The following is a 144,179-nucleotide window of genomic DNA, read 5'->3' as shown; positions in this document are numbered from 1 at the left end:
ACGAAGGGGCTATTTCTTATTTTTCTAAATTCTTGAAGGCAGACAACAGCCGTGATGAGCCAAATCTGGGGGACTTAGTTCAACTGATTATTTCGCAAGATGACAATGACTTCCTTTCTTCTGTTCCTTCATCTCAGGAAGTCTATGATGCTCTTTGCTCCATTCTGGAAGATAGTAGCCCAGGTCCTGACGGTTTTGGGTTGAGCTTCTATCGATCTTGTTAGCACATTGTGGGTACTGATGTTGTTGATGCTGTGACAGAGTTTTTTCGAGGTATGGCTCTTCCTCCTTTTTTCAATGCTACTTTCCTGGTTTTAATCCCGAAAGTGGAAAATCCGACGACTTTTGATAAGTTTAGACAGATTAGCTTGTGCAATGTCTTCTACAAAATTTGCACTCAAATTATGGTTAATCACTTATCCCCCCTGCTTCCTAAAATTATTTCTCCTGAAAAAGGAGCCTTCTTCCCGGGCCGCAGCATCTTTGAAAACATTAGCATGACTCAAGAGATGATTCACTCTATTAATAAACCTGCTTATGGTGGGAATGTTTCCTTGAAGATTGACATAGCAAAAGCCTTCGATAGTGTAGACTGGTCTTTTCTTTTGCAGGTTCTTAAAGCTTTGGGTTTCTCAAATTTTTTTTTGTACGTTGATTCATCAATGCATCACTAATCCTTGGTTCTCCATGGTCATGAACAGAGTCCCTAAAGGTTTATTCAAAGGTGGTCGTGGGTTGCATCAAGGTGATCCCATCTCACCTTATCTCTTCATTCTTGTTGAAAAAGCAGTGGTTCTACACAACACTACACCTAGAGGGGGTGAATAGGTGTAATCCAATTTTTTGTTCTTTTAAATAAACAGTTAAACAAACAATTAATAAATAAATCAAATAGCCCAAGATCTTGATCTTGATCACGGAGTGGAAACTCATTTGAAGAATATCTTCAAAATCTAAAATCACTCCAAGTGTAAGACACTACTTAAAATCCACTATAGAAATTTTAGTTCGTTACAACCAATTTAGAGACACTCACAAAACCTTTGTTGTAGCTAAACTTGGATTGCAACACCACGAGCGACCCACTTGATCTTTACACGCATGTAGTGTCAGAACTCCGACCTTTTTATAGCTTCCCACGAGAACCTCTCGATCTCTGCTTCAACAACAACTTTGGACTCTTCCGGCCAATAAATGTGTCCACTTCAATGGACTCATATAAGAGTTGATTTTGAGTGTGTTGTGATGGAGAAGTGTTTATCCAAGAGAGAATCAACCAAATGAGGGAGAGGTTGCTCTAAGAAGTTCTTGGAGGCCCTTAGGGTTTTTGCTTTGATTCTCCACACTTAGAACAGAAGTTAAGCTGTTCTATTTAAAGTTCCAATCAAATGAGGCACTTCAAAACCCTAAATTGTAAGTTATCTGGAACATTGGCTCGAGCGAAGTATTGAGCGTGGGTTGAGCGGCATAATCTGCCTGAGTTCGCTCAAGCTCAGTGTCGAGCAGCATACTCTGCCTGAGTTCGCTCAAGCTCAGTGTCCAACGAGGGTCGAGTGGTGCAATCTGCTTAAGTTCGCTCGAGCTTTATGTTGAATGAGGGTCTAGCGGTGCTAGTAACACTGTGTTACTAAACAACGAACACTCCCCCTGAGTTGGTACAAGTAACACTCCACACTCCCCCTGAGTTAGTACTGTACTACTCTCCCTTTTTGTCACAACAGGCAAAGGGTCTCGGCACCATCTGCATCCTCATCATCCCCATTAAGTTGCCCTTCGATGTCGTTGAAACGTTGGTTCACAAACTGCTACAGGTTATCAATTTTAACATTAAGGCTGTGAACCGTAGCATCTATAGTATCGAACCGGGAATCAAGACGGGCTAGATACTTAAGAACCTACTGAAGGCTAGGTTCAGTCAAACCGGGGGCTGAAGTGGATGGTGCCGAGGTAGACGGCTGAGAGGAGGGAGCGGGAGGGTGCTCAACACGGAGAGGGTGCGGGGTTGTGTGAGCACGACTACGCTGGACCGTCCTACGACCAATAGGAGCCTTAAGTGCAATTCTAGGCTCCTGAGGAAGTAAAACAACTGACTGGGAGAGGGCCAATCGGGTGATTAGACAAGCTAAGGGCAACCCAGTCCATGTTTTGGAGGACCGATACGCCTTAATAATAACATGACACAGAAGACTTCCTAGATCAATGGAGACACCATTAATCAAGGCATACAACAGAGTGGTACAGTCAAGCCCAACATCACTATTATGACCAGTAGGATCTAAATTAGTTAGAACAATCCTACTGAGAATGAGGTGATCAGGTGTAAAACGAGCAGTTGAAATAGGGGTCGTCCCTTCCCAATTACTAGACTGACCACAAAGACACCCAGCAATGACTTGTGAACTAGGAGGAGATGTCCGTATATAGGGAAACACAGGATAGGACACACAATGGGCATTTAGTAGATCCTCTATCATGCCTGAAGTTACTCGGAAAATAACGTTCCGGAGACTGACCTCAAACGAGTCATCAACAGACACGTCATGAATGTTGGAGTAAAACTCCCTAACCAGCTCCATGGAAGGAGTGGGATGACCAATGGTCAATGCCTGCCATTGGCGAGACTCAAAATGCGAGGAATGATAGTCTCGGTAAGCTCACCTAGAGACACTTCACGCTCGACTATAGGAGTACGATGAGAGAAGTTCTGAGAATACAACTCCTGGGCTCGTGCATTACGGAAGTGGGCTTGAGCGGGTTCAGGGGGGTTGTGGTGAGGACAAACACGTCAAGACATGGTTTTGGCTATAGACAGAGTCAACGACGTTAGACAAGGCTAAAGCAATGTGAAGACCTGATGAATGCATGCCAACAATGCTGACACAACAAAGCCAACCGACAATGCAAGACTCAGTACATGCCCATGTCACTCTTCATTTTTCAAATCAATGATACATGCCTAGTCCAAAGTGACCCATATGCATGCCAATGCCAACCCATTTGCAAGCCAATGCCAGCCCATATGCATGACCCATGCCTCTTTCAAAATAAAACACCTTCAAACCCAAAGCAATCTTAGTCAAACGATGTCCCAAACCTAGGACAGACATGAAATAGGTATGGGAACAATGTTATGCCAATGCATGATGAAAAAAAGAAAACAAACATCATTGAGGCATTTTACCAAACACTTGGAGTGCATCCAAGTGAGAAACTCGGGCAAAAACCCATGGGAGTTTCAAAAGCCTCCTAAATACAACCAAACAAGTAGCCAACACTCCAAAGGAGTTTCAATAAACCAAATAAATGGAACAATTTCAAGAAAAACATTCAAAGACCCCAAACCGAAATCCATATGCACAACACACGGAAATATCCCCAAAATAAAAGCACCAAATCATGAAAAAAAAAAACAAAAGAGAAGGGGCTTTACCTTGATTTGGAGGTGATTTTAGAAGAAAAAACAAGTGGAAACCAATTGATTTAGAGAGAAGAAGAAGCAACGCATGGGAGAAAGCAAAACAGAGAAATAGTGCTCTGTGGCTCGAGCGGCGCTGGGTTTTTATAACAGGCGTTCGCTCGAGTGAACTTAAAACCCTCGAGCGGCTGTCGAGCAGCTGTCGCTCGAGTAGTGTCTAGCGAGGGTCGAGCGAGACCACCAGAAATGCATGTTTTGCCCAATTTTGAAACACACAACACTCACATGACTTGGACAAATACTGGGAATGTCAATTTTCACATCAAGAGTACATATCAAATGTAGAGGAGCATCATATTCTCATAAAACACGCAGGAAAAAATAAAGTATCACAAGTAATGTAGACGTGTGTGTTTAAAGCAGTCATTGCTCAATCAAGAAATTTCAACCGTAAAGCGTGAGCAGGGTTGGGCTGAACATGAAACCATAAGTGTTTGAAAAGCTCTTTCAAGACACAGAAAGTCAAACTCAATGCTGCTAGGACCTGAATCTTTATGTTTAAATACTTGTTTCAGTATGTTCAAGAAACGGAAAACTTATTCTATTTTTCACCCTTTTTTTTAATAATTTATAACACATCACTTTTTCTTTTCCTTTTGATATACCATATTTTTGCACAAGCGAACCATGATGAGGTCATCTAGCCCGTGGTCAATTCTGTGTGTATGTAGAGCTTCCTACCACCTTTGATTGCCTTCCCAATAAACTCACAAGTGGTGAAATGTCAATTGATCTAGTTTAGAGTGAAGTGTGTGATGCCAGTCACAGATTACAAGAGATACTCATGTTCCAAAACTTTGTAAAACATAGGTATATGATACAAATCTCAAAAGATACATGTATCTAGATTTTAGAATTAACAACCCCACTATCATATAGCGCAATCATGGAGTGCATGTAAGGGTAGCAATCAATGACAATGAAACTAGACAACCAACAAATACAAAACAAACATTAACAACAAAATAAAACAAAAGTGCATGTAAAGTATGTAATGCATGTTATGCATGTTTCAGGGCTTATGTCAAAGCACAAATCCCAATAGCCTTTCTTAGAAGTTCAAACCGAAGCCCATCCAAGGGTTTGGTAAAAAGGTCGGCTAGTTGATGTTCGGTGGAAACATACTCAAGGGTCACAACCTTTGTTTCCACAAGCTCCCAAATGAGATGATGTCTAATGTCAATGTGCTTGGTCCTAGAGCGTTGGACAGGATTTTTTGAGATGTAAATAGCACTAGTATTGTCACAATAGATGCTCATTTCACCTTGGGCAATGCCATAGTCACATAGCATTTGTTTCATCTACAACAATTACGTGCAACAACTCCCTGCAGCAATGTATTCAGCCTCAGCCGTGGACATGGAAATTGAGTTTTGTTTCTTACTCATCCAGGCTACCAAGTTTGTCCCAACATAGAAACACCCACCAGAGGTGCTTTTCCTATCATCTGCATTACCTGCCCAATCAGCATCTGAATAACCTACAAGTTCAGTGTTAGAGTCTCTAGAATACCAAATCCCATAGTTAACTATCTCATTCACATAACGAAGTATACGTTTGACAGCTATCAAATGTGATTCTTTTGGATTGGCTTGAAATCTAGCACAAACCCCAACACTGAAGGCAATGTCTGGTCTACTTGCAGTGAGATACAGCAAACTCCCAATCATGCTCCTATATAAGGATTGCTCAACATCCTTGCCTGACAGATCAGCACTTAGCTTAACACTAGTGCTCATAGGGGTTCTAGCATGGCTTTTTCCATCTAATCCAAATTTTGTGATAAGATCTTTTGCACATTTGGATTGAGATATGAACAACTCATCATTCAACTGTTTTACTTGGAGTCCCAAGAAAAAGGTTAGTTCACCTACCATACTCATCTCAAATTCATTCTTCATTTCATCAGCAAACTCAAGAGCCAAAGTGTTAATGGAAGATCCAAAAACAATGTCATCCACATAGATTTGAGCAATTGTTATGTCTTCTCCAGCTTTTCTGATGAATAATGTTCTATCAACACTTCCTCTCAAAAACTTGTGATTTTCCAAATAGGAAGTTAGTCTTTCATACCAAACTCTAGGAGCCTGTTTCAAGCCATAAAGGGCTTTCTTCAGCCTATAGACATGGTTAGGATATTTTGGATCCTTGAAACCCTTTGGTTGTTTGATGTAAACTTCTTCTTGGAAAATTCTATTCAGAAATACACTCTTGATATCCATTTGATAGAGCTTAAAGCACATGTGACAAGCAATGCTCAACAATATTCAGATTGACCCATGTCTGGCAACCGGAGCGAAAGTCTCATCAAAGTCTATACTCTCCATCTGGGCATACCTTTGAGCAACCAATCTTGCTTTATTTCACACAATGGTTCCATTCTCATTAGACTTATTTTTGAATATCCATTTTGTGCCTACCACATTGTGACTTTCTGGTCTTAGCACCAAGTACCACACATTGTTCCTCACAAATTGATTTATTTCGTCATGCATCGCATTTAACCAATTCACGTCATTTAAGACTTCTTCGACCCTTTTTGGTTCAATTTGTGAGATGTAACTTGAGTGAGCCAATTAATTTACTACTTTCCTCCTTAGTTTCATCCCCTCATCTATGTTTCCTATAATGTTTTCTTGAGGATGATTCAACTTTACTCTTGAAGAAGGCTCCTTTTGACTTCTCACCTTTTCATTTGACGAGGACTCCAAGTTTTCTCTTACTGCATTACCATCTTCTCTTTCAGTTTCACTTGGCAAGTGAGATGGCTCATCTTTGTTCAATTTCTCTTCAGGAACATCATTCACTACCACATTTATGGACTCTATTACAGTTCTAGTGTGCGGATTGTAGCATCTATAAGCACAACTGTTTCTAGAATATCCAAGAAAAATCCCTTCATCACTTTTGGGGTCAAACTTAGCCAAACTTTCCCTATCTCTCAAAATGTAGCATTTGCTTCCAAACACTTTGAAGTACTTCACATTTGGTTTCTTTCCTTTCCACAGTTCATATGGTGTTTTGGAAGTGTTTGGTCTTGGATAGACTCTATTCACAATATGACACGCTGTGTTCACAGCTTCTCCCCAGAAGTGGGTAGGAACATTCTTACTATGTATCATAATTCGAGTCATTTCTTGAATAACCCTGCTCTTTCTTTCGACCACTCCATTTTACTGTGGAGTGATAGGGCAGAAAATTCTTGACTAATGCCCTCTTCATTACAGAAACTCTTAAGATTTGAGTTGTCAAATTCCCTTCTATGATCGCTCCTAATTCTGACTATTACCTTTCCTTACTCCTTTTGAAGCTTCTTGCACAAGATTTTAACCACATTAGGAGCTTCAGCTTTCTCTCTCAGAAATTCTACCCATGAATATCTGGTGAAGTCATCAACCATTATCAGTATGTATCTCTTTCCCCCCAGGCTTTCAGTTCTAGAGGGTCCCATAAGATCAATGTGCAATAACTCCAAAGATTGTTCGGTTAGGATAGCTGTAGTTTTCTTATGAGCTGTTATGACTTGTTTTCCCAATTGACATGACCCACACACAGGAGTCTCCACTTTACCTAGCTCAGGCAACCCTATCACCATCTCTTTCCTGGCAATCTTGGATAGATTTTTATGATTCACATGTCCAAGTCTTTGGTGTCACAGGTCTGTAGCCTCACTTTTAGCACTGTTGCAACTATATTGAAAACTAGGAGTGATGCCATAACAATTGTCGAATGTCCTCATTCCCTGCATCATGCAGTTTCCATCATTATTTGAAACAATGCATTTTTCTTTTGAGAAGCGAACCCCAGCACCATTGTCACACATTTGACTTATACTGAGGAGATTTGCTTTTAATCCATCAACAAACAGCACTTCCCTCAAGACGGGCAGTCCAGGTATATCAATTTCACCTCTCCCAATTATATCAGCTTTTCCACCATCTCCAAAAGTTACTATTCCACACTTGTACTCCTTAATAGTTTTAAACAAACTCTATCACCTGACATGTGACGTGAGCATCCGCTATGAAGGTACCACACATAGATGTCTCTAGTCTTTAGAGCAATGTGTGCCACATGACATGTGTTTCTTTCTCTAGTTCTGACCCACATCTTTCTAACTTTTGGAGACCCACCCTTTTTGGTAGTTGACAGTTGGTCTAACTTGACATTTAGTATCTCATTCTGCCTAATCAAGACCATGACTTGACTCCAAAGATTCAGATGCCCTCTTCTTGGCTGTCTATCTCCATTTCTCATGTGATTCTTCCTAAGCTCATAGCAATTTGGTCGGATGTGGCCAGCCCTACCACAATTATGACACACATAGTTTCCTTTGCTATCTCTTTGTCTCCTGAATGAAGAAGTGCACTTAGGAACCATTAAGAGACATTTACCCATGTTTGGAGGGTGCATACTTTTGCTTTGAGAAGGTGTACGTTCATACATGATGTATCTTTTCAGCTTAAAACACTCCGTTACAACATGACCTATTTTACCACAATGGTGACAAATAGGACTTGCATTTCTAGATCTTAGTTTCACATGAGATAGAGCACCTATTTGGACATGAGAGGATTTCTTGCTCTTGTCAGATGGGTTAGTCTTCCCGTTGGCAGCTGATTCACGAACAAGCACAGTTTTCTTCTCATTTTTATGTGAGACCTTTGAGGTGGTTGCAGCCTCAGATTTTAGTGCATCATATCCTAGTCCACTCTTGTCACTCGAGGGCTTTCCAAAACTTAGGATTTCATCCAACTTTTGTTTCCTGCAGGAGAAGGATTTCAGTTTTTCCTTCAGCAAGGTTATCTCACTTTCATGAGTTTTTAACTCATCTTCTAAAAACACCTTCTTCATTTTAAACTGATCAGCTAGAACAATGGCCTCAGTTAGTTTGCCTTGAAGCTCTTCATTTTCTCTTTTAATGGAGTCTATCTCTTCAATGTGCACTTTGTTGAGTTTCCTCAATTTAACACATTCCTTGTATAGCTTCTCATATACTTCTTGCAGCTCATCTTCATATTCAGATTCATTTCCAAAGTTGCCCTCATTATCCGACACATTTTCACTGTGTTGAATTTTGCTATCTATCGAGATAGTGAATGCCGTGTAATTCAGATTTCTTTTCAGGGAAGAGTTCCATGAGAAACCACTTGACTCCGATTCACTTTCACTTAGGGATGCAATTTTTGCTCTTTCTTTTGCCTTTTTGTAGTTTACACATTCCAGGCGAATGTGTCCAAAACCATGGCATTCATGACATTGCACACTAGACTGACCCTTGTCTCTATTTGTTCTAGTGTACTTCTCAGAGTTTCTATCCTTGTTCCCTGAACTTGAGCCTCTATTGTATCTTTCAAACTTTTTCTTCTCTAGGCTCTGATTCTTTTTATTTCTAGCCACAAACATTTTCCTGAATTTCTTAGCATAGAATGCTATTTCTTTGTCACTCATAGCCAAATCGTCGGATGACTCATCTGACTCCTCTCTAACAGTATTGAGGGCTATGGAGTTGTGCTTCTTGTCCACTGGAAAAGTATGTTCATATGTTTGGAGGGAGACCACCAATTCTTCAATTCTCATAGCATCCATATCTTTGATTTCCTCAATAGTCGTAACCTTAGGACAAAATATCTCAGAAAGAGATCTGAGAACTTTTCTCACAACTCTATTCTCAGGAATTCTGTCCCCTAGATTAAAGCTAGAGTTGACAATATCATTTAGTTTGGCATAAAAAGCATCAAATGTTTCATCATCCTTCATTCTCAATTCTTCAAAACTAGTCGTCAACATTTGAAGCTTAGAATTCTTTATAGCCTTGGTACGTTCATGGGTAATCTCAAGAATATCCTAAGCTTCCTTGCAATTTTGACACATTGATATCCGTTTGAACTCTTCCTGGGATACAGCCATAAAGATCGCATTCAGCCCTTTGCTATTCCAACCACACTCACTTATTTCATCCCTAGAGTAATTTTCCACACTTTTGGGAGTTCGAACTCCCTTAACAATAACCTCTGGTTTGTCCAACCATTTGTTATGGAAACCCACACTCGTTCATCCACAGATTTTAAGAATGCTCTCATTCTCACTTTCCAATAAGCATAGTTGTTTCCATCAAAATATGGTGGAGATGTGAGTGATTGAGACTTATCCATTTAAACCACTACAGCAGGATCACACTCAGAAACTAAATCCTAGCGGAAGGAACCCGCTCTGATACCAATTGAAAAGGCAGTGGTTCTACACAACACTACACCTAGAGGGGGGTGAATAGGTGTAATCCAATTTTTTGTTCTTTTAAATAAACAGTTAAACAAACAGTTAATAAATAAATCAAATAGCACAAATAATTAACACATGATCTTGATCACAAAGTGGAAACTCATTTGAAGAACATCTTCAAAATCTAAAACCACTTCGGGTGTAAGACACCACCTAAAATCCACTATAGAAATTTTAGTTCGTTACAACCAATTTAGAGACACTTACAAAACCTTTGTAATAGCTAAACTTGGATTGCAACACCACGAGCGACCCACTCGATCTCTACACGCATGTAGTGTCGGAACTCTGACCTTTCTATAGCTTCCCACGAGAACCTCTCGATCTCTGCTTCAACAGCAACTTCAGACTCTTCCGGCCAACAAATGTGTCCACTTCAATGGACTCATATAAGAGTTGATTTTGAGTGTGTTGTGATGGAGAAGTGTTTATCCAAGAGAGAATCAACCAAATGAGGGAGAGGTTGCTCTAAGAAATTCTTGGAAGACCTTAGGGTTTTTGCTCTGATTCTCCATACTTAGAATAGAAGTTAAGCTGTTCTATTTATAGTTCCAATCAAATGAAGCGCTTCAAAACCCTAAATTGTAAGTGATCTGGAACATTGGCTTAAGGGAAGTATCGAGCGCGGGTCGAGCGGCACAATCTGCCTGAGTTCGCTCGAGCTTAGTGTCAAGTGAGTGTCAAGCGGCACACTTTGCCTAAGTTTGCTCGAGCGAGGGTCGAGCGGTGCAATCTGCTTGAGTTCACTCGAGCTTCATGTTGAGCGAAGGTCGAGCGGTGCAATCTGCCTGAATTTGCTCGAACGCCCTGTTGAGCAAGGGTCGAGCAAAGTCATCTGTTTTGACCAATAATGAGCACACTTCAAGCCTTTTCACAACAACACTTGTTACAACACTATTTTACACAGGTTTTCACAAAAATATGCCAATACACTCATTTTTCCCTCAACACTTGTGGAAGACATTTTCTCACGGATGATAAATAATCAGATTCATATGGGCAAGATCATTCCATTTCACCACCCGCGGGGTACCCCTATTATTTCACATTTACTTTATGCAGATGACATGATGATGTTTTGTAATGGGGGCAAGGCTTCTTTGAAAGCTATTATTGATGTGTTGAAGAATTATGAAAAGTGGTCAGGGCAAGTTGTGAGCTAAAATAAATCCCATATTTTTTTCTCTACTCAGATCTCTACATCTAGACGTCGGGCTCGCCTTCGTTTCACTGGTTTTATGGAAGGAAGTTTTCCTTTTAAATATCTAGGAGTTCCTATTATTACAGGTAGACTGAAGATTGCTCACTTTGATGACTTAATTGCTAAAGTTCAGTCCAAATTGGAGGGTTGGCAGGCCAGATTGTTATCCAGTGGGGCATGTTTGACTCTCATTAAACATGTTCTTCAAAGTATTCATGTGCATAGCCTCTCTATCTAAGGAACGCCTAAAGCCGTGATTGAGAAAATTCACAGAATCATCAGTACCTTCTTTTGGAGTGTTAAAGATGGTAAACCTAAGAAAAGATGGTGCTCTTGGGTGGATATTTGTAAGCCTGTCTTGGAAGGTGGACTGGGTCTTCGCAACCTTCAAGACGTTCAGTCTTCTCTTCACATGAAGTTAGCCTGGAACCTTCTGCAAGGTACTTCTGTCTGGTCCAAGTTTTTTCATGCTAAATACATTGGTGATAGACATATTTCTATGGTGGATCCTAAGAAAGGTTCTCTTTTCTGGAAGATGATCTTGAACAATATTCCTTTAGTGCAAGCTAATTCTAAATGAAAAGTTCGGGAGGGTAATGTCCTCTTTCGGCATGATCATTAGGCTGATGATGCTCCTCTTTCTGATAATATTCTGATTTTTAATATGCCAAATCTTAAATTGGAAGATTGTAAAGCTGGGTTGGGTTGGAATATGGAGTTGTTTACTCAGTTGGTTGGTCATCACAAAGCTGAGGATCTTATTTTGCAACTGGGTCGGATTAAAAATGGGAAGGATTTGTTGATTTGGCTTCCTAAAGCTGACGGGCTCTTCTCTACTAAAAGCGCATGGAATTGTATTCGTATGAGAGCTCCTGATTTCCCTTGGACAAAACGGGTCTGGCATTCTGCTCTTCCCAATAATATTTCGATCACTATGTGGAAGGCTATTCATAATTGTCTTCCTGTGGATGACAGAATCTGTAATCTTGGTATTTCTATAGTTTCCCGGTGCAATTGCTGCTTAAATTCTAAGTATGAAGATCTCAATCATTGTCTTGTGAGAGGAGATTTTGTAGAAAAAATTTGGCGTATTTGTTCTGTAGTTCTTGGAATTCCTTGGATGGAAGGTAGTTCTTGGAAACAACGTGTGGAGTGCTAGTATAGGCGGGCTAAAAATTCTAATCACCCAGGTCAATTGTTGGGTCTTCTTCTAGCTATCATTACTTGGCGCTTATGGAGACGTCTTTGTAAGGCCAAGATGGAAGGCTTGATGGAATCGGTGCAACAGGTTTGGTTTTCTATTAAATATTGGGTCTCTTGGATTGCATTAAAGCTTAAGGATGTCAACTTGCTCACTTGGTGTGACGAAGGTGTCTTACAGTGTTTTAATATGCCATTAAATGTTATGAGGAAAGAGTTTATTATTCCAGTCAAGTGGAAGCTTCCTAAGCAAGGGTGGGTCAAATTGAATGTCGATGGTTGTTCTCTAGGTAATCTAGGCCCTTCAGGTGCAGGAGGCATCATTCGAGATGATAAAGGCGATCTTCTTTGCGGGTTTGCAGCTGCCACTAGGCATAACTTGAACAACTATGCAGAATTGATGGGTTTACTTCATGGGCTTCGACACATAGGCCTGTTCGGTGTTTTATCTGTGGAGATCGAACTTGACTTCATGCTTGTGCTTAACTGGTTAAGGACTCAAAGATGTGGCCTGTGGTACATGGAAGATTATTGGGATGAGATCTAGAGTCGTCTAGCCGAGCTTAATGTTTCTCTTGTTCACTGCTATAGAGAATGTAACTCAGTTGCGGATGAGCTTGCTAAAATGGGTGCTAAGGGGCAAACTGACTCATGGTTTTCTTCATCCGAGCTACTTGCTACCATAAGATCGAGGCAATATTCAGCTGGACAAAGGGGGTCTTCCCTACATTCAGAAAACCCGCAGATGATGTTAATGGGCTTCGGTCGATGGTTTTATCTTTAGTTATGTCTTTCTTTACACTCAATTCATTCTATTCTTACTTTTTGTTTGTGCATGTTGTTTCTTGCAGGTTGTGACTTCGCGTCTTTTTATACTTTCTTAGTGCTTTGTGGTTGTCTTTTTTTTTTTTTTTATAGTTTTTTTAGGCCTGGGTTTTGGTTTTTATTTATAGCCCCCAGGCCTAAGGTTGTAACCACGGTATTCCTCCACCACAAGTAAGGGCTTATTAATAAATTTGGAACAAAGCTGCTATATGGGTGGCTTCCGGCTCTTCCTAAAAAGAATATGTTGTTAAAGATAAAGTCATCTCTTATTTTACATTCATCCAAATTTAATCAAATAATGATAAGATAAACCTTATCATTTAGTCATCTAATCCTAACCAATTTTTGCCTCTACATATATATATATATATATATATATATATATATATATATATATTGTAGAAGCTTTTGGAGATCATGCACGTATTCATGAGGCCAGAAACTTTCAGACACATGTTTTTGATCTTCGATGATAATATTATTTTTAATTTAATTGACTTCTATTGTCAACGTTTTATAAATTTGCAATTGCAAGCATGTTTAGTTCCATGAATTAATTAATCTATATTCAGTATTATTGTTCGATATAGATCAAATTAGTACTACGTACAGTACTTTGTTTAAAGTCATAGAAAATAATTAATATAATTATGGAATCGCTATTACTTGTCCTAAAAGTTTAAAGTCATAGAAAAAGGTATATAGATTTTTATTTTTTACAATAAAAGAAAATTCACAGAGATTTTATAAAAGAAAATTCACAACAAGCATATTTTGATATAGTACATTAGATTGTAAAGCACATTTTAATATTATAAAATAAATATAACATATCACATCAAACAATATCATTAATTTGTAAATTTTTTTATGTAGAATATCTACATAAATATATCGGTTCTCTTATAATATATCTTAGTATTCACCCTTAATAGGCGAGCTTAATAAATGGAATATTTAACTGAATTGGGTGAAGTGTAGAATCAAGATTTTAGTTCGAGACATCTGGTTTAATATATCATGTGAAATTATTACTTATCTTAAAAGTTTAAATTGACAGAAAAACGTAGATCATTATATATATTTATAATATATCTTAACTTATGGAGGAAAAGGGGAAAGGAAAAAAATCCTAAGAATATTAATTATGTCCTGTGCAATTGCCTTTTGATCAACATAAATTCAAGATGGGGGCCTCCATATAAATTACAAGCACAATTGGATTTCCAGTGTATGACATGATGCAAATGCTCGCTGACCATCTGATACATTCTTAATTAATTCTGGCTCTTTGGAAAATCAATTTCTCTATATTTAACTAGTAATATAATATATATATATATATATATTGTACATCAGCAACCTGATGAATATGAATCTGTTCTATAAAAATAAAAAGGGTTTAATTTTCTGTATTTCATATTATATATATATATATATATATATCATGATTGTTTACTAAAATAATTCATTCTTAATAAAGTATTCATGATGAGTTTGTGGATATATAGAGATCAGTAGTGGGGTGATAAGTTTAATAAAAGTTAGAAGAAATTATTAATCATTGCACCAAATATATATATATATATATATATATATATATATATATATATAGCCAATAGATTAGTAAATCTATTTTCCGTGTTCCCGTGTTGGAGACTATCAGGGAAAATATCTGGAATGGGGCTGAAATGGTGCCACCATTTTTGAAACTAAAGGGGGAAATAATGTTTGCACTTCTTGTCAAAGTTGAAGAACCAAGAGTGCTAAAAGTCTGGGGTTTGAAATAGAGGGAACCTTGACCAAGCTTCAATATAATCATAATAATTATATTGAATTTTGGATCCTTTGATGGTTTTAGACGTAGAGGGATGTGTTTCTCATTCTTCTTCCGTCATTGCTGAAATCAAATAACAATTATGGAAAATGATTTCTGAAGGATCAACTTTGCAGTTGATCAGTTTGATTGAAATGGATCCTGTATGAAGCAGGATACCAATGTAAAACTTAAGGTCTTTTGCTGGATTTTTAGGAATCCAATGAAAGCCATGGGGAAAATAATCTGAAGCAATTTGAAATGGATATGTTTTTATTGAATTTTCAATATAAGACAGATTAACAAAATAAATCTTCTTGAAATATTCTGCCTTATTGGCATGGAGAAATTTATTTGTGGGCCTAGGCCTCGCCGTTGCTAGGGGGTTGGCATACGAGTTGTATGGCATGGCTAGAGTTGAAGCAAAGAGACTGGGTGGAACTAGTCTAGGGATGTGTCCTAGACTAGTAAATCTATTGGTTATCTCCAGTGGGAGAAAAAGAACAAGGACACATCCCCTTGTTTCCGTGTTGGAGTTTTATGTCATTCTAATCTAAAAAGCACTAATCCCTCCGTGCTTTTCAAATCTCCTACATCTAGACTAGTAAATCTATTTTTCGTGTTCCCGTGTTGGATCTCCTACATCTAGGTAGGTTTCTCCTTTAAAATGAGATATTTTGCAACGGTGTAAACCATCCTCATTGAGGTGAGCGATCAAGGCAGAGAGCTGAGGGCGAAATATAAGTTCTGGGAAAACCTAGAACAGAGGGTTTTTTGAGAGATAGAGAGCTTGTTTATGAGTGTTTGTAATTTTGTATAAACATATTGAAAATACTGATTTTTCGCTTTAGTAGACATAGGCAAGTTGTCAAACCACTTAAATATTGTCTCTCTATCGTTTTGTATGATTTTTTAACAAGCCAAAGGCACAACAATTGGTATCAGAGCTTTGGTTTCTTGTTGTCCAGCTAAGACAAGTTGATCGAAAGCAACTTTTGATCACACAATGACATTTCTCGCCTCAAGATGAATCTGTTGCCACAAACGATATAAAAAATGGATACCGGAGGAGCCCGTACGCGCCCCTAGAAGTCAGAAACTCAAGTGCCCCCACGTGCGTCCCAAGTTGAAGACGCCTGAGAGTGCGCCTCCATGCACCCTAGAAGCATCGGCGCGTGAATATCAAGCACCTCACGCGCCCCAGATGCATAGCCCCAATGCGTGTACCCCACACGTCAGATGATTTGGACCGTCTATTTTTCAGATCTTTGTTGAGCTTGATCTAACCCATTTGGAGTCTGATTTTAGCAATCAAATAGTACTTTCCAACTATTTGAATCATTCCTAACTCATTCGTATGGTGGGAATGTCGAGATTTACCATCGGTACTTTCGATCTGAACTATCCATAAGTTGCATATCATTTTGGGCTTGATCTACACCATTTAGAGTCTAATTTCGATGATCAAATAGTGCTGACAAACTATTTGGATCATTCCAGACTCATCTGTATGGTGAAAATATTGAGATTCGCCATCGGTGCTTTCAATCTGAACTATTCATAATTTAAATCATTTTAAGCTTGATCTATGCCATTTGGAATCCAATTGCGATGATCAAATAGTGCTGACAAACTATTTGGATCATTCCAGACTCATCCGTAAGGTGAGAATGTTGAGATTCGCCATCGGTACTTTTGATCTGAAATGTCCATGAGTTACAGATCATTTTGGGTTTGATCTAAGCCATTTGGAGTCTGATTTAAATGATCAAATAGTGCTAACAAACTATTTGGTTCATTCCAAAATCATCTGTAGGTGGAAATGTTGAGATTCGTCATTGGTAATTTTGATTTGAACCGTTCATAAGTTGTAGATCATTTTGGGCTTGATCTACGCCATTTGTAGTCCAATTGCGATGATCAAATAGTACTGACAAGCTATTTAGATCATTCCAGATTCATCCGTATGGTAGAAATGTTGAGATTCGCCATTAGTACTAATGATCTTGACCATTAAGATTTCAGAATAGTTGTGGGCTTGATCTTAGCTATTTGGAGTCATAACGGACTCATTTGTTTTGGGCTTGATCTCAGCCAGTTGGAGTTATGCCAGACTCATTTGTTTTGGGCTTGATCTCAGCCAGTTAGAGTTCGTGCAAGACTCATTTTTTTTGGGCTTGATCTCAGCCAGTTGGAGTCGTCCTAGACTCATATGTTTTGGGCTTGATCTCAACCGGTTGGAATCCAATGTTGCCGGACTCATTTGTTTTGGGCTTGACGTTAGCCAGTTGGAGTCCAGTGTAGTCAGATTCAGCTCATTTGGGCTTGATCTAAGCCAGTTGAGATCGTGAAGTTTGAGGAGCAAACTTCAAATCATTGGATGATGCTGATTAACTTGTTATATCAGCAAGTTTTGGCAGTCATACAACTCATGTTGCCTAATGTTATTAAGAGGAGAAGCACAACGGATCTCATTGTGGCTTTCTTTGAAAAGCCAGTTGCAAATAACAAAGTGCTAATGAAAAAATTGTTCATCTTAAAAAAGGCAGAAGGTACTTTTGTTGCCTAATAGTATTTGGTGTTGTGGCCAAAAAGTTAGGAGGTCATGAGAATGGCTATGAGTAATTCTGCAAAGAAGTCGAAGTTGAAGTTTCTTAATATAAGAGATCTTATCCTAGATGAGGAGGTGCACATAAAAGATTCTGACAAGATTTCGAGTTTGTTGGTCCTGAATGTTGATAATCAGGGCAGAAGTTTGGATTAGTCAAGGTCCAGGAATAAGGGTAGAGGCAAATCAATATCTAGGCAACAGATGAATCATTAGGAATTGTGGCAAGACAGACCACAAGGGACTGCTAAAATCAGGAGAAAACTGAGAATGATGCTGTGAATATGGTGACTAAAGAAATACATGACGTCGTATTTCTTACAGTGCACAATGTTGTTAAAGACAGCTTGAAGATAGCAGTCATTTAGTAGTGTTTTCTCAAAAAAAGGTGGAAGCTCACGAATGATTCATTGGTCTTGCCTCGTGGTAATGATCGTGTGAATTAGATGAGGAAGTAAAAGGAAGTCAGTTTTACTTTTCCTCATCTAAACCTAAAAAAATCTCCCTAGACCACAACATAAAGCAAAGTTGTGAGAGATGGGAATAGAACGTTAGATGTTGTCAGATGTTCTAGGGATGTCTACACCTAAAGTTGATGAATGCATGACTGCTAAGACGATCAGACCTCCATAGTGGTTACTACCTTAAAGTATATCCTGCTAAATGAAGGTAGTGAACTACGATATGAAAAAAAATCTTGCAAGAATGGAGATTATGCAAGTCAGCAGAGACTGCACACAAGATGTGCACATTGATTGAAGATAGGATATGTTAGCAGCAGGATGAGGAGTCAGTCGCCCAGGTTAGAGATGGAGACCTCAACAACAAGTTCTCTAATATGTGTCAAGGTCCATGCGAGACCATTGATTCCCAGTGCAGTGGGAGATGTGTTGCCCTATAAATAGATGTGTTGATTAAGGGCATTATACATGATGAACTAAAGTTATGCATAACTTTAGTTAGTCTTCTAACTTAAAGACATGAGCTGTAAAATTGCAGAGATTATAAGGGATCATGCTGGAGATAGAGGCTGACATGTTGAGAACCAGTCTTCAAGTTTGAGATTGATGATTGTAGGATTATGGAGCCTGGTTTGAAATCTGTAAGGGCACTAGGTAGATTGTTCGCTCGATTATGGCTCAAGCGAAACTCAGTTCACTCAAGGTGTGCATGAGTGTGGACTCATGAACTCGATTGAAAGAAAAATCCTAGAGAGTTGAGATTGTGCAGTGAAGCACTTGAAAATCTCATCTGAAGAAAATCCCTTACAAACTTCGTGGATGTAGACGATGTTGATGCATATGAAGATGCATCTGGAGAAGCATCTGGACATCCATTTGAAGACTCACCTGCAGATGCATTTGATAGCGGAAATCTCTCATGGCTAACAAGCATTCCAATGAGGGAGTGCAATCATTTGAAGGATGCAACCATTTGTAGCATCATAGTATGGCACACTTGGGTGGAGGGGGTGATTGTTGGAAACCCCCAAGTGTGAATTGCCCATGTGAACATGCAGCCTCCCACTGTCCAAGAGAAGCTTCCCACTAGCTAGTCCTAGATGGCTGCAGCAGCCCCTCAACAATCAAGGATAGCTACTGAAAATTTCTTGGTTGTCGACTATGGTGACTACATTAGGTAGGTTTCTCCTATAAAATGAGATACTTTGCAATGGTGTAAACCATCCTCACTAAGGTAAACGATCAAGGCAGAGAGTTGATAACAAAATATAGGTTCTGGAGAAATCTAGAACAAAGGGTTTTTTGAGAGGTAGAGGGATTGTCTATAAGTGTTTGTAATTTTGTACAAACATATTAAAAATACTGAGTTTCCGCTTCAGTGGACGTATGCAAGCTGTCGAATCACTTAAATATTGTCTTGTGTGATTTTTGGACAGGCCAAAGGCACAACAATCCCATGATCAAACGTTTGTTGAACTAAAATCATGGAAACTAATTAGTGACGCATACACGTGCCTTTTAATTTGGATATGAAAATTTTAATTTTAGTGCAGAACAGACCGGGAGAAAAGAAAAACTAGACGCTAGCTCGTGTATGTGTATATGTATGCGTGCACGTACGCATATATTACATGACCATGTTAATTAAGCGTTTGATCTCCAGTTGCAAATATTACAGATAGGATTGATTATAAAATCAATTAACGATGGTTTTGTTCGATCACCTTTTTGCTTAATTTTTTTTGTTGTTTTGCGTTTTGTTGATCTGCTCGATCTCAGCTTGAAGGTACAGGTTATAAAATATTAATGGTGCAAAAGCATGCATGCATGCAGGCCATCCATACGTATTTATAATATTTTATAACCAAATGATGATGATCATCAGTACTCTTGATCAGACCAAATGCGTATAATGTGTAAGTATTTTGAATTGATTTTTGGTTTGCAAGTCTTAAAAAAATTGCTTAATTTTTTTTTTTGGTTCATGATTGTCACGTAGAAATATATAGTAAAATTATTAATTTTTATGAGAGAGAGATCAGAGAGAGAGAGATCAGAGAGAGAGAGAGAGAGAGAGAGAGCATACTTAATTGATTTGATCCATTAACTAAATAAATCACAAATACATATAATTAATATATCAAGTGGCCGTAGGAACCAAAAAAAAACAGAGAGCTTATTTTCTAAAAGCAAGCAGAGAGCGCGTCCACAAGTATCTGATTACTTCATGAGCAGCAATTATTCCTTTTATCACATAATAAGCTGCAAAAACAGAGTAGTAGAATCATGAGAAGGTTACGATCGATGGGGAAAGTACAAGAAATAAAAGTAAACGAATAAAGGAAATGTTATGTAGATTCAACGAGAATGCGCATATAAAAATACTTACGTGATTAGTAGTACTACATAATGATTGCTTTTAGTATTTCGGAGGTGGTGGTGATTTGTAGTAGTATGGGGATGGCGGTGGTGGGGATGGTGGTGGTGGAGATTTATAAACATAAGGTGGAGGGGGTGAAGGGGATGGTGGAGGAGGTGACTTGTAGATATAGGGTGGAGATGGTGACGGAGATGGGGGCGGTGGTGATTTGTAAATATAGGGAGGAGGAGGTGATGGAGATGGAGGAGGGGGTGACTTGTAAACATATGGAGGAGGCGGTGATGGAGATGGAGGGGGTGGTGATTTATAGATGTAAGGAGGAGGAGGTGAGGGAGATGGAGGAGGTGGTGACTTGTAGACATATGGAGGAGGAGGTGATGGAGATGGAGGAGGAGGTGATGGAGATGGAGGCGGTGGTGACTTGTAGAGATATGGAGGTGGTGGCGATGGAGATGGAGGAGGTGGTGACTTGTATACATATGGAGGAGGAGGTGAAGGAGAAGGTGGTGGAGGTGACTTGTAAATATAAGGAGGTGGAGGGGATGGTGAGGGTGGTGGTGGTGACTTGTATACATATGGAGGAGGAGGTGAAGGAGATGGAGGGGGTGGTGATTTATAGATGTAAGGAGGAGGAGGCGAGGGAGATGGAGGAGGTGGTGACTTGTAGAGATATGGAGGAGGAGGTGAGGAAGAGGGTGGAGGAGGTGACTTATAAATATAAGGAGGTGGAGGAGATGGTGAGGGTGGTGGTGGAGACTTATATACGTAGGGAGGAGGAGGTGATCGAGATGGAGGAGGTGGTGACTTGTAGACATATGGAGGTGGTGGTGATGGAGATGGAGGTGGTGGTGACTTGTACACATATGGAGGAGGAGGTGAAGGAGAAGGTGGTGGAGGTGATTTGTAAATATAAGGAGGTGGAGGGGATGGTGAGGGTGGTGGTGGAGATTTATAAATGTAGGGAGGAGGAGGTGATGGTGATGGAGGAGGTGGTGACTTGTAGACGTATGGTGGAGGAGGTGATGGAGATGGTGGTGGTGGTGATTTGTAACTGTAAGGAGGTAGAGGAGATGGCGAGGGAGGTGGTGGAGATTTATAAATGTAGGGTGGAAGAGGTGATGGAGATGGGGGAGGTGGGGACTTGTAGACATAGAGAGGGGGTGGTGATGGAGATGGAGGTGGGGATTTGTATATATAAGGAGGTGGTGGTGATGGAGATGGAGGTGGCGGGGACTTATAACGGTAATGCGGTGGTGGAGGAGATTCCTTGTGGTATGGAGGTGGTGATTTGTAGCTGTAATGTGGTGGTGGAGGGGATTTGTACATGTATTTTGGTGGAGGTGGAGATGCATAGGCGTAAGGCTTGTGATCATCAGCTGCTACATTGATAGCTAATAAGACTACTGCCACAGCCAATGCACAGATTAGATTTGGCCACAGATTGGCCATTTTTGTGCAAAACTAAACGCCCAGAATTCTGTAACTTTAATGCAGAAAAGATTTGGTATACTCTCTGTTGAATGAGAACTGAGGAGAGGCTCTCCATTTATATAGCCATCCAGACTAATGAGTAGAGGATTTTTAAACACTCTCTAAAGTTTTCAACCTTTACCTAACCAATAATACAAGTTTGGAATTTTGCAATCTTTTTGCTTTTTTTAATTAAAAAATGAGGATAATGGGATCCCATTAGCCTCCATGGAAACTGTTTACTAGTGGCTTGAAATTATAAGCAATATTAATAATAGTCAAGAAATAAATATATGACTCCAAGAACTATTCATCAACAACTCTTAAATTTGAGAATGGGGACATGTTTGATGTATGTGTCTGCAGAAACTCTTCACTGTTATTTAATACTAAGTCTTCGGCTTTTGTTGAAATTAATGAAAAAAACGCATTGTGGATTGTCATTTGTCAGTTTCTATGAAGGTGGCATCAATAATGGAGTCCATGGTTGGTGGAACATTTTCCATTTGTAAGGTCCACGATTCCACATGGATCATTTTTCCAGATCGGACGTTCATTTTCTTTAAATGAAAAAATAAAATCTACCTAGCATTATCAATTGCTTGGTCCATGTTTTTAGAATAAATACCAATATGCATTAGTCTGTGGAAACTTTGGTTGAGAAAAATACTATTCTTCGTTTCTACATTTTCTTATTTCTATGTAGTCATATTACCAATATCGTACAATTTAAGTAGTTCATTTAAGTGACTAACATATGAAATCATTACAAATACGTCAAATCCGTAAATATGATTGAAATAATAAGATTTAAGATGAAGAATATAATATTACTTCTCTACTTAATAATAATTCATTACAAGAAATACAGTGTTTTCCGGCGATCGAAAGTGGTATTTTTCGCCACAAAACATAAAAATCAAACTTCCAACAAAAGTTAAAGTAACCACGATTTTTCCAAACAAGTTAAAGCAGCTTCTTGACAGCCTGAAATTTTCTTTGAAAATTTCTCCATTGCAAATATGCAGTTACCACGATTAAGCTTTTGGTAATGACAGGATGTCTGGGATCAGCGTCAAGCTTTAGTTAACGATGAAAAGTCACACAATAGAGATTAAAAACCTCTGAAAGTTTCAAGACTACCAGTTTTATGACAGCCGCTCATCCACATAAAAATCAAACTTCCAACAAAAGTTATAAAGTTGGACAATTTGATTTTTATTAATGGGGAAAATAAGCATCAAGACTTGTAATTAGTACAAGTGAGGTGATTAAGTTTAAGAAGCTTTGAATCTCACGTCATATGAGTATACATTATGCCAAACCTGACTTGTTTTCTATCTGATATCACACTGTGCCTCTGCTGTCCCCTTTAATTATATAATCCAAGTTGCAACACATGATTATGATAACCTTAACCATTTCTTATAGGTCACCAAGAAAACAAAAATCCTTCAAATTGCCAATAAAATAGTTTTAACTATGGAAAATTCGAAGCCAGGAGTCACTCGGGCTGTCCCTTTCAATTGCCTACTGAGCAGATTTTAGCACAGGGGCTTTGCATTATGCATAAAACTAATTACATTATCACATCTCAAGCGAGATGGTCAAGTATGTGACATTATTCTGAACAGCCTTCACTTATTGGATACCTGTCCATTCTTTGGGGGAAAAAAAAAAAAAAAAAGTATGATGTTGCTTCGGATCTTCAGAGATGAGCTTCATTGTGATGAATATACTAAAACCACAGTAACTGTGTGTAGGGAAATTTTCAGGATATGTAGACAAGGAAACTATATTTGCATTTGAAATACGAGTAGCGCATCAAACGCTGAGCTTGGGGCGGAAGTCGGAGCTAATAAATGGTGTGATGAACTCATCCAAACAAGCCATCCAGATGCTTTCAGGCCATCCAGTTGTTAGAACCCACTTCTGCTCTTGCAGCTATAATGGCATCTTTGATGGCAAACAAGACAGACGAAGCCAGGAAAAATGGAGGCTCCCCAACAGCTTTAGATGAATGGATGGCCTTCACATTCGGATGACCCTGTCAATTAGCACAGAAACAATATCAGTCCGAGAAGCAAAAATGTACACTCAAACATACAATAACTCATGGAATGCATGTGTAGAAATAAAGTTAATGTAGAAACAAGCAGAGTAAATTAAAAAATTCTTACAACCAAAGTAAAAATGAAACCCTGATATCATCTTACTAAGACAATGAAAATTCCTTTCCTATGCCAATATTGTCACAACCCAGGCATAACACTAATCACATCTGCACCATCATAATCGTTTCCACTTAAATCCTTGAAGTTCTTTGTCAAGGCCTGCATTGCGTGGTGTCTCCGCACCACATGGCATTTCAAGGTTAACTCAGATACCATTTGTCACGTCCAAGGGAAACACTAGTTGCATTTATGTCAAATCTTACAAAGACTAGTTAAACTGACAATTGAGATTCCTTGGAATGATTTATAAAGCTTTGACTAAAATCGATGTAATATTTTGTATGTATAGCTAATTTACACTAGACTGACACCAAGTAATTAGCCAAAATTGTGGGTTCTTGAACTGGGATTTAGGAGGAAACTGAATGTTGTGTTTACGCGGGCCTCTTTGCTGCTGATTCTTTGCGTCAATCATTGCAAAGGAAGAGTGGTCAGAAGAGTTTTGGTGTTGGTTGTCAATCAAACTTTCATAAGATATATAGTAACTCAGACTGCATGTCATCAAAACTCATTGATTTGTCACGTAAAGCAATATTAATGGAAGTAATGAAAGGAGTATAGGCTGCAAACCGCTAAGGACGTGAAATGAGATCGTCGTCCTCCACAGGTTTTCCAGCAGTAGCCAATTGAGCAGTCGATGATTTTGCAGCCGTGAGATATTCAGTGCAATTTTTCTCACCTCGATGCAAGTTTTGCAGCTGCCTTTTGAGAGTAAGAACTCTCGAACGAGCTGTGGAATCAAACATGTTAGCAAGAGCTAACCATACCTGTCGGCCTGAGGTGAGTCCATACACAGAGGAGAGGACTTGATCTGCCTGAAGTATACTATTTATGCTTAAAAAACAGAATTAAAGAACAGAGTGTGAAATGGATTCTAGTATTGCTCTCCATAACATGCAAGAGCTACTTTTGCCTTTCTCTGGTAGGTTTGGATAATGAGATGAGAATTTTTGTCAATTATATCATGAGCAAGAAGCTGGTTGCCAGAAATGTAATACCCTGTGTTTGTGTGTATTTTTATTGAATGATTATTTAAATTATTATAATTAGTGGTTCTCTTATTTTAAATTTAATATATTTCTCGTTGGATTATTTTATGATTTCTAAGTTGTGCAATTTATTTTAATGTGCTTTCTTGATATTAATTATTGTTTTGCATTTAAATTACTCTCTAGTCTAAATTATTTTATTATTAGGTTTTAATTATTTTATTTTATTAATATTGAGTTGTAGTATTTTTACTTGACTTTTATTTATTTTTATTGTACCTTTTTACTTTGTTGGACTTTCTTTTCGGTTTGGGCTTGTTTTAATTTGTTTTATTTCATTTTTTGGCCCAGCCCATTTGGTTAGTAGAGCCCAACCCGTGAGCATTGCAGCCCAACCCTCTCTTCCCCTCTAAACAGCGTCGTTTTGCCTATTGCCCTTAGGGCTTCACTATTTTCTTCTTCTTCTCCTACAAACCGCTTCTTCTTCATTTTAGTTTTCTTTGTTCTTCTAAAATCAGTGTGTCGCAGCTCTCCTCGTTATTTTCTCTTCTGGATTTGTTTGATTTCCAATTGGGAGAATTATAGACATTATTATTTAACTTGAAGAGAGATTGTTGGGTCACCATGTGTGGTGTATGATAAGTCTTGGAAGTTGAAACTTATGAATCCATGGTGGATAACATAACCAGATCTATGAGGTAATAAAGTATTGGGATCCAAGAGTATTGTACAATAGTTTTTAGTGGATTTGAGATTTGAGCAGTATGGCCTGCCTTGAGGTTTAATCGTGATGCGCTATTAAAGGAATTAGTGCTGTTAATGCTAGAGCTTATGAGAGAAGAAGTAGGTGGGCGAGTTACCAAGATGGTTTCAATAATGTTTTGGTGAATTCAATGGTGGTTCGTATTGAGTTTAGTCACCGCCAGATTATATGGTATTCAGAATTTAGGTTATGAGCTTTTAAGTATAGGTTGTCGGGTAGAAGTTTATAGGCGCTCTTATTAGTTGGTTGGGATGGATTCGAGTCTTTTAGGGTATGTTCTTTATTTTAGATGGGACGTGTGTATTTTAAGATTAGGGGTGTAAATTTTAACCGGTAAACCGGAAAACCAGACCGGACCGGACCGGTTATGACGGTTTTGAACCGGTCCGGTCTGGAACCGGTTTCATAAAATGAAAAACCGGCCGGAACCAGTCCGGTTTCGGTTCCAGCCATTTTTAGACCGGACCGGTACTATTTAATATGTGTATATTTTTTTATTTATTTAATGTTATATGTTATATATTTTATATTATATATAATTTTTTATATATAATAATATAATAATATAAATTATAATTATATATAAGATAGTGTTATTTTAATTTATAAAATAAAATTTTAATCTCAAACATGAAAATTTAATTGATCATATGCTTTAAATATATAATATTATAAATATATATTATTTATTAATAACATTTTATCATAAATTCATAAGAAGTAAGAACCTAAAAAGAAAGAAAATCACTCAAATATTATTACTAAATTTTAATGGCCTAATACATTTAAAACTCTTTATATTTTTTTTGATAAGTACATAAGACATTAGTAGATAAATATAAATTATATATATTAGCATATAATTTATATAAAGCCATACCAAAACTATACTAATAGCATAAATTTTTTACATAGCACTTTTTTTTTTACATAGCAGTCTTTTTATATAGTAGTTTTTTTTTAAGTAGAATTTTTTGACATAGCAGTTTTTTTTTTTTTATAAACAGATTTTTTTTATAATAAATATATATTTTATTAAAACCAGAAAATCGGACCAAACCGGACCGGAAACCGGTAAAACCGGAATATCGGTTTAGGAGGGTAATCGGTGCGTAATCGGTTTTGAAAAATGTAAAACCGGTGCCTACCGGTTTGGTCCTAGATTTTGTCTAAAACCGGACCGAACCGGACTGGTTACACCCCTATTTAAGATGATGTTAGTTTATTTCCATCTAGGATGTTGAGGTTGATTTGGTATTGGTTTCCTGTCAATAATCTTGGATGTATTTTGCAGAACATTGATTTTGATTAAGGTAGCGAGAGTCAACCGAGGAATAGGGGTAATAAATCGTGGTTTTGGGAGACAGAGTATTTTCTACCAAAATGTGATGAAGGTTTTCTTGTTAATAGGTTGTGCTAACTTGTAATGGATAGTGATAAGAACATAATTTTATACATTATGGTGAATTATTAGAGTGCGTAGCCAAAGCGTGATATTTAGTAATTTAGTTGTGGGGTTCAAACTTCGTGCTAATCTTGAGGAATTGGTGATGACTTAAAATTTTGAGACGATACTTGCAGTTGGAGATTAATCTTTTAGTTATGCAAATTATGATTATTGGTGGTTAACTTGAGAAGCAGCTAATGAGTTACCAAAGTGTAGTATACAACAAAAGTTTGGAAGTTATACCGTAGGAGTCGTTCGAGGTTAGTACAGATGATCGAATGGAGCTATTAATCATTGGGATTTCTTGGATGTTGTATTGAGGTTTTGTGGATATGGAGATTTCGGATTATATGGCCACCCTAGGAGTACTAGATGTGATGTGCCCCTGGGAGACTAGTGTGAGCATGATGGAATCACCTGTAGGAGTAGACATGAGAGAGTAGTATCCATAACTGTTTGGGCATAAGTAATTGTATGTTTCTCTCAAATGTGTTCAGAGTTGTATCTTGTATCTACATTGGCTTTGATGTTTGACCTTACAAATTTTGAGGATGAAATTTTATTTTGAAAGGGGAGGATGTAATACTCCATATTTGTGTGTATTTTTATTGAATGATTATTTAAATTATTATAATTAGTATTTCTCTTGTTTTAAATTTAACATGTTTCTCGTTAGATTATTTTATGATTTCTAAGTTGTGCAATTTATTTTAATGCGCTTTCTTAATATTAATTATTTTGCATTTAAATTACTCTCTGGTCTAAATTACTTTATTATTGGGCTTTAATTATTTTATTTTATTAATATTGAGTTGTAGTATTTTTAATTGACTTTTATTTATTTTCCTTTTTATTTTGTTGGACTTTTCTTTTCGGTTTGAGCTTGTTTTAGTTTGTTTTATTTCATTTTTAGGCCCAGCCCGTGAGCATTACAGCCTAGCCCTCTTTTCCCCTCTAAACGGCGTCGTTTTGCCTATTGCCCTTACTCCATTTTAGTTTTCTTTGTTCTTCTGAAATCAGTGTGTTGTAGCTCTCTTCATTATTTTCTCTTTTGGATTTGTTTGATTTCCAGCCTCTATCATTCGGTTTCTCTTTTTTTTCTTTTTTTCTTTTTTCTTTTCTCTGTTGTGCCCACCTGCTCCTTCTTCCTCTTCATTCGGTTTTCTTCCTTCTTTTGTGCTAGATTGCTTCATCTTTGTCTGGTATTTGGTTCTCATTTTATATCTCTTTGATTTTCATCTCTTTTGATGTAAACCGAACCTTCTCTTTCCCTATCTTGTATTTATTTTTTTCATTTGTTTTTCTCTCCATTTGCAGGTTAATCTGTGGGGTCTTGTTCTGTTTTGGCCCCATTTTCATGCTCGGTTTTCTTTGTTTTTTCCTTAGTAATTTTGTGGCTCATGCTTGTGTTTTATTCCCATTTCATTTCCTTTTGTTTGGTCCTTTTCATTTCTATGTCTTTACCCTTATCGTGCCCCTGTTTTGCCCATAAAAGCCACGAGCTTCACTCGGTTTCTTGGTGATATTTCGTGCTACCTTAAGCTTCATTTTCCAGCCACCATCCCATCGATTTTATTCAGTTAGTCAGCCCTTGTATTCCGAATTTATCCCTTCAAAATCCCATTGTTTTCGAAAACCATTTTCAATCTCTAAAATTGTGATTTTTGGAGATTTATTTTCGAGCTCGCTTTTGGCATTGAACCGGATGCTTGATCTTTTAGAAATTTGCCTTTAGCAAGGTAAGTATTTTCCAAAGAACCTTTTGAGATTTAAATATATTTTGCACTAACAAATCTCTTGTGATTTGGTTGGTTGTGTCGAACATTGAGTCCGATGAGTTTGAGGATCAATTGGATTGGAGGATGGAGTTGTTTGTGTGATGGGATGTGTTGGCTATTGAAAAATTGAATCATGTCATATTCATTGCATAATTGCACGCATGTTTATAAATGAAAACTGAGTTTTTGCATAATTGCATACTGTCTATGTGTATATTTGAAAACTGGATTTTCATGTGAGAAATGATTTTTTGGTACGTATATATCACGACCCCAAGCCGAGATGGGGTATTATCTCGGTGGAGCTCCTCTGATCACTTGGGAGCAGAATATATTGAGTGACATCTCCTGGGTTGTCGCTAGGCAACAAAGGGCTCAGACGAGATGTAACGCTTTAATGCCGACTTCGTGGTCCCTCTACTAGTGGGGGCTAGAAGATGCTTGGCCACATACGCACTGGACACGAAACTAAGCATCGCTCGTTACGAAATCACACATGTGGTCGTTACCTGCGGTGTGGCGAAGAGAGCCACTGTGTGTAGATGGTCCCTAGGGGAGACCATGGTGCATGCGTAATTAAATGGTGATTTTATACCTGGGCCATTTTATGGAAAAATGGCGGATGTTATTTTAATGGACTTGGTTTTGGACCAAAATGGAATTTTGGCGTACGTTGGAAAATAATCATTTTCATGGAAAATGATGATTTTTGGGTCTGATGCATATTTCATCATATGCACGCATATTTGTTATTGCATGAATGTATTTCTATCTCTTGGGCTGCTTGGCTTATTACTTACCAGCTGGTACCGTTTCATAATACCGTAAATTTTGATGTAGAGGATGAAGTAGAACCTAAGGATACAGCTCCACCGAATGAGTGATCGGGGATTACTTTCTCATGGGATGGGATTTATGATGCCCTGTTGGTTATTATATTTTGGCTTTATTATGTTTTCATCTGATAACTGCAATATTTTTTGAAACGCTTGTATTTAAGTAAATTTGTATTTAACGATTCTGGTACTTAGTTGATTGACTTTAACTTATCTGTTGCCTCTTTTGTCTTACACATGTTGTATGTACACACACTTCGCACTTGTCGTTGGGGTGCGTGACCCGTGTTATCATTATCTCGACGTCTTGATTCTCACATTTTCTTACGTGGGAGTTAGGGGCATCACAAGAAAATTCACTAACATATCCCGAAACAAATACATCTAAAGGTCAAGTTAGTAGGTGTTGTTTCATCATAATTATTACTTGCTCATGAAAAAAACAAAAAAAAACAAAAAAAGAAGAAGAGGGTTGTGCTATTATGTTGTTCGTGCCGCTTTTACCTTTGGGTGTGTCCATGGTGCAAATTTCACTTTTTTTTGTTTTTTTCCTTCTTCTTTCAAACATTTTTTAAACATATTGAAACATCTAAAAATAACACCAATACACTAATAGTAATTTCATTAACCATTAACAAAAAAATTAAAAAATAATTTAAAATTCATTAGCTGTCAAATTGAGAGGATAAACTACAATGGCATAATATCATTTTAAAAAGAAAAATTGTGGATCACAAGAGATTTGCTGACAAAATGGAAAAGAACAAAGACTAATAAAAGTGAAACAAGAGGCTTGTCTAGTGGGTTCGAGCTAGGGAGTTGTGATTAGTGGGTCAGGCGCAGGACCGGCCAGAACCAGGCTTGGGCCAGCAAATAACCTGATTGGGTTAAGGGTGGACCACGATAACTTGGTTCTTTGTGTTGGGTTGTTCAAGTTTTTAAGACAAGAATTAAAAAATATTTATCCACACAAATTGGCTAAGCATAAGATATTCTGTTATTTAAATTGCAGTTCGATTGGTATTTCTTTCGTTTTTGAAATGCTTTAACATGGGAAAAAAAATCTATAAAAGTAAATAATAAATAAATTGATTTGATTTGATATGATACATTATATTATAAAATAGATCTAATCTATTATGTGAAAAAATATGATCAGTTTGTGAGTTTACTTTTATAGAAACTCTTTTTAACTGTAGCACTTCTCCGTTCATTTATAGCAACAAATGAGAGAGTGAAGCCATGGGTTCTAATCTCAATAGACATCAAAATTGGGGGTTAAGAGTATATCTTGGGAATCCCTAGTACTTATGTTTGAACTTTCAATATAGATGAAAGGTTAATGCTTGGTTGTAGATAGATATGGCTTATAATTAAATGATTTGATTTTTTTTCCTTCTTTTTTTGGTGTTTTAGAGTTGGTGGTTTGTAGAATTATTTCATTTGACTTGAATGAGCTTGGTTTACTCCCAAGTCAAATAGGAGTACTTCTGATGCAATGATAGTTTCTGTTTGATTAAAAGGAAAATATTTTATAAAAGAATCATTGTGTTAACTCATATATATAGAAACTACTGGTGCACCGTAATGTGTGGGAGAAATTATTAATTTTAGTTTTATTCTATTATTAAGTCTTATTTAATACTTGATGGTATAGTTGTTTGAATGAGACCTTAATTTTTCATTACTAACTATAATAAATTAGACATAAAGGAAAGAAGATGACATGAAGGGTCTATACTAGGATTAAGAATAATGCTACATACAGTTGTGAAGTATACAATCGCCGTGCAGTCACTTTAAAAAAAAGTTTGGTCTAATATTAAAAAATTAATTTTTTTATATAGGTTCCGTATTTATTCAATTTTTTCAAAATAATTACATGGCGCTTGAACGCTCATGATTGCCATAATCTTTCAAATGATTTTAAACCTAAATGATTTAATTTATGGTCATTAAATATATAGGAATGGATGATATAGCCTAACAAGAACAAAAGCTTCCGTTTCAAAATTAATTACATACACTAATTGTACTAATTTAAATATATGTAGGAAAAAAGAAGATCTCAAATGGTTATATAAAAAAGAATTAAGTAGATCAATGATCGCATACCTTTAAAATTCTAAATTGCATAATGACCATAAATTTGTTAATTTAAGAAGCAATTTGTGGTCTAAAAAGAATAAAACTTCCACTTCAAAAAATTATATATGCGCGCTACAAATTATAGATTATAAGGACTTTGAATTAATCTGGTAGATCAATTCCTCTGATCTAAACTTTAGGACTAAGAGTGGGTGAGACATCATAAATATATAAAACTATCCGAGTGAATTTCTCGAGAAGTATTAAATGTTCAATAAATAGTAAATACGTACTATGAGCACCACTTTATGTCATGTGATCTACTTTCTGAGATTAATCTAAATGATCTATAGACAAGAATTTAGACAAAAGTCATGAGGAGATTGTAGCAAATATTCTTCGGATGGTCATTGATCATTATCATCTATTCATCATGATGTGGTAGGTACTCTTTATATACAACTTGTTGACTTGTGAAGTGAATGATCAGTACGTAATTAAGAGTGATTACCGGATATATCGAGTCTTTACGTCATGGAAATCAAGCAAATTAGGACCATTAAGCAGTGAAGTTCCAGACTGGTGCAGGTCCAAGCATAGCTAGGCTAGGCTATGATATTCTTTGATAATTCCCTGATCATGTTGTGTTTATTTTTCCTGAGAAATTTGTCTCTTTTTTTTTGGTAATTATTGGCTGCTTCATTGGCTATGATCATTGGAGTAGTGTTCGAAACTCATGACAAAGTTCACATATAATATTTGAGTTCCAGCCTACGTTCTAGAAAAACATTTTAGTAAGTTATAAGCTCATGCCGCCTTTGAATCTTCTACAGGGAACTCGATTTCCAAACAAATTAACTCTAATTTGGTAATAACGTCTATAGGAAAAATGAATATTTATGACGAACTATTAGAGACAAGAATAAACTCAATTTTGATTGAAAACAGCCATTATCATAAGTAAGAATGTTTTTGGTAATCAATGTCGGAATATTTGCAATTATAAGAGGAAAAGATAAAAAAAAAAAAAAAATTGTTTGTGACCTTTGTGATCGCAGCTAATTTTAATTTCTCCGCAAAATCTATCACATTTTGTGAAGAAAATTTGCGTTTGTTTACAGCGATATAAAAGAAAAAAAGTTAGGCTTAGTTGAAAAATCAGCATTTGTCCTTTCACCAATTCACAAGCACTAGACATTCTTTTAAAAAAACAAAATGAATAAATATGATACTTACATTAAAAGATAGAAAAATAATTTATTAATGGCAGACCCTACTCTTTTTTTAAAATGAATATGCGACATTTGCACAATCTGAATCTATAACTATATCTAGCACAATCCGTCACAAAACACTCCATAGTTTAAGTTTAGCAATTAACTCATTGATCGAGTTTATAACCTAATTTTGCAATTACCTCCCTTTGTCCATATATCTTCCATCAAATTGTACTTGGAATGAAATGCCACGTCAAGCTCGATCGAGGTCATGTACTAGTTATTAACCGAGCTTGTAATCCTTATATTTATATATATTAGATGCAAATCAGCCATGCATTGCATAAATTTCGTTAATGTTATAAGGTTTTTACATACCAGGGACTAGGCCTGCACACCGACTCAGCTGAATCAGATTTGGGCCCGACCCGACCCGACCTGCAGAAAATGGCGCGCCAATCCAATCACCCTAACTCATAGATTTTCGATTCGGGTCGAACCCACTCCGATGTTCTCGCTGGCATCGACGCTGCTGTAGAAGACGGTGTTGACATTATATCATCCTCCTTAGGCGGGGAACCCATTCCATACCATGAAGACGTAATTGCGATTGCATCTTTCAGAGCAATAGAGAAAGGAATTATCTTCTCTGCTTCTGCTGGCAATGGAGGTCCCAATTCTATGAGCGTAACGAACACGGCACCTTGGATCACCACGGTCGATGCGAGCATCATTGATAGAAAATTCCCTATCGAATTAGTGCTCAAAGATGGTCGCATCATTACCAGATCATCGCTCTTCAAAAGTTGAGTGCCGCCAGAGGCGAAGTATGTGTCGTTGATTTACGCGGGCAATGCGTCCACATTGGAGCAAATCGGAATCGGTAGTGAATATTGCTATCCCAAAATGTTAGATCCAAATATGGTACGTGGCAAAATCTAGACTTTCTAGAGATTATGGACTGATTTCTAGAGATTATAGGGTTTGAGGATGAGGGAGATTTGGGACGGTTTCGACGGGTTGGTCGGTTTCGATGTGTAATAAACCCGTAAAGGGTTTGACCCGCTGAACCTGAATTTAGTCGATTGGGCCTGTATCGGATCTATCGAATTAATTGGGCCAAGCTCTTTTCTGGACAGGCCTACCTGGGACGTCAGGTATATAGCCTTCGGCCAAGATATATATTAATTGAATGCAATTATGATTTTCTTCGACCACAAGTTGTGAGAGTTTAAAATAATAATATATTTTTGCTTAAAAAAAATATGGCAACCATTCATTGTAAATAACCAACAGAGATCTTAGGCATTTGAAATCTGTAATGTAACACGAGGATTTAGTATCAAGCTGTACGTGTTTTAAAGAATTTTTAAATTTAAATATACGAAAAATCCATTTGAGTTTTCAAAATATTTTTTTTAAATAAGTTTAGATTATTTTTTTAAAGTTTAAAATCAAGGCCTATTTTTGTTTACAAGTTCAGCCATGATTTGTTTTTAAAAGATTATTTTTTTAATATTTTTCAAATAGACAAGGGTTACAATTTTAGAGTCCCCTTCATGATAAAATTCTTTAAACCCACTGCCTTATATATATTTAGACACATGCACGTAAATCATCTTCCTCCTCAAGTGCCAAGAGTTGCCGCACCACCTCCGACAATTTCCGGATCCTCTCCAATTTTTTTTCCCATGCCTGAAACCTCTCAGCCTCCACGTTGCCTCCCCACGTCCTTACGTTCAGGGAGAGCCGCAAGCAGTCGCATGAATTATTTCCCTCACACGGTGGCCTTTATTTTTGTTGGTAAGCTGCCGCTCAAATACTTCTAGTTCTACACTTTGTGCCACCGACTTGAGTCACTTTTAGATTTTACATTCTAGTATTAGTAATTTACGACCATGCCCTTAGGCAACTCATGGTAGATATGAATAGCATGATGTTATCGGTTTGAGGTGGACCTTTTATTCATGGTGGATTTGATCTTAAATTGGATTGATTTTCGTTCTCCTGGTGGATCAATGTTGATCTTACAATGATGGGCATTATAAGTTCAACTGGTGTGTTTTTGGTTTCGGTCGTAAATCATTTTGGGTTGGTGATATTTTGGTTATAAAATGTGATTTGGGTTTAATAATTGTGGTGTTAAGTTCAAGTGTTTTAATGGATAATATTATAAGACTAATTTTTGAAGCAACAGGATTTTCATCTTGTAATTGCGTTGAACTTTATGGAAATCAAAGTATTTAGGAAATGACGATATTTTAGGGTTAAGAGAATTTTTAGGTTTTCGAGGTATTAGAATGGGCAATTTAAGTATTTCATGTGTAAATACGAAATAAATATTCAATTGGAGATTTACTCAAGCTACATGATTTTCTATATGGGATGATTGATTTTCGTTTAATACTGTTGTGGAGAATTTTTGAAAAGCTAACAAGTTCAGGTAAATGGGGTTCCTATACTAAATTTTGCATAAAAGAAAAATAAAATGAGATTGACTTTTAAAATATGCATCTTTTGATTTTTTAAAAGAAATATGAAAAACAACCTCAATTATTTATTTTAGTATTACTCAAAGAGAAAGTATTTTTGTCATAACTGGTATAGATATGAACTTATTTTCTGACATTTTGTTTCTAAACTGTGCAAAAAAAAAGCAAATATAAAATTTTGTGCGTAAATTATATTTTTATGATTTGACTATTCTATTCTGAAGATGTTCTGAACTCTAACAAAATATGATGTGATTTCTGAAAACTTTCAACATGACATTCTGAATCGGGATGTGGGTTGTGGATAGTGATCTGTTTGACCTACCACAGGTGTTAATAGTGGCTTTTGTTTGGATTGGTACCAACTATTTTGTTTCTCGTGCACCCACTCTGGAAACAAAGTGATTTTCTGGTGGTCTTTTATATGTGCACAATTGGGGCTCCGAGAATAACAAAGAAAAGATTCATATTCTGTTTCTGCTCAGCTAGTTACCGAGATTTGCATAATCCTACCATGGGGGTTAAGCATGGCCTCTAATGTGATATAATGTTTTGGTATGATGGTGGTCAGTTATACTATGCCAAAAGGATTTTGAATAAGAATATTTTTAAACTTTCACTCGGATATTTTTGATAACATGTCCTAACTCTGCATGCTAAAATAGAAAGTGTTTTTGTTCTACATTCTAAAATTTGTAAATGCTCATGTTTGCACACTAGTATATGTTCTTTATTTATTGAGTTGTTGATAACCCACCCCTTATCTCCACAATATTTTTCAGATGATTTTGAAATATTTCAGCTGAAGATCACGATTATAGAGCATGAGTGAGATGATTATTTAAGCATAGAGGGTTACTCATAGAAGATCTCTAATGATTGGTGGATTTTATTAAGAGAATTTGTAGTATTATGATGATTTTAAATTTTAGAATCTGTAAATATTTTGATGAAATGTGTATTTTAAGTTTCAGAAAGTAACTTTCCAACCCATGCGAGACTGGTGCGTTACATGTAACATCCCGTAAATAAGGGAGTTTGGTGTAAGTCTAGGAAACGAAAACTGTATTGCAAAGAATTATCTTTTAGGTTTCTTTTGAGGGATTGAATACAACCTACGGGTGAATATATGAATGATATGGTATCACAAGCCATACATGTTCTGGCTTCCTGTATTGCACCCTAAACATACCTCAATTCATGGCGGACTCCGATGATCCAAACACTTCTGGTGACATGTCCCACCTATCTGATTCTATCCTTGAACTGACCACAAGGATGATCGAGGCTTTGAATAAAGCTTGGACCCCGACCATCACCACTGAAACACCTGCTGCTCCGATTGGCATTAAGTTGGACGGTGACAAGATTAATGCTATGGAAGGAAGTGTAGGTAAGGCGAACAGATGTTCTTTCAGCATGGAGTGGTATACGCCCATTGGCGATGGATCCATCAGCCAAAAACACATAGAGTATCTCCAGGGATCCCGTTGTCTGCGAAGATCATCCTGGTTTGGTCACAATTACAGGTGGGAAGTGGACTATGTACCTTGGGTAAGATTGTTAAGGTTGAGCTAGAATCCTTACGAATAACTTTTTGGACAGTGGCATAATGGCAAGAGTTACTCTATCATGTTCTTTCAACTTTCTATTGATTAACAACAATAAGTTAATGATGTGAGTAAATGTCTGTGCAAGATATTTAAGCTACCTGAAATAATACCAATAAACTTAATTTTGTTGTAAATGAAAGTGATCTAGGCCATTCGAGTCAGTGCCCGTGGCCGTGTGTCATCTTCCATCTTTTATGCATAATTTACTTACTAGAAATACTCTCAACATGGCAGAAAATGCAGTTAATGCAGCCATAAAATCCAGAAAGCTGAGCCCAAACTGTAATTGTTTAACTCACAATCTACAGCTTGTTGGTGGAGATGGATGGGATCCTGCAGCATGTACGCATGAAGAAGACTCACAGTGGAAAAGTCGTTCCCGATGTAATGGACACTGCAGCAGCAAAGCATTTGTCTCATGCATATGGAACTTTGGCTGAACATGTGGCTGCCATAGCTCAAGTTGGTTTGTCTTGCTCTAGTCTTCATTTTATAGCTTTAAGAATTGGGATGATTCTTTCTATCTTCCTATTATAATTTTTTCCCTATGAGTTTAAATTTGTATTAGTTGTCGAGCAGTTTGGCTATTGGCACTTCCTGAAGTATAGTATTTATGCTTAAAAAAAAAGAATTAAAGAACAGAGTGTGAAATGGATTCTAGTATTGCTCTTCATAACATGCAAGAGCTACTTTTGCCATTCTTAGGTTTGGATAGTGAGATAAGAATTTTTTGTTTTAGATTAAAGTTTAAAATATTATTTTTAATATTATTATTATTTTAAGATTTGAAAAAGTTAAATTATTTATTATATTTTGTATGAAAATTTAAAAAATTATAATGATGAGATGAAAATTTTATATCTCATCTCACTTACCAAATCTGCACTTAAAGTTTTGACCGAACAAAGTTTGATTGTTAGCATAGGAATGCTCGTATTCCGATAAAGCAATTGCATGTTGAAAACTGTAGGTCTTTTTTTTAAGTATTTTTATTGAAGGAATTGTTTAAGCAACACTTTGAGCCCTTGCTGTTGACAAACAAACTTGGAGCATTTCATGATTTTAGTGTGATAGACATTTCTTTGAACCTGATTCATCTTCAATTTGTTCGCTAACCTTTTGTGACATGTTTTCTCTCCTTTTGGTCTCTAGAATGAAAACCTGGCGAAGAGGCTTGCCCATGGATATCCCTTTCTTGAGGCTGAGGTTGCATATTGTGCTCATAATGAATACTGTGAATCTGTTGTTGATTTCATTGTTAGGAGATCCCAGCTTGCTTTCCTTGACACTAAAGCAGCAGGTCGGGCAATGCCACGCATAATTGAGATATTGGCTACTAAGCACAAATGGGACAAGTCAAGGCGGAAGCAAGAGTTTCAAAAGGCTACAGAATTTTTGGGTACTTTCAAGTTAGCGAAGAATGCTCAATTCCATGATGGAAAATATGTTGCACCTAAAGCCTGTCCAAGATTCACACAAGACGATATAAAGACAATATTTAAGTAATTCGACAACTTGCTTACGTTCACTGGAGTCAAAATTCAATATGTTTGTATGAGATTATAAGTACTCAAAGTTTTCTCACGTCCACTCTCTCTGTTTTTGCCCCACTAATTCACATATCAATGCTCTCCTATTTATATCAACCGAAATTGATGGCTAATTGGTGAGCCGTAACAACTATAATTGATTTTGCAACATATAGAATGGTGCAGAGCATGGGATTTTGGATGGTGCATGTGCATAGCAGCCTTTTAATTTCTGCATTCACACTTAGGTGGCTTTTTTCAACAATCACCCCCTCCACCCAAGTATGCCATACTAAACTGCTTACAAACTTGATTCATTCTTCAAATGAATGCGCTTCTTTCTTTGACATAAGAGATTTCCACTATCAAATGCACTCTAAGGCTCCAATGCACCCGAGGGTGCTCAGCAGTGTTCAATATTGATCAAGTCCAAATAGTGTTGGAACTTAATCCCTGTGATGACTTTCGTCAACATATCTACTGGATTATCTTCAGTGACAATTTTCTAAAGTATGATGTCCTCTTCTTCTAATAATTCACGTATAAAGTAAAATCGGACATTTATGTGTTTTGTTCAAGAGTGATATACTTAATTTTTGGTCAAATGAATTACACTTTGACTGTCACAGTAAATGAGAATCTCTTGCTGCTTAAAGCCCAAGTATGTTACCAGTCTTTATAACCAAATGGCTTCTTCATGGCTTCTGTTACTGCTATGTATTCAGCCTTTGTGGATGATAGTGCAATTGTAGACTCCAAATTTGATCACCAACTAACTGGCCCTCCAGCCATAGTGAACACATATTCAGTTGTCGATCAGTGTTTGTCAAGATCACTTGCATAGGCTGAGTCAACATATCTAATTACTAGACTATCTTCACTCTTCTCGAATTTCAAACCAATATATACGGTCTCTAAAATATACCATAGAATCCATTTAGCCGCATGCCAATAGGCCTTTCCAGGATTATGCATATAACGACTAACTAAGTTAATGGCCTGGGAGATATCAGATCGTGTACACACCATGACATACATTAGGCTTCCAACAATACTTGCATATGAAACATTCCTCATGTAGTCTAGCTCTTCATCATCTTTATGAGACTGCAATGTACTAAGCTTGAAATATGGGGCCATTGGAGTACTCATTGGCTTCATCTTCGAGTCTATATTGAAGCATTGCAGTATTCTTTTCAGATTCTACTTTTGAGTAAGGTGAATTGTACCTTTCACCCTATCTCTACCGATCTTCATCCTCAATATTCTTCATGCTTCTCTTAGATCTTTCATTTCAAACTCATGACTCAACTGAGTTTTTAAACAATTTATCTCTCACTTGCTTTTACATACAATTAACATATCGTCTATATATAAAATCAAATAAATGAAATATCTATTTGCAAGTTTTTTGAAATACACACAGTGATCGTATTGGCAACAATTATATTCCAGGTCTATCATAAAGTGGTCGAAACGCTTTTACCATTCCCAAGGTGACTGCTTCAAGCCATAGAGTGATTTATTCAGACTGCAAACCCATTTTTCTTTCCCAGCTTCTTTAAAACCTCTGGTTGAGACAGATAGATCTCCTCTTCCAGATTATCATATAAGAAATATATCTTCACATCAAGCTGTGCTAACTCAAGATCATTTTATGCAACCAAAGCTAGCAATATCTGAGTTGTGAAGTATCCAGATTATCATATAAGAAATATATCTTCACATCAAGCTGTGCTAACTCAAGATCATTTTATGCAACCAAAGCTAGCAATATCCGAATAGATGAATACTTCACAACAGGAGAGAATACTTCACTGTAGTCAATTCCCTCTATCTGAGCATAGCCTTGGCTACCAATCTAGTTTTGTATCGTACTTCATTTTTAGCAGTTTGATCATTTTTCTGATTGAAAACCCACTTACAGCCAATTGACTTCTTTCATTGTGGAAGCAGCAAAAGTTCCCAAGTCTGGTTCTGGTGAAGAGACTACATCTCCTCATTCATCGCTTTTGTCCATTCAACTTATTCACTAGACTGTATGGCTTCTCTGTAAGTGGTTGGGATATCACCCCCTTCAACTGGTAGTACATATGTCACAAAGTCTGCAAAACGAGTCGGTACATGTTTCTCTCATCTCGGCCTATTGGTTGCTATTGATTCGGATTGATGTAGAGATAATGTGACTGGACTATCAACCTTATCTTGTTCATGCTCTCTTGAATCCTTTAAAGTAGTAAACTTCACATTCTGCGAATCATCAGGTGTTTCGCTATCATGGCTGCCTTCATTGGAATTTTTATGCTTATGTGACTTAAACATCTCAGATTCATTGAATGTAACATCTCTACTGATGATTACCTTTTTAGACTCTATGCATTAGAGTCTATACCATTTTACACCAATACTAAAGTATAAAAATTTTGCTTTCTTGTCTCTAGGATCAAATTTACTTTTTTTAGCATGATAATAAGCAGGACACCCAAAATTTTTCACTGAATCTAGCATCCACTAACATATATCGCTCTTTCTCTAGCAAAATACGATTCATTCATTCTGTCACACTGTTTTGCTGCAATGTTCCTCGTACCATGAAGTGTCTGACAATTCTCTCTCTTCGGCATACTTCCATAAAGGTGTCTGAAGTGTACTCACCTCCATGATCAGATTTGAGCTGCTTGATTTTTCTGCTGGTTTGAGTCTCAATCATTTTCTTCCAAATAAGGAAGATGTTCAACACTTTATCTTTATTCTTTATCTTATACTTTATCTTATACACCCACACACGACGAGAATAATCATCTACAAAAGAATCAATATTTAAGTGGTTTGATAACTTGTCTACGTCCACTGGAGCCAAAATTCAATATGTTTTTATGAGATTACAAACACTCAAAGTTTTCTTACTTCCAATCTCTTTGTTTTTACCCACTAATTCACATATCAGAGCTCTCTTATTTATAGGAGAATTTCCACTAACATCTTACTAAATATCAACCGAAATTGATGGCTAATTGGTGAGCTGCTGCAGCTATAGTTGATCTTGCAACATATAGTATGGTGCAGAGCATGAGATTTTGGACGATGCATGAGTATAGCAGCCTTTTAATTTCTGCATTCACACTTATGTGCCTTTCTTCAACAAAACACATAGTAAGTCATAATACTAGTTTATTTATTTATTCCATACTTTCAAAAGTGTTATATAATTATTGGATATTATTTGTTGTGAGACAAGATCGATAATGAGCTAGGGCTAAGGAACCTGTTAGTTTCATTTCAAATTGTTGACCAGAGATTTTTCATTCATATTATTGGGCGACGAAGTTTGACGGCTCTCTTTTTTTCCCCTCTTTTACATTGTGAGGCTGAGTAAAAGTTTATACAACAGATAGGTATGCCACCTTCCCAGGTCACAGATTACATATTTGAAAAGGAAATTGATTCTCTTGAGTTTGTGATACTATTTGCCCAAAATAATGTTATTCATATTAAAACTGGTTGATTCCATATACTTAAGTCATTTTGCATATACACCTTTAAATCGGTTGATATTTTAGCTTTCCATTGACTTAACTTGAAGAATATTTCGTAGTTATCTTAATATATTGTATCATGAAAAATAATATTTGTAGCCTTAGAGTGAATAATTTTTTGAAAAAAGTAAACAGATACATATCCATTTTCTTGCACGTTTGCATTGGCTTTTCTGGATGTTCTCTTGAATTTTCTTACCTTCTTGTTGGCCTGCATGTTAAATCTCTCTTTATAGGCACGTATACTGGATCTGGTTGCTAAATATGCTGTGGAGAGGTATAATGCTGCAATTCAAGGCCTTGTTTTGTTTTGGTATCATGCTTGCATTACCATGAAGCTTTCCCCCTTTTTTCCTTTTTCAGCTAATGAGCTTCACCTATGTTGTGCTTCAATGTCTGTCTTGCTATCAACAATGGTGGAAATGCTCCTAATACTTGAGAAGGTTGTTCCTGTAAGCAATGCTGAATTGGAGCAAAGAACTCAATAAGAGGAATTTTGAACAACCCGGAAGAGGGGATGTTTGTGTCCTAAGCTGTACAGACAATTCACTTGTGACATCCTCCAAACCTCATGAAAATGTTGGTTCAACAGAGCAGCGGCCACTACTTCTCATAGGCAAATACATAGGATTTTGAGTAGGAGAGAAATGAAATTGATACTCGGAATAAAAGGGAAAATTTGTTCTGGTTTTGGAAATTCTCAAGTTCCAATTGACTTCTTTACCGGAACACACATCTGAACAGAACGACTATTTTTCAATCTCCATATTCACCATATTCATTCCTACCGATCTGATATATATACTAAGTTCCTACACTGCTCTGAGAACTCCTTATCATATTCCCTTTATTTTCTGTTTTTAAGTTGTATTCTAAAACTCTTTTGAGTTTATGAAAGCTCAGTTGTAAAGATTTATTTCAGAGTTTTAGTTTATTACAATTGCTTTCAAACAAATCAAAGAGCAATAGGTTTCTAGTTCTTTCTGGGTAGACCAAGAGACTGGTAGGGAGAAAGTGCATGCAGGGACACTGCATTCATATCACCCTCAAGATCGCATACCAATTGTATCATGAGCAAGAAGCTGGTTGCTAGATGTGAAATCACCTGTTATCCGAACAGTTTAAGCTGATAGGAAGAGGTAGATTTTATTATTTATTTTATATCTTAATACTCAACCTCACATGTGAGACAGATTCTCCTTCATATGAGTGGCTCAACACGTAGAATATTTAATTAAATATGATAGAATGTAGAGTTAGAATTTAAACTCAAAACCTTTTCTCTGATACCATATGAAATCACTATTTGTCTCAAAAGCTTAAGCCGAAGGAAGGGATAGATTTTAGTATTTATTTTATAAATTAACACTCCCACTCACGTGTAGACTGGACTCTGCCTCAATAGGTGGCCCAACACATAGAATATTTAATTAAATAGTGTAGAGTGTAGAGTCAATGTTTGACTCAGGACCTCCACTATGATACTATGTAAAATAACCACTTATCCCAAAAGCTAATACTAATAGAAAAAACTAGATTTTATTATTTATTTTATATCTTAATATTGAAAAATTTACTAACAGATCCCAACACAAATACATCTAGAGATCAGGTTAAAAAGTACTGTGTCATCATAATTATTAGTACTTGCTCATGAATATTTAAAAAAAAAAAAAAAGGTGCTGCTACTGCACCTTTAGTGCAGTTTTTACATTTGGATATATCCCTAGTGCAAATTTCACTTTTCTTTCCTTCTTCTTTCAAACATTTTTTAAACATATTTGAACATTTTAAAAAAAAAACCAATATAGTAATAGTCACTTCATTATCTATCAAGAAAAAAAATTAAAAAATAATATGAAATGTATGAGATTGAGAGGACAAACTCAATTGACATAGTCTTATTTTAAAAAGAAAAATTGCCCGATCACCATATAAGATTTGCTGACAAAATGAAAAAGAAGAACAAAGACTATTAAAAGTGAAACAAAAGGCTTAATTATGAGGAGATTTGTCTAGTGGGTCAAGGTTGGATCATGATAAGTTGGTTCTTTATGTTGAGCTGTTCAGATTTTCAAGACAAGAACTAGAAAATATTTATCCACACATATTGGCTAAGCGTAAGGTATCATGTTGGTGGAATTGTAGTTCTATTGGTATTTATTTCATTTTTGATATGCTTAAACCAAAAACAGAATCATAAAAGTAAATAAATAAACTGACGTGATTTAATATGATACATTATATTGTAAAATTACTTTTATTATAAAGTAGATATAATGTATCACATGAAGTAACGTTAATTTATAAGTTTAATTTTACAGAATCTTTTATTGACTGTAGCACTTATGCATTTGTTTGTAGCACAAATGAGAGAGTGAAGTCATGGCCGGTTCTAACCTCAATAGAAATCAAAATAATTGGGAGCTAAGAGTAAAAGTCAGAAATATAAAAGAAATGAAGTCTGGCTCAATTAATCACCAGTTGTACGAGTGTATTCATATATATATAAATTACTATAGAGTAGTTTAAATTACATTATCTAGATAGATACAAGTATTCAAATATTTAAACATCTACTAACAGAATACTAATAAGATACAAATGAAATCTATAGTGATTCACTAGATAACTAAAGCAACAACTAGGTAATAGCTGTAACAGATTTATCTTGATCAGATGCTGATTTTTCGAAGCTAATATATCTAACATCCCCCTTCAAGGTGATGGGAAGATCTCAAACCATCAACTTGTCACGAAGGAACAAAAATCTGGCTGAAATTAGACCCTTTGTAAAAATGTCTGAAGATTGAGCTACTATCAAGATGTAACCTGCTTGTATGTCTTTGTTAAATATGTTCTCCCTGATAAAATGATAATCAACCGCAATATGTTCAGTACGGGCATGAAATACTGGATTAGAAGATAGAGCCAAAGTACCAAGATTATCTACCCATAGGTAGGGAGCACTAGCTAGTGGTATGTGCAGCTCTTGAAAGAGCATGTGAACCCAATAGAGTTCAGCCACAGTGAATGCCATAAACTTATATTCCGCTTTTGTGCTTGATCTTGCTATAACAGGTTGCTTCTTGGCTAACCAAGAAATAAGGCAGGACCAAGATATATACAATAGCAAGATGTGGACTTCCTATCATCAGGAGACCCTGCCCAATCAGAATCACAAAAACCATTAAGTTGCAAGGAGCCCTTGCTAAAGTTTAGACCAAATTGTAAGGTGCCCTTTAGATACTGCAACACTCTCTTAGCTACTACTAGATGATCAGTGGTTGGATAGTGTAAGAATTGACATAATTGGTTCACACTGAAGGATAGGTCAGGTCTAGTAAGTGTGAGATACTGTAAAGCTCCCACCAAAGTTCTATATTCAGTAAGATCATTGAGTGGATCCCTTGAAAATTTTGGAAAGTTTTGAACTTGAGGTGCAAGGTGTAAACCAGCACCAACCATCCTTGTGCGATTCAATATATCAGTAGCATACTTTCCTTGAATGAGATGGAGACCTTCTAATGTTTTTGTAACCTTAATTCCCAGAAAATAAGAAAGGGGGCCAAGGTCTTTGACAGCAAACTCAGCACCATGGTGAGTAATAAGAAGATCAATGAAAGAAGAGGAATTACTTGCAACTATTATATCATCAGCATAAATAAGCATATAAACAGAAATGTTATTCAAATGGAATGTAAAAAGAGATGTATCAACTGTGGAGCCATTGAACCCAATAGCAAGTAAGGCTTGTGACAGTCTCAAAAACCAAGCTCTAGGAGCTTATTTGAGTCCATAGATGGACTTATATAATCTGCACACATGATCAGAGAGATGAGGATCCTCAAACCCTTTAGGTTGTTCCATGTAAACCTCTTCTTCAAGAAAACCATGTAAAAAGGCATTAGAGATGTCAAGTTGTTTGATAAACCAATCATGATGAACAGCTAATGCTAGTACCAATCTAATTGTGGCTGGTTTAATAACAGGGCTAAATGTTTCATTAAAGTCCACCCCATCAATTTGATCAAATCCTTTAGCCACTAATCTAGCCTTCTAACGATCAATACTCCCATCTGATTTTTGTTTAAGCTTGAACGCCCACTTATTCCTGACAACTTTCTTATGGCAAGGTCGTGAACATAAAGTCTAAGTTTTGTTGGCTATGATGGCATTGTATTTAGCTTGCATAGCATCAAGCCAATGCTGGTTTTTTCACTACTTCCCTATAGGTTTTCAGTTAGAAGGTAAAGTGATGGTAGAGAGAGCTTGGAGAGGATATTTGGTAGAGTAGTAGAGATGGTAGTCTAGAAATTGTTTAGGTTTGTAGGAGGAGCTGGTCATGGATCGTGTAATGATTTGAGTGGAGGAGGAGGCAGGCAGATTTATGATGGTGAGAAGAGTGGAATTAGGTGAAGGAAGTTGGCGCTTAGGTGGGGTTTCAGAGATCAATATGAAGAGCAGGTGGAGAAGGAGCAAGTTGTATTTCTGAGATGGAAGCATTATATGGAGCAGAGGGGCTTGTGTCATTGGGAAAACTAGGCTCAAGTGAGACAGATAACGATAATGCATCAAGGGAAGAGGTTGGGACAGTGAATGTAGTAGGTGTAATAATAGGAAAAGAAGAAACTAAATTAGGAGAGAAGGGGTTAGAGGAAGAACCTAATTGTGAGGCACTAACATATAAGGGAAAGATATCCTACAAGGGTGAGGAAGCAACAGCTGGAGCCCTTGTATCAAAAGCATGGAAATTCAATTCATCAAAGATGACATGTATGGAGATGTAGACTTTCTGAGAATTTAAATCCAAGCATCGATATCCCTTCTGATATGAGCTATACTTGAGAAAAACACACTTGGTGCTTCTAAATGCTAATTTGTGGATTTTATAAGGTCTAAGCAAAGGGTAACATGCATAACCAAATGTCTTTAGGAATGAGTAATCTGGTGGTTTGTTAAATAAGGTGAAGAATGGTGACTGATTGTTAAGGACAGGTGTAGGAAGCCTATTGATGACATATATGGCAGTGAGAAAAGCATCAACCCAATAACATGATGGAAGATGGGACTGAGCTAAGAGTGATAAACTTGTGTTAGTAATATGTCTATGTTTCCTCTCTGAAATCCCATTTTGCTCAGAAGCATGAGGACAAGTGAGCTTATATAAAATTCCATTGGTAGAGAGGAAATTTTTGAAATAAGTGGAGAGGTATTCTCCACCATTATCAGTCATAATTTGTTTGATTTTTCCATAGAATAGAGTTTCAACCAATTGTTAAACTTAAGAAAACAGGAGAATACATTAGATTTGAATTGCAAAGGAAACAACCATGTAAATATGGAAAAATCATCAATAAATATAACATAGAGTTTACATCCACTAATAGAAGCAATTGGGGAGATCCAAACATCTGAGCGTATTAACTCAAGAGGATGTGTGGATTTGTTATTGGACTTGGGAAAAGAAAGTCTATGACTCTTAGCAACTCGATAGGATTCACAAAGATTATTATGTTTTATAGAACCAGAAATAAGAAGCAAAGCTTCTCGAATGACCCTAGCAACTATGGACTCAAAGGCATGAGCTAATCTAGAATGCCAAATATTGATTGGAGCTTTGACACCTTGTAATGTAGTGAAAGAGGAAATGTGAGCAACTTTAGGATTAGATTTATTGAGTTTCAGCTGCTTGAGATACATGGGATATAGTCTAACTTCACTATGCCCTTGAATAAGTGTTTCCTTGGTCTGTTAGTCCTTCACAAAGAAATAAGATAATGTGAGCACAAAGTAACAGTTATTGTCATGGAAAAATTTCTAGATGGATAAAAGATTAGAAGATGCATTCGGGCAATGTAAGATATTGTGTAAAAGAAATTTATTTTTGGAGATAAGAAGCATAGAAAATCAGTGTTGGTGATGAGCAGACCTCCTCCATTGCCCTCTGTGACCTGATCATTGCCCTGATAAGGCTGTTGTTGTAGGGTCAAGTTGTCCAATTCAGAAGTAATGTGATTGTTGGCACCACTGTCAAGATACCAAGGTTGTTCAACTTCCTATATGCCATGAGTGTGGGCTGCCATGGATGCCAACTGAGCTGGTAGCTGTCGATCCTGGTAAGTAAAGTCCATCCTATGATAGCAATCAAGGGCCTGGTGGTTATTTTTACCATAGATTTGGCATGGTAGGAATTTGTTGGAGGTGAAGGGGCTACTAGATGATTGTGGCTTAAGGGAGGAGTTGCTAGTGTTTGAATTGGCAAAAGGTCGATTATAGTTGGAAGGCTTGCTTGGCTGGGTGGGGTATTTGGGTTTCTTGCCATGGTTAAACTTTGGTTTGTTCGTGAAGAAAGCAAACTGAGTGCCATCACTAGGAAGGGTCTTGTTTTGAGATTCAAGTAATTGCTCATAATTGAGCAATTCAGTTTGAAAATCATCAAATGAAATTGGTTTGTCTCAGGTGGCAAAATTAAGAGATGTGATGAACGGATTATAAATGGAATTAAGACCCCGATGAGATAGGAGATCAAGTCTTCCTCATCAACAAGTTTACCTACTGCTGTGAGCTGATCAGACCAGTTTTTGGCAAGGATCAAGTAATCGAAGCAGGTTTTAGTGCCCTGCTACAATGTTTGAAGCTATCTTTTGAGGTGGGAAATGCAAGATCTGGATTGAGGAGCAAATTTGCTAGCCAATGTATTCTAGACCAGTTTGGATGTTGTCAATCCATGCACTGTGGAGAGGATCTTCTCACTGAGAATGGCATTTAACTAGGCCAAAATAAATTGATCTTTCTTCTGCCAGACCAAGTAATCTGGGGTTGAGATCAGAAGTAGATTTCCCAGTGGAATCAAGAAGATATTGAGACGAACAGATTTCTGACCCATCAACAATGCTTAGTAAGTCATGGCTTCTAAAAATAGGAATGAATTGGGTAGTCCAATTTAGATAATTGGTTCCATCTAGTTTGACAGAAACTAAAGAGGTAATGTTTGGGATAGCAAAAGAGGAATTGGATGAGGCCATATAGGATCGAGTTGCGTGAACCATTTAATGCTCTGATACCAAGTCAGAAGTTTAAAAGAAATGAAGTTTGACTCAATTGATCACCAGTTGTACGAGTGTACTCATACATATATATATATATATGTATATATGAGTATAGAGTAGTTTAAATTACATTATCTAGATAGATACAAGTATTCAAATATTTAAACATCTACTAATAGAACACTAACAAAATACAAATGAAATCTACAGTGATTCATTAGATAACTACAGCAACAACTAGGTAACAGCTGTAATAGATTTATCTTGATCAGATGCTAATTTATTGGAGCTAATATATCTAACAGTATATCTTGGGAATCCCTAGTACTTCTGTTTGAACTTTCAATATAGATGAAAGCTTGCTTGGTTGTAGATAGGTATGGCTTATAAATGATTTCTTTGTTTGTATTTTTTTTTTCCCCCTTCTTTTTAAAGTATTTTAGAGTTCGTGGTTTGTGTTATTTTGTGGGAATTGAAAAGGCTTGGTTTACTCCCAAGTCAAATAATAGTACTACTGATGCAATGATAGTTTCTGTTTGATTAAAAAGAAAATATTTTATAAAAGAATCATTGTGTTAACTCATACATATAGAAACTACTGGTGCACCGTAATGTGCGGTAGAAATTATTCATTTTCTTTCTTTCTTTCTTTTTATTTTTTTTATTTTTCGAGAAACTATTCATTTTCATTTTATTCTATCATTAAGTCTTATTTAATACTTGATGGTATAGTTGTTTTCATGTGACCTTAATTTTTCATTACTGACCATAATAAATTAGACATAAAGAAAAGGAGATGACATGAAGGTCCTATACTATTAAAGTTTTGTTACATACAAACAAAGTCGCGTACTAATCTGCGTATCAATACTGATTCCTTCATATTTAAATTTTAAATTAGTATTGTTTTCAATAAAATCTATTTTTTGTCCAATCACAATAGATTGATACACATATTAGTGCACAATTATACTTACAATTAGATTTTTTCATACTTATTAAGAGTAATGCTAGATTTTTTCATACTTATTAAGAGTAATGCTACATATATAAATACAGTCTTGAAATGTGCAAGAGTCGTATAATCACTTTAAAAAATAGTAAAGTTCACTATTAAAAAATTAATTTTCTCTTTATGTGAATCTCGTATTTATTTACTTTTTTCAAAATGATTGACTGGCACTTGCATACTCGCGACTAGTACTGCAAGTATAATTTCTCTACTATTAAAATTAATTAATTTATATATTATTTATTGCCATGATCATCTTTCAAGTTAATGATTTTAAACCTAAATGATTTGATTTATGGTCATTAAATATATAGGAATGGATGATATAGCCTAACAAGAACAAAAGCTTCTGTTTCAAAATTAATTACATATACTAATTGTACTAGATTGAGATTAAATACATATAGGTAAAAAGAAGATCATGACAAAGAGTTATATAAAAAAGAAGTAGATCAATTATCGCATACCTTCAAAATTCTAAATTGCATAATGTCCATAAATATTTATAACTGTCCGAGTGAATTTCTCGAATGTTCAATAAATACGTACTATAAGCAGCACTTCATGTCATTTCTACTCCCTGAGATTAATCTAAATCTGTAGACGAGAATTTAGACAAAAGTCATGGACTTGATGTATATCATAAAATTAATACATGAGGAGATTGTAGCAAATATTCTTCGGATGATCATTGATCATCATCATCATCTATTCATGATGTGGTAGAGACTCTTTATGTACAACTTGTTGACTTGTGAGTCATGAATGAGTACGTAATTAAGAGTGATTACAGGATCGAGTCTTTACGACATGGAAATTAAGCAAATTAGGACCTAATTCTTTTAAGCAGTGAATTAAGTTCCAGACTGGTGTAGGTCCAAGCATAGCTAGCTAGGCTAGGCCTATGATTTTCTTGGATAATTCCGACCTCAAGTTGCTTTTATTTTTCCTGAGAAATTCGTCTTTTTGTGGTTTGGCTGCTTCATTGACTATCATTGGAGTGGTCTTTCCAAACTGACAAAATTGAGTTCAAGCCGACGTTTTAGAAAAATAAATGATAAATTATTTGTCGAGAGAATAAGCGGTCATTATCTTAAGAAATAACCGACAAAAATAAATTATATGCCTTGTCCTCTATAAAGAAAACTGATCCTTTCGAGTGCCATCGCTGGAAAGGCACATTTCTCTCAATTTTTTTTTTTTTTTTTCTATTTTATCTTCTTTTCACTATTTTTTTGTGTATATACTTATATAATAGTGTTTTTCGGCATATTCGAATTTTTTCAAAATTGCAGTACTTTGATCATGAACAGTCGACACACGCCCCACCACAACATTTTCCTCTCGCTGATCTACTAGGACGACACGTAACCATGCCAAAATGTCGGCACGTGACCCTCACGCGCAGCTTGTTTCTACTCGTGGTCTCCAAGCTCCTCTTTTTTTCTTCTTTTTTTTATCACTTTTGTATTGTGGTTGTTGTTTTAGGATATTTTGTTGGGGAACCTTACCCTCTCTAACATCATGTATTATCTTTTATTTTAATGAAGTTTGCTTGTTTAGAGAGAAAGAGGGAAAAAAAAAACGAAGAAGAAGGAGAAGGAGAAGGAGAAGAAGAAACTTTCTTATAATGAATGTAGGAATAATTGCAATTATAAAAAGGAAGAAAGAAAAAAAGTTCTTTTTTTACCTTTGTGATTGTAGCTAATTTTTCAGCAAAATCTACCACATATTGCGAAGAAAATTTGTGTTTGTTTGCAACAATAGGAAAAGAAAAAAGAAATTAGGCTTAGTTGTAAAACCACCCTTTGGCTTTTCATTGACTTACAAAAAAATGATATTTGTAGTTATATAGTGTATAAGTGTCGTGTATTTATTTTATAAAAAATAAGTAAATATAAGATTTACATGAAAAAAAATAATTTTTTAATAACAGACCCTACACTTTTTCACAAGGAGTGCGCCTGTGCAACTCATAATAATATCTAACACAATCATTCACAAAAAAGTTCCATAAGTTTTTAGATACAATATTGCAAGACGTCTCCGAACACATCTTTCTGCATTAGAGGTGATCAATTGCTAGTGCAATGGGTACCTCAAGCCACCACCCGAGGAATTGGCTCGACTGCTTTCTGCTCTGGTTTTTTGCATCATAGCTACTATTGTTGCTACCACTCATGAGCCTTACGTTTATGCTTCGCCACCGCCACCATATCATAAACACTTACCACCATTGCTGCCAAAGTATGGAGGCCACCCGCCGTATTACTACAGGTCGCCTCCTCCCCCACCACCTCCTCCTTATGTCTATAAATCACCCCCACCCCCACCACCATCTCCATCACCCCCTCCTCCATATGTTTACAAGTCTCCACCTCCCCCATCTCCCCTCCTCCGCCCCTGTATGTCGATAAATCACCACCACCTCCATCTCCATCACCCACACCACCTTATGTCTATAAGTCACCTCCTCCGCCTTCACCATCTCCTCCACCACCGTACATTTACAAATCACCTCCGCCACCATCACCATCACCACCTCCTCCTTATGTTTACAAATCACCACCACTACCTTCTCCGTCACCCCTTCCTCTTTACATTTACAAGTCCCCTCCTCCACCATCTCCATCACCTCCTCCTCCTTATATTTATAAGTCACCTCCACCTCCTTCACCATCACCACCTCCACCCTACATCTATAAATCTCCACCACCACCCTCACCATGTCCTCCACCTTCTTACATTTACAAATCACCACCACCACCATCTCCATCACCTCCTCCTCCATATGTCTACAAGTCGCCACCACCACCATCACCATCACCTCCTCCTACATATGTTTATAAATTTCCACCACCACCCTCACCGTCTCCTCCACCACCTTACATTTACAAATCACCTCCCCCACCATCTCCATCACCCCCTCCTCCATATGTTTATAAGTCACCTCCACCTCCCTCACCATCACCTCCTCCCCCTTATGTCTATAAATATCCACCACCACCCTCACTGTCTCCTCCACCTCCTTACATCTATAAGTCACCACCACCACCATCTCCATCACCTCCACCTCCATATGTTTACAAGTCACCACCACCTCCATCACCATCACCTCCACCTCCATATATGTACAAATCACCACCACCCCTATCTCGATTTCCACATCCTCCATACTACTACAAGTCTCCTCCAAGGCCTCCAACCCACTGGCCACATCCTCTATACTTCCATATGTCACCTTATCCACCATCCAAGTCTTCTCCCCCAGCATCTCACTAGCCATATATTCCACCATACCTCCATAAATCACCTCCTCCAACATCCAAGTCTTCCCCAATTCCATATTATTACAAATCACCACCACCGCCAAAGGGCTATTAAATTTCAATCAAACCCTTGAATCAGTTTGAATTGTTACACAAATAATCACTTTCCTTGGATTTTATGTATGGTATAGAAGTTTTCAGCATTGTAATTTTTTGTTTTTTCTTTTATAATTGATGAATAAGAGTCCTTATGTGCAATAGCCTGGGTCTGACACGTACGAGATCCTCTGTGATCCATAAGCTGAAGAACCATTTATGTAATTTTCTTCCATTATAAGCAATGTAAGCACGGAATGTGGTCAAGTCCATAAAGGATCAATTCTATATAATGTATCGATCTCATTGCTATTTTGCATGCATCACTAAATCTAATTAATATTCATTATATCATTGTTACCAAGCACATTGAAATTAATATATATTCTATTTTCCTTCAAAGCGTACTTGTTTGTATATCTTAATATTTATGTAATGTACACGTGTACAATCTCTAGCCAAGTATATAAGTTAGATCTTTTATGTACAGGAAACTACTTTTTACTTTACTTGTAACTTGAGAACTTCAATATACAGAGCACTTTTCTATCTGCTGTATCTCTCTTCAGTAACCTAGAATCCAATTTCAACTTTCTGTCATGGTATCAAAAGAGAATTCTGGATCTCCCGCTCTGCCTCTTCCTCCAAATCAAGATGCCTTCAATTCATACTTTTTACACAATGGTGATACTCCAGGTGCTCAACTCATTTCTCAACCCCTTTCTGATGAAAATTATCATACATGGAATCAATTAATGACTGTGGCTTTGATTGCTAAAAATAAATTTGGTTTTGTCAATGGTACTTTGCTGAAACCTTCTAAGGATAATCCTCTCTTCAATTCTTGGATTCGTTGTAATACAATGGTCCTTTCGTGGATCTTGAATTCTTTGAACAAAGATATTTCTGCTGGTGTTATTTTCATTGAATATGTTGCTAACGTATGGAAAGATCTTCAAGAACGTTTTTCTCATAGCAATGGCCCTCGTATTTTTCAACTCTGAAAGGCTATTTCTAGTATGAGTCAAGAACAATTGACCATCAGTGCGTATTTTACTCATTTGAAGGCACTATGTGATGAAATGTAGAATTATCGTCCATTACCGACCTGTTCTTGTGGTGCTTTGAAAACTATAGCGGAATTTCATCATCAAGAATATGTTTTACAATTTCTAATGGGTCTTAATGACTCTTTTGCTCATATTCAAGGTCAGATCTTGTTATCTGATCCTCTCCCCCCTATCAACAAAGTTTTCTCACTTGTCCTTCAAGAAGAAAGACAACGTCAGATCAGCCAATCCCTTCCTAGCAATTTTGTTTCTGAACCTGTTGTTATGGTTACTTAGTCTCAACTAGTTAAATTTCAGCACAAGTTCATTGGAAAACAGTACAATTCAAGCAAGGATAAGCCTTATTGCAGCCACTGTGGGATTCAAGGTCACATAGTTGAGAAATGTTATCGGATTTATGGCTTTCCACCTGGCTTCAAATTCACCAAGAACAAACAAGCATTTGGACCTCCTTCAGCCAATCAAGTTTGCACTGATGCTCTTACACCTAGTTCTGGTCCAGTCATACCTTTTTCTCAGGAGCAGTGTCAACAAATTATCTCCATGCTTCAATCTCAATCTCTTTCTCATAATTCATCCTTTAATCCACAAAATCAACCATCTACTAATCGTGTAGGTATTGTTTCATCATCTGACAATACTTCAAGTTCCAATGTTCCATTATTTTCAGGTAAAAATTCTTCTCTTCTTTCCTATTCATCTGTCTATTCTGTGAATAAAGATTTTTCTAAGGAATCTTCTATTCATTCCTGGATTTTTGGCATGGGTGAAACTGATCATATAATCAGCTCCCTTCATTTGTTTACTTCTGTTCCTTCTTCCATTAATATTTCAGTTCATTTGCCAAATGGTAAGTTTGTTCCAGTCACTCATATTGGTAATGTTCAACTCTCTACATCTTTATTACTTAAAGATGTTCTCTATGTTCCTTCCTTTCATTGTAATCTCATTTCAGTAAGCAAATTAGTTTCTTAAATCCCTTGTTGTCTCATATTTCTTTATCATTTTTGTTTTCTACAGGACCTCTCCAGCTAGAAGATGATTGGAGTGGGTAAAGAAACTCGAGGCCTTTATCATTTACTGCAAGGTTCATAAAAGACTATTGATCATTCTTCAATTTGTTTTTCTTCTTGTAATTTCAGTTCTATTGTCAATAATAATGCCTTTGAAATATGGCATCGTAGACTAAGACATGTATCTCATTCTCGAATGAAATTTTTACTTCATGAGTTTCCTAAGGAATCTTTCATTTCAGTTTTAAGTCACTCTTCTTGTAAAATATGTCCTCTTGCAAAACATAAAAGATTACCTTTTCCTGTTAGTAGTTCAACATCTTCATCTATATTTGATTTGGTGCATTGTGATATTTGGGGACCTTATTCAATAACTTCATATAATGGTTTCAGTTATTTCCTCACTCTAGTGGATGATTTCAGTCGATGTACATGGGTTTATCTCATGAAGTCTAAGTCAGAAGCTAGAAATTACATTCAATCCTTCTTCCAATTTGTTCAAACTCAATATCAATGCACCATCAAGGTCCTTAGATCTGACAATGGACCTGAGTTTGACATGAAACAATTCTTTAGTACTCATGGTGTTTTACATCAAAAGAGTTGTCCTTATTCTCCTCAACAAAATGCTGTTGTAGAGAGAAATCATCAGCATATTAATATTGCTCGAGCTATCATGTTTCAATCTTCTTTACCATTAAAATTCTGGAGTGACAGTATACTAAATGGAGTCCATCTTATTAATATCCTCCCTACACCTTTGTTACCAAATCACAAATCTCCTCATGAAATTTTATTCTCTATTAAACCAGTTATCAATACTTGAAAACATTTAGCTACCTCTGCTATGCTTCAGTTCTTACTCATAAAACCAAGTTTGATGCTAGAGCTCAGCCTTGCATCTTTCTTAGTTATCCCATTGGTGTAAAAGGTTATAAAGTTTATAGCCTTCTTCACCATAATGTCCATATTTCCAAAGATGTGATTTTTCATGAAAACACATTTCCTTTTAAATCTACTACTTTAGATTTCTCATTTATTTCTGTTCCTTCTACACCTTCCATACCTAATCCTATTCTTCCAATTCCATTTTCCCTTCCTCTATTTGTTTCTACAAATTTTACTCCACCTACAAATTTTAATTCCCATCAAAATAATTCCTTAGATCCTCAAATTCCAGCCCCATCCCATACTCTTCGAAGGTCATCAAGGTCTCATAACCAACGACATTACTTGCAAGATTATCATTGTAACTTGGCTTCATTTCAGCATCCACTTCATCAATCATCCTTGGATGATGGTACTATTTCTACACAAAAAGGTATTAAATATCCTCTTTCTTCTTGTATCTCTTATTCTAAACTTTTTCCATCTCACTTAGCTTTTACTTTAGCTACTTCATCTCATTATGAGCTGAAATCATTTTCTCAAGCCATTAAAATTCCTCATTGGAAAGAAGCTATGCAAGCTGAGATTTCTGCTCTTGAAGCAAATAACACTTGGACCTTAACTACACTTCCTCCTGGAAAACATCCTATCGGTTGTAAGTGAGTCTATAAGTGCAAACTTAGGTCAGATGGTACTTTGGAGAGATACAAGGCTAGATTAGTAGCCAAGAGTTACACTCAACAAGAGGGGATTGATTATTTTGATACTTTTTCCCCTGTTGCAAAACTCACTAATGTTAGATGTTTACTTGCTCTTGTTGCCTCTCAAAATTGGTGTTTGCAGTAGCTTTATGTTAATAATACATTTCTTCATGGAGAATTACATTTTTTTTTTATAAAGAGCTGGTAGCCACATGTCCAATAGTGGCTCCATCCCAAGTTTATTAAAAATCCTCACTTGTGGCAAAGGGAAACCGTGGTTACAGAAACAGCCTCTGGGACTTAACAGATAAAGAAAAAAAAGGACCTCCCAAATGCAACCCAAACAACTAAAGAAAAAAACCACAAACCTGCCTAAACAAGCCTATAAAAGACCAGCGTCTAAACATGCCTAACAAAGAACTAAACAAGCCTAAAAAACCAACATACAACCAAACAAAGAAAAAACAAAAACAAAAACAAACCCAGCTAGAAGCGAAAAGAAGGAAGGCCCAGAGAATCAGTCCGAACGATGCCTTTTAAAAGCCGAGGACCTCTTTGAATGCTATCATAAACTTCTGTCCTCCCCCTTTCTCCTTCACAAGCTAAAAAATCCACCGCAAAATTTGCTTCCCTGAATAGGTGTTCAACCATGTAATTCATTCCCTCAATTCCTCACATAAATCATCCCAAAAATCCCAGAGATATCACAACGTGCACCTCTCTTTACGAATCCAATCGACGACAATTTTAAAGTCACTTTCAATAATAATATTATTTATATGAAGCCATTTACAAAGCCTAACTCCTTCCAAAATGGCCTTTAGTTTCGCATATTAGTGCCATGTCTGTAATGCGTAGAAAAAGCCCATTTTACGAAGCCATGACTATCTCTTATAATGCCACCACCTCCTGTATTGCCAGGATTCCCTCGACAACTCTCATCGCAATTAAGTTTAAACCAACCCTCGGGAGGCCTAGACCATTTTACTATTTTTCCAGGTCTAGAAAATATATTATGACATTGTAACTGAAAATTTTAAAAACGGCTCTATCATGTTCTGAGAATTTTTGGGCTGAGCAAAGATTATCACCCAGCAATTTAATCCATACACGTACAACTCGCCAAACCTGATTAGCATTTTCAAACTTCCCCTCCATTCTTGCTTTACATCTTCTCTTCCAAAGACACCACGTAATTAAACAAGGAATTAAACCAATCAATGTTCCCTTGATGGAAGACTTTTTGGCATAATTAAACCAATGCAAAACTCTGGATTTCCAATACCAATGATGCGTTGAAGGGACCCCCATTTCTGTGCTAGCAAACAACCAAACCTGAACCGCAACCTCACCCCAGGAGAAAATATGGTCGATACTTTCCATTTGACGCCTCAAACAACAATCACAAGCTGAAGCTAACTAGACCCTTTTATGCTCAATACTTTCATCCACCGCCAAAGAATTAAACCTGATCCTCCACATACACATAGATATCCATGTAAGTAAACTATTATGCCAAACCACCCATAACTCGTTAATAACTGCCCTTTAATCCAAGTCACCTCCCAAGCTGTAGAAGTAGAAAAATTACCATCAGGAGAAGGCTTCCATACAGTTGTATCCACACCCCTTTTTTCCAACCGGAACATGTAGTATAATATCTGCCACTATGTCAGCATCAACTAAGTCCCTTAACAGATCCGTGTTCCAAGAGTTATTCATCCAACAATCACTAATACATAAGTTCAAATTAGCAATACCTTGAACTCTAGCGAAAAGCAAACCCGAAGATAACCATCTATCAAACTAGAAAGAAGCATTACCACCCCTGACCAAAACCTTCATGGAGAATTACATGAAGAAGTGTATATGGTGATGCCCCCTGGTTTTGCCAAACCCAATGATGCACCGGTTTGCAAGCTTAATAAGTCCCTATATGGGTTAAAACAAGCTTCTATGCAGTTTTTCAAATTTTTCACTACCTTAATTGCTTATGGATTTGTTCAATCAAAGTCAGACTATTCTCTCTTCACTATGATCTCGGGTTCTTCCTTTATGGCTCTCTTGGTCTATGTGGATGATATTGTTATTGCTAGCAATGACTCTTCTTTAGTTTTTGCCCTCAAGTCCTTCCTTGATTCTAAGTTCAAGCTTAAGGATTTAGGAAATCTTAAATATTTTTTAGGACTTGAAGTTGCTAGAAGTTCCACTTGTATATCTATTTGTTAGCATAAATATGCTTTGGAACTTCTCTCAGATTCAGGTTTATTGGCTGCTAAACCTGCTCAGTCTCCTATGGATCAGACTTGCAAGCTGTCCAAGGAAGATAATAATGTGTTGGCTAATCCTAGTTCATATAGAAGGCTTATTGGTCGTCTTATTTACTTGACAATAACTCGGCCAGATCTTTCCTATGCTATAAATACATTAAGTCAGTTTTTGGACAAGCCATGTCAATCTCATCTTGATGCAGCAACTCGAGTACTGAGATATGTGAAGCTGAACCCTGGACAAGGTCTTTTCTTTTCCAGCTCATCTTCTCTTCAGTTAAAAGCCTATTATGATTCAGATTGGGCTAGTTGCCCTGATACTAGAAGATCAATTACTGGTTTTTATATTTTCATTAGTGATTCCCTTATTGCTTGGAAACCAAAGAAGCAAGTGACAGTGTCTCGTTCACCTGCTGAAGCCGAGTATCGTTTAATGGCTGCTACTTCTTGTGAACTCAAATGGCTTACAGCTTTACTTCAAGCCTTTCCAATTTCAGTAAAGTCTCCTGCTTTGTTGTATTGTGATAATAAGGCTGCTTTGCACATTGCTGAAAATCCTGTTTTTCATGAGCAATCAAAGCATATTGAGATAGATTGCCACCTAGTTCGAGACATGCTTCAAGCTGGTTTTATCAAAACTTTGCATGTATCTACACAGTTTCAATTAACTGACATTTTTACTAAATCTCTTACTCATGACAGATTTAATTTTCTTATTAGCAAGCTTGGACTCCTAAGTTTGTATAGTCCAGCTTAAGAGGGAGTCTTAATATTTATGTAATCTACACGTGTATAGTCTCTAGCCAATTAAGTATATAAGTTAGATCTTTTATGTACAAGAAACTACTTTTTACTTTACTTGTAACTCGAGAACTTCAATATACAGAGCACTTTTCTCTCTGTTGTATTTTTCTTCCGTAACCTAGAATCCAACTTCAACTTTCTGTTAGTATACGTATATATTTAGAAGAAGTAGGCCATTTGTTATTTTCATCAAGGCGAACGAGTACATGTTATCACGCTAGTGAGAAAGAAAAATCAAGAAAAGGACACGTCTTGTGAAACGACGAGCCATGCATGATCTGTATATGGATGTGCATGCAAATTATATGGTATCACGTCAACGTACGCAAACGAACACACGTAATCTAAGATTAAATAATTGAGCCATGAATAATACGTACTCCTTAATTGCGTTGTCTTGCCAAGAAACTTACACCAAACAGGGACGTACGTTTCTGCCCTTCTTATATATAAATAAATATATATTAAGCAGCTACCTGGAATAGTTGCCCTGTTCAATATCATGGATCTTGAGATCATGTAATTAAAAGTAGCAGGCTGATCATGATCATCTAGTTTTTGTGTATGATATCTTTTTATTATCTCTCTCTCTCTAGATCTGTATCTATGATTTGGTCTGATGCATGTCCATCTCTCGGCTGGCTTTTGTTCTTCTACCCGATCACCGACTACTATATATTCATGGTTCCATTAAAAATAACGAAAATCAGATGATCGAAAGGTAGAATATATATATATATATAGGCAAAGTTAGGCAAAGTAAATAGACATGAAGAGCAATTAATTTATTTTGAAAGGTAAGCTAACGTACGTACGTACATTTTTGACTTGGATATCATATCTAATTTGATGATCTCTGCTTTAGCTTTCATCTTATATTCTTTAATTTTAATGTTATTATTGATCTTTTCATCAATCACTTTTGCCGTTGAAGGAAAATGCATATATAATTGTTGATTTTGCACAACATGACCAATTATTATTGAAGTTCATCCTATCCCTGGCCTCCATTTTAGACTCGCTCATATATATATATATACACACACACATATATACCGTACGTGTGTCATTTCATGATGTCATGTCATGTACTTCGTGTGTGGCAAACCCTGATTAATTACATATACGCAATATCGGCTAGCTACTTGTTAAACCAAGAAATGAGAGGCATGATCGAGACAACGTCGTAAGATTACTTGAAGTGTGAAAATTAACATAATAATATTACACATCTATGCGCGTAATTGATTATCGGTATTGATCATGATTAATTAATGTAGACAATGTTAATTGGAAAAGTAAGGCCGGGTTAATTAATATTAATATTTTGTGGTTAAATTAATCTATAAAACTTATAATTAATTAATCTCGATCGATCATTGAGATAGGACTTAGTACCTATCATTACATCATGTCTCTGATATTGTTGTAGTACGTACCTGCCTCATAGAGATTTAATTAAGAGATTGTAACACCTCAAATTGAGTATAGGAGAGAAATTTGTTATACCTAGCTATGACCATGTCAAGATTTACTGAAGTCTACCAATTAGAAATATATAGCTCAAACTGCGAAATTCCAACAACGTTTAAGAGAGAAACTTTGACTACTGCGCGCATGATGATCATCAATTTGTCCAATTCTTGATATGAACATCAATTTGTCAACTGAATGATCTGTGCCTGCATTCATTTTCTAACAATGTCTCTTCCGTACGTTCCCTATATTTAATTATATTAAGTTGTATTAAAAGAGCTGCCGACCATGTTTTCATGAAATTCAAATAATCAAACGGCCAATAAAAGTTCAACTTGATGATCCGACTCTTAATTTCTTGCCGGCAACATATATATATATATATCATGTAGAAGCTTTTGGAGATCATGCACGTATTCAAGAGGCCAGAAACTTTCAGACACACGTTATTGATCTTCGATGATAATATTACTTTTAATTTAATTGACTTCTATTTTGGACGTTTTATAAATTTGCAATTGCAAGCATGTTTAGTTCCATGAATTAATTAGTCCATATTCAGTATTATTGTTTGATATAGATTAAATTAGTACTACGTACAGTACTTTGTTTAAAGTCAAAGAAAATAATTAATATAATTATGCAATTGCTATTACTTGTCTAAAAGTTTAAAGTCATAGAAAAAGGTACATAGATTTTTATTTTTTAGAATAAAATAAAATTCACAGACATTTTATGTAAGAAAATTCACAAACGAGCATATTTTGATGTGGTACATTAGATTGTAAAGTATATTTTAATATTATAAAGTAAATATAATATATCACATCAAACAATATCATTAATTTGTAAATTTGTTTTATGTAGGATCTCTACGTAAATATATTGGTTCTCTTATAATATATCTTAATAAGTGGAATATTTAACTAAAGTGGGTGAAGTGTAGAATCAATATTTTAGTTTAATATACCATATGAAATTACTACTTACCCTAAAAATTTAAACTGATGGAAAGAAGTAGATCATTATATTTATAATATATCTTAACTTATGTGAAGGAAAAGGGGAAAGGGAAAAAATCCTAAGAATATTAATCATGTCCTGTGCAATTGCCTTTTGATCAACATAAATTCAAGATGGAGGCCTCCATAATTACAAGCACAATTGGATTTCCAGTGTATGACATGATGCAAATGCTCAGTGATCACCCGATACATTCTTAAATGATTCTAGCTCTTTGGAAAATCAATTTATCTATAATTCACTAGTAATATATACATATATACTAATAAAATATATATATATATATATATATTTGTATATATTATATTGTACATCAGCAACCTGATGAATATGAATCTATTCTATAAAAATAAAAAGGGTTTAGTTTGCTGTATTTCATATTATATATATATATATATATATATATATATATATCATGATTGTTGACTAAAATAATTCGTTTTTTAAATAAAGTATTCATGATGAGTTTGTGGATATATAGAGATCAGTAGTAGGGTGATAAGTTTAATTAAAGTTAATTAGAATAAATTATTAATCATTGCACCAAATATATATATATATATATATTGATTTTATGATTATATATCAAAAGTGGCCTTCAATTCATTTGAAATTATCTCATCCCATGATCGTTTGTTGAACTAAAATCATGGATACTAATTAGTGACGCATACACGTGCCTTTTAATTTGGATATGAAAAAACTAATTTGTGCAGATCAGACAGTATATATACGTATGCATATATGTATATATGTATGCATGCACCCATATATATATATATATATATATATATATATATATATATGTATGTATGTGTATATATATATATGCATGCATGCATGCAGTTGATCTCCAGTTCCAAATATTACAGACAGGATTGATTATCGAATAAACGATGGTTTTGTTCGATCCCCTTTTTGCTTAATTCTTTTTGTTGATTCGCGTTTTGTTGATCTGCTCGATCTCAGCTTGCAGGTTCAGGTCATAAAATTTTAATGGTGCAAAAGCATGCATGTAGGCCATCCATACGTATTTATAATATTTTATAACCAAATGATGATGATCATCAGTATTCATGATCTGACCAAATGCGTATAATGTGTATGTCTTTTGAATTGTTTTTCGGTTTGCCAGTCTTGAAACAATTACTATTTTTTTTTTTTTTTTGGTTCATGATTGTCACGTAGAAATATATAGTAAATTTATTAATTTTATGAGAGAGAGAGAGAGAGAGAGAGAGAGAGAGAGAGAGAGAGAGAGAGAGAGAGAGCATACTTGATTTGATCCATCAACTAAATAAATCACAAATACATATAATTAATATATCAAGTGGCCGTAGGGGGGGAAAAAAAAAAAAAAAAAAAAAAAGCACTTATTTTTTTTAAGTATGCAAAGCGCGCGTCCACAAGTATCTGATTACTTCATGAGTAGCAATTATTCCTTGTATCACCTAATAATAAGCTGCAAAAACAGAGTAGTAGAAATCATGAGAAGGTTGCGATCGATGGGGAAAGTACAAGAAATAAAAGCAAACGAATAAAGGAAATGTTAAGCAGATTCGAGAATGAGCATATAAAAATACGTACGTGATTAGTAGTACTACATAATGTTTGGTTTTAGTATTTCGGAGGTGGTGGTGATTTGTAGTAGTATGGCGGTGGTGGGGATGGTACTGGTGGTGGTGGAGATTTATAAACATAAGGTGGATGGGGTGAAGGGGATGGAGGAGGAGGTGACTTGTAGACATAGGGTGGTGGTGGCGATGGAGATGGAGGAGGTGGTGACTTGTAGACATATGGAGGTGGTGGCGATGGAGATGGAGGAGGTGGTGACTTGTACACATATGGAGGAGGAGGTGAAGGAGAAGGTGGTGGAGGTGACTTGTAAATATAAGGAGGTGGAGGTGGTGGAGATTTATAGATGTATGGAGGAGGAGGTGGTGACTTGTAGACGTATGGTGGAGGAGGTGACGGAGATGGTGGTGGTGGTGATTTGTAAATGTAAGGAGGTGGAGGGGATGGTGAGGGTGGTGGTGGAGATTTATAGATGTAGGGAGGAGGAGGTGGTGACTTGTAGACGTATGGTGGAGGAGGTGATGGAGATGGTGGTGGTGGTGATTTGTAAATGTAAGGAGGTGGTGGAGATTTATAGATGTAGGGTGGAGGAGGTGGGGATTTGTAGACATAGGGAGGGGGCGGTGATGGAGATGGAGGAGGTGGGGATTTGTAGATGTAATGCGGTGGGGGGGACTTATAACGGTAATGCGGTGGTGGAGGAGACTTCTTGTGGTATGGAGGTGGTGATTTGTAGCGGTAATGTGGGGGTGGAGGGGATTTGTACATGTATTTTGGTGGAGGTGGAGATGCATAAACGTAAGGATTGTGATCATCAGCTGCTACATTGATGGCTAATAAGACTACAGCCACAGCCAATGCACAGATAAGATTTGGCCACAGACTGGCCATTTTTGTGCAAAACTAAACTCCCACACTTCTGTGACTTCAATGCAGAGAAGATTTGGTATATTCTCTGTTGAATGAGAACTGAGGAGAGGCTCTCCATTTATATAGCCATCCAGACTAATGAGTAGAGGATTTTTTAACACTATATGAAGTTTTCAACCTTTACCTAACCAATAATACAAGTTTGGAATTTTCCAATCTTTTGCTTTCTTTAATTAAAATATGAGGATAGTGGGTTCCCATTAGCCTCCATGGGAACTGTGTACTATTGGCTTGAAATTATAAGCAATATTATCAATAGTAAAGAAATAAATATATGTATAAAGACTTGACTCCAAGAACAATTCATCAACAACTCTTAAATTTGAGAATGGGGACATGTTTGATGTATGTGTCTGCAGAAACTTTCCACTGTTATTTAATACCAAGTCTTTGGCTTTAGTTGAAATTAATGAACAAACGCGTTGTGGATTGTTAATTTCTACGAAGGTGGCATCAATGATGGAGCCCATGGTTGATGGAACACTTTAATTTTTCCAGATCGGACATTCATTATCAATTGCTTGGTCCATGTCATTAATTACAATAAACACCAACATGCATTAGTCTATGGAAATTTTGGTTTAGAAAAATACTATTCTTCGTCTCTAGATTGTATCAATATCGTACATTTTAAGTAGTTGTTGATTTAAGTGACTAAGATATGAAATCATTTCAAATACGGTAAATTGGCAAATATGATTGAAATGGTAAGATTTAAGATGAAGATTGAAGAATATAACATTATTTCTCTATGAAATCATTTCAAATACGGTAAATCGGCAAATATGATTGGAATGATAAGATTTAAGATGAAGATTGAAGAATATAACATTAGTTCTCTATTTAATAATCTTATTTGTCAGCTTCTTGATCACTGCCTGAAATTTTCTTTGAAAAATTCTCCATTGCAAATATGCAGTTTTACCACCTTTAAGCTTTTGGTAATGATACAGGGTGTATGGGAACAGCGTCAAGCTTTAGGTAACGATGAAAAGTCACACACAAAAGATTAAAACCTCTGAAAGTTTCAAGACTACCAGTTCTATGACAGCCGCTCATCCACATAAAAATCAAACTTCCAACAAAAGTTAAAGTTTGACAATTTGATTTTTATTAATGGGGAAAATAAGCATCAGGACTTGTAATTAGTACAAGTGGGGTGATTGAGTTTAAGAAGCTGTGAAACTCGTCATATGAGTATACATCAATCCAATTCTGACTAGTAATTTCTATCTGATATCAAACTGTGCCTCTGCTGTACCCTTTAATTGTATAATCCAAGTTGCATCACATGATTTTGAATCTTGATAACCTTAACCATTTCTTATAGGTCACAAAGAAAATAAAAATCCTTCAAATTGCCAATAAAATAGTTTAATTATGGAAAATTCGAAGTCAGGAGCGACTTGGGCTGTCTCTTTCAATTGACGACTGAGCAGATTTTAGCACAGGGGCCTTGCATCATGCATAAAACTAATTACATTATCACATCTCATGCGAGATGGTCAAGTATGTGACATTATTCTGAACAGCCTTCACTTATTGGATACCGTTCCCCTCTTTGAAAAAAAAAAAAAAAAAATAGATGTTGCTTCAGACCTTCAGAGATGAGCTACGTTGTGATGAATATACTAAAGCCACAGTAACTGTGATAACAAGGAAACTATAATTGCATATGAAACAGGTCAAATGCTGAGCTTGGGGCGGAAGTCCGAGCTAATAAATGGTGTGATGAATTCGTCCAAACAAGCCATTCGGATGCGTTCAGGTGTTGCCGGATTATCCAGAGGAAACCAGTCGTTAGAACCCACTTCTGCTCTTGCAGCTATAATGGCATCTTTGATGGCAAAAAGGACAGACGAAGCCAGGAAAAACGGAGGCTCCCCAACAGCTTTAGATGAATGGATGGCCTTCACATTCGGATGACCCTGTCAATTAGCACAGAAACACAAGTCAGAGAAGCAAAAATGTAAATTCAAACATAAACTAACTCATGAAATGTATTTGTAGAAATGAAGTTAATGTAGAAACAAGTAGAGTAAATTAAATAATTCTAACAACCGAAGTTAAGACGAAACCCTGATATCATCCTAATAAGACAGTGAAAATTCCTTTCCTATGCCAATATTGTCACAACCCAGGCATAACACTAATCACATCTACACCATCATAATCGTTTCCACTTAAATCCTTGCTCTTTGTCAAGGCCTGCATTGCGTGGTGTCTCCGCACCACATGGCGTTACAGGGTGAACTCAGATACCATTTGTCACGTCCAAGGGAAACACTAGCTGCATTTATGTTAAATCTTACAAAGGCTAGTTAAAGTGACAATTGAGATTCCTTGAAATGATTTATAAAGATTTGACTAAAATCGATATAATATTTTGTATATATAGCTAAGTTACACTAGATTGACGCTAAGTAATTTGCCAAAATTGAGTGTTCCATCTTATTGCAACCTAACTTTTTTTTTTCCTTACAGTCTTTTCCTTCTGCTTTCTATGGCCACAAAATCATAGTTTTACCACCATCCCTGAGTGTATACATGCTAATATTGAAAAGAGTATCCTACACGATTTCTCAGTAGGCTTTGAACTGTTCTGTCCAGTGCCTCTTTTTGCGTTGTTCTGATTCCTGCTATAGAGTTGAGTTGGAAGAATTTTGCAGCAGATATATGGGAGGTTCTGGTGCATCGTTTTCAGGGCATGTTAGTGTTCAGTTTTTAATGGTACTGCTGTATTGTGTTGCTGTATGCTGATTTCATTTCAGTGTGGTGTATGGAGACGTATAAACACCGATGAGAAATGTTCCTTCTTGATCTCCTATTTGGGACTCTACAAATATATTAGAGTGATTGCTGCCGTGCAAGAATGCTGCCTTGGAGCCATAATGCTGAACTTTTTCAAACTTAGTTAAGAATTTTGGGATGCCATGTTCAAATGGTCATGCAAAGGGGCTGGTGTGCGTGTTGTGGGCTCTGCCAGCGTAGTGCAGTCACTTCTTTTTTTTGTTGGAAGATAGAATGACATTCATATAATCAGGTAAAATGGTGGCATTCAGCCAGTACGAGCAGAAATACATGTAGTATTAGAATCAATATCAATAAATTCTCTTGTAAAAGAAACAGCCTCTCTAGCAAGAACATGTGCAGTGCCAGCTTAGTGCAATCACTTTGAATGCAATAAACATATCTGAAAAATAAATAAATTAGACAAGCTGCATACTTTTAGCTTACCTACAATGTCTTTATCATATATAAAAAATATATATGATATACCAAATTTATATTTTTTAGATACCCGCATGATGAACACATGATTACAGAGGTCAATTTTCAGCAAATTTGGAACGATTTTATCATACCAATCATATATATAAAACACAGACAACGGATTATTCTTTAAATAATAATCTGTAACTGCACCATAGTGTCGATAATTCATGTATCCCTTCACCGAAGTGAGGGTTGATTGATAAAAATTATGAGTTCTCTTTCATAAAGAAAACCACAAAAAATATCATTTAAATAAGGGTGGGCACTCCTTACATCTATTTTCAATTGACAAATAGATTGATAATTATGTTTTCCATTTTTTATGATAACAGCGATGATTCCCTAAAAATATAACTATTATACTGTAAAGGTAGACTATCATTTATTAGGGAAATCCAAATGGAACCCTACCCCCTTCCCAGTTCCGCATTTTCTTGCCAAAGGTAATTGAAAAGCAATCCGTTAAGGGTACCTTAAGAAGTGAAACATTGAAATGGAAGGGGACGTCGTTCATAGAAGGAATTTTGTAACTTCCAGGTCCACAAGTGTAAAGCCAGCCAGGTGGGATCCATTTATGAGCTGCATCTCCCCACTTTAGTTCTTCAAGGGCTACCCAACCTAAACCTTGTATGAAGGCTCCTTCAATCTGTAAGAAAATTAAACACACCATATTGGTTTCAGGTGTAAAAAGCTACAACCAAGCACAGGTTCAAAATGCAATTAATATGATCATTAACGTTGATGGCACCTAACAGAACACATATTCTACAACCTTGTACAAAGGCTCCTTCACTCTGTTAGAAGACAAAACACACCATACTAGTTTCAGTTGCAAAAAGCTACAACCAATGAGAGGTCAGGAGTTCAAACATGGTTTTTCCAAGTTCACCAAACATATGAGGTAGGATTAGCATTCACATGAAATTCCAGAACAGCAGGGTTTCAGTACTTAGTTCATGATTTTCTGATTTTAAATTCAGATGAAGGGCCGAAGTAAAAAGGACAAAGGTCAAAGGAATCCAAAGTAGAAAAAGAATAGCTATAATTAGCAGATATGAATAAAGTTGTTACAATAACTTGACACCTTCAAATAAAATGGACAAAATGATAAGAGGAGTTTAATCTTTCAGAAAGAAGAAAAAGAAGGTTTAAAAGAAAAGTACCTGTCCAACATCAATTGCTGGATTGATAGAATATCCAAGATCCATGAAAATGTTTGCTGCCCTTGTGTGAAAATCTCCAGTTAATGTGTCAATTTCAACCTCAGCAAAGGCAGCACCATATGTGAAGTACTTGAATGGGTTTCCTTGACCAGTCCTCCAGTCAAAGTCAATATCAGGTGTAATGTAGAATCCATGTGCTGAAAGATCTATTCGCTCCATATAGCATGCATTGGCCAGCTGTAAATATTTGAAAACACAACCATTTACTACTAACATTGGAAAATTCCCCATGAAAACAATGGATTCTAATGTAAAACCCTACCTGGATTTAACACAAGCTACTGATAAAAGTAAGCAGTACAAACGCTAAAGCCTATCCTATGTACATAGGAGGTTTTTTCACCTAATAGCCCCCAGAAGAAAGAACTTATCCAAAATAAGAGACCATGCACTTGTTTGTCAGATCATCCAAGGAACATAATGAAGGAATTTTTATCCAAAACTGAGCAAATGGAGGTACCTCAGCAAATGAGCTGAAATTGTTTTGTGAAGCGATGGGCTCCATACGTGCCTTTATTTGCTCACATGCATCCAAAACTGCAGCTCCATATATATCAGAACTTGCAGAAGCTGCTGTTGGTGATGAGTTTGGAACCTGATTTGGCAGAAGAATGAAAACAACATAATATAAGTTTGTATGCAGATAGTATCTATGCACTTATGCCTACATGCAGACAATTTCAAAAGCAATCCATGATCTCTTTCCCAATTGCACATAAAACTTATGAAGGATTAATTCTTTCCTCTTTAATTTAGAAGTATTATTACATGGTTCTAAGGGTGATTGGTGAGAGGAAAGATACCTAGTCACACAATTGCCAATGCAGAGAGCTTTAGAATGTATTAGAAAGGGCCAACAATTTTCAATTATTATAAAAAATAAGCAAGTGGAAGGTGCAAATTCTCTCTCAATATGGACTGCAAGTAAATATAACAATACTTCTTGATGATGCTGCTCTCTATGTCAGACAAGTGTATGTTATTGCCATATGTTTGGCTTCCTTGTTATACCACACTAGCAAAGGTATATAAGGACAAATCTTTAACAACCCTTCCATTGTATTCAGCTTTTCTAATGCTGAGATAACAGGACATACCCATGCAAAGACTCACACGTGAGTCTGTGACACAAACACAGCTTTCCCACCAAATATGGTCTAGAGTAAATTACTATTCCTTTCCAAGAAAGAATATATGAAACCTTTAACAAAAGTGTCTGCTATTACCTTGTCAGTACTTGTCTCTGATATAAAGACAGAACTGAGAGAGATATTGAAGGCAGAAGCAGCAACCTGAGCAACTTTTGTGTGTAAACCTTGGCCCATTTCAACACCTCCATGCGTAACTAAAACAGTTCCATCAGTATAAACATGTACAAGAGCACCAGCCTACAGTCATTAGGAAGCTTCATATAATCAAGATTCTGATAACATGATTAATATATATTGAATGTAAAATTCATATCCCAAAAGCTTAAACATGATAGCAAATTATACCAGCAATGAAATGGTTAAGAAACCTATAAATTTTCAAAAGAGATCACTCTGTGTGTTCTAGGAAAAAGTTAAATTAAAGCAGGTGATAAAAAGGGATCAAATGCCTCACTTGAAACAAGCTAAAAGGTGAATTTAATGCACAATGGATCAGTTGAAATACCCTGAAAAATAAGGGACTTGAATTTTGAGAGAGAAATATTCAGGCAAGCAAAGATCTGGAAAGAAAACAGGGCACAACTAGGGATTCAAATCACAGAGAGAGAGAGAGAGAGAGAGAGAGAGAGAGAGAGAGAGAGAGAGATGGCATACAGATCAAAGCAAAATAGCACTATCCCTTTCTGAAGTTGTTCATTCATAATACAGAAAAAATAGAAAGCTCAATCCTAAACCTTCTAACTTATAGCCTAAAATATTCAAATGAATTACCAAAGGCCTTTGCAGCCAAGTGACAGCTCCTCTCCCAGATTTACCTATATAGCTTCCAAAATAAAAGTTGAAAATAATTTTTTATATATAAGTAAGAAAATTTATTGATCTTCATAATTAGGCATAGCCCAAGTACACAGGTAGTGTACAAGAGAAAAACACCTAATTACAATCTATGAGAGAGAAAAAGCAGCATAAAAATCATTAAAGTTAACCCCCTTCAATACAATAGCCTTAGCCCAAAGTAACAAAGAATGGAAAAATAAATCTCTAATCCCCCCCCCCCAAAAAAAACGAACGTTCTCTACTTTCAAAACAACATTCATTCCTCTCATTCCGTATGCACCACATAAGAAATAATGGCACCATCTTCCAAACAGCCACTATTTGAAAATTGCCCCAAATTCCACCCCAACAATCCAAAAGATCCACCACCTTCCTAGGCATCACCCATGCAATATCCAGCCTAACAAAGATCTCATCCCACAAAGCTTTCACCACATCACAATGGAGAAGAAGATGATCCACCGATTCCCCATTCCTTTTTTTGATAAGTAAGAAATAAATTTTATTCATTCGAATGAAATAGGCATAGCCCATGTACACAGGGAGTATACAAAAGAACACCTAAATACATTCTAAATTAAGGAAAGAAAGTCATGAATATTGTTTCCATCAAGTACAATAACTGAGAACCAAAGCATCAAGGTGCACATAAAAAAATTCTGGAGCTCTGCCATCGTGCGCTCCCTATCCTCAAAGCATTTTTCATTCCTTTCCGACCATATACACCACATGATACACAACGGGATCATCTTCCACACTGCCGCCACTTGAGAGCAGCCTTGAAGTTCCTTTCAACAGGCCAGTAGATCCACCACCTTCAAAGGCATTACCCAGGCAATATCCATTCTTCTAAAGATCTCATCCCAAAGCCCCCTTGTAACCTCACAATGCAATAGTAGGTGGTCTATAGATTCTCCATGTTTTTTACACAGATAACACCAATCCATCACAATGAGTCCCCTCTTTCTCAGATTGTCCGTAGTCAAAATCTTCCCAAGAGCCGTAGTCCGCACAAAGAAAGCTACTTTAGTAGGCACTTGGGACTGTATATTTTTTACTGTCAATAGCCCTCCAATGTACCTTATCCTCCGGTACCGTGGAATTTCCCATCGAATAAAGCAGACTGAAAAAATCAGATACGACGTGCAATTCCCAATCATGAATGTCCCTATTAAAGAGGACATTCCATTGGTAAGAACCATGAGAGAAAACCCGCATATCTGCCACAGAAGCCTTAGTATTGGCTGCAATACAATATAGTGCTGGAAAAACTATATACAAAGCGCTATCTCCACACCAAACATCATGCCAAAAACTGATTCTGGACCCCTCACCCACCACAAACCGTAAATGACTTTTGAAGCACTACCATCCTCACATAATAAATTTCCATACGCCCACATCATACCTTCCCCTCACTAAATTGGAGCACCATCCTCCCCACTCACTCCCATGTCTAGAAATAATAATATCCTTCCAGAGAGTGTCCCCCTCTAGGAAGAATCTCCACAATAATATCCTTCTAGAGAGTGTCCCCCTCTAGGAAGAATCTCCACAACCATTTTCCCAGTAAAGCTTTATTGAACAACCTCAAATTGTAGACTCCTAAACCACCATACGGGATAGGGGAACAAACTTTGTCACAATTAACCAAATGAAATTTTGTTTCCTCCCCCAAACCACCCCATAGAAAGACCCAGAATAATCTCTCAATTCTATTTGCCATCCCTGCAGGTAAAGGAAAGAGTGAAAGGAAATATGTGGGGAGATTAGTAAGAGAACTCTTAATTAGCATGAGACGCCCCATTTTCGATAGATACATCCATTTCCAATCCACCAACTTCCACTACTTTTTCCACCACTCCATCCCAAATAGCTTGAGCCTTAAACGTCGCCCCCAAAGGGAGTCCCAAGTATTTCATAGGCAAGGAGGACACCGTACAATCCAAAAACCGCGCCAAGCAGTTGTTATTGGGTACCGCCCCCACCGCTACCATCTCAGATTTACCAAGGTTCACCTTAAGCCCCAACACCACTTCAAAAACCAATAAAAGAGCCCGCATAGGTTGAATCTGGCCAGGGTCCTCATCACAAAAAGGAGAGTATCATCTGCAAATAAGAGATGTGAGAGTGAAATATTACCCACTGAAAAGCTAGAAAGAAAACCTCCACCAATAGCAGCCTTCACCAATCAGCCTAATGCCTCCATAACAATGACGAACAGAATAGGAGATAAAGAATCCCTTGCCATAGGCCGCGTGAACTGCTAAAACATCCAGTAGGAGTGCCATTAACTAGCACCGAGAAGCGAGCGGTAGAGATACAATGTTGAATCCAAGAAATCCAGCTATTACCAAAACCGCACCTCCCTAGCAAGTACAGAAGGAAGTCCCAATTCACATGATCATAGGCCTTTTCCATATCAAGTTTGCAAAGAATATCCGGGACTCCCTCCCACATCCTATAATCCAGACATTCATTGGCAATAAGTACCGAGTCTAGAATCTGTCTTCCTCGGATAAAAGCGTTTTGAGGCTTAGAGATAATGTGATCCAACACCTGGCTAAGCCGATTAGCAAGCACCTTCGAAATAATTTTATAAACTCCGCTCGCCAGGCTTATGGGGCAAAAATCTTCAACAACCTTGGCCCCATGTTTTTTTGGTATAATAGCGATGAACGTCACATTTAGGCTTTTCTCAAATTTCTGAAAAGAGTGGAATTCTATAAATACCTACATAATATCATCTTTCACAACATTCCAACAAGCTTGAAAGAAGCCCATCGAGAATCCATCCGGGCCCGGTGCTTTGTCCTTCGTCATACTGCGGATCACCTTATATGCCTCGTCTTCATCAAAAGGCCTTTCCAACCCACTCGCACTATGTGAATCAATATAATCAAACAACAAACCGTCGAGCTTTAGCCTCAAGCCTACAGGTTCCGAAAGGAGGTTCTCATAATACTGCATGATATGATTTTCTAGCTCGTCAAGAGACGAGAGTATTTGAGGGCCAGAATGAAGTGACTCAATAGTGTTGCTACGTCTATGAGAGTTTGCCACTTTATGAAAGAATTTCATACATTTATCCCCTTCCTTTAACCAAAGGGCCCTAGATTTTTGTCGCCATGAAATCTCTTCCATCAATAACACTTTCTCCAACTCAGTCACCACCCCCATTTTTCTAACTAAGGCCTCCTCCAAAAGATCTCCCGTCAATTCCCTTTCATCTAACTCCTGTAATTCCTCCATAAGGTCGTTCTTCTAGTTATCAATACTGCCAAACACTTCCAGATTCCACTTTTTAAGATCTTGCTTCAAAGCCTTAAGCTTACATGCTAAAATGAAACTGGGCGTGCCTGTAAACACATAAGAGGACCACCAAGAACATACCTTTTCCACAGATCCATCCGCTGCTAACCACATATTTTCAAACTTGAAATACTGGCATCTTCCCAGGATACCTCCGTAGTCCAAAACAATAGGATAATGATCCAAGCACACTCGGGGCAACCGCTTTTGAGAAAGCGCCGGGAAATACGGAGAGACAAGGAACCTATCCAAACTCGACCAACCCCAACTATTTGATCACATGAACTCGCCCCCTATGAAAGGGAGGTCCATGAGATCCAAATCAAATAAAAACTCCGAGAACTCTTCCATCGCTGCCAAGTTGCGATGACTCCCCGAATGCTCGCTAGGGAACCTAACAATATTGAAATCTCCCCCCAAACACCACGGCACCTCCCATAAATACATTAACCCCACCAACTCCGCCCAGAGTCGCCTCCTATCTCCATCCAAATTTGGTCCATAAATGCCTGAAAACACCCACTCCCATCCATCAATCATGTTTTTAAAATGACTCGCAACTGAAAAATTCCCAACACACTCAATCGCCTCTACCACTCTTTTATCCCACATTAAAAGGACCCCACCGGAAGCTCCCACCAAGGCCAAATAAGACCAACCAACATACAAACATCCCCACAAACTACGAATGATTCTTCTATACACAACCCTCAGCTTAGTTTCTTGGAAACACACCACATCTACCTTCCATGACCGTAATAAGGATCTTATGCGAAGACGCTTTTTACAATCATTCAGCCCCCGCACATTCCACGACAATATCTTAGGCTTCATAATTACAAAGAATGCCCCTCCCTTTCAATCTATCCATTCCGCCCTCACCCTCCTTGCCTTCATAATTAATGGAGCAAGAGAGTCTTTTAAGTTCCCTTTCTCGCTTCGTGGCCAACTTCAAGCGACTATCTTCAATGGCAATGAGTAGGGCACTAACCTGTTCTTCAAAGCCTACCAGGAGAATCCAAGAACTGCTTGCATTTCTTCCACCTCCTTGAAGACCCATCCGATACATGCACCTCTGAATTAGGGGGAAGTGTACATAATCAAGTAGGATCATCCTCCCCCCTAGTAGGAAGTTCTTTGTCGAACAAGAACACTGCCATTTCAGCCTGATTCGGAGTCAGATCCATCCCCTTTAGCAGAAACTCCCCCCACTAGCCCCCCACCTTGCATGGGTCCCCCATATTGGCTGCAATAGTTGTCGAAAGACCAGCCTCCTCCATGAGCCTGTTCTGGACAGACTCCCCACCCAGCTACAGAGTCAAAAAAAGGCTGCCCACCTCCATCGGAGCCCCCTCAAAGGCAATGACAGCTGCCGGCAGGCTTCCCTACTACCGTCGCGGGTCCCTCTGGCTCTATCGGTCTATTCTGTGTTGGATCCCTTGAATTGGAATCACCTGAAGTGAGACAGGCCTCTTCGCATGGAAGACAGACCTTTGGATCCTATTGGAAAACGGGTTCCGTTACCTTCGCCGACAACACCCCCCATGGTGGGATGCTGAGACATCTTGCAGCGCCTCCAAACCGACTCACTAGGTCGGTTCCTTCCCCCCAGCCCGATAGGTTTGGACCCAACGAATGGGCCCTTTCCCATGACAAGCCTACTCCCCCGATTTTGGGAAGGGCCAGAGACTGAAGCCAAGACCAAGGGCTCCTTACCCTTGGAGCTTCTGCTAGGCCCAGCACCAAATCCACCAAGCGCCTTCTTTGCCCTAAAACTAGAGGGGCCTGCCCCATTTGATGGGCCAACTTCCAGGCCCAAGCCAAACTCCAGCCCCATTTCCTCATCAATGCACTACTTGATGGAGTTGAGATTAAATTGCAAGTCTTCCAATTGCTTTTGCATTTCGGACATTACCTGTAAGATGTTTTCCTTTTTTAGGCCAGCACTCCCACTGCCACCAACCTCACAACCCTGTAGACTTGCAAAACCAGCACCACCTGCAAACGACGCAGCCCTTCTAGCAACCCTATCTTGCTGATGGGACAGGTCCAAAGACCTTTGGAGAGCCTCCTTGTATGACCGAGAAGGCAATGAATAGTGCCCTACCATCAGCGCAGAGGGTGCCTGCACACCGGAACGCGCAGCCTCCCTTAGCACCTCCACTAGTTTACACCATCCCCTACCATCTCTGTTAGTAGGGACAAAGAAACAGTTGCGACGTCCACCCCCATGGTACTCTTCCAAAACCATGAAAGCCCCTTGAACATTAGAGCACCTCTAGACCGTGAAACCCCTGTCTCCTTCACGATGGCCAGCGTAAAATCCTTTACTCCTGTCCTTTACGCCGTCCTCCAATGCTTTACTAAACCACCGAGCAGTGGCTAACTCCAGTTTCATACATTTCATAAAATTCCACCCTCTTTCGATAAGGATCAACCATCGACCCTCCCTTGACACCTCAAACATTTTCAGTTCAATCACCACAGATTTCAACGGAGCCATATCTCACCAACCAAACAATCACGGATGATCAAGCATTCATCAGAATGAAAGCTCATGAGAGAAAAACGTGCACAAAGAAAAAAAGTACGGAGAGGATTTTCTCTCTCATAAATGCTTTCTTTTTTATTATAGTGAGAGATGTTGATGTAATTACTAATATTCCCCATTCCTTTTACACATAAAGCACCAATCCATAATAAAAATACCACACTTCCTCTACTAATCAGTAGTCAATATTTTCCCATGAGAGGTCAACAACTGAAAAAAGAAACCTTTAGAGTCACTTCACTTTTCCAAATGCACTTCCAAGGGAAAACAGTAGTTGAATGCGTAGACATATTTTGTATGGGGATCTGACTGAGAATTTCTTATCTCTGGGATGAATCTACAGAAATTTATCCTCCCCACCACTCCAAGCTCAATGCATACAAGGTGGCAAGGTGCTGTAAAAATCAGAAATGTCCCCCCACTTCCAAATCCTGAACAGCTCTAATGAACCTCCCATTCCATTGCACCAAGCCATTCGAATTGTTGAAAATAAAAAAGGAAAAAGTACACATACAGAGTAAACATAAACTCAGACAGAACTAATACAGGTTTGATATAAATGTTTTCTAAAGAAAACAAAATATTAATATCTGGAGGATGAAAATAGAGTTAATTATCAGAGGAGGAGGAGGAGGGGGGGGGGGGGGGGGGGGGGGGGGGATGAAAATGGAGTTATCAAGAGATTGTTTCTATTTGAAGGCAAAACTAGTGATTGTGTAAATTACATTACAAGTACTTATCCAAATTAGGAGAAAACCCAATAACAAATTCTGTGAGAGAAAATAATGCTAGAAATTTCTGGCAAAAAAATATATATCCACTAGCATCCAACCACTCATCAAATTTTGTCATGACAATACAGAACATAGTGAGATCACTTTAAGAACCAACATAGACATACTACCCTGCAGAACTTTTAGTCTACATCAATCATATTTACGATTTGTCCAATAGTGTTCATTTAAAAGAAAAACAAAAGAACCTTATAGATACAAGAATAAAAGTATCTATAATTAAGGAAATTAGGTTATAGTTTAAGGAATTTAAAATAATAGAAAAAAATAAAGAGCAAAATAATTAGTAGTTTTACAGATGTATTGATAAAATTATTGTAAATAAAAAAAGAAAAAGAAATAAATGGAGGAGGAGAGAAAGCATATGGTAGTTTATAGTTATTTATTTAATGAGGAAATGGTAAGGTATTTTTGTCCCTGACAGCCTCTCCTCCAGCTCCCATCAGCAATAACATAATTTCCCAAGTAACAATACTTCTTTAGAGCAAACTGATCCTCAAAGATGACACCTAAGTTCATATGGTGCTCCTTTATATGGTCAAAAAAATATAACCATGGTTGCAGAACTAAGTAAATTATACTGTCTTACAGGTTACCTGGTTCATAAACTTTATTGTAAAGGATATGCCGAATTTGGTCGGAACTATGGCAATACCACGCTTCCTCCATCGGTTATTAGCATTAAATTTGTTAACTTCTTCACGAGCATTTGAGTAGTCACAAGATAACTTAAGCTCACTCCAGAGCTGGGACAAGGTGCAGTGTTGAAGTTGCTGGCCATAATGCGTTATTGAACCTTCCCCTTGAAAATTAATTTCCTAATAAAAATCCAGATGATAGACTTATGAGGAAAAACAACGACATCAACCAGAATAGTTACTATAAACTGTGGCCACATAAAAGAAAAACAACCAAGAAAGATTTATAACTTACCCTTATTTCTTTTTCTTTTCTTTTTTTGATAATTAATAGAATTTTATTATCACGAATAGGCATAGCCCAAGTACACAGAAGTATACAAAGGAAATACATAACTTACCCTTATTTCTTCTGGGCTTTTCTTCAGTTCTACTGCAATTCTTTGAATCCAATTTTCAGTAATAAGCATACCTTGAGGACCGCCAAAACCTCGAAAGGCAGTGTTACTGGGAAGATTAGTGAAACAAACCCTTCCAACAATCCTCATGTTTGGTATCTCGTAGACATTGTCTGAGTGAAACATAGCACGTTCGAGAACAGCAAGAGAAAGATCCAGCGAGTTCCCAGCATTATTGTATATTTCAAGATCCAGTGCAAGGACTTTCCCCTCATTTGTGAACCCAACCTAAGTCATACCATTTCATCATTATCTTGTTCCATCACATTGAAGTTTTAATGAAAAGGGATAAGTGCATCAGGGGTACCACATCACCTTAGCATGAAAACATTAGAAATGATGTAATAAAAACTGAATTAATTTGCTTAATGGTGGAGTAGATCCTTTTGAGTGTAGTTGGGATAAAAAAAATTAGTTAAGTTGAATACAGCATTTCAATTAAAAAGCTTAAAAATGGAAGATAGAAAATACAAAAAAAAAAAAAAAAAAAAAAACCATGTAGCAGAAAGGAAAAAAAAAAAACTGGGAAGAAAACGGAGTGGAGCACCAGCATGTATGAATTTTAAAATGTGTAGCCATTCATCACATCCCACTTCTTTTACATTTTCTTCCTCCAAACACACAGAAAAAGGAAAAAGGAAAAAGGAAAAACCCAATCTTACAACCACCAATGCCCTATTTTGAATTCAGAAAGGGAAAGCACCCATCTTTGGGTGACTTACTATTTTTTTTTATTGGCACCAGATGTCCAAGAACAGAGTCCTGACTAATCCCTGGGGTGCACAGGCTATCGGCAAGGAATTTCCCGCAAGTGCACCTCAGGTAATTCAAGGGGAAAATCCTCCAGTCCGATGGCCCCTAGAGATTGTTTGCACCCAATGGGATTTGAACCTTATACCTAGGGGCAGCATGCCCCCAAGCCCAAGGCCTTCACCACTTGAGCCAACCCCTATGGGTTGAGTGACTTACTACTTAAATGCTTTAATTATCCACTCCCCACTTGGTTACCCAACATCACCCATTTGCTCAAAAATTGGTACACTAGAACTCCTGAAAAATACAAGAGAGTGCAGTTCATTCAAAGTTCTTACATCTATCTTCTGGCATTTTTCAAAACTATGTAGAATAGAAATGCTATACCTACTTCATATGCTCACTATATAACAGAATATAGTAAAAATGGATTTTTGACTTCATTACACCAAGACAAATATCATTATTGCTCTTGAATCGACTGATATTCATACAAGTAAAATCTTCTAATCAATCCTGGGCAAGAGAAAGAAACTTTAAACAGAAGGAAGACCTAATGGGATTAAAAATTTGAAATGGAGGGATAGAGAACATCAGGTCACATTTTAATCAAAAGCATGTCATAGGACACATGCGAACATCAATATGTGGCACGAGCCTTTTTTCACTTTGAACAGAGGCAGGAGTAAAACCAGATTAAAAGATTTGGGTTATATCATAAAACAGGGTGCTTCATGAAAACTATTCTCTATCCAAATCTATCCTTATTTCTTTCCTGTCAACAAAAATTGAAAAGACTCAAAAACTAAAATAAACTCAAAAAATTTAAAACCCATATCCCACTCAAAAGCCACCTTAAACATTGTCATGTAGTATTGTACCACTAGAAAAAAAAACTTTTGAACTATGTGTACTGAACCTACGGCATAATCCAATTAGAGTAATGAATAGAATACCTTGTACTTTCCAAGAAAGCTATGCCTCTGCCCAGTTATCATCATATCTATATCCCTGTCCAATGTCAGTTTTACAGGCTGATTCAACAGATATGATGGAACAGACGCCGCCGCAGCAATGAATGCTGATCTTGTCTCCTTCCCACCAAATCCACCACCAATTCGCTTAGTTTTGCAAACCACTTTTGAAAGTGGAAGACCAAGAACACGAGAAACATAGCCCTGATGTTTCCGAGGGGCCTGCACAAAATATTGTGTGGTGAAATAAAAACAGAAAAATGTTAAGCCATGAGAGAACCATCTTTTAGATACGAGTTTAATTCTTTTTTAATAAATAATGAAAGATTTTATAAATTAAAATAGTAGACAGATATGAGTTGACATTGACAATGAGTAAGTTCTAGACAATGAAATTTACAATATATCGTATAAATAAGAAATGCATGCAGAACAGTGATCAGCACATAACATGCCATAAATTTATTTTGGTACCCCAGATTGGGTTGGAGTGATGTAAAAGCCATTACATGGGCACTTTTTTAGTCCCACCCTGGGTGTATAATAATTCAGAACTGTGCTAGAGGAAAGATTCTAGGGGAGCCCCAATGGTGACTAATCCTTTTATTATATCAAGCAAATATAGTTTGGCATTCCTTGCATCCTAACAAATGAGAACTAGGTTACTAATTTCAAGCAACACATGAACAGTGCATTGCAGCATAAAGCCCCAATAAAACATTGTGATTTGAGTAGGATGGGATTGTGCATCAAGAAGTAAATTGGAGTACAATGCAAGGCATTCTATGTACATAAGTTTGGAACCCTTATTATTAGAGAAAGGGGAAAGGGGATTCCCTTTGCCAAGGAGACAATCAATATTAATTTTCCATCAAAAGTGAAATGTCTTTTTCAACTCATGCTAATTTTGAATATCGGAAGATTCACCACTGGATAATGCTCCAATTTGAACTCTCAACGGTCCTTCCAAAGGGGTGACCACCCGCGAACCCACACCATCATTATTCCTTGACTCATTAGGGGAAGGTTAAAAGAATTCGAGATCTCAGGGTCAGGTCGAAGAAGTAACAATAGTCAAAGTCAAAGTGGGAGGGCAATCTTCTCTTATGGCCTTCAACTCCCACCTAGCCCGGAAATAGAACCCAGCCCCTTCTAATCCATTCATTTCTGCAAGCAAAGGGATCCAGAACTAAGCCTGTTTTTTCAGTGAAAACACCATGCGACTTGGAGGACATGAAACCTCTTGGTCAAGCCAAAAAGATTGTCGACAAAATGCTAGGATCTTGCTAAGAAGCAATGACCTCTTTGTTTCCTCACAACCTAACTGTTTGAAATGAGAAGCCCAAGCGGCCGGTGAGAGAGTGGTTAGTGGCTAATAGCGCCCTAGTTGATGGCATTCCTCTCTGCGGTTGGCACTAGAGGAACCACGAGGCACTCCATATGGAGCAAAGCCGCTTCTTTATCGGTCTAGTCCCTGGTTGTCCTCAATTCCTTTTAATCAAGGGATATCTTGGACCCCGACTTGGAAGTCTCTACCCACTTACTAGCAAATGACAGATGTACTCAAACTAAAACTAAGGAAGATGAAGTCTGCCTGTAAGATCCTCAAAGGAATGGCACGTGACTTGATAGCGCAGGAACAAGACCTTTCAATGCAAACAAAGAATAGCGAGACCGCATATCAAAAATGGGATATTGCATTTGAAGTATTAGTCCTCTTATCTGTTAACAAGCTAGTGTTATATTTATCGATTAGTCGACACCAGCATCTCAATGGCCAAGGACTACCTTACTCGAAATAGCCACTTTGACTTCCTCCCTTTTGCCAGTTTCACTAATGAAAACGGAGATTGACAAATCACACTTTGACTACAGGGAAAGATACACCTTCAACATAGAAAGATTACTCATATCCAGGAAAAGTTGAGATAAGCCTAACTGTACCCAAGCCTGCCTCCATTTTCTTATGTCAAAGAGGTGTTGCTTTATGAAAGTTCAACCTTTGATCGGAATACGGATGAGATCAAAAAGGCCATCATTGAGGCAAACAATGCAATAGCTTTAATTACTCGACATATGATCTTGAGTTATATGCATTAGTGCGAGCACTTCACCATTGGCACCATTATTTATTACATCGAGAATTCGTGGTATATTCAGATTATCAAGCTCTCAAGTAATTGGATTTGTAGAAGAAACTAAATCCAAAACATGCAAAGTGGATTTCATTCATTCAAGGGTTTGCATTCTCATTGAAATACAAATCAGGGAAATCCACCAGAGCTTCGATAGGGAAGTCTAGGAGCAGTACTAGAGGGAGATCGATCAGTACCGGATTTCATCTCTCCTTCATCAGTATTCAAATCAATGTCCTATAAAGCATTCACTTCTCCTGGTAGGTAATCCGAGTAGTCCGATAGGTATGAGTTCAATGTGACACTTGATTCGCCATCCCTTGATTCCTCTAGCCCTTATTATTAAGGCATTTCAATCTTTAAATTCACATCTTTCAGCGGGATGAAAACAACGTCGGGGACAAGGTGAGAACCTTCCATTGGTTACGCCCTTTAAGTGTTTGTTCTTCCATATTTAGATATGGAGATAGATCCAAATAGAGATCTCTATCTTTCTATCAATAGATAGATAGATAGGAATCAGCAAAGAAAGAAAAAGGGGTCAACATCTTACTGTGTATTTGAGAGATTGTCCTAGGATTTGACCTAAAGTTTCAAGGTATGCCCGACCAGCCCTTCACTTACCTATCCCGAAGGACCTTTGGGTATGGAGCCAACATCGAGTATAGTATAGCTGTGAAAGGGTCTCAGGCGTATGGGGGTCACCGCTCGGAAAAATACTTCGAAGATGGACTTGTTCCCACTTTATGTCTAAGTCCCTTATCCTTGTATGCACAACTCCAACGAAAAAGGTAAACAACCTAGTTGTCCGGTTGTTTGTATGCCAGACTACTATATAAATGATTTTAGGGGAGCCCCAATAGTGACTAATACTCGGTGATATCACATAGTGTGGCTACTATGTTCACTGGTCATGAAAAATCTATAGTGTAAGTTAGATGCTTTAGTAAATTGGGACGTTTGAAAAGCTTCACAAAAGGTAGTAAGCAATAATTGTCAAAGGAAAATAAGATAATTTAGAAAAATTCGGTCACTTTTGTGGCTTGCACATCCTAACACACAGATGAAGGAGAATTGGTAACATACACACATGTCAATCTTCAGCCCCTATGTATGGTTAATGAACACAGTAGTAGAGATATGAATGATACAACAGAAACTGGAAGTAACCACCAAAGATGCATTTGACTTAAACTGCTAACTAGGCGCAGTATGGAGTTGGAAGATATCATATGGATGAATATGAGAAGGGACCATTGAATCTCATACCTTCTACTCCATTTAAGTGCGCCAATAATGACTCTAAGCATATTTCAAGGAAAATATTACCATGCCCAATTAGAGCATTATGAATTCAGTAAAGCCAGATTTAATTTTTTTTAATTCATTCTGTACACCTAATGTTGTATGTATTCCCACACATAACCTGCATATTTCAAAGGCTGAATGAATCCATAATTCATGGTAAAGCAGCTAAATACCACCAACCGGGGCGGAATTCATACGATATTTCAATTTACATTAAAACTACAGCTAAATCTAAATTGATTCATGGTCCACATTATATGAAATAGGGATGACAAGCTTGCTTACTTGAGTGGATGAGATCATATGAACTTCGTTGCCTCCATCCACAGTCCATATCATACTGCTATTTGGCTCCAAGTAAAAATGTTCCTGACCTCCCACTTGAACATCCCCCTCTATGATCTTGTCACACTGACCAGATTGAAAACAAAGGTCCACATCCCCTTTTCTCAAACATTTCTCTGTGTTAGGATGGAAACTTTCAGCATTAATGGCATCCTGTATTGTTAAGATAGACGGGAGCTCTTCATACTCAATATGAACTTTTCTTGCTGCTATTTTTGCATTTTCATGTGTATCAGCAACCACCACTCCTATAGCCTGTATAAAATATAAATGCACAGTTCCACAGATTAAAAGTATAAAAACAAATATAAAATTAGGAATAAAAAATAGAAAACCAAAAAATAATTTTTTTATAAGTAACAACAATTAGTGAAAATAAAAAATAACAAATAACAAAAAAATGAAGCAAATAATTAAATAAATAACCAAGAGAGAATAAACAAAAAACAGTGTGACCCAAGAGGTACTTTTGATGCCTTTTTTTTATTATCTTTTTATTATTAACTCCAATTTTTTTGCTTTGCTATTATTTTTAAATTCTCAAAGAGGACATTAAGAAATATGAGGTGCAAATTGAGGATTTTGGTAATTAAGAGTGGGATTGGAGAAAAGGGTGCAGTTTGAGGATGTAAAATGAAATTTCACCTCACTTCTTTTATTATTCAGTAAGTGTCGTACCTGACCAACACAAGTTACAAATTCCGTAGCAAATAGTTCCTCATCATATATAACTGCTCCAATCTTGTTATTACCGGGCACATCTTTAGCCAGAAACATGCCTGCAAACCCCGGTGAAGACTTGGCTCCGGAGTCGTCCATGGAAAGTATACGGGCATGAGGTTTTCTGCTCAATATTAATGATGCATGCAAACCATTAGGAGGCAACCGTGTGTCATCAGTGTATTCTGCCTCTCCTGTAACCTAGCAATCGTCATTATATTGACAACAATGTTGTTATGATACTCTCCATAAACTAAGAACTAAGCACATGATAAATACTAATTAACAATTCAGCATTTTCAGATGATTTAAAATAAAGGTGAGTCCAATTTAATCCAATCAACATATGAGAAGATAATATGCTCATAATCCACAAATGGGAGACTTGCACAAACATCCACGCATGACAAGCATGGGGAGATAGCAGAGTAGAAGTCATTCTTCGCAGCTGTAAATTACTATGATCAAATGCAAACAAAAGAAAATAGTTTGCATCAACATTCAATAGATCACAACAATACAACTCTTTGGACACTGCTGTTTTTTCTTATGCTTATACCTGAAGTCTTGATGAAAGATGAACCTCAGGAGAACCCACAGCAGTCCCATGTCTTCTGACTTCGTAATCCTGACTTCCCATAACAGGCGGGCGGTGGAATGATTGTATGGCAGATAGATGAGATATTGGAACAATCTCAATAGAGTTCTTCCTGTCCATTTGATGAGAAACCCAAAGGAAAAATTTGAAGAAGAAACCAAGTATCAAAGATTTCCGAAATTCCACCATCCCACCAGGAGCATCTTCCTTTAGAAAGATATCCCTTTGTAAGATTTTCAAAGCATCCTGCAATAGCTCCTGGTTCCAATACTTCCCAACAAGGAACTCTTTTGTTTTCACCGCAGAGAGAGAGATTGGAGCAACCCCGCCATAAACAATGCTTGCATCAGATATGACCCAGTTTCCACTTTTTTCCTGAAGATAAACGCGCATTCCAGCATTTACGATTGCAATATCATCATCTCGACGGTGAGCCTGCTTAAACTCTTTCACGTACTCAAAGGGCCTAGTCCATGGTAAGAATACTGAGAGTAGTATTTCATCTCTTGCCAGATCCACCTTACGGTAACCCAGGAAGAACTTTTCAGCCATGACTGTTCTGATGTTTCCTTTGCAATCAATAACTTGAAACTTTGCATTTGACGCCATCCAGAGAGGGTTCAAGTCTGATATTGGACTGGCTGTACATATATTCCCACCAATAGATGCAACATTTTTAATCTGCGTTCCAGCGAACCATTTCAACTGTTCGATGAAAGCCTTACAAGAAGATGTTTCACAAGCATCACGATCTCTTACAACCTTTCTAAAAGCATGCAAGAGATCAGAGAGCCTTACCGCAGCACCTATCTCCATGCCATCCTCCTTCACACTCAAGACATTAAGTTCAGGCACATGCGTGATAGAAATCAAAACCTGATATTGTGTTCTCTTCAGCCTCATTTCAATTCCCACCTCAGTATTACCCACCAATAACTTTGCCTCTGGATATTTTGCTTTTAACTCTAGCACTTGCTGAAGTCTTAAGGGCCGATACCACTTAAGCCCACCAAAACCACACAAATCTAAAAAAGTTGATTTCCTCAACAATAGCTCAGGGGGGAATATAAGTTCTTTTTCTACATATCTGCTTCCATCTATCTCACTGAAAAAGATAGGTTGGCACCTATCACCAAATGGAACGCATTTTTTGGTGGAGTCTGTACCACTCAGAGCTTTGGGTTTACATGAACAAGGCTTACCAGTAGAAGGACAAACAGAATCACCTCCTTGGAGGTTTAGAGAAGACCTTTCTGTATACAGAGAATCATTTGTTTTGGCAAAGACTTGAAATGCATCAGCAATTGGTCTATATCCTGTGCATCGACACAAATTTCCTGCAAGGCATTCTTCAATCTGCTCCTCACTAGGTGGTATCTGACATGACCTAAGAAATGCATACAAGGACATGATAAAACCAGGAGTACAAAATCCACATTGTGAGCCATGTGACTGTGCCAATGCTTCCTGCAGAACATTTTGGACAAACACTTGAAAATCTCAGCAACAAAGAAAATAACTGCAATATTTTAGTTTCAGAATAAGCATAACTATACTATCGCAATCTCCAGAGCAAAACAAATTGATTGACTAAACTACGAGCTGCTAGTTTACAAGATCTGAATAACTGTACCCAGATAAGAAAATTTTTCCAATGCTTGGCAAAATTTGGTGTTGCAATTATCAGTCCACTATCATATTATCTTTCACTTTCATCTTTGATAAAAATATTTATGATTAAATTATCGTTCCTTTGCAACATAAATTATAAACATATTTTTAGGTATTATACGTGTCTCCATTAATTTCACAAGAATAGTAAAATTTCTCAACAGAGCTGAGTACATACATGTCTTTTACCAATCACAATCTCTTTTTTTTTTTTTTTCAAAATAACTAATACTTTCCGAAACCAAAAAGATCAAGGTCCTTGCTGAACTGTGGAGAACAAGCTCCATAAACCCACATTAACACATATTAAGAATATCTTTAACTAATAATTCTAGATAAGCAAAAGATTCTTGCCAACAGGTGTTATCTAGCTACTGCAGATAATAAAGACCAAGTTCTACCTCCCATGATTGAAGATAAATGTACATAAGAATAAGATATATGGGGCCTCAGAGTTGAAGGATTTTCATCCTATCAGCCTTGTAAGTGGGATTTATAAAATAATTTCAAAGGTGCTTGCAAACCGTACAAGTACGATGATGGATAAGATTATTTCTAAGCCCCATAATGCTTTTGTTCAGGGTAGGAAAATACTTGATTCTGTTCTGATTGCTAATGAATATTTAGATAGTTGTTTGAGGGAGGGTGTTCCTAGTATTCTTTGTAAGCTTGATATGGAAAAGGTGTATGATCATGTGAATTGAGATTTCCTTTTCTATATGCTTGGGAGATGTGATTTCGGGGAGAGGTGGTGTGGGTGGATTAGACATTGTGTCTCTACTGCTCGGTTTTTAGTGTTAGTCAATGGAAATCCTTGTGGTTTTTTCCATAGCTCTCGTGGTTTGAGACAGGGGGAACCGTTATCCCCTTTGCTCTTTGTTATTCTCATAGAGGCATTGAGTCATATTGTGGAGGCTGCTGTAGAGAGGGGAGGGTTTCCCTCTGGTTTTTCGGTGGGAATTGCTAATAATGGGATCTATCACACTTTCTCATCTTCTTTTTGCAAATGATACTCTTTACTTTTTGTGATGCTGATTGTGGGCAGATTCAAGCCTTAAGGGCTGTGTTATAATGTTTTAAAGCCATCTCAGGCCTTAAGGTGAATTTGGGTAAGTCCGAGATGGTTCTGGTGGAGGAGGTGCGGAACATACTGTTGGCGGATCTTTTGGGCTGTAAAGTTGCCTCTTTACCTATGAAATATCTTGGTCTTCCATTGGGGGCATCTTTCAAAGCTAAGAAGATTTGGGATGGGGCGGTTGAGAAGATTGAGAAGAGATTGGCGGGCTGGAAGCGGCTATACTTATCAAAAGGGGGTAAAATTACTCTTTCCAACCTCCAAACTTATTATCTTTCGTTATTTGCATTTCCAGCAGGAGTGGCAAACCGGATTGAGAAGATATTTCGTTCATTTATGTGGGGTGGAATGAGAGAGGAGACTAAATTCCATCTTGTTAGTTGGAATAGAGTTTGTTCTCCTATTGCATATGGAGGTTTAGGGATTCTCAATTTGAGTAGTTTCAACCAAGCTTTGTTGGGAAAGTGGTTGTGAAGGTATCAATTGGAAGGGGAATCGTTATGGAGGTAGGTTATAGATCAGAAATATGGGAGTGATTGGGGAGTTGCTGTTCTAAGTAGTCTAGGGGGGCTTGCAGTGTGAGTCTTTGGAAATTTATTAGAAATGAGAGGGAGAGCTTTGTTAAACATGTTAATTTTGCTGTTGGAGAGGGTTCAAGGATCTGTTTTTTGTTTGATGTTTGGTGTGGTAAGCGGGACCTTTATAGAGTGTTCCCGGCCATTTTTCATATGGTAGCTTATCGGCATGCATCCGTTTGAGATTAGTTAGTCCAGTCTAATGGAACCATGCAGTGGGATGTTTGTTTTATTAGAGTTGTACAGGATTGGGTACTCGACGAGGTTTCTGATTTTTTCAGCTTCTTATACTCCCTGGGTATTGGAGGCAATGAGAGGGACAGAATGTTTTTTTTATATAGGTAAATTTGTACATGCCAATGAGAGGGACAGAATGTTAAGGAAGCCTACAGGGAATAAAAAATTTTCGGTTCAGTCATTTGAGTTTTCTCCAGCCCCTCCCCATGCCATCCACCCACTAACGCACCATCACCCCTCTCTCTCCCTCCGTGATTAGGCTGCCCCACATGGCGCCCCCACAGCCCAAGGTATTCTGCCACCTCCTCTGCCCAGTCTCCATTTCAGTAAGCTCCCTCCCTCTCGCACTTTTCCCTCTGTTATTCAGTTCGTTTCTCTTACAAATGATTTCTTCCTCAGGAACATAATCTTGATATCTAGATCTTGTGGATCTTGTCAATTAGGGTGCTTATTTTTTGCATTTAGATAGAAACCTTTGGTCTCCAGGTGTATTTCTGACATTTTTTTTTTTGTCTCTTGGGGAGTAATTCGATGATTTTGTTTTCTTATGGTAGCGTGTTATTAATTTACTTGTTGGGTTCTCTTCTAAACTAATATACACCTATTGTAATCAAGGGCTACTATATTCTGTTCTGATTGCTAATGAATATTTAGATGGCCATTTGAGGGAAGGTGTTCCTGGTATTCTTTGTAAGCTTGATATGGAAAAGGTGTATGATCATGTAAATTGGGATTTCCTTTCCTATATGCTTGGGAGATGTGGTGTGGGTGGATTAGACATTATGTCTCTACCGCTTGGTTTTTAGTGTTAGTCAATAGAAATCCTTGTGGTTTTTTCCATAGCTCTCATGGTTTGAGACAGGGGGAACCATTATCCCCTCTCCTCTTTGTTATTATCATGGATGCATTGAGTCATATGATGGAGGCTGCTGTAGGGGGGGAGGGGGGTTTCTCTCTGGTTTTTCAGTGGGAAATGCTAACAATGGATCTATCACACTTTCTTATCTTCTATTTTCAGATGATACTCTAATTGTGGGCAGATTCAAGCCTTAAGGGCTGTGTTATTGTGTTTTAAAGCTGTCTAAGGCCTTACGGTGAATTTGGGTAAGTCGGAGAAGGTTTCAGTGGGGGAGGTGCGGAACATTAACTGTTGGCAGATCTTTTGGGCTATAAAGCTGCTTCTTTACCTATGAAATATCTTGGTCTTCTATTGGGGCTGTGTAACGCCCCAATGGAAGACCCAAACCACATATCCTATATTCCAAAAGGGCTAGTCAATGATACAATTGGAATCCCATTAGAACCTTATAAAAAGCAAAAACTTATCATTCTCAAGCAATGTGAGATCTCATACACTAGTACCCTTTTTTTTTTTATAGGTAAAAGTAAGTTTTATTAATGAAAAAAGGCATAGCCTGAGTACACTAGAGGTATACAGAGATCATGCCAGGTTACAACTAAGAACTAGTGAGAGTTACAAGCAAAGTATGAAGATCATCTGTGTTACAAATAATGGCCGAAGCCCAGGAAAGCAGGGTACAGTAGAAAAAACGTTTTAGTTCAGCCATAGAGCGTTCCATATCTTCAAAACACCTCTTGTTCCTCTCCAACCAAACACACCACATAATGCAGTGAGGTATCATTTTCCACACAGCAGCGATTTGAACATTTCCCCGGATACCTTTCCAACAGCACATAAGATCCCGGACACTTCTAGGCATGACCCATGCCATCCCTACCCTCCTAAAAGCTTCATCCCATAGGCCTTGGGCCACTTTACAGTGTAATAGGAGATGATCAACTGATTCCCCATCACACTTACACATAAAACACCAATCTGAAATATAGAACCCACGTTTTCTCAAATTATCCGAGGTAAGAATCCGCCCGATAGATGCTGTCCACACAAAGAAGGCAATTTTGGAGGGTACCTTGCACTTCCAAATAGCTTTCCAAGGATAACTATGACCATGGTGTAGGCCCACAAGAGCCGAATAGAAGGACCGCACCGAGAATTTTTTATTTCCACTTGGATTCCACAACATCCTGTCCCTCTCCTCATTTCCAAGAGATATAGCATATAGAGAGTCAAAAAAACCAGACAACATGTCCAGTTCCCAATCTTGAGCCGCTCTTGAAAAATTCACATTCCAATGAACAGCACCATTAGAGCGTATCAATAATTCAGCCACAACAGCCTCTTTATCACATGCAATTTGGTAAAGCATAGGAAAAGCCTGCTTAAGAGCCATGTCCCCGCACCAAACATCATGCCAAAATAAAACATTGTTGCCGCTGCCAATTGTAACTCTGAAAAAATGAGAAAATCTGTCCCAACCAGCTCTTATGTTTTTCCACAATCCCACTCCATGTGCACCCCGGACTTCGTTAGAACACCAACCCCCCCGAAGACTCCCATACTTAGACTCTATCACTTCTCTCCACAAGCCCTCTCCTTCACTATGATACCTCCACAACCATTTTCCCAATAAAGCTTTGTTGAAAACCCTTACATTACGCACCCCCAAACCTCCCCATTGAATTGGAGAGCAAACTTTATCCCAACCCACAAGATAGATTTTAGCTTCATCCCCCATTCCTCCCCAAAGAAAATTGCGAAAAGTTTTCTCGATGCGGGAAGCCACACTTACGGGTATCGGAAATAAGGAAAGAAAATACGTAGGGAGGTTAGATAGTGTACTCTTAATGAGAGTCCATTTACCACCCTTGGACAAATATAACCGTTTCCATCCAGCCAATCTTCTTTCAATTTTTTCTACCACTCCATCCCAAATAGATTTGGTCTTGAACGCTGCCCCCAATGGAAGACCAAGATATTGCAAAGGCAATGAGGAAATCTGACAGCCCAAAATAGATGCCAAGCCTTGAATATTGTTCACACTACCTACAGGGACCATTTCAGACTTTGAAAGGTTTATCTTCAAACCTGAAACCGCTTCAAAACAAAGCAAAACAGCTCTCAAATACTGCAAATGAACACTGTCCGGCTCACAAAACAACAATGTATCATCGGCAAATAAAAGATGAGATATAGTCATCCCTCCCACCGAGAAGCCAGCAATGAAGCCTTTACTAACAGCTGCACTCAACATGCGACTTAAGGCATCCATAACAAATACAAACAATAAAGGGGATAGGGGATCCCCTTGTCTTAACCCCCTAGAGCTGGTAAAGAAACCCTCCGGTGTTCCATTCACCAACACCGAATAGCGGACCGTAGTTATACAATGTCGAATCCAAGATAACCATCTCTCCCCAAAACCACATCTCGCAAGTAAATAACACAAAAAGTCCCAATTTACATGGTCATAGGCCTTCTCCATGTCCAACTTACACAAGAGGCCTGGTTTACCCTCCTTGAGTCTACAATCCAAACATTCATTAGCAATTAGTACTGAATCCAGAATTTGTCTCCCCTTTACAAACGCATTTTGAGGTTTTGTTATAATACTGTTCAGAACCTTGCTCATACGATTGGCCAACACATTCGCAATAATCTTGTATATCCCATTAATGAGGCTAATCGGTCTAAAGTCTTTCATCTCCATTGCCCCAACTTTCTTAGGGATTAAAGCAATAAAGGATGCGTTGAGACTTTTTTCAAACTTACCAAAAGTGTATAGCTCCTGAAAAACCTTCATAAGATCCTCCCCCAGCACATCCCAACATTCATAATAGAAAGCCATTGAGAACCCATCCGGCCCCGGTGCTTTGTCTTTAGCCATACCACGAAGCACCCGAAGAATCTCATCGGCTTCAAAAGGTCTTTCCAACCATTCCGAGCTAGCATGATCAATATTCTCAAAATGCATACCATCCAATTTGGGTCGCCACATGAATTTTTCCGTGAGTAATGCTTCATAATAGTTGACAATGTGGTACTTAATGTCTGCATGATTGGAGAGAACTTGGCCCTCAACCTGGATCACATCGATAGTATTATTCCTACGGTGTGAATTAGCCACCCGATGGAAAAATTTCGTACAACGGTCTCCTTCCTTCAGCCAAAGGACTCTCGACTTTTGTCTCCATGATATTTCCTCCATTAGTAACACCCTTTCCAATTCCGAAGAGGAGGCTAATTTCTTGCGAGAGTCTTCTTCAGAAAGAGGCTCACTCACCTCCCTTTCCTCCAAAACCTTTAACTCCTCCATAAGAGACTTTTTTTGATCAGTAATAAGCCCAAAAACTTCTACATTCCACCTCTTCAAATCTCCCTTCAAGGCTTTCAATTTTCCAGCCAATATGAAGCTTGGTGAGCCCTCGAAAGAGTAAGAAGTCCACCACGACCTCACTTTATCCACGAAACCCTCAACTTTCAGCCACATATTTTCAAACTTAAAGTATCGTTTACCCACCTGAATACCGCCACAATCTAGAACAATGGGAAAATGGTCTGAACAAATTCTGTCCATTCTTTTCTGCAGCATTGTAGGGTAACGTATCTCCCAAGAGGGGGACACCAAAAATCTGTCTAAACGAGACCACGACCGATCATTAGACCAAGTATATTCACCACCAACAAGTGGTAAGTCTACCAAGTCCATATCAAAGATAAAGTCAGAAAAATCTTGCATTGCTTGGTTAAGCCTTACATCTCCCGATCGTTCACTAGGAAACCTAGTGGCATTAAAATCACCTCCAATGCACCATGGTAAGTTCCACCAACTGCCCAAACCGGCTAACTCCTCCCAGAGAACCTTCCTATGAGTGTCCATGTTCGGCCCATACACGCCAACAAAAGCCCAACGAAAACCATCCTCCATATTTCTAAACGAACACGCAGCCATAAAGCTTCCAACACACTCCTCAATAGACTCAACCACCCTTGAGTCCCACATAATAAGAATACCCCCGGAGGCCCCCCTTGAAGCAAGGAAGACCCATCTCACAAAAGGACATCCCCAAATGCTAGTGATAAAGTTACGATCTATGAATTCCATTTTTGTTTCCTGCAAACAAACAATATCCAGCTTCCAATGGCGTAAAAGATTCTTCACTCTCAACCTCTTATTGGGATCATTGAGACCCCTAACATTCCAAGATAGGATTCTAGGCTTCATGGGGAACAATCTTGCCCTTAAATCTTCCCTTGCTAGTGCTCCCCTCTCTTTTGTCATAATTAATAGAGCAAGAAAGGCGTTTCAGTTCCCTTTTTTTCTTAGCAGTATGTTTGGGGGTTTGGACCCGCCCCTCCTGAAGAGCAATAATTAAATCCCTGAATTGTTCCTCATAACCAACACAAGAGATCCCCATACACTCCTGAAGATCCTTCACTTTCTGAACCACCCAATTCGAATGAGAGCCTCCCATAGCAATCAGGGGAGATAATGTGCGTATAGGCTCCACCTCATCCTCCTCCCTACCGTCAGTGTATTTCACAAGCTGGAAATCCCCATCCCCAATCTCCCTACTAATCTTCGAACTGTTATGTTCAAAAATCACCAATGAAGAGTTGCTCCCGAGCACTAGGGGAGATGTGATGCACTCGCCGGCGTTATCTGTGCCGTGAAGGACCTTCGCCGGTGATGGAACCATCTCACCGGCGTGTACCGTGTCTTGGAGGACCTTCGCCGGTGATGAAAACAACTCGCCGGCGTTATCCGTGCCGTGGAGGACCTTCGCCGGCGATGAAACCATCTCGCCGATGCTGCCTGTCTCTATCGCTGGAACCACTACTGCTGAGATAAATCCATCATTTTCCACCCCCACCTGGGGCGAATCCGGTGGTGAAAACAACTCGCCGACGTTATCCGTGCCGTGAGAGACCTTCGCCGGTGATGAAACCATCTCGCCAGCGTGTTCTGTGTCTTGGGGGACCCTCGCCGGTGATGAAAACAACTCGCCGGCGTTATCTGTGCCGTGGAGGACCTTCACCGGTGATGGAACCATCTCGCCGACGCTGTCTATCTCTATCGCTGGCATCTCCACTACTGTCGAGATAGATCCATCATTTTCCACCCCCACCTGAGGCGAGTCCGTCTGAGTTGGCGCCGTCGCCGTGCACTGGTTCTCGCCAGACAAACCACCAAACCGTAGCTTCCATACACAATTTTTTCCTTGGGTTGGGCCCATGGGCTTAAACCCACCCTGGCGTGTGTAAGTTTTAAACCCACCACGGGCTGCAGGCAGAGGCCATTTGTTTCGCCCCCCCCCCCCCCCCCTTGGGCCTAAAAACCCATCCCCTTCAGACTGTGTCCCTTCAACTCCCAAACGGATTGAGCCCAAACCCAAGCCCATTTCAGCTTCTTTTTTCCCCTTTACGCCCCGTATTAAACACTCCAATTTCTCCTGCAATTCTGCAATTTGTTTTCTCATGTCCAGCATCGAATTCAACACTTCTTGGTCAGACACGCCATCAACCCATCTGTCAGAGCCAAAGTCTATACTCTCTACGGGGTTAGTCTTCCCAGATTCAAACTTTCTTCCCCCATGCTGCACTGGTGCTGTCTTCTGTTGAAGAACTTCCTTGTACGTCGACAATGTATTAACCATGGAGGCCTCTCCTCTATTGTTACAAACAGCTCTGTATCCAGGGGCAGGAGCAGATGGAGTAGAGCTAACAGCCTCCATTACTTTTCTAGCAAAACATGACCATCCACTTCCATTCCTCCCTTCAGGAATGACAACAATCCTATTCCCCTTACCAGTGCCCAGCTCCAAGAGTTTAAGGAATCTGCCATACGAATTGTGACATGCTTGAACCAAGAAGATTCTACTACCATCCCTTTTAGTCAGAAAAGGAGTCCTGCTATTCACTAATTTCCAACTTTCCTCAAGCACCTTGGCCAACCAAATCACCACCTCCCTACTCAGATAAAGGGCCTTGGTGAAGTTGTTACATCTCTCAACAATGCAGAAAAGGTTTCCTTCTAACCTTCTTAATACAAAGAATTTTGCCTCAATCCAGAAGCTACTCTCCATCGACAACCTTTTCGACTTAACCATTTACTACTACTTTCAAATTCACCAGCAAGAGCACCACCGTTTTGATCGAGAATTTAAAGACAAAGGTTTGGTTGATCGAGGATTTCATTTCCTTGCTGATCCATGGTAACAGCAACAAGTTTGGCCAAAGAAATCACCGAAAGCCCCTGCCAAACAGAAATCAACAACCAATGCGCCGACAACAAGAGCCCAGACCAGAAAGAAACTGCAAAAGAAATCACCGAAAGCCCCTGCCAATCAGAAATCAACTACCAAGGCGCCGAAAACAAGAGCCCAGACCATAAAACACTACAGAGGGCGCCGAATTCCCAGAACAGAACTGGAAAACACAACAGAAAATGCCGACAGCAAGAACCAAACTGAAAACACCCACAGAAGGCACCGGCAGAAACCCAGAAACCAGAAAAAAACCAGAAGGCTGCGATGCTACTTCTCGGCCAATCGAAATTCTAAGACGTCGATCTATGAGAAGACGTCGATCTGCTGGATGGGTGGAAGCGTAGCGCACGTCGTGCTCAAGTGCTCAAGTGTGCCTTTTTTTTTTTTTTTTTTTTTTTTTTTTTTTTTTACAGAAGATCTGGCCTACTGTTCCGTTTGCCGGCGACGGAGAGTCGACGGCCACGAGAACCTGAACTCACGGGGTCGCCGACGATTTCTGGCCAGATCCGAGAAACAACAGACTAAGCCGCCGTCGCTGGACTACCAGCAATCCGAGAGGCCGACGAGCCTGTTTCGATTGGCCACAAGGAACTTCTGGAAGAAAATCTCTTCCTCAAATCCAAAACTCTTCCTCAAATCTCTAGTACCCTTATCCTTATCATATGGGGGTATCACAAGCTCCCCCCCTTAAATTCCCAACGTCCTCTTCGAGCTAGTCTATCGTTGGTGCCAAGGCTCAAGTCCCACATTTCTGATTGGAATAGGCTCTGATATCATTTGTAAGGCTCCAATGGAATACCTAAACCACATAGCCTATATTCCAAAAGGACTAATCAATAATGCAATGGGAACCCCATTGGAACCTTATAAAGAGCAAGAACTTCTCCTTTCCAAGTAACGTGGGATCCCATACACCACTACCCTTATCCTTATCATATGGGGGTATCACAGGGTGTCTTTCAAAGCTAAGAATATTTGGGATGGGATGGTTGAGAAGATTGAGAAAATATTGGCGGTTTGGAAGCGGCTATACTTATCAAAAGGGGGTAAAATTACTCTTATCAAAAGTACTCTTTCCAACCTCCCGACTTATTATCTTTCTTTATTTCCATTGCCTGCAGGAGTGGCAAACCGGATTGAGAAGATATTTTGTTCATTTATGTGGGGTGGAATGGGAGAGGAGACTAAATTCCATATTGTTAGTTGGAATAGAGTTTGTTCTCCTATTGCAAATGGAGGGTTGGGGATTCGCAATTTGAGTAGTTTCAACCAGGTTTGTTGGGGAAGTGGTTGTGAAGGTAATTGGAAGGGGAATTGTTGTGGACGGAGGTTATAAATCATAAATATGGGAGTGATTGGGGGGTTGGTGTTCTAAGGAGGCTAGGGGGGCTTAGAGTGTGAGTCTTTGGAAATTTATTAGAAATGGGTGGGAGAGCTTTGGCTTTGTTAAACATGTTAATTTTGCTGTTGGAGAGGTTTGAAGGATCCGTTTTTGGTTTGATGTTTGGTGTGGTGAGCAGGCCCTTTATAGAGTGCTTCCGGCTATTTTTCGTATGGTAGCTCATCGGCATGCATCTGTTTCAGATTTGTTAGTCCAGTCTAATGGAACCATGCAGTGGGATGTTTGTTTTATTAGAGTTGTACAGGATTGGGAACTCAACGAGGTTTCTGATTTTTTTGGCTTCTTATACTCCCTGGGTATTGGAGGCAATAAGAGGGACAGAATGTTATAGAAGTCTACAGGGTGTAAAAAGTTCAGTTCAGTCATATTATAAGGTGTTGACTGTTCAGCATAGCCCTCCTTTTCCCTGGAAGCGTATTTGGAGGTCTCACATGCCTTCCAAAGTCGCTTTTTTTATATGGACAGCATCACTTGAGAACATATTGGCAATCGATAATATGAGGAAGTGCGGATTTGTTGTTATGGAGTGGTGGTTCATGTGTAAGAAACATGGGGAATCTGTGGGTCATTTACTTCTGCCCTGCGAGGTGGCTAAGGCTTTGTGGGATGGCATTTTTAGTAGAGCTGGGCTGGCTTGGGTGATGCCTATGCAACTAGTTGATTTACTTGCATACTGGAATGTGCTTCATAGTTGTCCTCAAGTGGCTGCTGCATGGAAGATGGTCCTTTGTGTCTTATGTGGTGTATTTGGTGGGAAAGGAACGAATGGTGCTTTAATAATAAGGAGCGCATCTTGGAGGAAATCTGGAAATTTTTTGTGTTCTCTTTACTTCAATGGTTTTCTGCTATTGTGCCTAATGGAGGGGGTCTGCTAATGATTTTTTGTTTTCGTTTTCTGCTTTTAGAATGTAATTGGGTGCTTTCTTTTGTATACGTCATGTGTACATGGGCTGTCTTTCATACTTATCAAAAAATAATAATAATAATAATAATCATATGCTCAGAAAAGACAATAAGAATAATAATGAAAAAACCACAAACAACAAATCCAACAAAGAAAAAATATATTATGAAAGCAGAAAATATTACTTGAATTGGGTGCAAACCATGTTTGCGGTTCCCCACTCCCTCCACAGTAATTACGTGCATCCCTTCCACAGAATAAAGAGGAGCCAAGCATGCGTTAATAGCATAGTGCCTGGAAGTAGATTATCAGAGCAAGATTTTCAATCTCTGACATATTACAGCGAATATCGTAGAGGGTGGAGAAATGACATGCACAAGGGCAGTGAGAGAGAGAGACTCACATGCATTTGTTAAAATTTTTATCATAATGAGAAACCATAACAGTGCACGCTCCACAACCACCTTCCCCACAACCAAGCTTGGTCCCCGTCAGACAGATATCTTCAGTACCAAAATGTTTATAGTTCAATTTGCAACATGGAGCACCACATATTCCAACAGTAAGAGACAGTAGAAAACAAATATTTAAGAGAAAACAAATAACAGGAGCTCAACCCAATCATATAAAAGAACAAGAAGAAGACGGAATGAAGGTGAAGAATATTTGGTCAACAACAAAACATTGTATCGTCAATAAATTTATAAGAGCAAGAATCAATTAAGGGATAAGAGAGGAAAAGGTATGAGCAATCAAGGAAAAAGAGAGCAAACAACAAAATCCAAGATCATAATTTTTTGTCTTTTGTTGAAAACAAACAATAAGAGATCAAATGTCCAAGAAAAGCATTTAACATGATGAGCTTCATCAAGAAAAAATCTTGTGGTCCTGGAATCTCAACTGTCTATATCCAAGATTTTTACCTTAATCATGTAGCTATTAAAGTCAAAGAACTACAATATGTTGAAATTATAATCTAACCACAACATAAGACCATCAGAAAATATGAGCAGAACAACAAGGAAAAGTTGTTAATAATATTTTCACTATCTTCAATTACTAAACCGCTCTTCTATTGTAGAGTAATTGTGAGAAAAGAACAGTGTACAACCTCAAGCTCGGAAAAAACAAAAATCTTCATCCTGATTAGCTTTTATTTGAAGTTTCTTTTCTGTTTAACTGCCTTATTTATCCCCAGAGGCAGACAAATCCACAAAAAGTACAAATCAAAGTTCCTTTGCTCAAATTTCCAAGCAAACAAATAGGGAATTACATTAAAAAAAAAAAAGTGATAAGATCAATCAATCAACAACAATACTAAGCTAATTTGAGGGGGTTCAAGCTCAGTGGTGGTGCCACATTTAAACTGGCATGAGGAGGGCGCAATGCCCAAAAGTTTCTGGAAAAAAATAAAAATACCACCTAATAATCCAATAATACTTTGCCTAAGAGTATTTACACATAGTAACCGAACAAATTAGTTCATAAACCCGAAAATGTATGCCAAGTGATAATATAATACACTTTTCCTAAATGAATAAATAAAATTTCCTCATATTAATTATCAAGCACAAGCGTTTATGCAATGAACAAGCATATGCACCAATATATATATATATGCAAAGCAATATATCATAGAATACACCATGCGAAAGAAACTTTACATTGGCAACACATATTACGTAGTCAGTAGTGTTGTGGTTGACGAATAGGATTCAAATCATAAAGGGAAAATATCTTAATCCAAAACTAACCTTTCTATGGGAACGATTAAGGCGATATTTTCCCTATTTTCAAATGAAGAGGAATGCAATTCAATTCATAACGGCGTGGGAACGATGAAGTTTAACTATGGTTCCCCAAAATAATGCGGCTCCGCCACTGGCCAACCTTCGTATCTCTTTCTCATATATCTTTTCCAACATTTTTCAAGCCAGCCAGATAAAGAAACTTCAAAAATCCCAATTCAAATAAAATAAAAATAATAAAAAAAATTTAAAAAAAAAAAAAAAAAAAAACTACTTTTTTTCTTCACTTTGTCCGCTGATTTCCAAGGAAACAAACAAACTAAACAAAACCAAATCTCAAAAGAATCGATATTGGGAGACCAAGTTGTACCTCTGAGATACTCGAGCAGAGTCATGTGGGCCAACCCATCAGGCAAAGCTTTACGAACTCCATTAACGTACAGTATCGCCTTCTCTCCCACCTTTTCCAGCTCATCCACCTGGTTCTTCAACGACCCCATTTTCTTAGTATCCCAATTCGATCAGACGGGAATGGTTAGTATTTCTATATACGCAGTTCGCAGTGTTTGATCAGGTAATAACAATTTTTTTCAATTTCTCTTTTGTTTGGGGTGGGTTTTCACTTTTGAAGAAAACAAAAGCTGGCGCTATAAGAATCTTCAACAGGGGGACCTTCGAACTTTTCGTTTGGGTACGGAATCTGAGTTAATAACAATGAAAAGATTTCTGCTTTGTTTTTGCGAGTAGAACTTACAAGAAGACATGGATCTTTTGACGGCTAAAGATGGCAAAAGCTAGGATTCTGTGTACAATTTTGCATCTCCGTGGGATTTCATGTCGGTCAAAGTCAATAATAATCATAAGATCATCGATCCTGAATTGTGTTTATCATCCATGTCACGTGTTATATTTTATATAACGCTGATGCAGGTTAAAGCTGTGAAAAGCAATAGGACGAATTGACGTAGTTTTTTAAATTACATATCTATTTTATTTTATTATAAAAATAAATTTGTAATTTAACAAATTATATTCATTTTTGTTAATTTATGTTAATTTATATTCATAATCAATTACAATTATGTTAATTTATAAATTTATTTTTATATAATTTTTTTATAATTAAAATAGAAAAATAGAATCAATTATTAAAAAATATCTTTTTATGAGAACATAATATATACATAAAACTGCAAATATAATTTTTTATAGGTCAAATACATACCCATCTCTTATTTATTTTAACTTTTTTAAGTCTTAAAAATATTTTATAAATTAAACTCTAAATCATTAAGACTGTATTCACTAATTTTTTACTATTATTTACAAATAATTTGAAATAATCTCAACGTCCAAACATTTTGAAAGAAATATATAAATATTCATGTTAGACAAAAACAATATAATTAATTTTTTAAAAGTTTTGTGGGGCAGGCCGTGACTGATAACGAGCTTAGACTGTTTGGATAGTGATATCACTTCATTATTATTTAATATTTTATTATTAATTTTTATTATTATTCATTATTATTTAATATTTTAAAAATTAAATGATTTCTTCCTTATTAATTGATTGTGCCAAATATTTTTATTAGATTTTGAATATTTTTTCAGTAGAATTTAATTTAGTTTTGCATGCAGAGATCAATAGGCTCTATTTTTGGTTATATACAGACAAACAACACCAATTTTTCCTATTTCATAGTCATCCTGGCACTCAAAAGCTTTGGGTATTCTAATTTTAAGGAAATATAATAATGGCTATTATATTTGGAAAATGTAATATTACATTTTGTCTTGAATTTTTTAAAATTTTGTCATTTGCAAGGTCGATTGATGTGATGCATTTTAATTGTCTTTATGAGTAATGATACATATAATCATAAAATGTGTAAATATCATACAATTACTTTAAAAAAAGTATAGTTTATTATTAAAAAATTAATTTTATTTTATGTAAATCTCGTATTTATTTCTTTTTTTTTTAAATGATTACACAATACTCACACACTCATGACTATAAATATCATTTCTTTTCTTGATTTTATCTCATTTCAATTAGTAATCACAATTCCGACTACTTATTAAGAAAGAGTTTGACGCTTGTGTGAGAAAAAGTATTAGAATATAAACAAAATGATAATTAAGCTTGTGAGCCAATGAGGGATTTAAGTAAAACTATTTTATGTATCCTATTTATCATTAATTTAACAAAAAGTCTGGTTGCAACCGTTTTGGGGAACCGGCGTCATCGTTGTCCTACGTGGCACGATCCCAAAACGGCGTCGTATCGATCGATTAGTATCCGGGCTCGATTTCCCTCCCTCCCCCCTTCTTTGATTTTTCATTTCCCCTCCCGATTGTTCGAGACCCTTCCCCCCCTTCCCCTCCCTCCCCCCTTCCTTGGTTTTTCAGGTTCCCTCTCGAAGGTCCGAGACCCTTCCCCTCCCTCCCCCTCCCCCTTCCCCCTCCCTCCAAAGGTCCGAGACCCTTCCCCTCCCTCCCCCTCCCCCTTCCCTCTTCCCATCGTCCTCCCCATGTTGTCTTCCACCCTATCTGTTGTCTTCGTCCTTCCTTCCATCGTCGCCGGCGCTTTCTTGTGTATCTTCTTCTCAGTAGACCCACAAATATGTACCCCTTTCATCTTCTTCAGCAGGTATTTGATCTCTAACCCACAGAGCAGCCCCCGTAGGCCATTGGTCTTCGGCTTAGTGCCAAAGAGCCCACGAACCACAGAGTCGATTTGTGACCCACGAACCACATAGTCGATTTTTGGTCTCCACTCCACCAGATCTGAAATAAGCCCCGACAGAAACCCTAACCCTAACACCGACAGAATCCCTAACCCTAACACCGACTGAAACCCTAACCCTAACACCGACAGAAACCCTAACCCTAACATCGCTCTGTCTTGAAGCAGGTTAGGTTTCGGTGACTTGAGCTTGTTGTTTTGGTTTTAGTTTCCAACATTCTAGAGTATAGCTTTGTGGTCATGTGTGATTGTTAATATTTAACTCCTTTCTTGTGAAGTGTTTAATTGTTATTTGCTGTTCTAGTTCTTTTTATAATAAAACTGTTAATTTTCAGACTTGGTTTGGGATTCCATTGTTAGGTTTTGGTGACTTGAGCTTGTTGTTTTGGTTTTAGTTTCCAACATTCTAGAGTATAGCTTTGTGGTCATGTGTGATTGTTAATATTTAACTCATTTCTTGTGAAGTGTTTAATTGTTATTTGCTTTTCTAGTTCTTTTTATAATAAAACTGTTAATTTTTCAGACTTGGTTTGGGATTCCATTGTTAGGTTTTGGTGACTTGAGCTTGTTGTTTTGGTTTTAGTTTCCAACATTCTAGAGTATAGCTTTGTGGTCATGTGTGATTGTTAATATTTAACTCCTTTCTTGTGAAGTGTTTAATTGTTATTTGCTGTTCTAGTTCTTTTTATAATAAAACTGTTAATTTTTCAGACTTGGTTTGGGATTCCATTGTTAGGTTTTGGTGACTTGAGCTTGTTGTTTTGGTTTTAGTTTCCAACATTCTAGAGTATAGCTTTGTGGTCCCGTGTGATTGTTAATATTTAACTCCTTTCTTGTGAAGTGTTTAATTGTTATTTGCTGTTCTAGTTCTTTTTATAATAAAACTGTTAATTTTTCAGACTTGGTTTGGGATTCCATTGTTAGGTTTTGGTGACTTGAGCTTGTTGTTTTGGTTTTAGTTTCCAACATTCTAGAGTATAGCTTTGTGGTCATGTGTGATTGTTAATATTTAACTCATTTCTTGTGAAGTGTTTAATTGTTATTTGCTTTTCTAGTTCTTTTTATAATAAAACTGTTAATTTTTCAGACTTGGTTTGGGATTCCATTGTTAGGTTTTGGTGACTTGAGCTTGTTGTTTTGGTTTTAGTTTCCAACATTCTAGAGTATAGCTTTGTGGTCATGTGTGATTGTTAATATTTAACTCCTTTCTTGTGAAGTGTTTAATTGTTATTTGCTGTTCTAGTTCTTTTTATAATAAAACTGTTAATTTTTCAGACTTGGTTTGGGATTCCATTGTTAGGTTTTGGTGACTTGAGCTTGTTGTTTTGGTTTTAGTTTCCAACATTCTAGAGTATAGCTTTGTGGTCATGTGTGATTGTTAATATTTAACTCATTTCTTGTGAAGTGTTTAATTGTTATTTGTTTTTCTAGTTCTTTTTATAATAAAACTGTTAATTTTTCAGACTTGGTTTGGGTTATATTTTGGTACTTTCTGTATCCAATATGTTTGAATTGTGTTATATATCTTTTTATTGTGGCAAATATATATTACTTACCAACTAATTTTGGCACATTAGTCTTTCCTTTCTCTCCTTTGTTTCATCTTAGAAATGTCATCATCCTCATCAATGTCTTATTCATCTTTTGCCACACGTACCACGGCTCAACCATTGTGCTGCTGTGGGGTCAAAGCCACACTTAAATACTCAACTACAGCAAAAAACCCTGGCCGGCCATTCTTAGGGTGTCCAAAGTACAACACAGAGGTAATTTCATCTGTATCATATCTTTTGTTTCCCCACTCAGTTGGTTTATGTGTTGTCTAACATCTTTGTGTAACAATGGTCAGGGATTACCCTTCTGCAAGTTTTTCCAGTGGGCAGATAGTAATCAAGTGACTGAGCTCCAGTTCCAAGAAAGAATCATGCTCTTGTTACAGAGGGAGAAAGATCTGGAGAAAATAGTCCATCTTCTCGAGAAAAGGGAGATCGACCTGGGGAAGATAGTGGATCAGCTTGAGAAGGAGTTGGTGCGTCACACAGAAGATGGAGATCTTCAGAGGGAGAGGAAACTGAGTTCTTCACTTTTTAGTGGTTTTGCATTAGTGGTAGTATTAATTTGTATTGGACGTTTGATGCTCTTCTATTAGAGGAGAGGGTACTGAATTCCAGCCCAGTGTTGTAATTAGTAGATTTCGTAGCATATATTTTCTAGTTGAAGCTTTTCTAGGTCTTTTGGTGGTTTTGGTTTTTGTATCTAAATGCACTGAGTAATCATCTGTAACTTGCCCCATTTTGTTGGAGTATGTAATGCACTCCACATTATTTATTCCTGACTAATGTAGTAACCAATCTTATTGTAATGAGATTGGGTCTTATATTTCTTGTTAAACTTGAATTCAGAGGGATCAATGCAGGTCTTTATAAATCAATTACTTTGTTTCAATAGCCGAAACATTCAATTACTTTGTTGGGTTGTATTCAATTACTCAAACCATGCATAACCTGTATACAAACAGGTATCATAACCTTCAAAATCCCGTGCAAAACAATACGAATATCTACTCATGCCCAGTAGTACATGCACCGGATGCACTACAACACATGCACTATCTTCATCACCTATACACCCGCAGCATGAGTAAGCACGTATCTTCAGCCGAAACATCATCAAAATCACAACTCCATTTCTTCATATCCTCAACTGCATGCACTATAACCCCCCTCATTGTCATACAACCCAGAAAGCTATGCCAACTGCATGCACTATAACCTTCTCCAGTTTACATTTTTCCAGCCAAATACAAGTATAAACCCAAAAACCAGTCCAATACATTCAAAATCTCATGCTCTAACCAATACCATCCAATACTGCCAAGCAAATTCAATATAAGGACATGTATTCCATATCAATGAACACAGCATCCAATCCATTTCATAACACCTATACAAAATCAACACAAACCATTCATTACATAAAAAATCAACTCAAACCTTTGCTTTTCTGCTTGGTCTTGTACAAAATCAACCCAAAATCTATAAACTTGCTCAAAGCCATATTTATTGAAGATGTTCACTATGCCAAATTTCATTTCACCAACAGTTCTTGTTGCCCAGATGACTAACACAAGAGGGGGGTGAATTGAGTTGTATAAAAAAAATAACAATTATAAATCAAATATATAATATAAAATATAAACAAAATATAAAATAACAATAAATATAAAGAGTAAGGGTAAGAGAGAAGCAAACTCAGTATGTTAACGAGGTTCGGCCCCACTGCCTACGTCCTCGCCTCAAGCTACCCCTTGAGGATTCCCAAATTCACTATTCAACCTCCTTCAGGTGGAGATAGAAACCTATTACACCTTTGAACAATACCGCTACAAAGGATCCGTGTAGAACACCCTCTACACTTGCAATCACCTTACACGTGGTGATTCAACTATTCCCCGTGTAGAATACTTTCTACACACACAAGGGTTATACACACCCTTTTTCTGATACAAGAGCTGATAGTGGGTAGGTTATCAGAAAACACTCATCAATGAGTGAAATAAGAACAATACAGCGCAAACTATATCTCTCAAAATGAATAAGGATTAAGGCTCAATGCTTAGAGAAGAGAGAATGAAAGTTTTGAATGAATGTTGTATGCTCTTGGTGTTGTGAATGTGAAGCTCTCAATTGATCTATTTATAGGCATATGAGACTTCATATTCAAATTTAAAAAGATTCACATGTCAAAAACAACATCATTCACTTTTTCAAAAAATTCAAATAAAAGGTTCTTCTTTTTCAATTGTCAAAGACAACATCATTCACTTTTTCAAAGAATTCAAATAAAAGGTTCTTCTTTTTCAATTGTCAAAGACAACATCATTCACTTTTTCAAAAAAATCAAACCTAATCTTTTACTTTTGGCATATGACAAAATGAGCACACTTTCATTTTCAAAAAATTCAAACCTAATCTTTTACTTTTTGTGTAAGTCTAAAAAAGTATCAATCACTTTTGAAAATATTCAAATAAAACATGCACATGTGAAAGATGACAATCAATCATCTTTAATATTTTCAAAGTTCAACCCTTTAATCAATGCATGCACATGCAAAAGATGACAATCAATTATCTTTCAAAATTTTCAAATTTAATTTTCAAAAATATTCATGCACATGTGGAAAATGTATTTTAATGCTTTATGATAAAATATTAATTTTGAGTATTAATCCTAATTTCGAATTTTGAAGAGATTTACAACATTACTCTATAATTTTAATATGAACTTGTTCCCTTCTTGCTCATGCTTATTTCCTTGATGTGCTTGACTCCATTGTATAGACAACTTGAGCTTGAGACTTCTTTATTCTTTGAATTCATTTGTTATCATCAAAATCCATGTGTAGATTTATAATCACATGAAACTTGAAACCTTGAGTTCAACAATCTCCCCCTTTTTGATGATGACAAATATTTGATAGAACTTGAAACCTGTATTAATACTTAAGCTCCCCCTGAAAATATGCGTTAGTTTTTCAAGCAAAAGTATAAATATAATTCCAAGCATATATAACAAGTTTAGCAATTTAAACAATGTTAATGTTCTAGTCTAAAACTTCTCCCCCTTTTGGCATCATTAAAAAGGATCGGCAGCAAATAAATGGACTAAAGAAAACGATGCGTTTAATAGTCACTGTAGATAGTTGAAAAATGGAGCCGTCCGTGACCCGACAAGTGCTACAAAGCCTCGAGGCCTAACTCTATGAATTTAATACGGCTGAAGATTTAAACAATCGCCTGATGTTGTTGACAAACGTGATTGAAGGCTCCGAGTTTCTATAAAAAATGATCATTTTCATCTATCGGATGCCAAAAAAATAATCGCTTCTTGACCTGAGTTCTGTTTTTCCACAACAATAGAATGGCTGAGCAATTTTCTTCCACTAATGTTCCAGACTTGAATCAGGAACCCTTGACGCATCAATCATCAATCTTCTCTCCTGAGGCCGTCAATACCATGATAGGAGCAGTAAACCATTTTTCTAGTAAGGCTGATTCTGAGATTATTGCAGAATCAAGAATGCTCAGTAGTCAATATGCTGCCTCTGTTACGATCTTGTCTCGAAGGTTAATGGCGAGGGTGAGTGAGATTGATCATCTTAACATGCAAATATCTAAATTACAACAGAAGCTTGCTAATAAGGATAGTGAGAATAAAATGCTAAAGCAAGAAAACCAAGAGTTGAAAAAATTTACAGATTGGTATGCTCATGATCTGCAACCACGAATAGAGGAGCTGGAACGATAAAGGGTTCAGATATAAGGTCAATATCGGTAGATAACAGCAGAGGTTCACCGTTTACTAGAAAAATAGGGACAATCTACTGTTAATCTCGCTGGATTAGTAAGAAAACTTTTGACAATGTGTGTCCAGCATATCTTGTATTTCTTTTGACTAAATAAGATTTGAAGAGAAAATAGTTTGTCTTATTCTTTATGCTATCTTTATAAAATCAGTCCTGAAGTTCATTCAATCCGCATCAAGTTTTCATCTCATTTCTATAACTCATCTGCATTCCTTCAGCATTCTCGTTTTAAGCCTTCTATTTTTTTTTTCTCAATGGCTCATTCTTCTAACATTTCTCTAGATCCATCCATGAGGCATTCTGCATCTCAACCTCCTGTCCTTTCTGCAGCTGCCATTGGTGCCATGTTGCAGCAAGAAAATAATAATCTGACTAATAAGTCAGATTCTGATGCTATTTATGACTTGGTGAGTCTTGGGACTCGCTACTCTTCCTCTATTGTTGCTTTTTCTCAGCGGCTACAAGCCAAAAATCATGAAGTTGAAAGGCTCAAAGAACAAATTGTTGTACTTCAACGAATTGTTCAAGAGTCTCATACAAGGGAAGGAATCATTCGGCAGAAGAATAAACAGTTAAAATCTTTATTAGATTCTTCATTCCGCTTGTCGGTTCCCATGAATAAAAATGACATGATATTGTATGAAGAGAATGAGCGTCTCAAACATGAGGCTAAGAATCTCAAGTTTATGTAAAAGTATTTAAAAAATCTATCTCTATTTTTATTGACTCTGGTCTATCTTTTAAGAGATATTCATAACATGCATCATACCTATTTCTCTTCTGATCATACATAATCTATCTTCTGGTAAAGGTTTTGTGAAAATATCTGCTAACTGATCGTGTGTGTTTGTGAACTCTAATATTATATCGCCTTTTTGCACATGATCTCGAAGAAAATGATACCTTATTTCAATATGCTTAGTTCTAGAATGTTGTATTGGGTTCTTTGAAAGATTTATAGCACTTGTATTATCACATTTGATTGGAATGTGATTATACTTGAGTTTAAAATCTTCAAGTTGTTGCTTCATGTAGAGAACTTGAGCACAACAACTACCCGCAGCAACATATTCTGCCTCAGCAGTAGATAGTGCAACAGAATTTTATTTTTTACTAAACCAGGAAACTAATGCATGACCTAAGAAATGACATGCTCCACTAGTGCTTTTTCGATCTATTTTACAGCCAGCATAATCTGCATCTGTGTAGCTGATTAGATCGAAAGATGTGTGCTTAGGGTACCATAACCCTAGGTTAATTGTACCACTAAGATATCTAAGAATGCGCTTAACTGCAATTAAATGTGATTCTTTTGGAGATGATTGAAAACGTGCACATAAGCACACACTAAACATAATATCTGGTCTACTAGCTGTTAAATATAATAAGCTACCAATCATACCTCGATATATCTTCGAGTCAACTGGCTTACCGGATTCATCTTTATCAAGTTTAGTTGATGGGCTCATTGGTGTTCCAATTTCTTTAGCATTTTCCATCCCAAACTTCTTCAGTAATTCCTTAATATATTTTGATTGATTGATGAATGTCCCACTTTTTGCTTGCTTAATTTGCAATCCGAGAAAGAATGTAAGTTCACCCATCATGCTTATCTCAAATTCTTCCTGCATAGTCTTAGCAAAAACTTGACACATATTTTCATTAGTAGCACCGAATATTATATCATCAACATAAATCTGAATCAAAAGAATATCATCATTTTCATATTTAATGAAAAGAGTTGTGTCGATTTTTTCTCTTGAAAAACCTTTTTCAATCAAGAAATCACTGAGTCTCTCGTACCAAGCTCTAGGAGCTTGTTTAAGTCCATATAGTGCTTTTGTAAGTTTGAAAACATGATTTGGGGAAATATGATTTTCAAAACCTGGAGGTTGCTCAACATATACCTCTTCATTTATAAAACTATTTAAGAAAGCACTTTTAACATCCATTTGAAAAAGTTTGAAATCTTTATAACAAGCATATGCAAGTAGCATTCGAATAGCTTCTAATCTTGCGACAGGTGCATATGTCTCATCATAATCGATTCCTTCTTCTTGATTAAAACCTTGGGCTACAAGTCGAGCCTTATTTCTAGTAATGACTCCAGACTCATCTTTCTTGTTTCTAAAAACCCATTTTGTTCCAATAATAGTATGATTTTTGGGTCTAGGAACAAGTGTCCAAACATCATTTCTTTCAAATTGATTCAACTCTTCTTGCATAGCTAGAATCCAAGATTCATCAAGAAGTGCGTCATCAATATTTTTGGGTTCAATTTGAGATAGAAAAGCAGTATGATTACAAATATTTCTAAGAGATGATCGAGTACTTACACCTTGTGAAGGTTCTCCCAAAATTTGTTCCACTGGATGATCTTTCACAAATTTCCACTATTTGGTTGCATCTTGTATTAAATTTTGATGATCTTTCCTGATGGCTCCATGTTGAACTTCCTCTATTGCTTTCTCTTTGTTGAGATTGAGACTTTCTGTGTTATTTATACCTTCTGTTTCTTCATCAATAGATTTCTTGGAGAGTGGAGAATTAGATTCATCAAATACTACATGCATAGATTCTTGTACAGTCAAAGTCTTTTTGTTGAATACTCTATAAGTTTTACTATTAGTAGAATACCCGAGAAAGATACCTTCATCAGATTTTGCATCAAACTTGCCTAAATTATCTCTGTCATTCAAAATAAAACATTTGCATCCAAATACATGAAAGTAACCAATGTTGGGCTTTTTCTCATTCCAAAGCTCATAGGGGGTTTTATCTAACTTAGACCTTAACATAACTCTATTTATAACATAACATGCAGTACTTACCGCTTCGGCCCAAAAATAACTAGGCAAGTTATTCTCATTGAGCATTGTTCTTGCCATTTCTTGAAGAGATCTATTTTTCCTCTCTACTACCCCATTTTGTTGAGGAGTTCGAGGAGCAGAAAAATTATGTACAAAACCGTTTTCATCACAAAATGTTTCAATATTTTTATTAACAAACTCTTTTCCCCTATCACTTCGGATACTTGAAATAGTATAGCCCTTTTCATTTTGAATTCTCTTGCATAACTTGGTAAAGGCATTATGTGCCTCATCTTTATGAGCAAGAAAGATGACCCAAGTATATCTAGAGAAATCATCAACAATAACAAATGCATAATATTTTCCTCCTAGACTTGCAACTCTATTTGGTCCAAAAAGATCCATGTGTATCAGTTGCAATGGTCTAGTAGTGGAAATATGTTTCTTAGTTTTAAAAGAAGTTTTTGTTTGTTTACCAAATTGACATGCATCACAAATTTTGTCTTTAAGAAAATATGTTTTTGGTAAACCTCTCACGAGATCATTTTTTGAAAGTTTGGAAATAAGTTCCATGTTGGCATGACCTAATCTTCTATGCCATAACCAACTAGTTTCATTTTGAGCTGACAGGCAAATAGCATCTTGTGAGGTAATTTCTTCAAAATCAATTGTATAAACATTATTGTTTCTAAAAGCAATAAAACAAATATTACAATCATGATCATTCAAAATAATGCATTTATCCATTTTAAAAGTAACTGTAAATCCTTTATCACATAATTGACTTATGCTCAAAAGATTATATTTTAAACCTTCAACAAGTAGAACATCTTCAATTATGAGAGAAGATTCATTACCAATTTTACCTATTCCCACGATCTTCCCTTTCGAGTTGTCTCCAAATGTCACGTGTCCTTCTTCTTTAGATCTAAGATCAAAGAACTTAGTCTTGTCTCCCGTCATGTGTCTTGAACATCCACTATCTAAAAACCACTTATTTTTGCTTGTGGATGACTTCATGCATACCTATAAAAACAATTAAAATGATTTTTCTTGGTACCCAAGTTCTTTGGGTCCTTTATTTATTAGTATTAGAAGAAACAAGATTTTTAGGTACCCATATGGCCCTAATAGTCATTGTATGATTTCTTCTAATAGGACAAGTATGATAATTATGACCATTTCTATTACAAAAATTACAAATAGCATGTGACATATATGAAAAACTTGAATGATTATAATAATATCCCTTTTTGACAAAATTATTTTTATGAAAAGAATTTTGAATATTAGTCTTTGAGGTAGAATGATTATCAAAGAAATTTTTATAAGGTTTGTATTTTTGTTTTGGCATATATCCCAAACATGCCTTGTCAAAAACACATCTTTGACTACCAAGAAGTTTTTCAAAATTTCTTTTTCCATTCGTAAAGTTTTCAACAATATTTTCTAAATCGGTTTTCTTCTTATTTAATTCAAGATTTTCATCTTTCAAAATGATACTTTCTTTTCTTAAAATTTCAATTTCGTTTGTTAAAGAAGATTTTTTCTTTTTCAAAGCAGTATACTTGATACCCAATTTTTCAAATTCCTCATAAATCTCTTCTAAAACATTTTGCAATTCTTCATATGAAGGATTTTCAATATTATCAAGATTTGTTACCTCAATGTCATCTTTAGCCATAAGACAAAGATTTGCTGATTCTTCATTGCTTGCTTCACTATCTGAGCTACTTGAATCATCATCCCATGTAGCTTTCATTGCTTTCTTGCCCTTGTTTCGATCTTTCTTTAGCAGAGGACAATCTGGCTTGATATGACCAGGTTTATTGCATTTATAACAAATTAAAGTATCGTTTTTACCTGAATCTTTCTTGGAAAACTTTTTGAAAGATTTCCTCGGAGGAGTTCTATTTTTCTTCAAGAACCTCTGAATTCTTCTTGTTATCATCGCAACTTCTTCATCTTTATCGTCATTTTCCTCATCTTCATCACTTTCACTTTCATGAGGAACAGCTTTAAGTGCTAAGCTCTTCTTTGGCTTTCCTTCTTCTTCTCCTCTTTTCAATGTGTACTCATGGGTGATAAGTGACCCGATGAGTTCATTGACTTCGAGCTTCTTGAGGTCTCTAGCTTCAAGAATGCCTGTAACTTTTGATTCCCAACGTTTTGGTAAAGAGTTGAGAATTTTTCTTACTATCTCCACTTTGGAATAAACTTTGCCAAGAGCTGTCAAGTTGTTTATGATGTTAGTAAAACGAATGTGCATACTAGAAATAGATTTATCATCATTCATCTTAAACATTTCATATTCATGAGTAAGAATATAAATTTTTGATTCATTTACTTGCGAAGTTCCTTCATAACTTACTTCCAAGTTATCCCAAATTTCCTTTGCCGTAGCGCAATTCATTATTCTATTAAATTCATTTCCATTAAGAGCATTATATAATAAATTTATAGCAGTTAAATTTAAAGTATAAAGTCTATCGTCTTCACGATCAAACTCTTCTTCTTCCTTTTTGACCTTTACTCCATCAACTACTTTTGTTGGAATATAAGGTCCATTTACAATACATTTCCAGATTTCTCTACCTTGAGCTTGAAGAAATATTCTCATTCTAACTTTCCAGAATGAGTAATTATCTCCACAAAAGAGTGGAGGCCGACTGCTAGATTGACCTTCACCAAATGAAACTGCAATGTTAGCCATAAGATCTTAACTCAAAAGATAGTTAATCTTATAATAGAGCTCTTAGCTCTGATACCAATTGTTGCCCAGATGACTAACACAAGAGGGGGGGTGAATTGAGTTGTATAAAAAAAATAACAATTATAAATCAAATATATAATATAAAATATAAACAAAATATAAAATAACAATAAATATAAAGAGTAAGGGTAAGAGAGAAGCAAACTCAGTATGTTAACGAGGTTCGGCCCACTGCCTACGTCCTCGCCTCAAGCTACCCCTTGAGGATTCCCAAATTCACTATTCAACCTCCTTCAGGTGGAGATAGAAACCTATTACACCTTTGAACAATACTGCTACAAAGGATCCGTGTAGAACACCCTCTACACTTGCAATCACCTTACACGTGGTGATTCAACTATTCCCCGTGTAGAATACTTTCTACACACACAAGGGTTATACACACCCTTTTTCTGATACAAGAGCTGATAGTGGGTAGGTTATCAAAAAACACTCCTCAATGAGTGAAATAAGAACAATACAACGCAAACTATATCTCTCAAAATGAATAAGGATTAAGGCTCAATGCTTAGAGAAGAGAGAATGAAAGTTTTGAATGAATGTTGTATGCTCTTGGTGTTGTGAATGTGAAGCTCTCAATTGATCTATTTATAGGCATATGAGACTTCATATTCAAATTTAAAAAGATTCACATGTCAAAGACAACATCATTCACTTTTTCAAAAAATTCAAATAAAAGGTTCTTCTTTTTCAATTGTCAAAGACAACATCATTCACTTTTTCAAAGAATTCAAATAAAAGGTTCTTCTTTTTCAATTGTCAAAGACAACATCATTCACTTTTTCAAAAAAATCAAACCTAATCTTTTACTTTTGGCATATGACAAAATGAGCACACTTTCATTTTCAAAAAATTCAAACCTAATCTTTTACTTTTTGTATAAGTCTAAAAAAGTATCAATCACTTTTGAAAATATTCAAATAAAACATACACATGTGAAAGATGACAATCAATCATCTTTAATATTTTCAAAGTTCAACCCTTTAATCAATGCATGCACATGCAAAAGATGACAATCAATTATCTTTCAAAATTTTCAAATTTAATTTTCAAAAATATTCATGCACATGTGGAAAATGTATTTTAATGCTTTATGATAAAATATTAATTTTGAGCATTAATCCTAATTTCAAATTTTGAAGAGATTTACAACATTACTCTATAATTTTAATATGAACTTGTTCCCTTCTTGCTCATGCTTATTTTCTTGATGTGCTTGACTCCATTGTATAGACAACTTGAGCTTGAGACTTCTTTATTCTTTGAATTCATTTGTTATCATCAAAATCCATGTGTAGATTTATAATCACATGAAACTTGAAACCTTGAGTTCAACAGTTCTCAAATAACAATATTACATTTTTTTGAAGCTCTTGTCCTAACTAGTATTTCCAGCCAAACCGCATCAACCTACACACTGCCAACCGAAATATATCAATGGCATGCCAAATCATAACTAGTTGCCAACATGTTATGAACTTTGGTACTTCATCACAAAACATTTAATATAAACAAGTTGCATTAAATGAGTGGAAATCCGCTACAATTTCGTTCTCAATTTTCTTTTTCAAGGCATTATCATATTGATCGACAAACTCTTTCAAGTTTGTCTTTGCATGAACATAGCCGTCAAAAAATGCATTCATGCTCTCGCTCCGCTGAGTTGTACTCATTCTAGCCCAAAAAACCTCTCTCAAGAAGGCCGGTACCCAATACTCACGCTCAGTGTATAAACTCTGCAGCCATGCATTCTCATGCAAGTTGTACATGGTGATGAACTGATCCCAACATTTGTCAAAATCTTCCCGACTTTGGCTGTCATACACACATCTCATTAGTGCAGTTTTCATTCCAGTCTTGTAGAAAGCATAGCTCCCGAGCTTTTCGGGTACTTTCTTAAGTATATGCCAAAGGCAGAATCGATGCCGGCTCTCGGAGAAAACAATTGAAATAGCATTTTTCATCGCTCTGTCTTAATCAGTGATAATAGCCTTAGGGGCTATACCATCCATACACTGCAACCAAGTCTGAAATAACCACACGAATGTCTCCGTATCCTCTGAGGAAATCAAGCCAGCTCCCAACAAAATTGATTGCCCATGGTGGTTTACACCAACAAATGGTGCAAAGGGCATCCCATATCGGTTCGTCAGGTATGTGATGTCGAATGTGACCACATCACCGAAATATTGGTACGCTGCTCTACTATGGGGGTCCACCCAGAATACATTCTTTAACCTCCCGTCATCATCCAGGTCTATTAATGCAAAGAACCCCGGATTTTTGTACTGCATTCGTAAAAAGTAGTCTCGAAGTGCCCCAGCACCACCTGCGCCCAGTCGTAGATGTCGTGCCTTGTCGATGTAGTTACGACAATCCTTTTCCAGAAACGGGAGGTTCTCAAATCCACCCGCGCCAACAACAAGAGATTCGAAACTCTTATTCATTCGGATGCTAGCCATATCATTTGTATCAAGGACCCTTTTTACGGATTCACTTACTTCTCTATTACATCGAAAGAAGCGTGATTTCTTTGGGCTAAGGTTGTGGTTATGGATATTGTGAACTGAATTCAGCCGAAACTTTCCATCAGGAGTTTTTGAGGCATTAATCTTTGCCTTACATTCAGTCTTTCCTGTCGGACGAGGGTTGGAGACATTCAAAATTCTATTCCGGGCCTTCCCACCACTGGCACAGGCAAGCGTAACATATCTAACAGTCTCATCCTCTCCCCTCTCACTTCTTTTTGTCATCACCCCAAACCTGCATTTCTTCCCATATTCCTTATAGTAACTCATTAAATCTTCTAAGGAATTAAACTCCATCTTGGACTTTGGCACATCATCACCATCCATTTGCACCTTCTCAGATTCTTCGGCACTGGATATGGGGGTTTCAGTTTCCCCACCATCGGGTCTGTTATCTTGTGCGTGTGGTCCATCTACTAAACATTCATCAACTCTAGAGGATGTACATGGCGATTGGGTTTCCCCACCATCGGTACTATTATCCTCGGTACCTTGGAATTTGCTAGTAATGGAGCCTGTACTAATAAGAGATACCGGGCCTTCCATGCCATGTTCAAAGGGGTAATTACCATTCTGGCAAAAAGAAAAAAACAATGCAATTAAACTCCTTTTAAAAAACCAGGTTGAATTAAAATAACATCTAACTCGATATGACATCACTACCTGTAGGTGCATTGGATATTGGTTGGCACTAGGATATGCTAAAAAACCCGGTGACCAAGCAGGCATTGGTCCATAATAACCGTGCATGTAATTTGAGATGTTTGGAGAAGTTGATGGTATGTCCTAAAATGTTTTGTAATAAGTTATTGATGTGTATTGAAAATAAATACTAATAAACAAATAATGTTTTCCATATATTAAATAATATAACATACCGCAGGTGGGGGATTTGAGCTAGATGGCCGCAAAAAAGTTGGGTCTTCTTTTCCGTTTCCCATTCTAAGAGGGAGGCAAATGAATTGTCAATAGTAGTATTATATAACTTAAACCGCATTAAAATCTATAAACTAGTATATAAAACATGATCAAAGATATGTATATCTACAAAAAATCCTCAACATCAACATTACTAGGAAGGAAACAATGTATTGCAAATGCTTTCCAACCAATCACTTGGAATATATAAAACCAACAAAGTTATCATTGACTATAAATTTGCAAAGCTGGAGAACATTGACATAGATTTGGTACCTACTCAAACCATTCTAAGTATGGTTTTCCAAGTTGACAAAATCTTCTTCTAGCAAACATTCAATTTGTCTTGTCAATTTTTTTCCCTCTTTAGATATTTGATCTCTAAATATCTATCCTACTCACCCTCGGAATTGATATCTAAATAAATATTGACATGTTCTATTTTAATTCATAAAGCAATTTCTGTAGTGGATTGACAAGCAACAAGCAATACGTATGAAGGCCCCTCAAGCAATACTGGCCATTACTTCTTTCACAGGAAATTCCTGTTCCTTTTGCACAGGATGCAAGTCAGACCCATAAAGAAATTAGTTGAGATTTTCCTTCGCTCCATAACAAGCCAACATATTGACAGATCATCTAGCTGCTTTAACTTCGGTAACACGTACAGGATTTGCACAGGTCAATGTAAAAGGATGCAATTTGTTTCCTTTCTAATGAATGACAATTTGAGAAAGGGAAAGAGGGAAAGTTCTACGTACTATCATTAATGTAAAGAAAGACAATATCAGAGCTCTATCCTTTTCCGTCGTCTGATTGTTTTCTTTTAAACAAGCTCATTATGAGTATTTCAACATCATTACTACAGACCAAAAAACCTTTGAAAACAAAATACCAAGGCTAAATCAGTTTGTGTAAAACGAAACGAAAGAATACAACAACAGAAAAATAAAAATAACAAAACAGAAAAATCATTACCAAATCAATAGACCACAATGTGTATGAAGGCCCCTCAGATCTAGCAGTAGTGACGGACGGAGACCTCAACAGCCGGTTTTGTCCACGCCGGCGACTTTCAGACGACGTTTTCAGGCCACGGCAGTATGCGATCTTCTCTCTGCTTCAGATGAGGGTGAAAAACGAAACCAGCTTCCCAACATTTCGATTTCCCTCTCTTTTTCTGCTTTTTCTGCTCTTTTTTTTTATAATATTAAAATATTAGCTGACGTGTACTGACACGTCAGCCGATGTCGCACCCGTTCCGCAAAACCGGTTGTATGTAGTAGTACTGTTAATTTAATGTAGGATATAATTGTATATAATATCAAATACATAATACATTGTTCAAAGCATGCATAAAGGAAATCCATATTATTTCAACAAGATGCAGGAAACAGTATACACTTCATCATGTAGCATGCATGCACGCACCCACCATATATATATATATATATATATATCATGAATGCATGTGATGTGGTAGCAAAGATTATTCTTAGTGAAATTAATTAATTCATATTTGCTTTAGCAGCAGCAACAACAATGAGAGCTCTTTTTATTGAATTTACAGCAATCTTCCATGCACACGGATCCACTAGATAAAAAGGAAGAGCAATAACACTACGTATTGTACATTTTGTTAGAATTGTTAGCATGATCTGTCATTTTTATTCATTATTCATTTCTGTAATCTATATATAGCAGCATACATCGTGCACGCAGTACATAGCATTTTGGAATATAATTCAGTTATTTCAATTGCTCCTCTAGTTCACCTTCTTCCCTGAGCCATTGTAAATATGGTATCAAGAGCATGACACCTCCAACCTCCGATACAAATTCAGACCCTGAAAACGTCAATTCAAATATGCCAAACACAAATTCCCATATCCCAAACAATCCTGCCATCAATCCCCATCATCCAGCCAGTCCCTATTTCATCCAACCAGGAGAAGGAGCTTCATCTCCTCTTGTTCCAAATCTCCTCAACACAGTAAATTGTCACCTGGGCCAGAACCATGTGGCGAGCCTTGAACATTAAAAACAAACTAGGATTTATCGATGGCACAATTCTTAAGCCTATAAATGCCTTTGATCCTCTCCTTGCTCCTTGGAAACGATGTAACGATATGATAATTGCCTAGATCCAACATTCTGTTGGTCCAGAACATAGATCAAGCATTGCTCACGCCAATACAGCTACACAGGTCTGGAATGACCTTCGTGAACGATTCTCAATCCAGAATGCACCACGCATTTTCCAACTATCCAAATCGATCTCTTCTCTCCTGTAGGAGGATGACTCTGTAAGCCAATATTATAACAAACTCAAATGTTTTTGGGATGAGTTGGATATCTATGAGCCCATGCCTATATGAATGTGTGGTTCTGACAATATGCACACCAACACAAAGTCATGCAGTTTCTCATGGGTCTCCATGACTCATTTGATTCAATACACGCTCAAATACTACTCCAAGATCCACTCCCTGCATTAAATCGAGTCCTCTTAGTTGTTCAATAGGAGGAACGACGCCGACAACTTCACTCTTCCCCAGCACCTCTTGCTATGGCTACCAGAGGACCGGACAATCGCATCTCATCGTCAGCTTGCAAGGATCGCCTATTCTGTTCGAATTGTAACATTCCTGGACACTCTTTGGAACGTTGTTTCAAAGCCAACCCAAACCTTCTTGTGTGCTCTCACTGCCGCATATCAGGGCATACCAAAGAGAAATGTTACAAACTCAATGGTTTTCCTCCTAGCCATAAGAATAGCTCTAAATTTAAATCCTATGCTAATCAATCTACTCTTGAACAGGAGCAACTCAGCCATGGACCACCTATTACTCAAGAGCAGTATAGTCACCTGCTTGCTTTGCTTCAATCTCCCCAACTCCTTACCGTTGCCTCTGCAGCCAATACTACCAGCACCTCAAATTCTCTTGTGTCTGGTAAATCATTTTGCAATTTAACTCACTCAAAACACATTGTCACAGCCACTAACACCTCTTGGATCATAGACACCAGAGCTACAGACCACATGATCTATAGCCCCAATCTCTTTTCTCACAATATCACTCCTATTTCACACACCATCAAGCTTCCAAACGGATCCACCACACAAGCTACTTATATTGGTAATGTTCGGCTTACCCCATCTTTACTTCTTAGAAATGTTTTGTGATTACCTTAATTTTCTTTTAATCTCATTTCAGCTAAATCATTAGCTACTCACTCTCATTGTTGTCTCATTTTTTTCTCAAATCTATGTTACATCCAGGACCTTTCATCCTGGACGACGATTGGAATGGAAAGGTGCTTAATGGCTTATACCACCTCCAACTTTCAAGACCGCATCCAACAACTTTATCTCCTTTTTTTACTACATTTCCTTATAGTTCTGTGAACATTTCCAATGCTTCAAAATTTGATGAGTTTACATTGTGGCATTATCGTTTTGGGCATAGTTCCATGACCAAGCACATTTTAAATGACATACTCAAAGATAGTTCTAAAGCTTTGGCATCTTCAAAACATCCGTGTGAAATTTGTCCCATTGAAAAACAGCATCGATTACCATTTCCACTATCTGAAATCGCTACTAGCAAACTATTTGATTTAATCTCTGTAGACATATGGGGGCCTAGTCAAACTCAAGCTTACAATGGTGCCAAATATTTCCTCACAATAGTCGATCAATTCACTAGATGTAACTGGCTCTACATGCTATCATCCAAATCAAAAGCTCAGCAATCACTTCAAAATTTATTTTCCCTGTGGCAACTCAATTTAACACCCAGATAAAAATAATTCAATCCGATAATGGAGTTGAATTCAATAGGCCATCTTTTTATCAATCCAAAGGCACCTTACAGCAACTCCCCTACGTAGCTATGCCCCAACAAAATGCATTAGCTGAACATAAACATCAGCATATCTTTAACGTTGCCAAAGCCTTAAAATTCCAGTCAGGCCTTCCATTATAATACTGGACAGATTTCATCACCACTGCCATTAACATTATCAATAGAACACCACTCCCCCATTCTTCACTACAAAACTCCATTCGAATTACTTTTTAACAAAAAACCATCATATTCGCATTTTAAAGTCTTCGGCTGCCTATGCTATGCCTCCACACTTCCCTCTTCTCGCACCAAATTTGGCCCATGAACAAAAAAATGCCTATTCCTTGGCTACCCTTATGGAGTCAAAGGATACAAACTACTAGACCTCCAATTCAAACAGATATTCTTTTCACGCGATGTCGTGTTTCATGAAAACATTTTCCTGATGACACAACCAACAACCACATCCATCTCAGATTTTTCCACACACTCAAACCCCACCCTTCCTATTGACTCCACCCCTATTCCATTTTCCATCGACCCTTACATTCCGAATTCAATTTCAGACATATCTCCCTCCCCTATGGACACCACATCTGACCCATCCCACTCCAACAACACTACCAATACACTTCCCTCTACTCCAAGACTTTCCACTCACATATGTAAAGCCCCCGCCTACCTCACAGACTTCCATTGTAATCAAGCCATTACACACACCTCATTCCAGTCGGCATCCAAGCAGAAAGGGAGTGGCGATTCTCATATCCAAAATTCAAAGGTACATTTCCGTCTCTCATCTGTTATTTCATATCGCTCACTCTCACCATCTTTTAAAGCTTTCACCACCTCCATCTCTACCTACACGGAACCCACCTCATATACTCAAGCCATCAAACACCCTATATGGCGTGAAGCAATGCTATGGGAGCTCACTGCACTTGAGCTTAATGAAACATGGTCCATAGTTGATCTCCCTCCCAACAAGAAGCCGATAGCATGCAAATAGATTTATAAATATAAATTCAAAGTCGATGGGTTTGTTGAACGAGCCAAAGCTCGTTTGGTTGCAAAGGGGTTCACTCAACGTGAAGTAATCGACTTCCATGATATGTTTTCTTCGGTTGCCAAATTGGTTTCTATTCGCTGTCTTCTTGCTGTGGCAGTCATCAAAGGCTGGGATCTTCAGCAACTAGATGTCAACAATGTTTTTCTCTACGGCGAGCTGGATGAAGAATTATATATGAAGCCTCTCCCTAGTCATTCAGAGGCAAAAAACAACAAAGTATGTCGTCTGTACAAAAGTCTCTATGGCTTACGTCAAGCTTCTCGCCAATGGAACAACAAATTATCCTCATCTTTGGCTGAATTTGGCTTCAAACAGTCCAAAGCCGATTATAGCTTGTTCACAAAACTCACCACAGACTCCTTTGTTGCCTTCCTCATATATGTCGACGATATCATCCTTCTTAGCTCAAACACTGCTTCCAGTGATGCTGTCAAGGTTTTTTTTTTGGCAACCAAGTTCAAGATTAAAACACTCGGCTGGTATCCAACTCTGTCAGCACAAGTATGCACTCGACACCCTAGCTGAAACTGGGTTACTTGCTGCTAAACCTTCCCCCCTCTCTATGGAACCCAATCTCAAACTAACAAAGGATGATGGTGATCTTTTTCATGACCCAGCTTTGTATTGCAGACTAGTTGGGAAGCTAATATATCTCACCAACACGAGACCTGACCTCAACTATAGTGTGAATCTACTCAGCTAGTTCATGGCAACACCACGGGTTCCTCACTATCATGCCATTTTAAAAGTCCTTTGATACATTAAGGCCACCCCTGGTCAAGGCCTATACTTTCCTGCATCTTCAAAAATAGAACTCGTTGCATACTTTGATGTAAACTAGGGAAATTGCCCAGGCACACGTCGATCAACAACTGGTTTTTGCGTGTTTCTTAGTCATTCCCTAATATCCTGGAAATCGAAGAAATAGAGTACTATCTCAAGATCCTTCGCCGAGTCTGAATACTGAGCTATGGCAACCGTCTCTTGTGAACTCACATGGCTCCGCTACTTTCTCCATGACTTATGCATTTCCATCACCAAGCTTGCCACCTTGTATTGCGACAACATGGCAGCCTTGCACATTGCTACAAACCCAGTGTTTCATGAATGCACGAAACACATCAAACTTGACTATCATCTCGTTTGCAAAAAAATATCAGCTAGTCAAATATCCACTGCACATGTTCCATCTGCAAGTCAGCTAGTAGATTTGTTCACTAAACCAATACATTCTCCCACGTTCAACAAGTTGTTATTCAAGACGGGAGTAATCAACATTTACTCTCCATCTTGCGGGGGGTATTGAACTCAAAACAACCTTCCATGCACACGGATCCACTAGATAAAACGGAAGAGCAGTAACACTATGCATTGTACATTTTGTTAGAATTGTTAGCATGATCTGTCATTTTTATTTATTATTCATTTCTGCAATCTATATATAGCAGCACACATCGTGCATGCAGTACATAGCATTTTGGAATATAATTCAATTATTTCAATTGCGCCTCTGGTTCACCTTCTTCCTAGAGCCACTGTTAATACTTTTTGGCAGCTTTGTATATTCAATAAAGATATGGCCAAAGGCAATCACGATGGCCAATCCACCAGCTAATACATCCCCACACAACACAGACACAAACAAGTAATGTAGACCTGTAATATTATAATTTTTATATATATTAGCATAGATCATTAACAAAATAAAAAAGATAGAGAATTGTAGATTAGCCGGAAAAAAAAATAAGCAAAAGAATGACATCTTGAGTAATTTTTATTGAGCAATTTCATTATAAGAAAAATTTATTTTAACATAAGTCATTTTGATAGAAAATAACTAGCTACAAATAAGTAGTTTTTTTTAGTAAAAATTTGTTCAAACGTTTTAAATTCAAATGCAGAATAATGCTCGAACATTGTAGAGTAATGTTCAAATGCTATATTAGTAATACTTATTATGCAAACACTATAAGAAAAATGGTCTTTTACAACACTCAAAATAGTCGCAAAAAACCCCAAATATCGCTAGAAATACTTATTCCCAGCAATTTCTACTGCGTCGGACGTTAGTCACAATTGTATATTTACTTTTAAATTTTTTCAGCGATATAGAAATTTCACTATAAAAAAGCCGCTATTTACAGCGATTTTAGCCACTGCAATTACCAAAGAATTCGCCATAATTATACTTCCATCTTAGTTGTAAATCGCTGATTTAAAAAATTTACAGCGTCATAAAATTGCCTTAAATAACGTAAAAATCGCTAGAAATAAATATGAATTAGTTTCAACGAATGTAAATGACACTATGTATAGGTATAATTATTTGCATAGTTGTGTATTACATTGGAAATAATTTTATTCCCAGCGTGATACAGCGCTGAAAATAGCTCTGCATGGTTTGACTGGATACAATTAGCATCAGCGTATGTTGCACTGAAAATAAATTTTGTGAACAGTTCCACTCCAACCCAGTGGTGTGTGTTGTGCTGCAAGTAAATTTTTTTTTTTTCTGTTGGGATCAAAACCAACGGTGATATAGTGCTGGAAATAAATTTCCAGCTTCATTCATTTTAGCAGCGATTGGAGTGGCGCTGCAAATAATATATAATTCCTACTGCGCCATACGTTTGCTTCAATCAAATTTTTGGGTACCTAATTGAATAGGCTGCTCCACTCACTCACAATTTTCTCAAATACTACAATAGTGCATATCTATCATAACCAAAAACATACATTCATCCAAATATAACTTGGCATTTAACAACCATACTAATCATCCAATAAAACATTGTACTAAATCTTTTACCAAACAGATACATTGGCATGGTGCATTAATGGAAGGTAGTGAACTATAAATCGGAGCAACTAATATGATTTGTCACTAGTTACATATGGATAGTATCTTTCTCACACTCTCAATAAACACAGAATTGTCAGCAGGTTCAGATGGTATGGAAGCGTAGATCATTATTGAAGACACCTTGGTGGCTAGAACATCCACAACTTTGCTGCACTGAAAACCATACAAACCATAGGTATACCCCTGACACTCTTCTGCATCGTGCAAACAAAGATCCAGCTGTTTGGAACATAAAAATTGAATTTTCAGGATCGTATAAAACATTGTAATATAGAAAAAGCGCATTATATACATATTATCATTTTGGTACACAACCTCTGCATATTTACTCTCAGCTCCAAAAGGCAAAAGCCCCTGAACTCGATCTAGCTACTTGTCTGGAGGGAAAGTGAGACCAAAGATGAGACTTCCAACTTTTACCAAACAGATAGTGCTCAGCATACTAGAGTAAAATTTAAACTATATTCTATAAACAAGTACTACCTCAAATAAACGAGTACTACTATACTTATATGTGATTGGTTAAACCAAGCTGTCTTAAAGTATATCTTATTTTGATTTCCCTTTCCCTCTAGCCTGTGTGAGAAGTCTGGACCTAGGAAAATATCGGTGAGGGAGGTTTCCCTAAATGCTACTCTATAAGCATAGACATAAGCAAACACACATTTCATATTTTTTACTAAGTAGTGAGAAGTTCTTTAATTTATAAACAGCTTTTTAACCCAGAGGATATTGTTTTGTAATTACCATTAAAGTCCTTGTAGATTGTCACTATTCTTGAAACTATCCCTTATCTAAAGACCTTTGGATTATTCAGTTGCAGACATTAGTGGCTGATTTCCAAAAATATGAACTTTTTTGTATAGTTCTTAAAAGTAGCCTTTTAAGAGCATTTTTTTCATTTTTAGTTTCATCATAGACATGTTTGTTGTCTCCAATCTCTAGCACAAAAATATTTAGAAATTTTTGTTGCAGAAAGTTGTGTTGAAGTTGGACTAGAACAATGACAAAGAAGAACAGAAGGGGTTGAAATTAGTTTCCAGGGTTATAGGTATAGACTCAAAACAAATTTTCAGCAGTTATAGTTTTGTTAATGAATTAAGATAATGAAACAGCTTGGTCTTGCCAGTGGGTTTCAAGATTTATTTTAAGATTAAATCAACCAATTTTTAGGAGAAATAAAATAGTATTTCTATTGTTTTGCCCCAATCTATATAAGCTCTAAATAGGAGCTATCAAACTGGCCTATATCTGACTTGGGTATTTTGATTACAAAAAGTTATAAGTATTCACTTTTCCTATAACCTATCTAATTCTGCTTTGTTCAACAACATTTGTAGGCATTGATTCAATCAACCATCAACATGTTTGAAAAAAAAAAGGACCACTATCTATCACAATACCTACCTTGGGTAGCTTTCTAAGATGGTTGACAGCAAATAATCGTAGTCAATATTAGTGATGTAACTAGAATTTGATTAATTTAATGTAGCTGAGGAAGACAACCGGAGCAGCTAAGGTCAACAAGGGCAAGTTACTCGACGCCTACATCCATATATATATATATATATATTTACTCTCAGAGGGGGAAAATGTAATCTGGTGTCAATCAGGAAGCAGCAGTAAGAAATTAACCCCAAAAATCAGTAAAACACATTGTATACGTCCACGCCAGACAAGCTTTCACAACCAGTTAGGAAAAATTTTATTCTACAAGCCAAAAATGCACATTTTTTAGAAAGCAACGAGTGGGGATAAAGGCCAATTAGTTGATAACCTAAGATGGAGGCAGAGAAAATGGGTTTCGTATGCTCTCGGGAACAATGGGTCACAAGAACTGCAGAAGGACAAACCAAATAAGTTCAAATTTTGAGTGGCTTAACAACTTCGGGTGGGTGGATTTGCAGGTATGCGAAAATGGTATTGAAAGAAAATCGGCTTGGGTGTGGGAGTCGGGATGGCGAAGGAGGAAAATAGAAGAGAGGGGAAAATAAAACTTGGCTAATTTTCACGCGTGAGCTTGTTGCGAAGAAGGGACCCCCGTCGCGACATTATTTTTCTAATTGCAGTGATGTAGATCATTGCTTTTAGTTTAATAATCGGCGCAAAAACTAAAATTAGGCCCACGCGTGACCTTAGTGTAAAAACAGAGCGGCGAGAATTAAATTGCTACTGATAATCAATATTAGGAGCAATTTCATTTAGAATAGTCTTAAAATCACCGATTTAGACCCTTTTTCTTGTAGTGAAAATGCATTTAGAATTTTCTAATCTTTTGTGGCAGTTCCACCAAAAATCACTTTTAGTATAAGTTTTTTTTTGGGTCACAAATTTAAAATAAAAAATAAAAAATCAAATTTGTTATGGCATAGGTGGAGTAATATTATTTTGCTAGGTTATATTATATCTAATCATTTTTACGTACTTTTTGCACACTTCATTCATATCATTAGTCAAAACAGTTATTTTATATTAAAAAGAAATGATGCAGCTAATCACAATTATGGAATACATAACGAATACGCAAACTGCATATAAAATTTTTATATTTTTCTTATGTTTCATGATCTATAATTAGGGTAGCTAAATTTTGTTGTCTTACAATTAGTGGACGGGCCTCCATCTGGAATTTCTAGCTTGCCCTCAAATGTACCCTCAACTTGGAACCCTTCCAGCATTGCATCCTGCAAGTATCATTTCAACATGGTACAAGATCATGGCCGTGGAAACTATAAGTTAAGATTTCATGAACAATAAAACATGATGATCATAATATCTAAGTCATACGTTTTCCACAAATCTATCTTTGCACCATTGGGCAATATCACCGTCAGATTCTGGCAGTTCTTTCATCGAATATCGTTTTATGTAAATCTTAACCTACAAAGATGTGAAATAGTAACTGGGACTACTAGATCTATAAATTAAAATACACATTTACAATCTAACGTGACTCAACATCAAACATAGATATATAAATTTTTTATAATTTAACGTATTATATTAAATTACATTATAATAAAAAGAATTACACAATCAGACGATATCTCGTATCGATCAAGACACGTTACTAATTACTTTCGTGTCTCTTTCTCATATATCTTTTCCAACATTTTTCAAGCCAGCCAGATAAAAGAAACTAACGTGTCATGTGGAAGACCAAATCCCAGATAAAACAAACTAAACAAAACCAAATCACAAAAGAATCGATATTGGGAGACCAAGTTGTACCTCTGAGATGCTCGAGCAGAGTCATAAGGGCCAACCCATCAGGCAAAGCTTTACGAACTCCATTAACGTACAGTATCGCCTTCTCTCTCGCCTTTTCCAGCTCATCCACCTAATTCTTCAACGACCCCATTTTCTTAGTATCAGACGGGAATGGTTAGTATTTCTATATACGCAGTTCGCAGTGTTTGATCAGGAATTTATAATTTCTCTTTTGTTTGGGGTGGGTTTTCACTTTTCAAGAAAACAAAATCTGACGCTATAAGAATCTTCAACAGGTGGACCTTCAAACTTTTCGTTTGGGTACGGAATCTGAGTTGATAACAATGAAGAATTTCTGCCTTTCTATAGAATTTCAACTGTTTTTGCGAGTAGAACTTAGAAGAAGACATGGATCTTTTGATGGCTAAAGACGGCAAAAGTAAGGAACTCTGGGTACCATTTTGCATCTCCATGGGATTTCATGTTGGCCAAAGTCAATGGTAATCGTAACCTCGAACTCTAAATTGTGTTGATCATTCATGTCACGTGTTATATATTATTCGTATTAGCTTTTGAATATTCATTTGAGTTTTGCTACATACAAGTACAGTCGCGTACTAATCTATATACCAATACTGATTTATTCATACTTAAAATTTAAATTAATACTGTTTTCAATAAAATTTTCTTTTTGACCAATCACATCATATTGGTGCACAGATTAGTGCACAATTGTGCTTGCAACTATATTATTCTTATTCATTTATTAGAATTTATTTTAGTTTTGCCTTTGGATTGGCAGAGATAAAAAGGCTCTATTTTTCGTTATATAAAGACAAACGACACCAATTTTTCCTATTTCAGAGTCATCCTGGCACTCAAAATCTTTGGGTATTCTAATTTTAAGGAAATATAATAATGGCTATCATATTTGGAAAATGTAATATTATATTTTGTCTTGAATTTTTTAAAATTTTGTCATTTGCAAGGTTGATTGATGTGATACATTTTACTTGTCGAGTATTGTTACATATAATCATGAAATGTATAAATATCATATAGTTATTTTAAAACTATTAAAAAATTAATTTTTTTTATGTGAGTTTCAAATTTTTTTCTTTTTTTAAAATAATTACACAGCGCTTACAAACTCACAACTATAAATATTATTTCTTTTCTCGATTGTATCAGATTTTAATTAGTATCACATTTCCGACTACTTATAATTAAGAAAGAGTTTTGACGCTCGTGTGAGAAAAAGTATTAGAATATAAACTAAATGATGATTAAGCTTGTGAGCCAATGAACGTTTAGTTATGGAGGAGCTCAATATTCCAGTTGCTTCTATAAAAGGAAAAAAAGTTACCTATGTGAAGTGGGAGTTGCCGACAAGGGGTATGGTTAAATTGAATGTTGATGGTGGGGCTCGTTGTAATCCGGGTGAGGCAGGGGGTGGGGGTATTATTCGAGACTCTAATGGTAGAGTTATTGCTGGGTTTGCACATCATTATGGGATTGCTACAAACACGGTTGCGGAATGTCGTGAGTTGCTAGATGGGTTAAGGCTTTGCAAAAATCTAGGTTTACAAAATGTTTTGGTAGAATCTGATTCTTCAGTTATCATGAATTGGCTTGCTTCTGGAATATGTAGACTTTGGTTTCTTTGGAATTTTTGGGAAGAGATAAAGGAGTTATCTAGGGAGATTAATGCTCGGTTTCGACATGTGTTTCGAGAAGCTAATATGGTTGCGGATTTTTTAGCGAAGAAGGGGACGTTTGGGGATAATACAGATTTTGTAGGGTTGGATTTTGAGTTTGTAAGACTTAGAGGTTTGATTCGTATGGATAGGTTGGGAATGGTTGTTATTAGAGAGAAGTGATTTTTTTTTCAGAGGTTGTGTATCTAAGGTATTCCTCCGCCAAAAGTGAGGGTTTCTTAATAATATTTGGGGTAGGGATCCCTCATGTACATGGGCTCCTGACTTTTTTGACAAAAAAAAAAAAAAGTATCCTATTTATCATTAATTTAATGTAAGATATAATTGTATATATTATCAAATACATAATAAATTGTTCAAAGCATACATAAAGGAAATCCATATTATTTCAACAAGATGCAGGAAAATGTATACACTTGATCATGTGGCATGCATGCCATATATATATATATCATGCATGCATGTGATGTGGTAGCAAAGATTATTCTTAGTGCAATTAATTAATTCATATTTGCTTTAGCAGCAGCAGCAATGAGAGCTCTTTTTGGCAGCTTTGTGTATTCAAAGAAGATATCGCCAAAGGCAACCACCATGGCCAATCCACCAGCTAAAATGGCATTTCCTTTCCATGTGGATAGTAGGGAAAATGCTTGGCAGAATTTGTACATCCCCACGCAACACAGACACAAACAAGTAATGTAGACCTGTAATATTATAATTTTTATATATATATTAGCATAGATCATTAACAAAAGAAAAAAGATAGAGAATTGTAGATTAGCCGGGGAAAAAAAATAAGCAAAAGAATGAAATCTTAAGTAATTTTTATTGAGCAATTTCATTATAAGAAAATAAAATGAGCATTTGTGACGAGAATAAATTCATTTTAACAGAAACTAGTCATTTTAATAAAAAATAATTAGTCATAAATAAACAATTTTCTTATAATAAAAAATCATTCAGACATATGAATTCAAATGCACGTAGAATAATGCTCAAACATTGTAGAGTAATGTTCAAACGTTATATCAATAATATTTATCAAGCAATTGCATTTAGACGTATTTTCTTTAAGACAAGTAAAAGTTTCTTTGGACGTAAATAGAAATAAGTTTGAACATATTTTATAATAAAAATTTCTACTCATCATCATTTTTTTCATCATCCCTAACATAATATCTTACCATTTGAATGCTAGAAAGAATTTTCGAATCTTTTGTGCCAGTTCTGCCAAAAATCACTTTTTAGTATAAGTGGAGCAATATTATTTTTCTCATTTATGCTATATTAAGCCTAGGCCTGCACAGTGACCCGGTCCGATCAGATTTGGGCCTGATCCGATCCAAACCACGCATGAGGCAGCATCAACCCGAACCGACCCGAACCATGGATTTTCGGGTCGGGTCGAGCCCGTTCTTCTTTCTTTCGATCAGTTCACCTTCTTATTTGATTTGCAGACCCACGCAGCCATGCTTTGCATACTCTGCCTCTCGCACATCGTCCGTCCCTCATTTCCCTCTTCCTCCTACTCCTCCCCTCCCAAAATTCCATTCGCATGGCACACCTCCACGCTGGTAGTATTTGAAATGACCAAAAGGCCATAAATTGTAATTTTGTATCTTTTCTCCCCCGTGACCCAGCCTTCCTCGACAAACAACTTCATTTCAAAACAAAACTCTGCTTTCACCCTTCGTTCGACGACGAGGTTTGGACGACGGCCACTCCTTCAGCTTGCCGCAAGCCATCACTCGACGGCGACTTCCTCATTCGACGACATTCGTTCTTCAAACCAAAAAAACCCCCCACTCCAAGGCTAGGTCTCTCGACGGCGATTTCCTCAATCCCCACCAAAGCATCACTCGACGGCGACGACGGAGAGTTCTTCAGTCTGGAGTAATCTGGAATTTTGTTGTTACTTAGTTCCAGAGGAATAGCCACCCCTCTGGTTTCAGATAAGCCAGAATCCATTTTAGCATTGTTTCCCACTTGCCTCAATGTTATCTCAACCTCATCATGGCCAACATCCCTCCTCTCAACTGTTTCCATCTCCACAAAATCAATATACAACTGGTTCCATCCCTGTCTCCCTTGAGATCAGGTTTTTCTTCATTTGGGTCGTAAGGAAGATCAAAAGGGTTTCGCCTTGGCAACAAAATAGACGGTGCCAAACCAGGTAGATCATAGGAATCATAAGGGAGATCAAAAGGATTGTGTCTTGTCGTTGAAATGGGTGGTACATTCAAATGGGTGGTGAATGACAACGATGAACGGCTGTTAGGGTTTGAGGATAAGACTGAGAGTGGGATTGATCGGGTCATCGGTTTCGACCGATAATTGTTTGTAATTAACCGTGATTGGGATTGATCCGATGAACCCGACTTTAGTCGGGTGGTCCCATGTCGGGTCTGTCGGATGGATCGGGTCCAAGCTTTTTATGCACAGCCCTAATTAAGCCACTTTTACATACTTTTTGCACGCTCCACTCATGTAATTCGTCAAAACAGTTATTTTATATTAAAAAAAGTAATGCAGCTAATCAGAATAATAGAATACATAATGAATACGTAAAAGTGTCTGCATATAAAATTTTTATATTTTTCTTATGTTTCATGATCTATTATTAGGGTAGCTAAATTTTGTTATCTTACAAGTAGTGACTTCAAGGATGGGCCTCCATCGGGAATTTCCAGCTTGCCCCCAAATGTACCCTTAGCTCGGAACTCTTCCAGCATTGCATCCTGCAAGTATCATTTCAACATGGTACAAGATCATGATGGCTGTGGAAATTATAAGTTAAGATTTCATATTGAACAATAAAACATGATGATCATGATATCTAAGTCATACCTTTTCCACAAATCTATCTTTGCACCATTGGGCAATATCACCGTTAGATTCTGGCAATTCTTTCATCGAATATCGTTTTATGTAAATCTTAACCTACAAAGATGTGAAATAGTAACGGGAGTTCTAGATCTATAAACTAAAGTACACATTTACAACCTAATGTGACTCAACATTAAACATAGATATATAGAAATTTTACAATTTAACGTATTATATCAAATCACGTCAGATCATAAGTTTATTAATTTTATACGATTTCTTTGCAGACTAAACATTTCTTTTCATATATTTTACATTTAAGAAGTGTCTGGTCTACGCAAAGATGTTACATAAATGAAGTTACAAACTGACTTGATTTGATATAAAACCTTTTATAATAAAAAGAATTTCACAATCCGACGATATCTTGTATCGATCAAGACATGTTACTAATTACCTCAGAAGGTTGCCTTTCAAATATTCTCACCAAGGAAGGAATTGCTTGGCCTTTGGGAACAGCCAAGGTAACATCATAAACAGCTGGAACAAAGGATCGCATATGTTTTACAGCAGCAACAAAACCCTGATAAAAATAACAAAAATTCAACATCTAAAAATTATATTTATATATATATATATGAGTTTGCATGCATGCAATTAATAATTAATAATAATAATTCAGAAAATGAATGAATGGACTCTGATGATCTGATCTCAAAGAAGCATACGATCAAATTAATGAATGAACCTTGGTACGAGGGACAAGGACATTTTTAGGTACAGGCAACCCTCTTGAAGCAGCAAACTCTTGAGCTGCCAAAAGCTTATCTACTGTCATTCGAGTTCCCTCAACAAACATGGTTAGCCAAAATGGCCTGTAAAAATCCTTCAGCCCCTCTAGACTTGACTGCATCGATCCACCAATATCCATCCAGCAATATATATATATATAGGATTTATTAGCAAATAATTAATATACATACCTTGGATTAAACAAATTAAATTCCTAGCTGTAGTAGTACTGCATGTTTATTAATAAATAATGATAAAGCATGTCACACCTTCAAGTGTTGTTCATCTTTTTCCCAGCTTCGATCCAGAAAAATAAACTCAAAGAACCAACTTGCCCAGCCATAGATCTGCACATAGATTTAGCTCCAGTAGTAGTACTCTAGTGGCACTTTAAACGTGATAAATATTTATTATTGAAAAATTCTATTTCTGGCCAGTCGTAGCAAATCAAATCTTATAACCATTTAAATAATGTGGATGATGTACTCGATCTTTTATATATATATATATATATATATATGTGTGTGTGTGCGCGCGCGTGCGCGTGTTTGGAAACTCACCGGAAGATATTTTGAGGATTTCTTCACAACCATTAGTGCACTACGAAGGCAATTGAAACGCTGTAAATATTAGAGCAACATGCATGTAGAGTTAAATAAGGGAAATTAAATCCGGGGGAAGGGATGTATATATATATATATATATATATATTGGTTAATGATATTTATAGTTTTAGAGTGTATAAATTCTACACATTATTTTTATAGAAAAAGGAAAAATGGGTAAAGAGAAAAAACCTATACTTAAAAAAATTATTTTTTTAAATATATAGGAGCGGCCAACCCCACCATTTCTCAAACGAAATACATGAGACTACACAACATAAGACTGTATATAGTATTACTCATATACATGCATTACATAATTATCATGTACAATAATATATATTTAAGCTTACATATTATATATTTAAGAATAATTAATATTACACCAATGTATATATTATAATATACCGTTTGATCAAAGACGTACGTACGTACGAAGAATTGCATGTATTGATGATTTGGCACGCATGAGAATTGCATGTACGTACGTATACCTGAGCTAGAAGCCAAACCAGTAGTATATCGGCATCACATATGTGATTTGGCATGAGAATTGCATGTTCTTTACCTGAAATTACCCAAACCAAAGAATTATTAATAGCATTTTTTTTTTTCAAGAAAGGGATTAAGATTCATGTATTGATTCTTACATTTATCTTATATATATACATGCTTAATTATATACAACTATATACTATATGATTTTTTTATTGGTACCGGGTGATATGCTATATATATATATATGTTTTTTTTATTGGTACTGGGTGTTCGAGATGCTATATATTTTGGAAAATCTAGAATTCTGCTCTATTAATAATGTAATACAAATAATCAAATATACATATTCCCATCAAATTAAACTTTTAAAATAAGTAAAGATTTTATATAGTATCAGAGCAAATATACAGAGATTCTACTCTATTCCTGTGGATAGATCGAGCATGTTTACAACTAGATCATTTGATTAAAGATCGTATAAATGCAAATGCTGCATGCTCACCCATTAATCGATAAGTATCCGCATCATCTGTATATAATTGAACCTGCAAATCGAAGTTATAACTAAGTGTCAAAAACTGCAAAATTGAATTAATAATCCAATAACATGATGAGTACCCAACTATTCATATATAGCCCATTTAAAAATGCTTTAACAATATCTTAGGGGCCGGCCATTTGGATTAAAAAATACTCTCAATCCAATCATCTCATCTCATCTCATTATTATAATTTTTTTAAATTTTTACACAAAATATAATAAATAATTCAGCATTTTAAATCCCAATTCAATATTTTTAAATTTCAAAATAATAATAATATTAAAAAATAATATTCTAATAATATTTTATTCAACTTTCATATATACTGTCCTATCTCACTAGCCAAACAACCCCTAATTAGAGTACCAGTACTGTCGTAGGTTTTACAAAAATAGTAGTGCATGTTGATACATTTACGGGGAGGGTTTTACGGAAAATGTACAAGAAAGTACTGAAAATTTTGTTATACTGTTTATCATATCTCTTAAGACTTTCATTGCCATTACAAATATGAGTAGATTATGATCGATATCAAAATTAAAAACATGCTAAATTCAAATAAAATAAATTATCAAGTTAATTATATGTGACAAGATTCCATCACATGAAGCCATATATATATATATATATAGACGATGATCAGTACGTATATATATATATATATGCATGCATCATGGGCAGATCACTATATATCTACATATAGAAGGAAATTATCAATATCGATCATCACCTTAATTAATTTCATCTTCTAAAACATCTGTTGGATTACCAGCTAGCTATAGCCTTACCTTGATTCCTGACCACCAGTCCATGAGCCAAATGATGTGCAACCACAAAATTTCTGCAACAGCTCCATTGATCCTTCTGAACAAAGTCTTTGATAGAGGTCGAACAATCAGAAAGCAAGTGGCCTGAAAATTTAATATATATTCATGACTCAACAACAACTAATATACACACACATGAGTAATATTATAATAACAAGAAAACTCCAGCTAATTCATCCTTTATTTTTTATATTTTTATGAACTGGCCGGTACACATTTTTGATTATTACAAAGATCGATGGATATTGAGAGTACATAAGCAAACAAAATGAGAGAAAAATGAAACAAGAAATCCAATTACGTACTAATCAATCGAGCCTTGTAATCTAACGTATATAAAAGTCACACGATGTCAGTTTATAAATTTATTTTTATAAATTTTTTTATAACTAAAATATCATGAATTCTAAATGAATTATATATGCATTTGTGCAAAACAGCCCAAATAAATTATCTCATATAAAATAGAGAAAGGAGTAACATGCATAAGTATACATGTAATAAAAATGAAAAACAATTACCTAAAATTAAAAAATGAACATGAGTAGTACTACGAGATCACCAAATTACGTAGTACATAGGCAAGCAAATAATTTAAAAAAAAAAAAAAAAAAACCTGTAAATTTTGTGGAAGTAAGTAAATATATATACAATATATATGTATATACTTGTATGAGATTAACGAGGATGCCTATGCAGATGAATACGATGCCAAATGGAAGGCAACTGGCTGTTTTTGTGGCTTCCATGCTGCATGCATGGATGACCAGCTTGCTGATCAGTCATTCACATATATAGATGATCGATGGAGATCAATCGATCTGCTGTGAAAATATTTATACTACTCTTCATGAGCTACCAAGCTAGCTAGCCATGCATGCAGCTAGCTAGCAGCATTCCGATCACAAACTAACTGTAGATATTAATTAAATTACAGCTTCTGATCAACACACGATCAAGTACTGTACGTACTGCCTAAAGTTCTAACCTTCAAGAGTAGTAATTTTTCTTTTATGTAGTACTCTATATATATATATATATATGTACGTACGTATTTTCATTAATTAAGGGGGCTTGCATATTGCATATAGCCTTGTATATATAGAGCAAGCTTGTGCTTAATTGATCAAGCTAGCTAATTTAAGAGCAACTACTTATACCCTATTCTTTTTAATAATTTCTTGATAATATTAGCCCCTAAATCTGGTTAATATATATCATATATATGCACTTTAATTCAGGGCAATTGGTTTATAGAATGATTAATATTGTTAATTAATCATTGATCAGATATATATATATATATAGGCTCTTCTGACCCCTTGAAATATGAGTGGCTAAACTTAATCCTCTTCTTAATAAATAAGACGCAACAAAACAGATCTATTACTACAAATAGATCTCATAAATTAAGTAATCATATATATTAATATGACTTTATAATATAATACGTACGTTAGATATATTTTATAATAAAAGTAATTTTACAATCTATCATATTATACATATATATTATCAAGTAATTATATCAGTTTATGAATTTACTTTTACGTGATCTTTGTGTATTTATGATATTTATTTTTCTTTTAAATTGTTTTTTAGCACATTTTTTGACTAATTATAGATAAATAATATAGTTAGTATATATCCAAATTCAAGACCAATAATGTTTTTTAAGAGAATAAATAATTCATTTTCAAGAATTCAAGAAGACTATTACGATACCATATGAAGTAGGGCTACGTATATGCCTTAGAATAGGACTGCGGTATAGGAAAGGACCAGCATTAATAGGTGGCCGGCATTACTTGTGTTTAGCTGGCCAACCTAGCTACCTTCTTTTCATTAACATTGCATAGTCAAATAGTGATTATCTAGTCTATTTTTACTGTACAGGATCCTCCCAATCTAAAGTTTCGACCAATAAAATTTCAATACAGAGCCGACCTAAAAACCTAAAAAGTGGAAGACAGTACTAGAAAAAAAGAAAAACAACAAAATATGTTTGGTGTAATTTCTTGATTCAGAAAAATTGAAAAATGTTCGTTAATTTATTCAGATGTTAAAAAGAAATCATGCAATTAAAAGAATTTGTCATGGCAATGAACATCAAGTAGTAAAAATTTACTAGAAAAAAGAATAAGAGTCCTTAAAAAAAGAACCGAAAAAGCTTTGGGAGGTTTCAATAACAGTAATTGATATTTTGTTTCTTCATATGTGGCGCACGATAAAGATAAAAGTGAAAAGATTATTTTATGGATAAAATATTATTTAACTAGTAGTTTGGACTGGCTATATTTGATCAGTGAAAAGGAAATAACTAAAATTAAAATAGAAATATTAAGTTTGGCGTAGGAAATTTTTAAGCAATTTAACTATAATTTGACCAAAATTTGACTTTGGTTAAGCCACTATTAATACTCTAAATAGAATTTTTCATTTTATCTATAGTATACGTAATTAAGGCATCGTTTGGTTATTCAGTTCAGATGAAATGAGATAAAAAAATTTTTGTTAAAAATTAAATAAAATATTGTTATAATATAATTTTTTAATATTAATTAATTTGTTTTAAAATTTAAAAAAGTTAAATTATTTATTATATTTTATATAAAAATTTGAGAAATTTGTAAAAATTAAATTAGATAAGATAAAATCATTTGATATTTAGTAACCAAACCAGGAGTAATTAAGTATATGCTCGTCAAACACAACTTTGAGATTTTGCAAACTGGATTAATTAATTAATTAATTAGTTCAAAATTCATCATGTATATATCCGAGGATTAAAATTTTCAAAAATTTTGTGTTCAACTAATTGATCTGTATTGAGTTTTGAAGAGATGAAACGAATGAGATCGACCCATAATACATAGTAATTAATCACGTCAAGTATGCTCGACGGAATAGAATGATCGATGAGAGATGATCCCCATCGTTCTATTTGTTTGTTCTTTGAGTCTTTTTCTCATCTTCTTCTCTCCTTTAAAAATTTTGATCTCTTTTGCCTACTCCCCTTCCTCTTTCTGCTTCTTCTTCTTCTTTCCAAAGTCTTGTTTTGCTTGAATTTTAAACTGTCTTATATATATATATATATACCAATATGTAATCTTGTAGTATATTATATATCACAAAATTATAATTATAGTTCATGTAAATTCATGTGTATTTTTCATTTGTCAAGTAATGATTATTTGATTTCATGCAAGCAGACTTAATTTAAAGACAAATTTTGTTATATATAGTATAGTGATATCTCATAATTGCAATGACCGAAATTAAAGATTATAATTATTTAAAATTATCGTTAAAATAAATTATCATAAATAAAAAGATGTTCAGATATTCAAATAATAAATAGAATAATGCTACTTTGCTCTTTTATTTTGTCTACTCATTTTGACTGCTCATCATGTATTTAATTTGTTTTAATTTTTTCTTTTATTTATTGATTAATTAATTGATTATTAGTATATTAAGTTTTTTATATTTTTTAAAAATATTTAAAAATGTTAAAAAAATTTGAATAAAAAAAGAAAAGAAAATCAAACGGATGAATTTTATCTAAAGAGCACACCCAACGATGACTGCTGATCATTGCACATGTTCAATACATATATATGGCTGAATAAGACGTTTACTTAATTAATTAAGTTGCTCAGTTTATTAAAAAAAATCCATTAATTTGCTAAAGTTATGACCTTCAATATAGGGTCATTATGAAACCATTAAATAAATCTTTTTTTAAAAAGTAATCTATCCTCCTAATTAATAATGAAGTGAATATACAGGCCTACCTCTCAAGTGCCTTCGACCACAGGATACGGCGGATTCACTCCCAAAGATTTCCTAACCCCATAGCTTAATTAATTTTTTTTAAAGCTAGTATGTTATAGATAAAATAACAGTTTTAGAATTCAATAATTAAGTGGGTGGGAGCTCCATTCTTCATCCCAAACCAGTAAATAAAACATAAGAAAAAAAAGAAAAAAATAAGAATCCAAGATCAATGACTTGATGCTCACGCATTACCCACAAGAGGAAGCTGCTTGAAGTAGTTTTGATGCAGTCTGAAAATGTACTGTAAACCTGTGATTGGAGGTCGCAATGAAGTGTTGTATGTTGCAATTTGTTGGTTTGCACTGGTTGCTAGAGACTTCCACCACCTATTTTTCACGATCCTTGGTTAAGGAAAGTAAAAATGTAGAGAGATAGTAAACTGAAGATGCATTAATGTGCCGGCAGATGAATGCCCAGGACAATGGTGGCGTGTGGGAGCTACGCGCCGTGCTAGGAGAGAGAGGAAAGGTTGAGTCTAAAGGATACGAGGTTGCAGGCCCCTAAAATGGCACGCATGGTGACACAGGCCCCCTTGGTATAGAGGTGCGTGGATCTCACGCGCGGTTTTGAGCCTCGCGTGTGGCTCACGCACAACTCTGATTGGCGTTTTGTTTTCACCATAAGAGAGATTGGCGACTGAGGAGGCCTGCGGTGCAGTGCGGTGTGTGGCGATTGATAAGGGTTGAAAGGTAGTAGATTGGCGCTTCTCCTTGCTATATCTGGATGAAAAACTAGAAAAAAAATTAGTAAAAAATAAATTGTACATGAGCTGGACAAGCCAGAGGGGAGGAGGGAGAGAGGAGCAAAAGCTCCACCCCCACTCTTTGTTGAGACGAAGAGATCTTGGATTTTTTAAGTAGAGTGGGATATCGCCTCTAGAGAGGTGGTGAGCACTTCCGATAGCTTAATTAATTTATTAGTCCATGTTTAGCATTATGATGGAAAATATAATTTATAATTTTTAGATTTATAATTTATAATTTAAGTAATAAGTTATACTATTAAAAAATTATTTACTGATAATTATATATTTAAAACACTTTCAAATATATTACATTTATTTGGAAATAAATTAAAAAAGTGCTTTCTGATGTAGAAATAAAGATCATTTGATTTTCTAAAGATTATGATTATATCCTTAAAAGTTTAAAAGTTATAATTATCTGAAAGTTGTATAAGTATTTTCACCTGCTGACAATCTTTTTAAAAAATATTTTAATATGTAACATTCAAGTAATCTAATTTTTCCATTAAAATTTTTTTAAAATTAAAATGTTTTTAAAGCTATTTAAACATTTTTAAAACTTTCAACGCAACTCCTAACATGCCCTTAGTTTATTTGGTCATTAGTGAAGTTCCAAGAGCTTTTTTCTTTTTCTTTTTTTTTTTTTTTAAGTGTTGTAGATATTAGGTGGGGGTGCATCCAAACTCCAAACTTAGGGAATGTTTGAGAATAAGATGAGAAGAAAAATTTGTAAATAATAGTGAAATAGTTTGACTTATGATATTTTATAAGATTTTGAAAAATGGAAGAGAAAAGGTTGAATAAAAAATTATAAAATTAAAATATATTATAATATTATTTTTGTTTTAAGATTTGAAAAAGTTGAATTTTTTATTTCAAATTTGGAAAAATTTTTAATGATTAGTTTTAAAAAGTTGTAATGATTAATTTGAAAGTGTTTGTGTTTGAATAATATTTGAGAAGAAAAAAAGATGTGATGAAATGTAATAAGATGGAAATTATTTCCAAACATCCCCTTTAACAAGTCAGAAATTTATTGGAAAAAGTCAAACTAGGGAAAAAATATAAATACAATGCAAGTAGTTGCTTTAACCAATATACTAGAAACAAAATTCTTGCTTACCCTAGGGGCTTGTTTGGAAAAAAATTTTATTTCAAAATCCTCATCTCATCTCATCTCATCTCATTCCCAAACATAACTCAAACATAAATACTTTCAAACTAATAATTACAATTTTTTCAAATTAATCATTGCAATTTTTTCAATTTTTCAAACAAAAAATAAAAAATAATTCAACTTTTTTAAATTTTAAGACAAAAATAATATTAAAAAACTATATTATAATATTATTTCAACTTTTTGTCCCTCCTTTCCCAAAACCCCATAAACATAGCCCCGTTTAATTGTTAAACTCAATTGAATTCAGCTTAGTTCAATCTAATGTTAAGCTGAGTCTAACATCAAAATATCTAACTCTCAAATTACTAAACTCATCTCAACTCAAAACCTTTTTACACGTTGAACCCACAACTTTTTTCAACTCAACACATTTTTATACGTGAGATCTACAACCTTTTTCAACTTCTCATAAATATCTCTAAACTCTTTTTTACATTCAAACAAATCTAAACTCATTTTAGATGGGCCCCACATAACTCAACTCAACTCAATATCTAAACGCAGCTTAACTTAAAATATTTTATTACTATTGACAAATTATCTTACTACTATTCACAAAATTTCTATCCCATCTCACTTCCTAAGCTTGTCCTAAATGATGTAGTACTCTCAATTAATTACATGACATAGCAAAGTCCAAGTTAGTCGAAGAATTTAAGAATAAAGACAATTAAAGGATACATCTTCATCAGTTTGGTGGAGATGCTACTAATTATTCTATTATTTATAAGAAAAATGATATTTTCAGTCTTGGTTGTGCAAACAGCGCGCAATCTCTTTGAAAAAAGTGAATTAATACGTGACCCACATGAAAAAAAATTAACTTTTTAGTCATGGACCCCACTCTTTTTCAAAACGATTGCACGTCGTTTACACATTCCACGACTGTATGTAACATTACTCTATTTATAATTAGTTTGAAAAATTTATATTCTTTCAGCATCTTTAATGTCATAGATATAATGACTAGAATAGTTAATGTAAAATTAGTGTGCTGACGTATACATGTGACAAACTTAATTCATGCGAGTTATGATTCTTCATGATGGATTGTTGGAAGAAATTTGAAGAAATGACAAGAAAAGGATATCTGCTCATCAATGATTTTAGTGAACGAAATACAAAAGTTCATTCGACATGCGCTCGAGCAAGTTTCAAACAGAAAGTCTACTTGATATTAGCTCAATAGTTAGAATCAGAAAAAGAGTTTGCTTGACACATAGCACAACATTGGG

The 144,179-nt window shown here is 36.5% G+C and overlaps 5 protein-coding genes and 1 pseudogene across 8 annotated transcripts; 1 reads left to right on the top strand and 5 right to left on the bottom strand.

Moving 5' to 3' along the window:
- Positions 1-19,951: 19,951 nt before the first annotated feature.
- Positions 19,952-21,780, bottom strand: LOC122294750 (extensin-2-like). Its single transcript, XM_043103686.1, has 2 exons — positions 20,258-21,780; positions 19,952-20,130 (listed from the first exon to the last, which is right to left on the bottom strand). Exon 1 carries the CDS (start codon positions 21,695-21,697, stop codon positions 20,288-20,290), a length of 1,410 nt encoding a protein of 469 aa, XP_042959620.1. The 5' UTR covers positions 21,698-21,780; the 3' UTR covers positions 19,952-20,130; positions 20,258-20,287.
- Positions 21,781-36,762: 14,982 nt separating this feature from the next.
- LOC122293804 lies at positions 36,763-38,681 on the top strand (annotated as a pseudogene).
- Positions 38,682-64,182: 25,501 nt separating this feature from the next.
- Positions 64,183-65,468, bottom strand: LOC122294801 (extensin-2-like). The gene is made up of 2 exons (XM_043103776.1): positions 64,502-65,468; positions 64,183-64,376 (listed from the first exon to the last, which is right to left on the bottom strand). The coding sequence occupies exon 1, from the start codon at positions 65,378-65,380 to the stop codon at positions 64,532-64,534; it is 849 nt and encodes a 282-aa protein (XP_042959710.1). The 5' UTR covers positions 65,381-65,468; the 3' UTR covers positions 64,183-64,376; positions 64,502-64,531.
- Positions 65,469-66,883: 1,415 nt separating this feature from the next.
- On the bottom strand, positions 66,884-102,120 carry LOC122294799 (xanthine dehydrogenase 1-like). 2 transcript variants are annotated; one of them, XM_043103775.1, is made up of 15 exons: positions 101,603-101,726; positions 101,239-101,397; positions 99,888-99,987; positions 99,670-99,778; positions 86,454-87,959; positions 85,853-86,095; positions 85,115-85,429; positions 81,369-81,608; positions 79,603-79,887; positions 79,160-79,381; positions 71,145-71,306; positions 70,379-70,513; positions 69,859-70,095; positions 69,168-69,341; positions 66,884-67,347 (listed from the first exon to the last, which is right to left on the bottom strand). In XM_043103775.1, exons 3-15 carry the CDS (start codon positions 99,923-99,925, stop codon positions 67,105-67,107), a joined length of 3,909 nt encoding a protein of 1,302 aa, XP_042959709.1. In that variant the 5' UTR covers positions 99,926-99,987; positions 101,239-101,397; positions 101,603-101,726; the 3' UTR covers positions 66,884-67,104. The 2 variants fall into 2 exon arrangements, with proteins under 2 accessions (XP_042959709.1, XP_042959708.1); XM_043103774.1 differs by lacking the exon at positions 101,239-101,397 and having other exon boundaries at positions 101,603-102,120.
- Positions 102,121-116,905: 14,785 nt separating this feature from the next.
- On the bottom strand, positions 116,906-118,006 carry LOC122293803 (protein FAR-RED IMPAIRED RESPONSE 1-like). The gene has a single exon (XM_043102267.1). It carries the CDS (start codon positions 118,004-118,006, stop codon positions 116,906-116,908), a length of 1,101 nt encoding a protein of 366 aa, XP_042958201.1.
- Positions 118,007-131,385: 13,379 nt separating this feature from the next.
- LOC122293444 (1-acyl-sn-glycerol-3-phosphate acyltransferase PLS1-like) lies at positions 131,386-138,005 on the bottom strand. Of its 3 annotated transcripts, XM_043102023.1 has the most exons (11): positions 137,848-138,005; positions 137,141-137,263; positions 136,313-136,355; positions 135,807-135,880; positions 135,268-135,327; positions 134,977-135,054; positions 134,664-134,822; positions 134,373-134,498; positions 133,937-134,029; positions 133,738-133,827; positions 131,386-131,793 (listed from the first exon to the last, which is right to left on the bottom strand). In XM_043102023.1, the coding sequence occupies exons 1-11, from the start codon at positions 137,926-137,928 to the stop codon at positions 131,590-131,592; spliced, it is 1,131 nt and encodes a 376-aa protein (XP_042957957.1). In that variant the 5' UTR covers positions 137,929-138,005; the 3' UTR covers positions 131,386-131,589. The 3 variants fall into 3 exon arrangements, with proteins under 3 accessions (XP_042957957.1, XP_042957959.1, XP_042957958.1); XM_043102025.1 differs by lacking the exon at positions 133,937-134,029; XM_043102024.1 differs by lacking the exon at positions 135,268-135,327.
- Positions 138,006-144,179: the final 6,174 nt, after the last annotated feature.

This window comes from Carya illinoinensis, chromosome 14, assembly GCF_018687715.1.
Source record: "Carya illinoinensis cultivar Pawnee chromosome 14, C.illinoinensisPawnee_v1, whole genome shotgun sequence".
Taxonomy (NCBI): Eukaryota; Viridiplantae; Streptophyta; class Magnoliopsida; order Fagales; family Juglandaceae; genus Carya; species Carya illinoinensis.
The sequence above is the reverse complement of the archived record's forward strand: the minus strand, read 5'-3'. Positions and strand labels throughout refer to the sequence as shown.

Bases quoted from the DNA above. Each gene is read 5' to 3' on its own strand.
- LOC122294801 (XM_043103776.1), bottom strand. From the start codon at position 65,380: ATGGCCAGTCTGTGGCCAAATCTTATCTGTGCATTGGCTGTGGCTGTA.
- LOC122293444 (XM_043102023.1), bottom strand. From the start codon at position 137,928: ATGGAAGCCACAAAAACAGCCAGTTGCCTTCCATTTGGCATCGTATTC. The intron at 135,328-135,806 runs GTATACGTACGT...TAATATTTACAG, and splicing joins TGGTTTGGCTTCTAGCTCAG to CGTTTCAATTGCCTTCGTAG. The intron at 134,499-134,663 runs GTTCATTCATTA...TATTTTTATCAG, and splicing joins TCCTTGTCCCTCGTACCAAG to GGTTTTGTTGCTGCTGTAAA.
- LOC122293803 (XM_043102267.1), bottom strand. From the start codon at position 118,006: ATGGAAGGCCCGGTATCTCTTATTAGTACAGGCTCCATTACTAGCAAA.
- LOC122294750 (XM_043103686.1), bottom strand. From the start codon at position 21,697: ATGGCCAATCTGTGGCCAAATCTAATCTGTGCATTGGCTGTGGCAGTA.
- LOC122294799 (XM_043103774.1), bottom strand. From the start codon at position 101,732: ATGGGGTCGTTGAAGAACCAGGTGGATGAGCTGGAAAAGGTGGGAGAG. The intron at 86,096-86,453 runs GTATAAGCATAA...GACGATTGCTAG, and splicing joins ATCTTTCATCAAGACTTCAG to GTTACAGGAGAGGCAGAATA. The intron at 70,514-71,144 runs GTAATAGCAGAC...CTGCCAAATCAG, and splicing joins CAGAGACAAGTACTGACAAG to GTTCCAAACTCATCACCAAC.